This window comes from Gymnoscopelus braueri (genome assembly GCF_963280865.1).
Source record: "Gymnoscopelus braueri genome assembly, chromosome: 2".
Taxonomy (NCBI): Eukaryota; Metazoa; Chordata; class Actinopteri; order Myctophiformes; family Myctophidae; genus Gymnoscopelus; species Gymnoscopelus braueri.
In genome coordinates, this window is record NC_137604.1 from 39,364,760 (window position 1) to 39,467,259 (window position 102,500).

A 102,500-nucleotide genomic window follows, 5' to 3' on the forward strand; every position below is an offset into this window, starting at 1 on the left:
GTCTTCTAGTAAAATAGTCCCTCATGTTACCTGAGCTTACCAAAGCTTGCCAGTTGGAGCAGATAACTGTGCTTACATAATAAACATCCTTTTTATGGTGCCAACATGGTGATTACATGGGTTATATACCAGGAAAAGAAACAGAATCCATGCTCCAAGCAAAAAGTTGAAAGCCCAGACAGAAGCAAAAAAATATATATATATATATTTAACCCGCCCAAAAAGTTGTTGTACTACTACTACTGCTACTACTACTATTAATAATAATAAATAAAAGTATTATTATTATTTTATTTAAAATAAATCTGTATTAAATCAAATATATTAAATAAAAATATGTATTACTTAAATACTTACACTTAAATACAGCATATCCATAAAAGACTTATGCTTAGTTTCAAGTAATACTAAACATAACGGGTGTATTATGTTCCGATCACTTCAGAGTTGTGTTTTTTGGCAGAGAACAGTAGTACTAAGCTAGACATTATTCTTGACAACTTAATACCACAGGGAGTCAAACAATGAATTACACCCCACATCTCAGCAGCCTGCTTTATTTCAGCAATGAAATAAATAACCGGTTTACACATGGATCTCATGCTGTGCTGTTCTCAGCGGTGCAATTTATCATAGACAATTGATCACAATCTTAACACAATGGTGCTGCATTGTTAAATGCGCACAGCATCAAGAGGTTAGCTTTTAGTTTAACAGGGGTGCAGACAGTGCCCCCCAATTCTTTACAGGAAATTTACCAATACAATTCTGATTTCCTATCCAGATTGGAGTCGGATTGGTTTTATGCAGTCTGAACGAAGCTTGAAATGTGGTTCAAATCTGATTTATGAAAATCAGTTTCCATGTGGTTTTCTGCTGTTCAGACTTGATAAAATAAGCAACTTTCATTGAAATGCATAGGTGGGGGCGGGGCCATCCACTCTCTAGATATATTATAACTCTATGGGCCTCTCCCACATTCCACCTCACTTCAGTTCCATCTGCTCACCTGTTCCCATTCCCTCAGTCCTGCAGTTCCCTGCCTCTCTACTCACCTGTTGCCACTTGCCTCATCAGCTGGCAGCCATATACGACTAGTTCCACTCATTCCCTGCCAGTTTGTCATGTTATGTTATAGTGTTTCTGTCTTGGATGTCTAGCCTCACATATTATTGTGTTTCTAAGTCTCAAATTTTGCTCCTGCTTTGGTGTTTTTGGCCTGTTGTCTGGACTTTTTGGAATAGAGTTTCGCACTACGTTGCACAGCTGATCCGACCAATATGCCCATATGGGGGCCTTCTAAGAGTACCCGTTGTACCCTTCTGTCTGTGACCTTTTGTGCCCATATGTGGTGTAGCTGCAGTGGGAACTGTATAATGGTTATGTCTGAGAGTCACAGTGAACTCTATGGTTATGTCTTAGTCATAGTGAGTCATAGTGAGCCCACCGACCCACAGTGTTGAACGAATTAAGTACTCAACCCCAGTATTTGAGTAAAAATACAGATACTAATGTCAAACTTAGGGTACCCTAATACTCAAATTTGGTAAAAGTAGCTCAGTCAAAATGTTACTCGAGTAAAAGTAGAAAAGTAATTGCTTTTAAATACTTAAGTATTCAAAGGTACATGCTTTTAAAAATACTTAAGTGCAAGTAGGCCTACAACTAAAAGTTTTTTTAATATATATCAATGCATTGCTGTAATGTTTTTATAGAACCTTGTAAGTAGAGATGTAGTTTGTCTTTGGTAAACTCAAGCATTAAAAAAAACAAATCTGTCTGTGTGTGCGTTTTTCATCCCCGAAATCTGAAGTATCAATATACTACAATGTAGAAATACTCTGTTATGGCTATAATGTAGCCTGTGTTTGAGTCCCAATCCCGACGAGTCCATCTCCACTATACACTATAAATGAAGGCAGAAAAGCCCCAAAACATATCTTTAAAAAAAAAGAAAAGTAAAAGGCCCAGTGTTCAAAATGTTACTTGAGTAAAAGTACAAAAGTATTGACATCAAAATATACTCAAAGTACGAAAGTAAGAGTACACACTTTTTTCCCCAAAAGGTGTCAAACTTTTATTTGTATTTTTTAAATAGCAGATCTACAAGCTCACAGCTTGAATATCGTCTATTTTCGAATAGCCCGTTAATGTTTTGTATTCATAATATCACTCTACAAAGTAACTTGTAAACTAAAGTTTTCAAATAATTGCAGTGGAGTAAATAAAAAAGCACAATATTTGCCTCTGAGATGTAGTGGAGTAGGAGTATACTTCAAATCAGGTAAATATAATTACATCAAAATGTATGAAGTAGGCCAGTGGTTCTTAAAGTGGGGTCTGGGGACCCCCAGGGGTCCTTTGGGGGTTCCAGGGGGTCCCCAACAAAAGTAGTTAATGTAGCATCACAATCATTTTAACCACTTTATCCATTTATATGTTGGCTTTTCAAAAATAGCTGTACAAGCTCACAGCTCGTCTGCTATTTGCGGTTTGAAAAATATCGTTTTTTTTTTTTACACAAATATTTTCTGGCCTGGGGGTTCCTGGCACAAAATCTTTTCACATGGGGGTCGGTTGCCAAATACATATCAATTTGGGGGTCCTTGATTTGTAGAAGTTTGATTACTTAAATAAGCCTCAGGGCCCTTTTGTGTTTTATCCTGCATGTTGTGTTGTTGTTGTTCATGCTGACGTGCCTTTTCTTTTTTATCACCAAATAGATTCAATCATCATCATGAATAGCCGAATACACCCTCCACTGTTCTAATGATCACATTAACATGATTACATTACAATCTCATATAAAGCTACCAAAGACATGGTAGCTGACTGACAAACTACTTTGTAGAAGTGAGACCTCACCAGCTGCTGCCCTGAGATCCTACAAACTACTTGGGACTACACACTACACCAAGGTTATTATCGGTTTAGCATTTTTCATCCGTTTTCATTTCATGTTTTCGATTTCAGTTTTATTTATTTATGATTTGAGTTTTTAAAGCAGGTTTGCCAGTTTACTTTAGTTTTTAAAAAGGCTTAGTTTTCTAAAAACTACGAACATTTTCTCTTTGATTTCAGTTTCAGTTTAGTTATTGACAATATATAACAATAATACTTTTCTGACAATAACGTATTGTTACAATTTAGGCATTCAGCAGACACTCAGCAAGGTATATATCTATATGTAAAACCTTTTCAAAAAGTAGCTGATCTACAAGTTACATAAATGTAGTGGAGTAAAAAGTTAAATATTTGCATCTGAGATGCAGTGGAGTAGAACTACGAAGTAAATATATCTGTAGTTGTTGTACAAAACCAGTCTTTCTGGGAGCTCACTTTGAATCCAGTACCTGCCCACTCTTGCTATTTTGGATAACAATTTTACTTATAGATGTTTTGCTTATTTCATTTTGCCTTCCAGAAGATGGCACTGCCACTGACAGATGACATATTCAACCTCAACGCCGTCGATAGAAGCGAGGCTTTCGAAGAGCTGTACTTCAACAAATTTGGACGCCACGCCCACGCGATCAAAGAAGAAATTTGGGAGAAAACGTTAGCCGGCATAAACAAGGACAAAGTGCTTCTTGACGAATTAATGAGAGGCAGGGGACATGGCCACGGAAACACGACGGAAAAAGAGTTGATGCAAATATTGATGAAATGGCTGTCGAAACAGGTCGTCCAAAAAACCTTTCAAAAGGCCCACACCCACTCAGCGGGACCGCTCGTTAAAGGAGCTTTGACTAATTATTACAAATTAGTCAACGCCGCTTCCGAATTTGGAACTTTATTGCCCGGTATCTCAGCTCTGATAGTGCAAACCGTTGCAGATGTGGTGATCGACAAAGGAGCGACCGATTCCCACGCGGGAAATGTCCCAATTAAGGTTGGAACAATCGAGGGGGCTCATGCTGCCTTGCTTCATTTTTCAGACAGGGGGAAAATTACAGACAACTGGGCGTACATCAAGACAGGAAGTGTGCAAGGAACGATATGCGTCGGCACGTACTGCTCGGACGACTCGCTGTACTGGAAGACGTACTGGAACGAGTACAGAGAATCATACTGTGACACTTTTCTGATGTCAGCGGATCAGGAGCAGACGGGGTCGTTCCAGGTGTGTGTGTGGGACAGTTCAGATAGAGTCATCTGGCATCTGGACAAAGTGTTCTTCAGGGATTTCGTCCACGTAGGCAGGAAGCCAAACGGTAGTTATTGCGTCGCCCACGGGAAAGGGGAACTCTGGGGGGCCGAAGGTGGGACCGTCTCTATTCACCCCTGAGATGTGTGGTGGGCAAAAAAAAATATCACACCCAGTGTGAGTAAGCGGTGCCTACTCGTTTGATGAGTGTGTGCTGTCATTAAGGCGGTACAAATCTATTTGATGTGTGGGCGCTGGCATTCAGACGGTACTACTCTATTTGATGTGTGGGTGCTGGTATTGAGGCGGTACTAAAAGAGTATTTATACTCTTTTTATCAACTTTTAAGTATTTTTTCTCATTTTAACTATGTTTAAGTATTTGTACTCATTTTAACAACCTTAAGTATTTTTACTTATTTGAAGTACTACTGTGTATTTTTACTCCATTTAAGTACTGTTAAGTATTGTTACTCAATGTATTTACTTTAAAGTATTTTTAATCACTTTATTTCCTGTAAAGTACTTTTTACAAATTTGTACAACTTTTAAGTATTTTTACTCTTTTTATCAACTTTTAAGTAAGTTTACTATTTTTTTCAACTTTTAAGTATTTTTACTATTTTTTTCAACTATTAAGTATTTTTACTATTTCTTTCAACTTTTAAGTATTTTTACTCATTTTGAGTACTTTTAGGTATTTTTACTCAATTTAAGTACTCTTAAGTATTTTTACTCAAGGTATTTACTTTTAAATATTTGTACTCACATTGTAGATCGGTCGTTTTAGTGTGTGAGTGTGTGTGTGTGTGTGTGTGTGTGTGTGTGTGTACACGTGCGCGCCAGCCTGTGTGTGTGTGTGTGTGTGTGTGCATGTCTTTAAATGGTGCATGTGTAGTGTTGCAACGGTGTGCCTCGCAGGTCTGCATGTTAAGTGTGTGGGTGTGTGTGTGTGTGTGTGTGTGTGTGTGTGTGTGTGTGTGTGTGTGTGTGTGTGTGTGTGTGTGTGTGTGTGTGTGTGTGTGTGTGTGTGTGTGTGCGTGCGTGCGTGCGTGCGTGCGTGCGTGCGTGCGTGCGTGCGTGCGTGCGTGCGTGCGTGCGAGCATGTGTGCAGTGTGTGTGTGTGTGTGTGTGTGTGTGTGTGTGTGTGTTACTTCTTTGCCGTGCTCACACATACGGACGGACGGACGGACACACACACACGGTCAAATGTAGAGGGGCTGGCACCGCTAAAAACACAAAATGTTTGTTTCTGTGGGGCAAACATTTTGTAAAATAGCAGATCTTCAATTAAATGAGGCTGAAATTATATCCACTTTGGAATACAACAGTACAGTATTTTTTGTTTTTTTTACTTGTGAGTAAGTGTTGAAATATTGTTGCTGGACTGTTTGATACTATCAAGATGATTACTGATAGATGAATAAATTGTTCCTGGAAAATGCAGTTTCTCTTGTTTTTATTATTATTATTATTTGTATTTGGAAAGACAGTCAGCAAACCATCTAAACCGTACCGTAACTAAGCTATAGTATAGACAGACAAAATGGCACAATTGACAGATACAGTATACAGTATAGACCACAGACAACAGCAATAGAAATAGATGAGAGAAATACAAATCACATCCACAAATCCAATCTTAGAGAAAAACATTAACCCAACTCAGAAAGTATGAATATCAGTGGTATTATGATGGACATATTTTTGTACTTATTTTGTACAAAATGCCATGCACCTTTTTATTTTATTTATGCTTTATAATTGTTTTATATAGCAGTAATTAACGGGACCAAGCAGGAGAAGGAGATGACTATGAGAAGAGGAAGATGAGTTTAAGAAGATAATGAAGGAAAAACAATATAGCCGCAAGGCAGCGATTCAGGGGTTCAAACAAACAGGGATGGCAGAGGTTGTTCGCTGTGTTTTCTGAATACCTTCAATCATGACAGCTCTTCACCTGTTTGTTCCCAGCTCATCTGTACCACTTTTCCTGCTTAGACAATACACAATCTAAACCACTACATTCTAATTGCACATCTTTGTGCAATTAGCACATTTAAATGTCTGTTTAGATGTCTTTAAATGTAACATGCAAGTGGCCGGAGACAACCATGTAAGCAACTGCGAATCCCAGCCACAAAATCATAAATGTCAGTAATTGATTTTGAATGGTGATGGGTTCACTGACAGAACATGAGCTGTCTTATGATGAATCTCTGTACACTGGCATGGGAACACACCACATCATAAAGTAATGACCTTCCTGAGGACTTACAGTTGATACTGTTGATGGCTGCATATTTCCACCACTCTACAAGCAAGTTTTCCAATAACAAAATGTAGTTAGAATCCCCATAGTCTCAACCGTAGCACGACTCCATTGTGATCTGAGGTTGCCCATGACCTTACAGACGTGAGGTTTTGTTTTCAGTCAAAATCATCTCTTTGAGAAACAACTTTCAGTTTACCCCCATCAGCAATTGCTTTATTCCCCAGCACTTGATTGTGGTCACACCACGGAGTTACCATATTTTCTTTATCGTAACTCTTCATTGACAGATACTCCAATGGCCATTCGTCCTTGGAGAGCTGTTCACAGAATTGGATTGAAGTGTAGATCTGAAATTATGCACATCCTGAGTGGTTATGAAATCTAACTAAGCAGTAAAAGTTATTCCCCATACAGTATGTCCGTTTTCAATTGTTGACAAAAAAAATTCTCTAGGCTAAAATTCCTACAGCTAAAGTTTATTATAATTACCACCCTGGCTCACTCCAGGTCATAGTTTTAAGATTAGATCAAGCTAGGTCTCCTCTCATGGCTTTTTTGGCCTTGGTCGGCAATGTGTCTCTGGCCTGTGTCCCTTTCCTCATACAATCACAGCCTGTTAAAATCCGTGGATAGGAATTGAATTAGCTTTACACTTAGCCTCCACAATTGGCTTACATTACATTAATAAAGGCAGTGATGATTTGCTTGATCCAGGGCCCTCAGAATGCTGTGATTAACTGTGATCCATTTATGATGGAATTCCTGGAAAATAGGATAGAATTAAATATGCGCAACCAAGGTGCAAACTGAAGCAATGACTTCTTGGATTTCTTAAATTATAGCATTAATGTTAAAACATTTATGTAAAAAAAAAAATATTTTTTCTTTTAAACCTTGAAAAAATTGTTTTCGTAGTGATTCCAATAAATAAGAACTGAAAGTATACTACATTGGTTCCACTGATCCAAGCCAGAACACAATCGATTGATTGATCATTAAAATAAAAATGCTCTGAAAATGTGCTCGGCCCACCAGTCTGACCACTTAACACGGCAGCGGATAGGCTGCTGTGTTAAGTTGCTACGTAGTCAGTTTATTTTTTCACCGTGCTCTGACTCTTCTGGTGCATTGTCCTCATAAAACATATCAACAAACAATAACAAGTAAAGTGTCAAACTCAGAATGCCTATAGAATGCCCATATGCCTTACATATGCCTTACATTTGTCTTTAAATGTCTCGATGAATTGAATACACAAAACCTCAATGGAAAGAAGCCCTGGGCTTTTTTGGGTTATCCTTTTAGCATCCTTTGGTATACTGCTGTACCACTGTACCTTTTTTGCAAACCGTTAATAAAGTATTCAATCAATCAATCAAACATGACAAACATTTCGGCTATCCAGACTTCGCACACACTGACGAAGGCTGGAGAGACGAAATGTTTGTCATATAAAGCATAAGGAGAAATAAAAGGGAAAAAAATGTTTTTATTCTGAGTTGCTCATTTTGAACTCACGGTATGTTGTGCTTTCCACTTCCCAACTCGTGAATGGGAATTAACGACAACTTGAAAGCAGCATTAGGCATTTAGCAGAACTTCTTATTCAAAGCAACTTGATTGAGCCATGACTGAGCAAGTAGGGGTGTTGTTCCTACCCATTGAACATTTCATGCCCTTTCAACCAATACTATACATGCAAGACACCAACCTTCTTAGGATAGTTACCCTGATAGGCTACCCTGTTTTAAGGGCAATTCACACTGAGCACTATAACTATAAAAATATGGTTATAAAAATCGTTCTAAATCAAGTGAATGGCAGAGATCACACCGACTATAAAAACATATATAATGGTGAACAATATAGTTATAGTTATCTTTATAGTTATCGTGCCCAGTGTGAATGGCGCTTTACTATTCTGTTCTTATCATGTTTGAGCACATTTGGCAGCTGTGGGTACAGAACCCTGGAACATTTCTATTAATGAATGGCAGCCATCATGACTACACCGACCTAGAGCTGTGGAAGGGCACCCTGTAGGACTGTGGATCATCAGTCAAGCAGTTTCCCAGGTGATGTTTTGCCTATGAGTCCTTCCTGCAGAACAACCTGTTTTAACACCATTGGGTGGGTCACATCTCACTATGCAAGATACGTTCTGTTTAAAAATAGTGAACCACTGGAATGTTTGTTGAAGCATTATTGGATAACCACATAGAGGTTGATAGAGAGCTCAATGCCTAATTATTATAAGAGCAGACAGCTAACAGCAGAATGCTGCTGTTTTTTTTTACAGGAATTTTAATAAGGAATTTGGTGCAAGCAGGGTATGCAAATTGATTAAGTATCACTCATCGCTGAGACTTACATTTTTGTTTTTCTCTTGAGGGGGAGATGATAATATGTCAGTTGTGTACTGTATATAAAGCACATCAGTGCTTCTCAACTGTCTCATGGTCCATTTTTGGAATGTGGCCCACAGGTTGAAAAACACTGAGGCGGATGAGGGCCCATGGCCACTGCAGGGTTAACTGCATGGCACCTTTAGTATTCAGGAACTAAATGAGACACACGGCAGCCTGCTGCAAGCCCTGATTGCTGCCGTTTTCCGGAACCCATAATGAACAATTCCCCTGTATTCACGTCTCAGGTTTTCCTCGTTTATTTATTTGTGTTTAGAGACATCAGGATGAAAGCTAAAGGGAAGGGGGAGGAGGAGGAGGAGGAAGAGGGGGAGGTGGAAAAAGATCTGGTTCAATTACTCCATGCCCCGTTTCATTAACACATCCGGCCTCAAGTGATACTCCGAGCGATGCTGCACACCAGGAGCAGACCTGCAAAGTGTACCGTTGATGAAAAACATAAAAGCAGCATTTAATTGGCCTATTTATCCTCTCATGGTTGTAACCCCCCCACCCCCCTCCCCTCCATTGCCCCCTCACTGTGTTGGTGTCTGTGTACACACACCGGCTTCTCCTGTTCCGCGTGTTGTTTTTCCAAAAAGGGAAAGTATAAGAGCCCAGAGTAATTACCGCAATTTATGATCAAAGCAGGAACAATGTCCAAGACAAATACAACTGTGGCATCGGATAGCAGCACATCTGATGATACAGGGGGAACTTGAGATTGCCTGAACGAGCTCTGCCAAGGAGCGCCTGAAACCGCATCACTACTCTTTATTACCAGCAACATGCGGCTGGAAGTCAATCACAGGTGCTCATTACGTCTCTTTCTGTCTTGACTGTGAGTCTACCTTGTGTCCTCGAGGTGAACCTGTGCTACGTGATCTATGATGCACAGAATATGATAGGGGTCAACAACATACAGATGTTGTATTGTGCAAAAGCAGCTGCTTATATTTGCAACAGGTTTACCAAATATGAGGAGCAAGCGGGTTATTCCTTGATTTATGTTGAAAGTGTTAAGGTGTAAGCTTCATCTAGTTGCTCAGGGTTGAGCTATGTTTTGCAACACATGGTCTCATCACTGTATGGCCCTTTGTTCTTTCAGCACTTTTTTGTTCGTGGAAACAGGTTGCACTACAATACACAGTTGTTTCTTTAAGTGATGCTGCATTCATTGCTTAAACATAAGTCATGGTCACCCTGCAGGGCTTGGGTAAGGAATACTCTTAATCCTTTCAAACTGTTGTGTATTGTTTTATTCATCACTCTTTAATTAACTCTTAGTTAATCCAACAAATGGAATCGGGTTAATACATTTGTTTCAAGTGTACTGAATATAAAACACCGGTATCGATTTGATGAAAGTGACCTCTTAATATGCTCAGCAGGCAGTATTTATTTCATGAAAGATATTGATTCACCACTATATTTTTATTTATGCCGAGGACAAGGCTCTCCTTGTCCTCGGTATCTGTTTAGATTACATTTACTTTTTAGTTATCATTTCATTAACAGCCTTATGATGATTTTTCTTACAGTGAGTATAGGCCGATTGGCAATCAGTGCTTTGCTCAAGGACATTTCAGGACATTGCAATGTACATTAGTTCAAGACACTCTTATGAAGAGTGGAACAAGTGACGTATTGTTTATGCATCATCTTTGGCATGGATGCAGTGGGATGAAGTCAGCCATTGATCACAGCACAAGGTTGTGCTAAACCACTCTCCTTTGACTGTATAGATTACCAGAAGAGAGGGAGAGGGTTATTGTCGTCATAATGATGTAAAAAGGAAGCATGAGATGGTCATTTCCAGGTGCATAGTGTAGCTAAAATAATTATTCTAATCTCAGAGGACAGCGTTGTTGGATCATTTGACTTGAGCAACAATGAGAGAATGACTAGTGGAAAACACATTGCTTAAGGTGAGCAGAACTCTCCCAATGTGCAATTCAGGCATTTAGCAGATCTTCTTATCCAGACTGACTTACAAAGTGAAAATGACACGCGTTAAAAGAAACACAACACTAACACAAGTCATAAAACATAAATGGACCCATTTTTTGGCTATGGTGTGTTGAATTCCACTTAACATACGTACAGTAGTAGCCTATACCTATATCATGAGTTAGCAATGACTTGAGGTGCACTGTATGAAATCAATATGCCCTGGAGGAGCAGTGTTTTTACATTTTGAACACTGAAATGACCCATTTGCGTCTTCCTCCATAATTCTATCAGCTCTGAGACATAACAGACACACTAATCCTATCTTTCATTATATCCCACAGACCTTTAAGGCCGGTTTCATCATCGCCTGGTTTGGCTCTATTACTTAACCACTTATAAGCCCTAGTTTATACAACACAATGGTGTTTGCGTGAAAATAGCCGACCTTACAACACATTGCACCATAAAATGAGCCTGAAAACGACATGCCCAAAATAGGGGCGCCAGGTTGAAAGTGGTTCAGACCTTTGGCTGTGGTCACAGTTACACTCTCTGGAATGGGTTGAAGTATTCACATTCTCCAAAACCGTGCTGCTGTGATTCCATGGAGGAACATAAGAGTTATGGTTTTGTCCACTGAACAACATGTGTGAAGGTGTGGAAAAGCAGAAATAAAGTGGTCATGGCTTTCAAGCTGGAGAAATGGGCTCATAACCGAAAGGTCGTCAAGTTGAATTCCTGGACTGCCTTGGGGAAACTGGTTAGAGAAGGCACTGAGTTGCTCTAGTGAACCTGCTCTGTGGCCAACAGTAGAATACTGCGGTTGTTCCGGCAGCTCCCAAGTACAACATTATCATAATACAGTACAGTATGTACGTATGTATGTGTAAACGTTATTATTTAGCAGTGCTGGCCAGGTCATATTTTCCTGGATAAGTGAGGGTTAAAAATATTGTTTACACAGAAATTGTGTGTGTGTGTGTGTGTGTGTGTGTGTGTGTGTGTGTGTGTGTGGGGGGGGGGGTGGGGGGGACTTGTTTGCTTAAGATTTAAGCTTAAGCAGGGTGTGAGAGTTTCACAACACAGAGATGCTCTTCTGCTGACATGCAGAAGAACAGCGCAAGTGTCCTTTTCCCCAAATCTTTACTGTATGATGGTAGCCTACGGTTTGAGAGGTACGGTCTTAAATGCTGGGTAAGTATACTAAATAGTAGTGTGTGAACTATTGTGAGAGCATCATACTGATGCTGACAGATACATGTCTGTTCAAGTGGGGGGGTTAATGTTATTTCCTCTGTTAAGGGTCCACTCGTTAGTCATTTATAGTAGGCTGTTGAGAGGGAGATGAAGAAATATCAATGATCTCTGAGTGGAAATGTGTTTATTTGTGGAAGTCTGAAAACACACTCAGACTCCACCTCACCCCACTTGCACTCCTTTCTTGCTTTGCATCTGTACTTGACCTGTCTATTTAGATAGATGCTAGTTAGTTATGTTACCCAGATGTACAGTATGTTCAGAGTTAGATGTAAGCTGTTTGCTTGTCCTGTTCTGTATGTTATTATAATGTTTTTGATGTTTACCCGCATGCTATCCTAGTTATAGCAATTTGTTTTCTTAGCACTCTATTTACTTGACCACTTACTGTACCTTGTTTTTATTGACTAGAGTTCATGCCGCTTACTCCTATTGTGTACTTTGTAAGTCACTCTGGAAAAGAGCCTCTGCTAAATGCCTAAATTGTAATGCAGTGAGATAGGTTCTCTGCCCACCTTTTGTAGCCTACTTGTCAGTTTGTGTGGTACCAGAGACCTGGAATTCCTTCTCCTTGCCCGAGTCCGCCAGTGTTGTGAAACAGATGCGCTCCTTTGAAGTTGCCTTGGGAAGCACCATTTGATGTATGATCCAACCCCCCAACCCTCTGTGTGTGATCTCTTTATATATTGGGCCCCTGGCTCCGATGGTAATATTCCCCAGGCTGTCTAGTCTCATCCTGATATGGTGCGATGACAAGGGAATCATAAAGCAGCAGGATTTATCAAAGTACAGTAATCTCATAGTAATGAGGGTCTTCTGTATCCAATATCAACAGCATGCTTAGAAGAGTAGTGTCTGTCTTATCAACCACATGATGTATGTTTGTGCAGTGGTGGCACGGACAATGATTTGTGGCAAGGCTGGCCACAGCCACAGCCATAATATATCCACTGTAGTAGCATATGCTTCAGTCAGTGTGTGGGGGGGAATTGTGAATGTGCACATTAACTGGACATTATAAACGTGGTTAATGTACATATTTTTAAAGGTTTGAGAATGATTTCGGCATTGTTGGACAATATAGTGAAGAGAGAGGAGACGCGTATTCTGGGATAAAAGGATGTCATGATTACAGTATGTGGATACTGCACTAACTGGTGCGGTCAACTTTTTCCCTCTCATATTTTGTTACACATAGATATTTGTCAGTATTTCCAGGCCTCTTGTTCTTTAATCCAAGATGAAGACTTCAAATTGTGTTTTAAAACACCATACTGACAATAGACAATTTGTCTATTTGTCTTAACATCATCATCTTGTCTAAAAGCGTTATCAAAGGACTTCAGAGATCATGTCACAAATGGACAGCTGAGTCTGATAAAAGTCAGCAGCAAACCATTTGCTACATGCCACAAAACCTTCTTCAAGCTAACATGTTATGGAATGACTGTCCGGTAACACTGCTCAGTTGTACTTAGGCCATAAAGCATGGAGTTGATTTAGACAATTAAACCAACCACTCATTCCAGTATTAAGACCCTGCTTTAGTTTTTCTTTGAAGCCTCTTTCCAGACATCCTGATGTGTGTACATGGTATGATCAAAATACAAGAAACAGCAACATATAATCAGAATTATCTGGTCGTACTGGGAGTGTGTGTGTGTGTGTGTGTGTGTGTGTTAGAGAAGTGGTTCTCAAAGTGGGGTCCGTGGACCCCCAGGGGTGGGGGGATAGGAAGTTTGTTGCCTGGAGTCGATGCTATAATCCTTAATAGATATAGGCATTAGGCAAATGTAATATAAGAGAGCTCATATTTATCACATATATATATATCACCTGTGTATTCAATCAGGTGGTCCCATTGAGATAAGCATTACCTATTAGTGGGGGGCCAGGTCAAGAGAGACAAACCTACAAGTTACAAACAAAGCATACAGAAGAATGTGTTTAAAAAGTAAATAAATAAATAAATAGAAAATACCACAAAAATAACTACAAGTCACCACAAACCACCATTCCTCTTCCAGGATCATAGTGCCCTTGTCAACAAAATACAAGTGGTAATAAAGTGAAGAGTATTATGCAATGATATAAGCCACATGTCAAATCCCTCTCAATAATTAAATCCCCAGTGAGATTTTACTGGAGCTGATGAAACCATATCAGAGTCAGCTTTTTGTACTGCATGGATGATGGATGGATGGATCAGACCACAAATCATTGTTACTTGGGATTAGCATGGACTTTGCCTTGTATGAGATGCTCGACAGAAAAAAAGAGTATGAGTATTACGCATATATACTGTACTAGAGGCTCTCACCAATGTTGTGTCGATTCGACCGATATGTCTGGGGCTCTGTCAGAGTACCTGTTGAACCCATCTGCCTGTGTCCTTTTTGTGCCCATAATACCGGTATGGAGATCTCTGTATCTGTCTGTCTACCCGTGTCCCTTTTATGCCCATATACGGTATGGAGACCCCTGATGTCATTAGTATATGCCCAATAGGGGTGGGACGATATGGGTATCTCACGATACGATATCTGTGGCGATATTAGGCCCTCGATAACAATAATATCACGATATTCGATATATTGCGATATCACGATATTCGATATATTGCAAGAAATTTCACCAACGATATAGCACGATAGTCCTTGTATTCAATTCATAAACTATAGCAAAAAAAATAGCACCAAACCGTTCAAAATCATCTTTTTTTATATTGACATTTTTTGGCAGTATATCGATTATTTATTGCGGGAGGAAGTATCACAATATATCGCGATATCGATATATCGTCACACCCCTAATACCCATACCCTGTACATTGGCATGCCCATATATGGGCCAATTGGTTGGATCGGCGGTTCTGGACAACTGGATATCCATATGCCCAATTGCCCATCGGAAGTTCTAGACAACATATCTGCATATCCGAACAACTCGGCGGCGGGCACTGCACTCCCTTGAGTCCTTGCCAATGCGCGCGCCGGTCACATATATGCACATGACCATATTGCATAGCGGTCGGATCTGTGGCTCTGGACAACCGGATCTCCATATATGCCTATTGCCTATATATGGGCATATCGGGTTTGTTTATGTCTGGGTTTATAGTGACATGACATGGCTATATATGGGTGTATCAGGTTTGTTTATGGTTATGTCTGAGTCAGAGTGACGTGACCGTGGTCCTGCCTATATGGGTGTATGGAGTTTGTTTATGGTTATGTCGGAGTCAGAGTGACGTCAGAGGTCCGCCAATTTGTAAATGACAACAAGGGTTTGATTCCTCTGCGATGCCTCTGGCTTGACTGGGCGCTCCAACAAACACAATTGTTATGTTCGCGGGTAGGAAGCTGGTAATTCAACATCGGTAGAATTGTCCAACAACTAAATCGGTGAAGAAAATGAAAAGAATGAAAACAAAAACGAACAACAGGGCACTAATTACATACACGCCAAGGCCATCACTGAGGAAATTGTTTATTAAGTCAGTTTTTTGTCATTTAGCTTGATCGTACCCTGTATTGTATTTTGAACAGAGAAGCATGTTTTTTCATGACTGGCTTTGAGCGGAACTCAAACCAGATGGAGGGAAATTGGAAAGAAATGCAGCTGGAGTCCATGTAAGAAGTCAACCTTCTGCTGTGGTGGGATGGGGCGGGTGATGTCATAAGCATGTAATATCTGCCATAGATGGGTCAGTATTTGTGCACTAATTAAGAGGATGCTCCTTGTTCAGATTGTATTTATGGTTCAGTCATATTTACTAGTCTTGTGTCAACCTAAGTATGTTTGACAATGCAGGCAAAAAAACATTTTTGTATGGATCACCCGATCCATACAAATGAGTGATCAATCAGTTTATATAAAATGTGATTAGTTGCAATTTAGTTGCATAATGTACCTCTGTAAAGTTTGCAAAGTATAGCAGCACATATTACTATACAGAGTATATTGTATTTGCCCAACAATAAGTCTTATAAGTTAGTTCAAATCATGTATTACATTCATAACTTAAAATGTCTGAAGTTGCCATGCATTGCTACACAATATCCAACAAGTCCACCCAACATCTTGTATTATCCCTTCACTGCGGCCATAGCTGGCAACTAATGGTTAGGTTTCTCCTAACTGGTAGCCAGTTACCTACAGGCTGCCGAAAACCTGCTTCAGCACAAACATCCCTCAATTTAAACAGCTGTGACTAATACATCTTGTCACTTTTCAAACTGCACGCAGCAGTAATTTGAGTCAATTAAACGAGGTGGGACAGGTGAGCTGAGTAAAGCACGAGGCATGTAAACAGTAGTCACAGAAGTACAACTCTGGCACCCGCAGACCTGCTCCCTGGCAGCGTGCCATGCTGTAACAATACACTGGCAGGGATATATATTTAAAAAAATCAAAGCAAGATCTGATTAGAGGGTGATCTTTCTGAAAAAGGACCCCAGACATCATAGATGACAAGACTGATAGCGAGGATCTACAAAATGCTCTGTGTGTGATATATACTATATATCTGTGATAACATCACATTAAGGTGTTGGAGGGATAAGCCTAGTCCCAGACATGTTAATAACCACCAGAGCACTGACCCTCCTTTGAGTAAAAGTGAGATTTAAAAGGAGGAACAGCTAAAAATTGTAACGCAACCTCCCCCGAAAACATTCCATCATCTCCAACACGAAAACAAGCTCTGCTTTTGAAGTTGGACTGAGGTCCGAGGCTTGATTACGAGGCATTGAGATGAACAAGATCTGGCGAAAGGTAGAGAAATTGCTGCTGGCAGGTCTCTTGGTTGCATCTTGGGAGTTGGATTAGATGGTGTATCCAGGGTACTTCTGACACAGAGACTCTTTTAGGGCCTGGGATTAACCCTGTGTATTCCACTTTCGCTGGGTTCCACTCCATCTGGGAACCAGCTGGGGCTGGGTGTGCGCGCGTGTGTGTCGGACTGGGGGCTATAGAGTGTCTGTCTCATTCAATATAGACATGACTGACCGACCGACCTGTGCTATGGGAGATCACAGTTCCAAAAGGTAGGAGGTTAAGACTTCTTAGAAGTGGAATAAGGTGCTCAGCCAAATGACAAGTTGTATACGGTACGTACAGGCTTGTCACAAACATTGTGAAAATTGGGGCAAACATGAGATGTCTAAATTTGAAGTGCTTAGATTACAAGGATATCAAGGCGGTTAAATCCAACCGCAGTCTGAATGTAAAATGGAATTTAATGTGCACCACAAAATCAAGTTACATTGGCATACAAAATACAATCACTGAAGTTGAAGTCGGTGATATGTACATCTATCTATGAGATTATTTTCAAATTAAATGTACATCTTTGCAGATATGAATTTGAGTCCCTTTCATGTATAAAAAACATGTACATATACAGTATATACACACACACACACACACACATATATATATATATATTTATATATCACTCAACTGAGTGCCAAAGCCCGCAAAGATTAGCGAAACAAAACATGAACACTAGATTGTTCCATTTGCTAAAAATGATTTATTGGACAAGGATGATTATGTACAAATCTGTCTCCTTGCTGATTATAACCGAACTGATTACACAGACCAAAAATAACAAAATGGAATAAGTCAAATGGAAAATAACGCTAAAGGTCCTTACACACCGGGGCGATTTTTTCCATGCGAATATTACGTTTTTTTTTAAACCTTATAAAGTCAATGCAAGCTTCCACACCAGTTTCGCGGAGCGGAAAAAGCGTCTTTTAATTATTCGGAACGAGTCCGAATTTTGCGTATATTCGCATATTCGCCGGTGTGTAACCGCCTTAACTGTAATAACTCAATACAAAAGAGAACATTTAAATGACTGAACACAAAATATCAGGAGTGACAAACAAAAAAGTAATAAGACGTACAGTAACTAAGAAATAAAAAAGGTCAAAACTACATGAGATACAGTTAAAAGATAAAACATCACATCAGGACATGATTGGGATAATTTAAGAAAATTAACAAAGGAGGGTGATGTTATGTGTGTTCCGAAAGGCCTATAGGAAGGGTAGGGTTGCATATCTCTCTCAGCTCTGTTTCAATGCTCATCTGTTTCGCAGATCATTTCTTCAACTACTGGACCGTTTCAGTGAAACAAAGAGACAAGTGGAACAAGAACCAGGTGTGTGCACACTCTAATTCAATCAAGAGGGCATGTGAATTCAATTTCTGAAGATAGTAATTTGACAAAGACCAAGGCACAAAACTTTTACCTCAAACACCGGCGTATGCCATATTTTTTGGCAACTGACCACTGCCACTTAGAGAAGATGTGGAGTAAAGAAGAACTTCTTAATGTAGACAACATGAATACAAACATTATAATAATATCATCAGTACTGGTCAACAGTACATTGATTTTGCAAGCAGGTACTGTAAGACAATATTTTATATTCTTACCCACAGAAGTGTAACGGTTTAACTCTTTTTTTGGTAACCATTACCATTAATACAGGCTTGCAATCAATAGACAGCAAAGTTTGAACCGTCTTGTTACAAGAAGGAATATGTGTTCTTTCTGCCTGAAACACCCACTCCTTACCGGTGTACTGACCTCTCCTACAGTATGTTCACATCCATTTTCAGCTTATATGCAACTGCACAGCCAAAACAAAAACAAAGATAAATTAAAGACATACAGTACAGTATATAGTAAAAATAGACAGTAGTTAAGTGTAATAAGACGAAAAACGTGTAACAGCAGCCTTGTGAGTGACTGGAAAGTGGGTTTATGTGACGAACTGAGGCAATCCACAAGAGAATGGGTTTTACAAAGCTGTTGAGTGGTCCTCCGCATTCATCCTTTGAACCATTTGAAGGAACCACTGTGTTCCCAATTTCATTTCCCATCCAAGTGTGTACACTTAGGCCTTCTCCAGGGACTTGTAGTACTCCTTAAGCACACTCCAGGCCTTCATTGCCATGAAGCCCTCAGGCGGGTTTTGACCCTCACGAGCCATCTTGCGCATACGTGTGCCCGAGATGAAATCATAGTCTTGATGGCTACAGGAAGAAACAAGAAACATGGAAACGTAATGAGACTCATTGAAAGTTCAATGAGATGCTACATATTCTGTAAAACCATACACACACAATACATAAGCATACACATCACACTCTATGAGAGGTGACAAGAAAACAAGGTTTGTTTTCTTGATTGGGAATTTTCAATGTTAGATTATTACTATTATTATTTTCAACCTCTTTCTGCTGGTCAATTTAGTCGTTTTTGCACCCACTTCATCATATTCTAAACCATAGTCACCATGAACACGTCTCGCTACTAAAGTGTCATTAGTTGAGCCACAAATTCAAAAGATTAGCTCAGTAGAGTTCAAATGTAGTTCAGGAGGCATGCCTTAATAATAATAGTGATGTGTGCAGTTAGATTTCTACCTAGAGCCATGAAACGGTAGCATGGCATGTAACTACTAGTTGTACATAGACTGTCTGCCCCCCCTCCCTCATCTTATATACACATTCATTGTCTAACCGTCTCCATCTTTCTCTCAGATTTCTGTCATTCAAATGTATCTGTAAAACCAAGTCTGACAGTTAATAACTTTGTATGTAAAACGAGTCAATCAAAGGTTGTGATTTGACATGTAAGTGTTGGGTGTTTGTTGCCCCACACTCGCTTTGCGAGTCCTTCATGAGAGGAAGTAAGATCTGCCATTGACGGTAAGTTTTACATAAAACTGACAACAGCATGTAGGATGATATCTAGTATCTACATATCAAAGTGACAGACCATGCCAGCACAGTCTCAGGAAAAGAGACCTCAGACCTGAGTGCATGTGACAATCTGCATGAGATGGAGAGAAAAGATAGGGATTTGTCCCTCAAGCCATACACAGGCATGTGTATGGCTTGAGGTTTGGCAACTCTACATGTCTGAGATTTCAAGATTACACTGTATTAGGTATATTGGTTTTGGTGCATGCTTTTCCAAGCATCTGCGCTTTAAACTCTATAAAAGGGGATAAAGACTTGACTCATGACAGCTCGGACGGCATGAATTGTACCTTGGGAGTTTTGGGGTATTTTGTCACATTTATAAATTATTACAAGCAGACAGTTATTGCGCTGAAGACACGCTGTGTCGTTCAGTGTGGTTGAAGCTGAAACTGAATCTCCATGCAGGATTAACAAAGGTCTCTCTTCCCTTCTCTCTCTCTTGCTGATCAAGCTTTGGTCAGACATCACACACAACCACCCTCCCTCCCTCCCTCCCTCCCTCCCGCATGCGTATCAAGCTCTGGCCTGACATCAAACACAACAGCGATCTGCACTGACCGTTGTTGACCATCAACGCCACCACAGACGGGCAGGTCTATATTTTCTGTTGCCCAACAATGGCGATTTGCGCTGACCAGGGGATCTCCATGTGGCTGTGTCCGTATTTGTGCATAATTCGGGCACTCAGACAAACACCACAACAGACAACTTGAACTTTATTATGTAGATATTTTGGAGTTGATTTAATGTCGGCTTGTACCAGTGAATTCAAAACTTAACCTAGTCATAGCGTAAATGGCGTCCAAGTGAAGACTAAAAACTGTTACACTACACAATTTAATTATAACGTATCAAAATAACAGCTAAATATTTATGCAACACCTTAGGAAGCACTATTAATTGGAATTGGACATTTTTAAATGATACCCAGCCCTGCATTAACAGTGAGAAGTGACAGAAATGACTGTAGATGAGAGCTTCATTAGATTTAAACTTTCTGTTATGTTTTCAATTTTCAACCAAAAGTAAAAACATAAACTCTGGCACAATATTTGATGAACCCTGCTAGTTTCAAACCAAAATTTCTAATAACAAAGCAGTCTAAATTCAATTTCTCTTAAAATAATACATAGGCATAGAATGAAAGAAAGTACGTAAATGTCATTTACTCCATTTAGTGGCGAAAAAAACCTTGTCATCCATACCAAGTGAATTCTAGTGCCACCACTATTACAATGAAACTTCCTTCCCATAATAACATTTGTCAAATGTGGTTTCGTTTTTCTGTGGTTTTCTATCATGTGGGCGATCAGTACAAGTGGAGTGGTTAAGGCAGATTTGTATGGCCCGCAGATTTCGCAAAAAAAATGCCGCAAATTAAAGCTTATCATTGGTTCCGTACCAACAGAAGGCATACAGGGGCCATCAAACCCCAGTCCAAATGGGACACGCTTGCACTATTTGTAGGAACTCAATTGGCAGACTGTATAAAAACGATATTATTTAATATAATGATTCCAAGTTAAAGAAGCCTATCTGATTGATGACACAAAGTCATTTCAGTTCATCCAAAGGGCTCTTGCCTCAGCATTATGGATTTGAGAGACTGTATAGGATACATTAAGTTAAACCAATTTCTGTGGTGTGGTGAAAAGTCAGATGCAGTTAAAATGTCCTAATTGCTGTGCATGACTCTTCCAAGAACTGGATTTTAAGCTCATAACCAATTAGTAAGAAATGATTACAATAGGTAGCTTCAATGAGGCAATTTGATAGGTCGAAGACATTAGAAAAGAGTTGTGTGAGTCAGTACATCTGTTGCTTTAACTCTTTTCTAATATTGTATAAGGACCATCATAGCCATAATCATGATGAAGAACACCCTCTCAGGTGTTACTGCCAGATGGCTCCTGCTTTTACACCTTCACAGAATGAGCTGTCTGCACACTCCCTAGGAAATTACATGACAGATTCCCTCTTTGGTTAACCATTTGTTCAACAGAATTTTGGCCTGCACTCATGACATCTTCACCAGCTCTCCTTTATAAATCACTGTCAGGAATCTTTGGATAATAAGACAGCTCAAGATGACTTATTTGTAGAGATTTACAGTTCATGGAGTTCTCTGGAAGTTTCACACCTAGAAGTGTGGCACAGGCATGCTAAGAATGAGGAAATTCTTGAATTTATATTTTTATTGCAGTTTATTGCAGCCTGAAGCCTTGGGAGGAGGCAGGAGACAAGGCTCTGGCTAGATTTGATATGAGGACCAGGAAGGAGCGCATTTGAGCCCATAGAGTAGGATACAAACTACTGCACCATCAATGGGCACCAACACGCAGCAAACTCTACAGAAACCACTTTATTACACTGTCAATGAGAAACAGCTTGCTCTGATTTGAACCATTATACTTCAGAGGGCGGCTTTGAGGGGGATCACGGGCAATTAAGCTGAGCATCCATATTCCTCTTGAAATTTGGCAAGGCCCTGTTGAAGTGCACACTCGTGTGCGCGAGCGGAGAGGCCGGAGAGTAGAAAGAATGCTATAAATTTCGTGAGGCGCCATCCCAGGCCTTTGATTTTCCGGCTGTATGTTACCCTCTGCCTTTTCTCCCTAGCGCTAGGGTTAGACCTGACATGTTGAGAAAGAGTCACAGTGCCAATGAATTCTCATGACAGCTTTTTACGTCAGATGTCATATTAAAAAATATATGGCCTGTCTTCTCTGAAGTGACTCTTTGATTTGACATAATGGCATCTTGACATTAGTCTAACCAAAAAAAAAACTCTTTAACCACATTATCAAAATAATGGCATGGATAATGTGGTTAAGATGCTAGAAAAAACGATTGAGCTGATTTTTTTTATTTTGACATGACTGCAAAAGAAATATCAGATTAGACACTTGTTTACATAAAATAATTGCATAAAACAAACACTTACAGAGAGAAATCAAACTTGGCCTTAAATCCTGTAGTCTCCAATTCATTTACTCTGCTCAAGCTCAAACCCTGTCATGCTCTGTCACCCGCTTGTGCTATTGCAGAGCAGTTAGACTGACATTTATTGAAGCAGTCGCGCGACTGTTCAAAACCAATTTTTGATCGCCCCCCCCCTCCTTTGAAATGCTTGATAAATACCAGGTCTGACAAAGGTGAAATATAACTGGCCTTTTCAGTAGGCTACCAGAAGTCTCTCACTCTCACTGAACTGAGTCATGCATTTGAGAGGGGAAGGAGCTTTTTATTGTAGTTCCATAGCCATACGAAACTCCACGATGTATAGAGATTTCCCCCTCATTAGAATGCTCTTAACTCATTTCGGAAGACAATAGGTAAGCACTAAGCAGAGAAGTGAGGAAAGCCGAGTAGGAGACAGCATAGTTCAGGAGAGAGAGGGAGAGAGGGAGAGAGAGAGAGGGCACTGGTGGGATTTGACACGAGGCTAGCAGGGCGATGTGTGGGTCCTGACGTGGGGGTCAAGACCACCACTCTATTAGAACAAGGTTACGTTTTAACGGATAGAGGCTTCTGTTATAGTTTTTGCCATTTTCACTGAATCCCTGGAATTTACTGGATATACAAGTGTAATTTGTCTCCAAAATATTGCGTCATGGAAAACAAAGCAAGTCTTTTGATTAGTCTGCTCATACGTAGTTATTTTTAGTCAGCGTATTCGTAGCCAAGCACATAACCTGATGGGGGGAGCAGCATGATCAAATCCCAGAGACACAGCAAGTTTGCAAGATTTTTGTTAGTCATCATGTGCAGTATCCGTATACAGTCTTTAATTAATGGCAGCTCTCTGCAATTTCTGAGCGACTTCAAAAGCGCACAGAAAGCCACAGAACATTGTCAGGGTATAAGAAAAGCAAAACAGATCCTATTATTCTTGGCTTGGCCTTTTACTGCAGATAAGAATAAAAGGGAAGAAAACGCAACACACACAGACATAGGAAAACTAAGGGCATTTTCACACCGGCCCGTTTAGTCCGGTTAAATTGAACTCTGGGCTAACCCAAGGGGTACGGTTCGTTTGTGCAGGTGACAGTGTTAAAATAACAATCAAACTTGAGTGTGGACCAAAACAAAACCCTTTTGAGAGGGTGGTAACAGACGGATTCTATTCACACCCTGGTGTGATTCACTGCAGTTGAGAATGTGATCAGACTAAACTACATAAACATTTCTAAATCCTTAAACATGTGATAACTTTCAAGGTGACTGAATGCATTTGCACACATTTGAGATACGCCACTTTCTTTATGGTGCATACTCGTCATAAGCTAGAATATTCAATATTCAGTGAAGGCACTGGAACAACTGGGACAATTGGAGCAACTGTCCGAGTTGCTCCAGTGCCTTCATTCTTTTTGCTGTATGTGTCCTGCTCCTGTGATGCAACGGACCAGCCTGAACCTGGCTTGAGGCATGGTGGAACTCCCTTTATTCAATATTCCATATCTATGTTTATACATTGTTTACCCATCAACGAGAAATACAAATGGCTGCTGTGAAAGGGGTCTCAAGACGTTTGTTCAAATGAAGCATTCTGCTCAAAAACAGATAAAACAAATACAAATTAATCAGACATTTCATGTTGCTATCCAGAATTGAATACTTTGAAGAGACTCTGGACAATTCAGACAAATGAGAGTACCCTTCTGCTCAGGCATTGCATTTGTTTGGTCTGCTGTTAAATGCTGCTGTGTGAACACAAACCGATCCAAGGGAAAGTCCACCATTGTATCACATTAGTACTTGAATCGGAACAAAGCAAATTAACTAAGGGTGTAAACAGCCTTAATGAATGATCAATTTAGGGTATTGGGTCATTTATCTTCGCATGCTGCTGACATCTCTCTCTTGAAACTGATGCAGGACTATAGTCAAAATGTTGTGATGTGTAATGAATAAATAAATAAATAACAATGCACATTAATCACATGAGTCAACAGTGGAACTGATTAATATAAACATCCTGTTACTGACTGCAATGTCCCTGTACTGGTTCGATTCTGGCCATTGCATACCCCCCCCCCCCCGCCCCCCAGCTTCCTGAGTATCTACATTCTCCTTTCTAAAAAGCAACAAAAAAAAGCCAAAATTAAGTACTTACTTCTTAGGGTCATAGAAGTCCATGGCCTTTTTGACCTTGTTGTAAGCAGCAACCTTGAATGGCACAATCTCCAGGCTGATGAGTCCCGGTGCCATGGTGAGAACCTTGGCCCCATGGGTTGGTTCGTACAGGTCCTTACCCGTCTCTGGGTGGGGCATGCCTGCCGGGTCACGGCCCACAATGTAGAAGTTAGCTCCAGCCACCATTCGTGCTCTGCAATGCCACTGCACCTGCACAGATAAACAGCAACTGTTTAGTACAACACATTGTTAACATTTTTTCCAAGTAAGAACTTGAAGGTGGCGTTACTGCCAGATGGTGTTAATGCCAGAAATGATATGACCCCTATATATGCAGTGCCAGTAATATATCATCAAATCTCCACCCTACACCCAAAGTTTCAACATAGAGCATGTAATGTAGTTTCTAATGTAATTCTTGGGCCATGTTGACAGCCTATGTTATTTATCCTTCCACAAGGTTCAGTTTCGCTTGTGTGATAAAGTAACATTTTAAAGAGAATCTATCAATCTATAAATGCACTAAATCTCTGCCCGTCTGTCTGTCCAACCCATCAACTTCAAACTTGGCATGTGTATCGCTGAGGACCCAAAGGAGTGATGTCCTGAGTGGGAAGTCGGTCGGATCAGCAGCAGTTGTCCATAAATAACAAAAAATCCACAAATCTCTGTGTCTGTCCGTCTGTTTCCCTTTTATGCCCATATATGGAGACCCCATATGTAATCAAAATGACGTCATAGTACAGACATCATAGAGTGACCTCCAAGTAGTATGATAATGAGTACTGCACTAACGGTGCGTTTTAACAGCGGGCGATCAGGATAGTATTTTCCGGAAGTGCATTATATGTCTATGAGAGCCGGCAACTACTGGCGATAGGGCGAAGTGGGCGGGGGGACGATGAAAGATGGATTTTCTTTATCTTTTGGACAATGTCGCCCGGCGATCGCCAGAGAGTCGCCCACTGTTAAAACGTACTGTTAGTACTCGGGTACAACGGGTACTCTGACAATGAGTACAACAGGTACAACGGTTATTCTGACGAGTACAAGGGATTTGCATAACCGAGGGCCATGTGTTACCAACTGCCACCTGCCTAGTAGTTTCAATTACACATCTTCCAAGTAATGCATTTATCTTTATCTACATTTCCCCCAATCATTTTGCACTTTACAAAGAATTTATTAGAAACATAAAATATAGTTCATCTTTTTGTGGGCAAATGTACTGTGAGCTGATACATTGGTACAATCTTAGGAAATAAATGTGAGTGGGGTTTTGGGTGGACAGCTTCTATACAAAGGCTGGAAAATGACCACTCTGGAATAATGTCCCTCGCGGTTGGAAAAATAGAAGGGAAAGGAATTAAATTGGATGACAATAACCTTAAAGGACCGCTTCAACCATTTTCAACATACTGTATCTTCATATAATTGGTCCTCACTAAAGCCCATGATAAGATGGCACCATTTTGTCTAGTAAATCTGTGTCTCAGAGGAGGGCTGTAGACATTTCAGAAATCTGCCTACAAGTGACATCGTCACTTGTAGGCAGGGTTGGTAATTTCGATTTCAAACTTTTTCATTAATTTTGTATTAATATAATAGCAATGGATTATATTTCAGCATGCTAACTTTCCAGGAAGAGAATGGCTGTAGTTTCTATTAGCCTGGAATCCCCAACAATGATGTCATTGGTAGGCAGGATTCTGAGCTGTCCATAGTCTACCAATGAAACGCAGAGTGAGTTGACAGAAAGGGTGCCATCTTACAGTATGAGCATTAGCTGATGGGAACGATGTACAAAAAAGAATTTCACCCACTTTTTTACCTTGTAAACCTGTGATGTGACAATAAAACTGATTCTGATTCTGATTAGCGAGGAGGACAGATTATACGAAGATACGGTTGAAAATGGGTGAAATGCTCCTTTAATTGATTTGGAAAAATGTGTGGGGGGAAAAAAGGCTAAATACTATGGTGCAAGAATGTGGTTGCTGTTGACTGATAGTTAAACCTTATGTTCACAGCACACACATCTTTCCTTTACAAAACACACAGATTAGTACAGTATAATAAAAGAGAGAGGAGATGGTGCATGCACCGGAGATTTTACATTTGACCACATATTTTAAAACACATTGACAAACTTTGTTTAAAAAATAAGACCAACTGGGGGAGACTTCCTTACTTTGCTTATTCTTACAGATTTAACAACATAAATCTTCTTAAATCTAACCACATGAACCTTGGTGATCACACCGAGGGAATGAACCAGACATTTTTTGCATATTTCTCACTTATGGCGGTTACGCACAGATTCTTGAAGAATATGACTTGGCAGGTGAAAAACAAAATCTCTTTACAACCTTCATATCCCACAGTAAGTCCAAATCTGGGCTTGAAATGTAGGGAATTCAATGCTAGATTCAATGATCATATATAGTAGGGACCTCGACAGTCCCAAAACGATCACTTGTAGTGGCTCACAACTGCTATCTGGGTCCACCAGCTAATAATAAACTGAATTAGTCTCCAATTGGATGACTAGAATGATGAAACCCTGCAGTAACCGGTAGATGAGAACCTCTGATGCAAGATTCTGCTCGGATGAGGAATGGGACATGGGTGGCTCTGTCTAGGGTTCATTCTTCATCTATATGCTCAAAGCATGCATTGACACAGTTCAAAGTACTGGTTGGAAAACATCAGATGTACTTTTCAATGGCCCCACAGAGAGATTCCACAAAACCTGGGACCCCCCATGTGAATCGCTTGCCAGGCCTGTAACTCTAATTTAATACCTCTACAGATGGTCTGTCCTACATAATGTAAGCTTACCACTGTCATTTTTATGTCTTTTGTTTGTGTTTGTCTTGGTCGTTAGTATTTTGTATCAATAAAGTTTAAGCGGGGGGGTTCTGTTCTGTCGTACAATTCAACTGCCTTTCGTGTCATCTTGTTTTTTTTGTGGGCTCTTATTCAATCCTGTTATTTTGGAGGCAAGATGTTTATGATGTCCCACGTGTATGTTTTGGCTTGTGTCGCCAGCACAAATTACTTCTATTTCCTCTTTTAGTCATTGCATTGCTGTATTTTAATAATTCTGTCAGTATACTTTATCACTGTACAACTAAACTGAACTAAACTGAAGAATCTCAACCACTGAAGCCCTATACTTCATTGTACAATGAAAATATATAATCTACAAGCAACATGTGGTGTTTTTGAAGATTTTTAAATGTTACGAAAATTCAGGAAATTTTTCGCCTATGACAACATGCCCAAAATAAGGGCGTGAACGTGGTAAAGAAATGACCAGAATAAACCATGAGAATGTTGTTTTTGTATGGTCATACAGGGTCAGGGTTATGATGCTATTGGTACTGGGGAGGAGCCAGGCAGTCCAAACCTGCTGTTTTATCCTCACAGACTGTTTCATGACATCTCCCAGAACTCAATCTGATCTCTATAACTCTTGCAATAAAACTTCCTCATCATAAGAGACTGATTAAAAGACAGATGAGCCTCCACAAGAAGCTATATCCTTGGTCAGAGAGAGTGGGGGAGAGAAAGGGGGAGAAAGAGACAGAGAGAGAGTAGAGAGTCGTGTTCAGTGTGGAATCACAAGAAAGAATTTTCCAGACTAAATTAAATCCCCATTTTCTAGTGATGCGCCAACTTTTCACTTACAAAAGATTTTCCAGCATAACTTTGAAAAGTATTGTGAACAATTTCATACTTAAAAAGAATGTAAATAGAACTGCCGCTATGTGTCTGTTTACCTCCATGATGGATGTGTGCTGTTCTATAAACCATTTTTGTTGTTTATGGTTGTGGGGATGACATTTTGTTTGTTCCTGAATGGTTCATTTTGAGTGAAAGGTGTTTGGTTTAGTTTTGAAGCATATCATGCACATAATTGCACACTTCGACTGAACAATACTTCTAAGAAGAGAAATGATAACTCTATTCTTTTGCTGAATATTATATGTGAACCATTAAAAAAAAATCCAGCACTAGAAAATATTTAGGAATTGAAATAGATATACTAATGCCAAATGCCTGGTGTGAATAGATTATGCATAGCACTAAATGAAGTGGCCTTTTCCTCTGACAAAACGTACAGATTCTTGCATTCTGAAAACTGGGGGAGGCAACAGTCTGGCTTGAGAGGCTAGCCAAACTATTAAGTCATTAATTATCTTTCTGTATTATTATTATTATTTTTTTTAATCAGATGTTACAGACCAATATCGTATTATGCACTTTTCATGATATTATCGCATTGTGAGTTCTTGGTATCCCTACATCCTCAGTACATTGAATAGCTTTGAACACACACACACACACAACACACACACACACACACACACACACACACACAGAGCATTTTCAATCTTCGCCCGTACCTCGGTAGGTCCTGCATACATCATGGGCGAGGGGAAGATAGCCACAATGGTGGTGTCTGGCTTGAGGACGCCCTCCTCTAGCACCGCCGCATGCTGACGCATTCTCCATTTTAGTGGGACATCATCGTCCTTGGTCCAGCCCCCTAGAGGGTGGAGAAGGAGCACAGGCCGACGGTAGCCCCGTTCGAGCAGACGCCTGTGGGTGTCCTGCATCAGTAGTGCATGACCATTGTGAACCGGATTGCGCAGCTGGAAGGCAAAGACGGCATCTGTGTGGACAGAAAAATAGAGAAGAGAGGGAGAAGCTAGTAATTAACATCAGAGTAAACATGGCCAGAAAGATTGGACTCATTGATGCCGTTGAAGCTAAAGACTCCCAGGTTTGCAGAGAGAAGAATAACAGACTTGTCTACTTCAAATTCCTCTATTGAAGATAGAAGTGTTCTCGAAGTAAGAAACTCATCAGGATAAGTGAAAGACAAAGAGAGTCAAGCCCCGTACCTGCATTCATCTCCTTGAACTTCTGTTTGAGCTCAGTTGGGGTGAGTCGGTACTGGTCCAGTCCGTCATTCCAGTAGATCCGGTCCAGAACTTGGAGGTCTCCGCCAACCAGCCAGTCGCCACTCTCCATCACCATCTGAAACAGAAGTCACACTGATCTGATAATCAGCACAACACCATGCAGGATGAATACAGATTAGGCTTCACATCAAAGTGTCCCTGAGCAAGACACAATTTATGCTTTAGAAGACAAGTGTCGACCGACACGTCGCACATTCATGCTCTCTGCGATTCGTCGAGACAAAAGCTTTGCCTAAAAACGTAAACAAGGAAGTGGATGTAGTATTGTGTATCTTCCCAAACAATCACAGTACATGATTTTATGAAGTGTCTGCAACCTTTCATTTTTCCAGAGGTACGCGACACCATCAGCGGACACGTTTTTTTTTGTTTTGACATCACTTTCGTTGTGTGATGCGTCTGTCGACACTTGCCCCTCAAAGCATAAATTGGCCTTTAAGTGTGCCGCGTGCACTCACCTAGCAGCTCACTGCTGCATCAAATGCAGAAAAGTAATTTACCCTCAGGGATCACTAAAAAAAATGTCTTTCTTTTAAATGTTTTATGTGCCACACTCCAAAATCATTTTCACCATTTGGAACAGTAAATCATGAACATCCCCTATGTTAAATTGGTCCATTTAACATCAATTCAAATCAGATGTTACAGACCAGTAAGGGGATTTTGGTTTGCAGGTAGGGTTTACAATATAAAATAACAATACAATCCACACACCAGAATGCTGCTCCCATCGTGTTTTTTTTTCTTTATTGGTGGTGACCACCAATAATTAAAAAAGAACACGATGGGAGCAGCATTCTGGTGTGCGGATTGTATAGTTATTCCATGTTGAATTTTTGATCCAGCACCCAGCCCAGCAGGACAAGATGTGCGTGCCTTTTGTCACTTTGTGACACCTTTTTCATTCAGGGTTTACAATATAAACATGACAACATGTGCCATATGAACAAGATAAATAACGTGGCAAAGTACTCTTTTGAAACACTGTATTTTCATCAATATTTATTTCTAGCTGCTACGATGACCCGCTTTGACTTACGGGAACAATAAAGTTGACTATTATAGCATCTTATCTTTTATAATTTGATTACTCTTGTCAGAACACCACTAAACGCTGCACTGGAATGCAGCAATGAATTCAATAACGATGCAGAATAAATCACCATCCCAGGATGTCTTTAAACAACCAGTAACACAATGCTGAGTCGCCTGCAAATTAAGACTCTGGTGAGAACCAGAGTATTTGCATTTGACCACATCTACATCCTTTTATTTCAACAAGCGAGTGCAGAGACAAAATATGTCTTCCAACAATAAAACACACAGATGAGCTCATAACCGCAATGGAGAGAATCACTGCATTGTATATTGTTTTTTGTACGAGGAGACAGCTCTGTCTTATGTCTTTAAGAACTAACGTTATATTATTGTGCTACGGGCTGATAGAAGCATTTCTGTATGAACAGGAACATCAGAGGCCTCTCCTTCCTATTGTACTCTGGAGGGATGGTAGGCAGTAATGCATTCACAAAAATATTAAATAACAGTTATTTAGTTATAGTAGCTATTTTATTTTCAGGACTGGAAAAATATTCAGGACATGTCTTCCTTGGCCTTGTGGCAGTGTAAACAAAAGGTTTGGCGTTGAATGGTCCAGCGGTTTCCGAGATTAGCAGCGAAAACACACGCACGCACACACACACACTAAAAGGGAAAATATCATCTAACTCCCGGCCTTTGGCTGGCAGAGATAATGACAGTTGATAAGGTGATAAGGGAGGGAGCCAATATAAGTCTTGTACGCATGGTTAGAAAGTCAAAATCTAACCCAAGTCTTCATAACTCTACCAGTGTGACGTTTGGCATTTCTTCACATAAATCCGTGAAACATTAGTTTGTTGGGTCCAAGACTGATTTGGGCTTAGTCTAGCCTCAGCATCACACTTCTGTTTTGATAGAGGTGGTGAGGATCCCATCTACATGATGTCATCAATAAACACTTGGAGTCTGAGCACTGTCAGATGGATGTAGCCTTCAGTATGGTGGTGTGAACTGTTCTCCACGCTCCTGTTGAGCCCATCTGTCTCTCTCTGGCCTGAGATCAGTCGTAAAGAGGCTTAACAGCTCTCAGCGTTGAAGACGTCAAAAGAACTGACGAGCCAGAATTTATCGCCTTTCACGTAACAGGACTGGAAAATGAAAATTCGGTGCAGACGAACCACAATTTATGTTTACAAAAGAATGCCTGTTTTGTGACAACGCTTGTTTGTTTTTTTTTGCCAGTGGTTCTCAACCCCAGTACTGGAGGGCCCAGTGTACAACTAGTTTTCATGCAAGCCATCTATAATATAATAATAATAATAATAATAATAATAATAATAATAATAATAATAATAATAATAATAATAATAATAATAAGTGCTTTACATAAAAAGATAAATCTAATCAAAGAACTCAAGAACTCAATGACTATGTATGCAAAACTGTAGTGTCTGATACTAATTTAGACCTGGGACACCAGGTGAATGCAAACAATATGAAAAACTATCAGTAGGCTGGAACTGGCATTTAGAACCATTGACCTAAAGTGCACAATAATGACCCAGTGTAAATATTATATTTATCATTATGCTCCTGCAGTATTTGCATACACTTTTCTGAGCCTAATACACAATAATAAGTAGAGATTTACAATTAATTGGTCATAATATCGGTACCGCAATATCAGCTTTAAAACAATTCAAAATCTGTATTAAAACCAAACAGATACCAAAATAACATATTATTTTATAGTATTTATGTTTGAATGTGAAGCTGAAAAAGCCTTTGGGATGACGAAGGCTGAAGATTCAATCAGTGTTTTCTGGAAGCATTCAAAAGTGTCAACAAGTTGAAAAAATACAAGTAGCTTGTATATCTGCTCCTTTTGAATACGCCAAGACTAAAATCTAAAGTGACACAGATGCTTTCCCTGTTGTAATGGGTTAATCTATAATCGCATATTGGCCAAACATTTTATATCGTATCCCTAGCACTAAGGCCATTTTGGAGTAAGTGTTACCAAATAAGGTCTACAGATTGCACGCACACGCCCTACATATAGCAATTACATGTGGCCCTTTACATTATACATAAGGGGGCCTTGGCTAAACAAACAATCGCTACACCACCGTTTCCGAGTATGGGGGGGCTCCTGTTGGACCGATAAACAGGAAAAGTGGATTAAGCACATGTAATATGGAGCAGGTTGTTTCTGGTTGGAGAACGATGGGATAAGGAGCAGGGAACTGACCAGCACTGGGCTGGGTTGACGGATTGGCTGTAGCCCTGGGAGTTAGACATACACACTGGCACTAACATATACATACAACACACCCCGTAACGAGTGACACCTTAATCACAGCAAGCTGTGCATACACACTCTGGAGTGACAGGATGGAGAGGGTAAAGTAAGAGTGACAGCTCTGGAAATACAGACAGCTACACAGCATTGAATACACACAGTACTAACTATCTGTTTAAAGCCAGCAGCAGTGGGCAGCCATTGTACAGCTACAGTATTATTCAACATTTCCATTCCACCTTAATCTATTCAAGGCAAACGAACTGAGTGTGGATACTGTGCTAAAATAGTGCCTTGTTGTGTTGTGTAGGGCCGCACCTATCTTTTTTTTTCTTAGGGATTATTTTCAAAGTTTGTTTGACTAATCGAATAATCGAGACGTACGTAAAAAATACCTTATACCTACAAATCGATTAATCACTTAAGCATTATTGCATCCTTCGCCACACAAAAGGTGCTGTGCCAAAATAGTGAAAATAGCAGCTGTAGAAGCTCACAATGCGCCGCTATCTGCTATTTTCACTATTTGTTAATTATTTTTGCTTACAATGACATGCCCAAAATAGGGGTCGATTATTAAGCGATTATTTTATCAAATTAACGATTATTTATTATTATCAATTAAATAGATTAGTTTGATACTTCGATTAAGTGATGAACCCCTGGTGTCCTGTTCAAGAGCACATGACAGGTCAAAAACTTCCCTCCCTGACCTCCAGGCAAGCGAAAACCTCCTAAATTGACAATCTTTTAACTATCATCCTAAAACTCATTTCCATTCCAGAGTCCATTGTGTCTGAACGGAGACACAGCGGAGCTCATCGAAAACTGAAGCCCAACGCCAATTTCTGTGAAATATGAGGACAGCTGGCGCACATATCTGGTGTTCAAATCCTTCTCTCTGCATTTTCAGCAGTGGGAGCTTTAAAATGAGCCACAGGGATTCAATTCTAAGCCCTGAGTGTTAAATCACTCAATACCACAAAGGTTACCATTACTTTTGTCTTGCGACATTGCCAGCGCACGAGTGAGCAGCCAACCACACCTAATCCTCAAAAACAATGGGAATTGACCTGATTCAGACAGGCAGCTAGTAAAAATAAACGAAGCACTAATCAGTCTTTGCACACAGGGAATGTTTTATAAAAGGTAATCTAACAGTTGTCCATGCCTGGCATTGATGTCCTATTGTGGTGGAAAGGAGTGATAATTTCTCAGGCTTTAGATGAGACCAGACTCAGCCTAGTCTGTGTGTAATCCTTGTACTATGTCAAGTTCAAGAGAATGGGATCACACTTGACACCGCATGGATATTTGACAGTGTTTCATTTAGCGCAGTTCAAAACCCTGTGCCATAGTCGACAAAGCAAACTTCCAGTGGGCTGCAGGAGGCCATTTCATTTCATGACTTATGTTAGACCATCAAGTCTACCGGAGTTAGGCCCAGACTGCTGGCCTAGCGGTCCGGGCACCTAGGCTCCAATGTTGCCTGACAGCGCGACGCAAGTTCGAATCCCGATCCCGACGGCCTTTCCTGCGTGTCACTACGCATCTCTCTCCCAGTTTCTTGTCTACCTACTGTACTATCAATAAAGGCATAAAAAGCCCCCCCCCCCCAAAAAAAAGAGTCTACCCTAGTTAAAATAGTATTGTCATTGCAGGTGTAACAAAATCAAAAGTGACTGACAACTCCCAAGTCAATCTCTGCTGAGATTGAGGAAATCATTCTTGAGCACTGACACCCAAGGGTGCCTGGTGGCACAGCCAGTACGTGCACTGGCCATGAGCTTTGTCAGTTGTGAGGATTCAGGGTCCGACTCCTCTCATGTTGCACATGTTTCCCTTCTCCCTGCCCTCGGTTTCTCTGCGCTCATCTAAATAAATGAAAAGCTGCCAAACAATTATACAAAAGTAAACTAATAATATCAAACCACATTACAACATGGGAGGCTGGAGCGAGGCACAGCAGGACAATGGCCTCTCCCGTGGCTCACCCAACTACTTTGTGTGCCACATGCTGTAGACACGCACAGACCTAAAAGCAACAACCTTGACAGGAGTCCAGCTAATACCGTGAGTGTCAAGTTAATCCCCTCTGTCAATATCTCTGTGTTATCACATAAAAGCCAGAAAAATGCACCTAAAATTCATTTAAAAAAACCCAAAAAACTATTTAGAAACACTGGACCAACTATTCTCTCTCCTGGCAAACTTACAGCAGGGTGGGTGGGAGAATCATTTAGTGATGTTCAAGCTCGCCATCTAGTCTACCTGAGCCCCCCTTCCCCCTCTGCTTGATGGCCTATGAGGCAGATGGAAACAATTCCTAGCGTATTTATACTTTGTGGTATATTTGGACATGGGGTATGTGTGTGTGTGGTGGTTGAGTATGCATGTGTGTGGGTGTGTATGATCCCGTGTACAATGGCTGAGTATGAATGTTTGTGTGTGCGCACATGTCTGTGTGTGCACGCACGTTCGTGCATATGTATGTGAAAGAGAATGGTGGCAGAGGAGTGCATCGGTGTATGTGTGTACTGGTGTGTGATGGTGGTCCGTGCGTAAGCGTATGTGAAAGCGCTGGCACTAATTCCAGCAGGCTGTTGAGGGCTGAAATGCAGTGACTGGTTCACAATCTCCAATGCAGGGGCAAGTCAACACATCCAAATAAAACACATGCTAAATGAGTGTGGGACAGACAAGACGGAGTGATTACACAAGACGTTCCTGACCGATGGAGGAGAACAGAACAGGGCTCTGCACTAACCCTCCACTTTATTCACTATTTCCACAAGCACTGTGAGAAGTGGCCACCTAGGTGTCTGTCTTGTATCAGAGTGGGAGTCCAGTGATGTCAGTTTGCTTTGACACCGGCGGTGTTTATCAAACAGCACGTTAGGATGGAGCCTTCTAAAGCCGTTTGGGAGCTGGTTGATATTACCACCAGAGTTGAGTTTCAAAACTGATCCATAGCTTTTTAGCCCGCCATCAGGCTGAATCAAAACTGTAACACACATCTCACAAAATGCGTAAAGCTCTGCTGGACATGCAACCATTCTGTAAAATGTTGCTCAAAACTTTAGATGTAACTCAGGTTGGAAATTTGGCCCATAAAGAAAAAGGCATCAAGCTTCTGTATATTTGCCATGGATTTTTGCCTGAGCTATTTTTATCTAAATTGTATATGGCTTGGGTGGCGCAGTGGTAAAGTCCCTGCTACCACAACCCCCACTACCACGGAGGTTGTGGGTTCATATCCTCCGTGGTGCATCCGGCTTTGTCGGACGCACCATTCATTTAGAAAGAATGTGCCACTGCTGTAGCATGCAAACGTCCTAAGTTTAATACAGCAACGTTTTGGTCTCACTCATGTGTGGGAGACTCCATTATTCTTCAGCATCTACATGCTTTTTGCCTAAGTCAATTCACCCTTCCCATAGGTCAATAGACTTTTATAATTCAGTTATTCAAATGTTAGCTTAACAAATGGTTGCAAACAAAGACAACTTCTGACCTTGATGTAAGGGTGGTCCTTGCAGGTCGTGCCCCACTGGCGTGCGCAGCGCTCTTCCTTGCGGTGCTCGTAGAACTCGGGGTTGCGCAGGATGGCCACCCTGCGGCCCTCGTACACCAACGCGATGGCCGTTACCCCTTCTAGACGCTCCTTGTCTGCAGTGGCCACGGGCAGCACCACGGGCACTGACAGGTTGATGACACCACCTAGGGACAGGAGGACATGGAAGAGGACATAACTTTGTGTCATGAGGTCTGGTGTCACTAAAAGACATTTAGATTTTGATGCTTCATGGTCCTTTTTGTTCTACCACTGGTAGACTAAATAGACAGAGAACACATCAGACTCATTGAATTAAAGCAAAAAGACAGTAAATGGTCAAGGATGACCTATGTGGTCAAGAGTCTACTACTGTTAGAGCTGAGCATGTGCATGGCAAGGTATGGCTCAATGAGACCTTCATGAATTTGACCTGAAAGGAGCATCTGTATTTCTCCATAGATGAGATTGGGAAATGTCACATATCTACACAATTCGAGTAAGCATGTTATAGCCACGTCTACCTGCCTTCCTGCTTTATCCTGTGTTTACCTAGTCGTGTAAAAATAAGATAGCAATCTAGGAAAAGCAATAGGCAGGAAGTCATTACAGAGTGCTGAGATCGTGACCATATAACACCACCGGCAACAGGACAGGGCTACACCGAGCTGGCATACATGCTTTGCTTTTCGGCAGCTCGCGGGCCTGATTCTACAGTTACAGCTCAGGCCAGTGGGTCTGCAACATGGAGGCATTTCACGACAGCAAAAAACACAGCCGATTTATTCAGCATGTAATGTTATACACTTTGCCAAAACACTGCCGTGCTCTAGCCAATTGTCTTGACAGTTAATGAGGGTTAATAGAATTGTATTGCCCTCCTAGTGATGCTATGGAGTATTGTTCCATGTTTTGTTAAAATGCAGGTGAGGGATACAAAAATGGTTAAAGTATCATAGCCATTGGTTATTTTAGCAATAACATCAAAAACAAAAAATGACAGCAGTATCTCATTGACTACAGATTGTAGTGAAAATCTCCTACGGTAAAATCATTTGAACTGAAGCCAGCAGGAACTTCAACTCAGATGCACAATGTCCAAGCTCAGAACTCATGTCATGATGCATTATGGGTGAAATGACCCACCATTACATACAAGGTGATAGATTAAACTCTCAGGCTCTTGCATTTGGATCTTGGCCTTAACAGGCCTATAGCTGGCTTGGTGGCGGTAGATCAGGCCTATAGGCTGGGTGGAGGAGGAAGGAGGTAGAACAGGCCTATAGCTGGCTGGGTGGAGGAGGTAGGAGGTAGACCAGGCCTATGTAGCTGTCTGGGTGGACATAGACAGATAGGAGAGACTGGACTATGGCAACTCACTGGCCCGCGCCCGGTACTGTGTCACAGGGTACGACGCACAGCTGGTTCCAATCACATGCACACACTCCTGCCTAATGTCCAGACATCTTTGTTTATTTTTCGGCCCATTCTGACGACTGAAAAATGTGAATTTCCGATTCGTATTAGTCTCTCTGCTTCCTGACCATGACCGGGGCTATTATTAAATATATTTGTTTTGTTATTGGAAAAAAAAAATTGGCGCAGATGAGGATCAATCCATCACCGCGATATCATTCTTCCATTGTGAAATCCCTAGAAGGAAGCAGTGCGAACAGACAAATGATGGTTTGTGGTGTCAATCAATACAGAGCCTTCTTCCTTTTCCTCTCCTCATGTTTCTTCCTCTCTAGGACAAACACAGAAACCAGAGAAATAGGCCTTTTCACGTCAACATGTTTCTGCTTCCGACCATGCCCAGACAAAACCAAACCAACACTCTCTGTTTGGCTGGCTACCTTGTGGGCACAGGAGATTGGATCTAAAGTAAAAATCAAGCCAGGTTTTTCGCTCGGAGTGTTCCTTGGTTGATAGTCTGATGCTGCTTCAGTGAGAATAGTTGTAATGTATACCTGTGGAGCTGCTCTGATAATGAAATACAGACTATGGCACATTTCAAATTATTTCACGCCATTTTTTTACGGTGTGTGTGTATGTGTGTTGTGAGAGAGAAAAAAAATTGAATCCTGGCAACAAAAACTCACAGCTGAAGGGTTAGTTTTATATGGGTAATAAAAGTTAATTGACTCTTACTTGGAATTTCAAACAATACATGGGAAATTGCTGTAATTACACAGTTCCACTAATCCAAAGGTCTGGATTATGGCAAAGGCATCTGACAGCATTCCTTGAGCATGAATCTACATACCACCTTTGTTTTGAAATACCTAAAATTGACTCTAGCGTTTTTCTCTCGAATAAAAAAAACGGTCTCAATTCCTTACAAATACAATGTGTGGCAACATTCCTGGTAATGTCTTCATAACTATGATTCATTATGACATTTTTCTTTCTAAACTCTGTACAGAGTTAAGGCATGTGGCTGACATCTTTATCCAGAGTGACTTAGAAAAAGCGGACAAGTGGTTCAGTGTCGGGGTGCCTGGTGGCCCAGCCAGTTATGCACAGACCACATGCTTCTACTGAGTGCCAGCATCCGGGCTCGAATCCATCCCCCGTCTTGTCTCACATCTCTCCTCTCTCTGCCCTTGGTTTCCCGTCTCCCTACAATGACCTACATTTGAGTGAGTAGTGTCTTACCCTTAATTTATACTTTGTCAAATTTGTCGTATGACAGCGTCACTCACCAGAAATAACTGATTTTCAACTAGTAGAAAATTATGTATCTTATTTATTTACACTTCAACAGCAAATATAATATTATTTATATGACACGGTAGAGGACCTTGATGTAAACTCACTAGAAACTACCTCCAATTCATCTCTTGAATCGGATCCTTTTCAGCTGTTTGAACAGGCAAGAACTTGGGAGTGTTTAGCATAAGTCATGTGACCACCATCGATTACACACATGCAAGCTGCTGTAGGGCTCCAATCTGTGAGCATTAAAATACAGAAGGTTACCGTCACACGCCAAGTATTTCTACCATTTCAACCTGGTTTCTCATCCCTGCAGTACATAATGAATTATGTACATACTGAATTTCCCCCAGCTGCTCAGCCAACACTACATCACACATCATACAGCATTTTTACCAGGTGTGTGCCATTTGAAAAGCAACCCTCAGGTTTTGTTTAAAGGTGGTATAAAAGGTAAAAAAGGACATTTTAAGCATACTAGACCTGATAATCTTATCCAGAGTGACTATGAGAACCAGCAATAGAAAAAGCTGTATACATAAAATAAAAAAGGCACACCCTGGGGTGAGGTCTTTTCATATATAGAATGGCATATAAATGGCCAGTGAGCCAACCTGGAAACCATTGGGTTCTCGTTTTAAACACCTGAGCTCATGCTGCTGCACCTCCGACTGGACCAGAGAGCTAAGACTGTCTTCTGAACACTGACTTAAGGGTGGCGACCTTGAATGTGCTGACAGCAGAACATAATCAAATGTGTTAACCTAAGTAAAAGCACAAGTCACACAATAAGTGCATAACAATGCTGCGTAGGTAATTCATGAAATTCTCCCTATACTGAACATAATACTTATACTTAACTGTATGTAGTGTGTAAATTACAAGTATGCAACTCTTGCAATACTTACAACCTTGAGTACATTATATGAATGAGTGAGGTTCTCATAAACTACTATGACATAGCTTTATATTGCATTTAAATGTAAGTTCTATAGGTTAAGACACAGTTTAAATCTCTGGAATAAAGGTATTGTAAAATAAGGACCTTTCCTAATAACAATTTAGACAACACTATTTATTGCAGTGGTTTAGTATAGGATGTTTAAAAACCCTTGCCTGTGCCATCACTTTATGAACATGGCCAACATCTAAACACTTTTCACCAAGAGACCAGTGTGAGACAAATAATGATGCCGAAACTGTAAACAGTTAAGCGTATGTGCATGATCAATTCAGTAAGCATACAGCACCACCTAGCGGCAAAAGACTAGTACAGCATCTCCGACTTTGTAACGTCTGAATAAAAGAATTAAAAGGACAATCTAAATTCCCTCCCCCTTCTATGCTATTGCTATCGTCTTATTGTAGCTAATTGTGTATTGTTTCTGGTACAGGCATTCTATCTTCTATGACTGAAGGAATACTGTTAGCTGTGATCAGGGGTTGACACCAAGGTCTCAAACATACAGGGCATTTTCTACTTGCTAAAAGGTCATCTTCAATTGCCGCCAAGTTATTTACATAACCTTTTCTTTTCTGTTTACGATTTTATGTTCATTGTATGCTGAGGGTGTTTAGTTACTCAGCCAATTTCAGTTGAAAAAGATGAACGTTTGAGTTCAAGTTACAGGAATGAACAATCAAGTCATAAATGGCATTTCATAAATGTAGTTTTCATTTGAATCAATTTTAAAATATTTTTAAAATAATACTCAGGGCTGGGTACAACACTCAGTATTTTTAAGGGTAGTTTGGTATCTTAAAGGACGACTTCACCCATTTTCAACCTATGTTCATATAATTGGTCCTCACTAATGCTCATTATAAAATGGTAAAAAATATGTCATACTCTGTGTCTCATAGGAGAGCTGTGGACACTTCAGAAACCCGCCTACCAGTGACATCATCATTAACACATTCCATGCCAGAGTTTAATCTCATAATGTACTCACCAGTGCCAGCGTTTTATTGTTGTTTTTTTGTTTTTATCATGTCGCCACAGACCTCGCTAAATAAGTTAAAAGTGCGCGTTCATTTGGTTCTAAACACACAGCGGATCCGTGAGAAACGTCCAGCGAAAACAGTTTCCAAATGCGAGCCGCCATCTTGAAGCTACAGCCGATACACGCTAAACAGTGATCAGCGAGGAGAAAAACAACAAACCGAGAAAATCGAGTTTTAAACAGGATCCCAGACAGGAAGCGGATACGATCGAAAAAACCGGAACCCGAATAATTCCATTTCCGACCGAAAACCGGAAACGGAAATGGATCAAAAAAATTCGGAAAGTGCACCTTGGGCGATTAACATGGGAATCGGCGGTTCGCGTAGATCTACGCGACTGGCACGCTGCGGCTTTAAATAGGTTCGCGTAGATCTACGCGATTGGCATTCAATGTGTTAAGCAGGTTTTTTTTTTTTTCAATCAACGTTTTTTTTCTACAAAATCTTTATTTTAATTTGTATTAATGCGAGAACAATGGCTCCCATGCTAACTTTCCAGGAATAGAAAGCCTGCCAAAAACGTTACCATATTATAATGAGTATTAGTGAGGACCAAATATATGAAGATAGATTGAAAATGGCTGAAGTCCTTTAAGAACGTTAAAAGAACAAAACAACCACTGAATGGCTGCAGTGGTTAATGTATTAGAACTACGGTAATACAACAAGCAAGAATAGTGATCAAATGTAACAAAAAATATTTTGTTTTCACTAATGTCTCATACCTGGACTGGAGCACAAGGTAAGAAAGAAGTGGCAGGCAATGGTCTGAATACTTAAAAAAAGATATTCAATACCATGGGGGCAAACACAAAATGAGTTGGGGACATATGTGTATGGACATGTCATTTGGATTTTGAATAAAGCATAAACATAACTACAGGTATGTCTGATATAGTCTATATCATGACTGAATGTATTACTATTGCATAGTTCTCTTGAGGTATGATGATGATATACTTTAATTAGTTAAGTAATGTTGAAATGACAAATCATAAGGAGGCTGCCCTTGTTTTAAGAAGTTAGCATATCATCATAAGTATACCTTTGGTTCAAAGCAGTGCCACAAATGTGCTACATTTGTGTTAATTTGCTTCAAATGTGATTTGCAAAAAGCACGCATGTTTGTCACTCGAAAATCATTTGCATAGGCTTTGTGCACTTCTCTTTAGCAAGCTAACACCTTCACACTTTAACACCGTGACAGCTATTTTAAAGTGGTGCAGAGAGTGGAGTGTGGAGTGCTGAGCGCAGCACTGTGAATGAGGCAGAGCTGTAAAGTGTGTGTGTAGCTGCAGAGCGAGAAAAATGCAGGTTGTTTTCTTGACTTTTCTACGAGGCAGAGAAGAGTTATAGGAGAATGCGCGGCTGGGATCGATAGTGATGAAAATGAGTTTTGAAACCATTTCAAATATTCAGAATCAATATGCATTGAAAAATGTTTGTGACAACACTAAACCCTTTTTGTTGCTGCTCACACTAGAAGTGAGTATAGGCAATGCTCAAAGAAAAACAAGTGAGCATATACAGTACCTTCATATACCCTCCACTAATCAATCCACCATTTGTCTACTTTCACCGTGGTGGAACACACTACACCTCCTATGCACAACTAAGATGCCGTTAAATACATAACATATCGCCATAACAACGCCTCATTCACTTCCAACAGGAAGAGGGAAAGGAAGAGACAGGGGGCTCTGAGCAGAGCGTGAGACTTTCAAGTGTTTATGGACAGATACGTATATGTCATGTTATGTAAGTAGCCCTAACAAAATAAGATTGATCTTCCAGTCTCTAAAAACAAAAGTCACAAAAACCCACTTCCACGTTTGGGTAATAAGAGAGCAAATTCAATTTGCCCAAATATTTCTTTTTACATGCCCCAGACAATTGGGCAACCATTAGTGTCAAATGGTTCTGTGATCATGTTTCAGAATCTGGCTCATGACCGATGTCATTCGTTCTCTCCGGACACTCCTCCCATCTCGCCCCTCCAACTGAGAAAAATGCCCCAATTAATATAAAAAGCTAGTAAATCAACAATTACACTAATGACATTCATAAAAGCATTTTACCGTCCAGTAGGCAGTCAAAATGGAGACACTGCAGGAATTCCCTCTCTCTCATGAAGCCATTGAGAGGAGTGGCCCACCCTTCAGCCAGCACCTGCACCCACTGCATGTCCACCTGACACACACACACACACACACACACACACACACACACACACACACACACACACACACACACACACACACACACACACACACACACACACACACACACACACACACACACACACACACACACACACACACACACACACACACACACACACACACACACACACAGTAATGATTAATTTATGCTCTGTCATACGATTATTTCTTTAAATAAAAATGTCAACTTCCTGTTGATTTTGCTATTTGAATGTCCAGATCCAGTCCGGGTCTTCTTCCTAATGTAAATACGAAAATCAACATGAAGTTGACATTCTTTATCCAAAAAATAAACAGTACCTTCCCAATCTCAACAGCAGGCAGAGTTTCAGCATCAGCCTTGGCCAGGTCCAGCTTATTCTCTTGTGCATAAAGTTCCTTCACCTCATAGGAAGCATCCACTGGCACTATATCCTGGAGAAACAACAGTCATGTCCAAATGATCAAAACTTGACATAGAATGTAGAGTAGTATCAGAATATAACAGTGAGCAAATAGAGTGCACATGGAACACCACACCAACAGAATGAAATAAAACTGAAAAGAACAGGACAGTATAGTATAGAACAGATCAGATCAGTACACGACAGAAAAGAATAATCAGATTAACTAGAAAATAATGGCTGGAAATCCTGTGTCTTGGTAGAGCAAGCTCCACTAGTACTGCCATAGTAGTCCTTGTATAATATTGCATAGTTCTTTCTTGTACCGATATTGTATTTTATGGACCAATCTACAATATCTTCCCATTCTCTCTTCATATTTTGTATAACAGTATTAGTGAAAGCAAAATTATTTCATAATTCAAAGTTGCCATATCAACACAAAACAGCATAGGAAGGTGTCTCTGCTTCTATCTAGTGGTGAAAATCTGGATGACATTTGGTACAGTTCTCACCTTATCACAAACTTTCCTGATACTGATAGAACATCATAAAATACAATAGCTTATGTTACATGCTGATTGCTGATAAACTACAGTTCATTTGTTGACCTGGCATCCTATAGTTTGTATATTTTCAATGTACATATATATATATATTATTATAATGTTTAGACTGATGATAGGTTCTTGGTTTACCTTTGATCCTAGATTACTGAGGCACTACACTGTCTCTATACATTTTATGTATTATCTTGTGTTTACCTTGCTTACTGTAAGTCGCTCTGAATTAAGAGTCTGCTAAATGCCTAAATTGTAAATTTCAGTCCTGCCCTGCAAAACTAAAAAGAACTGAGTAACAAAACATAAACAAAAGACAAAAGTTGACATCCCGTCCCACTAAAACTCTAAGAACACTCTGAAGAGTTTAGTAAATCAGTAAGGATAGATAGTATATCACTGCTTGGTATGGACGATAGGCGGTATGGGGGACTTTTCGGGTAAGAAGGGCCCAAACACCTGAAGGGTACATTTGTCTATTGCCCAAAATAGGGATGCTAGGGTTAAACATATAATGATTAATAATGCTGTATTTTCCAAGTACACAACACATGCTTAAAATCTATATCGAATTAAAAGATTTCTTGAAAACAAAAATACTCTAAAAGGCTCAAGTGTATTTTCATACCACTTGAGTGATCATGCAATACAAGCTACTGTATTATCAACAATTACTTTTGAAGTTTGATCAAAGGTTTGTTCTATTTTGTTAAAGATATTACTTGATAAAACAAACTTATATTTGTTTGTGGAAATGTGACCAAAAATAAATGACATTTTTAATCAAGCATAAAGGCTACAAAAATGTTGTACTATTTCAAATCACAAACTTTACCATTGAATTTATACTGAAACATATGTTTAAATTAATTGTATAGTACATTTTGCTCACTATACAATCCACACCTCCAATGGGATCCAGATTTTCAGGATCAAACTGAACCCAAACTGACCATTTTGAAGATTTGATCCAGAATAATATAAAGCTGGGATTTGATCTGATCGAATATCAAAGTGATCCCAATCCTGTTTTGGGGTTTAGATTAGAACTACCTCAAATCCAAATCTTATCCACTCAGAAAAGGATTAAACGTTTTGAACTGTTGGGCCCTGGCTCTCTATCCCCCTTCCACTGCACTACATGACTGAGCCACCGGGGCACCCCTAGTGTTTATCTCTTGATCTGACATTTATGCTGTAGTTGCAGCCACGACAGAATCACTGGGCATGTATTTGAATGCTCTCTAACCCATGCCCTAATCCTAATTAACCCAGTTACCCCAGAAGTAATCGGTGTGATTTGCCTTTCAAACACAGAGTAAGAGAGTGATGTATTGTATTCCCTCTCACCCTTTCCTGAAGCAAGTCAATGAGCTGCTGTATGCTCTCATTGACACTGCAGGAGTCAGTCTTCAGCACCAGATCTGGAGCCTCAGGCTTCTCGTATTCAGAGTCAATACCGGTGAAACCTGACAAGAAATAAAATGAAAATGTAAATGAAAAAATAAATAAAAAATCATCAGTATTCATCAGCGAATTAAATTAATTCATGGATTTTTTTTTACAATCTCTAAATCACTGGAACGCGTGTTTCATTTCTAACTATTTACTTTAAGTCTGATAAGCAAGCATACCCTTATCTACAGAGACATTGAGTAAATGCGGGTAGGGACTCACTGCCTCTTGCTAAAGGACACTTTGACATAACATACAACTTACAGTGATCAAGCCTAAGTTACACTTTAAAGCAACTGAAAATATTTACATTTACATTTCCATGGAAGACTTGCAGTGTCTCTGGGATATTTTGACATGATACATTCTCTGACAGAACACATGAGAGTATTTTAACCTTTCCCTGGAAGGGGTTATGTTTTGGAAAATTGGAGCTTGAAATGTACAAAAGTACTAGCACAGTGAGTTTACAAACACAAAGAGTCATTCTTTCTGTCTCCTTCTCTCTAACCTCTACAAACACCATTAGTGTGTATTGGAAAAGCTGAAAAGACTGAGATCCACATGTGCTTTGAAGTGGGATAGCTCCAATAGTATAACAGTTATCAAAAAGTTGATCACAGTCATGGAAGTCATGAGATGCTGATGTTTGGAGTCTGTAAGTCATAGCATGCTGAAGTAACATGACTGCAAACAAGTGAAAGAATAAAGGGGTTTCAGATGAAAAAACATTGACTTTCCCATATAGACTTTATCCGGTGTTTAAATTAAATATTTCAAAAACTATAAAATATTTCAAAGTGAAAAGTACAAGCATGCATGTCCACAGTAAGCTGATTTTTTTAAAGTATTCAATGGAGTCCCAAGGTGAACGTACAGTATTGTAGGACTTGCAGGGTGCCAAAGCTTTGGGAAGATACCTAATATGCTATATACTATACTATGCTATACTATATAGTGTGCTCACTAAAGCGAGCCCACAACTGGTGTAAGCCTTTGTTGCAGGGAATAGCCATTACACACTATGTTGATAGTTTTGAAGCTAAGATAATGCAATTCAATTCAACTCTGAATGCTTAGTGTAACGTAAGTGCCTTAAAGGCAGACTTTTACAAAGGACTAAGAGTGTGTTTACAGGGCCGACAGGGCTGAAATAGTACTGCAACAACAACAAATGGTCCTTACTAGAGGACAAATCAGTTACCTTAAGCACAATTATTTTGTGTACATTTTTAATGGGGATGATAACATTTAACAAAATAATTTAGATTGAAATGACAGGCACCATCTTGCAGCCTTAATGAATGCTTGATCTGTCTTCTACAAACATTTTGATGATTTTGATCATTTAATGATAAGTTCTATCCCTTCACTCACAAGTGAAGAGATAAAAAAGTCCCCTTCCTCTTATATAAAACTTCCCCCAACAAGTGTTGCAAGAAGCAGCACATATTTCAATAAAATGCTGCTTCTGATATTTAACCAAGTGAGTACTGCTTGTTGGTGGATCATATAATTTAGCAGTACACTCACAATTCAGAAAAGACCTTAAAGGGATAGTTCACCCCCAAAATGACTTTTTTTCTATCGATTAGTCACCCAATGGAGACTTGAATTCATGGATATTTTCTAGTTTTTGTCGCATTCCTAAGCCAAAATTGTGATGACCGGCAGCAGTTCCGGTAGGAGTCTCTTTTGTGTCTCCCACCGGAACCAATGCCTACCAGTCCGCTGGTCATCAAATTATTGGCTTAGGAATGCGACAAAAACAAAAAAATATCCACAAAGTCTCCATTAGGTCATTTTTTGGGTGAACTATCCCTTTAACTCATTGACTGCCACTGACAAGTACTATGACGAGTTGTGTGTTTTCAGTGGTTTTCCACTAGATGGCGCTGTTCGCTAACCTGGGAGTCACTATTTGACTCCCAGAGAAGCAAAGCAGCAGTACATCACGTGATCACAAAAAAGACAGCCCGTTCACTTCCTTGTAATTCGATTTGGGAAAATGGCCTTTTCTCTGTTTCGGTTGCATTTCGGCGAAAACAACCTACATTCAACTGCCCACAACTATGGAACGCTACGTTTCCCCCCCCCTATTCTACGAGACTTGGATACGTCTTTTGAGGCGATCGCCGGCTGGATCGTTGTGAAGAATAATAGTCTATGAATTTTCAGAGGTTAGTAAAAACGCTCGAAATCGCTGGCAAGGGCAGCTATAGATGATGTTTTAACTCTGGCAGTTAAGGCATGGTGTAGTTGTATAAGATATTTAAGTAACATTACATAAAACAGCTAGATGTCGGTATGAAGTTTCTTTCAATGTCCTCATTAAACAGAGCCAAAATAATATAATAATAATAATATAAAACTATAGTCTACCTTTGATCTCCCCGGCCCTGGCTTTCTTGTAAAGTCCCTTTACGTCTCTCTGCTCGCACACATCCAGGGGCGCGTCCACAAACACCTCAAAGAAAGGCAAGCCTGCTGCCTCATGGATCTTCCGGGCATTAAGGCGATCCTATCAGACAAGGATCAAAGACATGGAGAAGTTATAAACAAGGGCAAATTAGTTTGTTATCAAAATGCAAAGCTGAAGGACTATATCAGAAAGCTACAGGCAGAAATGCTGAATGCTGCAGTATCTGCAAGAGGTTGCAATGCTGCATCTTGTTCCTAAATAACGTATGTTTATGTTCTGCCTGCGAAGGTACCCTGGCTCAAAACACAAAATATTTGTCAGGGAAAAGCTTTCATTTGATTAAAATTGAGCTATTGAGCAAGCATGCACTTGCACCGCAGAAGTTCTCTTGCATTGTATCGAATTCCAAACTGCTAATGAAATTCCAACACACATTATGACAAACATAAATATGATTATGAATGTGCACAGACAATGGGTCTTATTCGAAACATGCATGCAACAACATCCATACAATCTTAAATGAAAGCACTCATATCTGAATTTCGTTGCTGTCGGGTAGAAACCTTGTATCTCCATTACTCAACTTTTTAAGTTTGGTCAGGAACATTCACGTCAAAGTAGATTTAACAACAAGTGGAATACAGTTAAACTTGCCGTTAATGGCTCCGCTCTTGGGATGTTCCCTAAATTTTGCTTAAGACAGCATGCTAAGCAAAATCAACACCAAGCAAAATCCCCCCATAGGTATACAAGAGCGGGCCTAAGTGTCGCAACCCGACCCGTGGTGGGGCCATGACAAAGGGGCTGTGACACAGATTGACTTGAATCAGCAGACATAAAATCACAATAGTACCCCTAGACTGGGGCATAACATTGACCCTATGCCAGACTCTGATCAAAAGGTGGAGGCTGGGGTGGAGGAGACAGCTATAGTGAAAATAACAGATCTACAAGCTGTAGTAATAACAGATCTACAAGCTAATCTACACATGCGATGTGTGAGCTTGTAGATCGGCTATTTTCACCATTTCTGAAAGTTTTCGTTGCATTTCCTGAAAAGTAATGTTTTTGGACATACAAGGTTACCACCCGACAGCGACAATTTGTTCGTTGGTACATAAAGCTCACGTGTGCGCCGAGACATGCGAATGCGTCTGGAAAAATGCGTGAAGAAACTTAGAATTAGAATCCCTTATTATTTATGCTAAATCAATTACAATACTAGTGCCAAACCTCATTAACAAATGAGTCAAATTCAAAGCAATTTGTATAATGTTTTTAGTTGAATCATTCAGAGCTACATAATAATGTCCCTCAGCGTGTTTGCCATTTCTGCGAATGTGACTGCAATTTGGTGAAGTGTTTGCAATATCATATCTTACTTTTCCAGGAAACCCGTGGTCACAGTTATGCAGTTACTTATTCAACAGTAATAGCAATTATCCAACTTTTTGATCACATGAACACCATACAAATACAATTCAAGATGCAGCCTGGATAACATCTGTGTTCATTCCCAGTCCAGGACAGTGAATAAGATGGTTTGCAAAGCATTCATTTATCCTTGTAGATCAATAAAGCTCTGATCCATATTGGATAGCAGTGACCCCATGTCCTGCATGCTGCTGCATTCCAGCTTTATATCAAGCCAGTAAGCCTTTTCTTTTTAACTCAGAAAGGGTGTTTTTTTTCCCCGATAGAACAATATAGGCCCTATATTGTATTCGAAAGTGCTTTAGTAGCTTTAGCCTACTATTATCTGTGCCAGTGATGCTGGTGCTTAAACATTAAAAAAAAAAGTCTTCTAATTTACACACGAGAGCCACTCCCACAAAACTTAAATAATCGTGCCAGGGACCGCTTACGAGCGACTGTCATACAAGCTGCTTAACTGGATGGACTGTCATACAAATTGCTTAACAGGATGGACAAACATGGTCTAAAATGGGGACATTATCACTTACACATGTTGGGACTCTGATGTCGTTTCCAGCTCTAAGTAAGCTACATATACTGGAACAGGTTTATTAGATAACTTATTGTCTGTTTTTTTTGGCTGAGGTGGAATGCTGTATGCTTCTGTGCACTTGAGTAGCAACACCTTCGCGCGACGGAGCAAAAATTAGGCTTGAGGGGATACAGCTGTGCGAGCAAGCAGGCTCTGGTGCCGTGGTCGTAGGGAGCGCTACCTCCGTTCTAATGACAGCGACTGGAGGTGGGGTTTGGAGGACAACTGCTTTGAGAATCGCTAGTATTGTTTACAACAGAAACGAAGGATTATATATTTCAAGAGCGAGAGATCACAGTAAACATCCTAAACCTTCTTCCTCCACACTGGGAGGAAAACAGCAACTGTTTGATGGGGATGCACTTTTACACACGTGCTGTGACCACTTTTACATTGCATCTATTGAGCAGTCAGGTTCGCGGTAGCACACGCATACTGGTTCTTATCAGTGTGACGTTGTCATCTATACTAAATGAATAAGAAGAGTTTTGCGAATGAGGCCAAATAAGTGGATGCTCTTCATCCAGTTAGGTCTATCAACACCCATCTCAACCCTCCTCTCTTCTCCTTCCAGTCATTGTCCCTTCGTCACTCACCCTGCCATATGGAGAGATGAAGCTGGCGATGCAGACCAGGCCGGCATCAGCGAACAGCCGGGCCACCTCAGCGATGCGTCTGATGTTCTCCTCACGGTCCTCAGGGCTGAAGCCCAGGTTCCTGTTGAGGCCCTGGCGGATGTTGTCCCCGTCAAGGGTGTAGCAGGGGATGCCATGACAGACTAGGTACTCCTCCAGCGCCATGCTGACCGTGGTCTTCCCAGCCCCGGACAAACCTAATGGTTAAGAGGGAGGGCACGGACATCAAAATGAAGTGGGTATAAGACTGGACATTTACAGTACATGCTTTGCTGTGTCCACGCATATGCATGCACAAATAAAGAAAAGAGAAGAGAGAAACATGAGTTACTGTTCATGCAATTGATGTGCTCTGCATCACCAAGACAACTTGCTGTACTGCCGTGCAATAGACAAATAGGCGATTCTGATTAGATTAGTGCGTGACATTCTGTTTTTAAAATCAAATTATATTCACATTTGTGCCTTTATCAGCAGCAGCAGCCCTCAGACTGAAACATCTTTCAGTGAAGGGTAGTCACCCAAACACAGAACATCCTGCCTTATCAAGTACATGACAAGAAGTGTGCACTGACTTACCACTCAGCCAGACAGTGCATCCTCTGAACCCTCCTCTGGTTCCCACAACCTGGCCACGCTTGTTCCTGCTGACATGGTGGGCTTGGTAGGTCACATTGGTCGCTCTTTGCATCCCCTAGAACCAGACCCACAGAGAGAGAGTTACGACATGCTTTGATCTCACCGCAAAGCGGGCCGCTATGGGCTATAGTTCTAAATATTGGAACTTGAGATAGAACGAGCATTTCCGGATTCCATTCTTCAATGGGAGTCAACGCTAGTGTCGTCACTCTCATATTAGATCACGCTGCCTAGATTCTATAAGGTATAAGACTGGACAGTAACAGTACATGCTTTGCTATGTCCACGCATATGCATGCCCAAATAAAGGAAAGAGAAGAGAGAAACATAAGTTACATAAGTTAAGGTAACATAAGTTACCTTATAGATGGGATGAGCTGACAGAAAGACTGCCTTGTTCTAGACCCTAGAACAAGGCAGTCTTTCTGTCAGCTCATCCCATGTTGTTAAAACCCAATGCTGTTGTCATTCGATGTCATTGGCTCTTTTATTACAGTGTAAATACATAACTGTGACTAACAATAAAACAACGATAAACAACCAAAAGATAATATGGTATTTTCAAATGACCAATTCACTGTATCTTTCCTAGAGGCTAGCATTGACTCATTGACTATGAGTTAATGTATGCTTTTGCAAAGACTGAGGCTTGAGGAACAGACAGTGCAGTGTACAGGATGTTAACTTACCATATCTGCAAAGGCACTGGTCAAACAGACAACTCAATAAGAGCAATTCCATAATAAATAACCGAATGATATGGTATTTTCAAATGGACCAATTTACTGCTATCTTTCCTAGGAGCTTAAGACTGAGGCTTATGAGGAACAGACAGGGTGCAATATACAGGATGTTACCATTATCTGCAAAGGCACTGGCCAAACAGACAACTCAATAAGAGCAATTCCCTGGTGCCCACTGCAATTCCATAATAAACAACCCAAAGATATGGTATTTTCAAATGACCAATTCATTGTTATCTTTCTCAAGAGCTAAAGACTGAGGCTTCTGAGGAACAGACAGAGTGCAGTGTACAGGATGTTACCATATCTGCAAAGGCACTGGCCAAACAGACACATCAATTAAGAGCAACACCATAGCAACAGCAAGGCCAGCTAACCCAATCCATTATATTACTACTAGAACCTTTGGTTATAAACAACAGTAGAGCTCTGTTAGCTCGGTGGCTAGCTCTGCAGCTAGCTACATTACATAGCAGCTGCTGGGGGTGTAGGTTGGTGGACGTGGCGGTGTGTGAATGAATGCATCTTCTTCATGAAGAACTTACCCAGTTCTCAGAAGGCGCAATGGTCACCTTCTGTTTCTTGTGCGAGTTGCTAGAAGTCTCCATGGCAGGCGGCACTACTTACACCGTGTTTCTCCAGCTACCCGTTTTTATTTTATTTATTTTTTTTGACTATTTTTGGTCGTGCAGGAGGACAGAAGAGGTACAGTTTGTTTCCAGTGAATGGAGGAGGAGTGGCAGACAGACAGTGTTGCACAGGAACCCACGGCGGAAGGATTTTCCAGACATCGACCAGCGTTGCCAGATTCTGTGAGAGAAACAAGCAACCAGGTCTAGGAAAACAAGCCCAAAAGACTATGGGCCACATGAGCACTTTAAGCCGATCTACAAGCTCACAACGCGTCGTGCTATTTTCAAATAAAATCTTGGGGGAAAAGGGGGACATTTTGAATATTTTGGAATACTTTAACAACGCAAATCTTGTATGGGGGTCCCTGGCACAAAATATTTTCACATCGGGGTCTGTGGACAAATACATGTTAATGTGGGGGTCCTTGACTCCTTGACAAAAAAATGTTTTAGAACCACTGCAAATAAAATTAGGAAACAAGCCAGGTGGACAGTAGGGACATCTGGGCACCATATTTTTGGGATGACTGGGCACCTGGACGAGTGGGCACCTGGAGAGGTGGGCACCAGGACAACTTGGCACCAAAACCATCTGGGCACTAGGGACATGTGGGCACTTAGGGGTGAAGATAACTGGGCACCTGAATTAGGATTCATGTCCACAAGTGTTTTTTTTTAACTTTACATAGCATGCTGCTTTGTTGTTGGTAAGTGATATGTAACCTGCTGTTCTTTAAACCCCCAAACACAACACTCGTCCAAGTGCCCACATGTCCCTAGTGCCCAGATGGTTTTTGGTGCCCAGTTGTCCTGGTGCCCACCTCTCCAGGTGCTCACTCGTCCAGGTGCACAGTTATCTCCACCCCTAAGTAGTCCCCACTCGTCCAGGCGCCCACATGTCCCTAGAGCCCAGATGGTTTTGGTGGCCAGCTGTCCCTAGTGCCCACTGCCCAGATCGTTGTGGTGCCCACCTGTCCTGTTACCCCCACAACTACCAATATTTACAAGCAACTTCTCAGAAAAACAAGCCTAAAGTCGCTTATAATAAGCGGACATGGCAACGCTGACATCGATGTAACTAAAAACGGAAGTGACGTATTCCCCCTAGTTGACGAACTTGGAGTTAGAAACTGATCTGAGAGCAGTGTGTCTTGACTCAGCTGTTCTTATGACGTGTCTCTGCGTGTTCAGTGTGATGATGCACTGACTCATTTATAATATTGAATCACGATTGAAATGAATTAAATATTTACGACTAGAGGCAATAAATCCTTACCTAGCCAGGAATAATGAAACATTGTGAAATAAACATTTTTGTTATCATGGCTATATACACGTTACATTTTATTTGATATAGCTATCAATAATGCGTCCTCATGTGCGTTCAAAATTAAATAAGCACCACAGTTATAAAAAGATATACAGAAATGAATGAATGAATAAATAAATATTAGGCTACTACAACCAACATTAAATGTAATTACATTTTTATCTGACAGACAATAAATGTTTATTAACGTGCATTTTAAATGAAGCACCAGTTAAAAAGTAAATAAATACACAAAAATGAATAGCCTAGACTTAAGTGTATTTTACAGCCTAGCGCTTTAATTTGGGCAAATGTATGGGTGGTGACAGTTTAGAGAAACCATATAGGAGTTTAGTTAGAGGCTGAGCGGGATGTCTATTACAGGATGGTTGTGTTCTAATGAGAGGGCAGTTCAGTTCGGGTGCCAGACGTGTACAGGGCTGGATCCTGCAAGGTCGGAGCCGCCGTGCATCTGGGCTTATAGGGAGGAGCGCTGCTGGCTCACAAGCACAGATGCTGCTGTACATTCGCTGTACAATGGACCAGTGACACCAGTAACAGACCGTCATAGGTAGCCTTCAGAACAGACCAGTAACCCATACATACAGTAGGTAGTGGTGCTGACAGACCGACAGAGCTCTGGTCGAACGGAGCGCAACAGGAGGGGATCGCTGCGGAACTGCAACTACAGGAAGAGATTCCTGGAGGCGAGAGGGAGGCAGGTAGGATGATGATGCTATACAAACATTGACATTATGGATCTGCAGTACTATGTATGTTTCGATCATTTCCAACGAGTCTTGCAATAGCCAGCGCTTTTGTAGAATACACCTGATCACCTGTTTTCCATCAACTGCCTCACTGCCTGACAGTGCAGTGCCTGTTGCCTTACATAGGCTACTGTTGTAGATTAAAATCGATATGTAGCCTAATGTGGTAATGATGCAGGGGAGGCGCATCAGCTTTAACGGGCACATTTGTTTTGCAGTTGGAGGCTAAAACAAATGCAGCAAGTTTTCTTGACTAGTCTAATTATAGATATGCTGCTGCCTGGCACTGGCAGAGACACAATATTCCAAAGTAGACTTATATTATAACATAGCTATAACTATAGCCTGTGGTATGATCATCTCTTATCAGTGTAATCAATGGAACAGGTTCTTTATCATCTGCATCATGAGCATGATGACACAAGGGAGGCTATTCAACATTCTTCATGTGTTGCAGGCAGCACTTGTGGCCCCAAGCCTTTGTAACACTTTGTAGTCTCTGTAAAAACTTCAAATGCATTAGACTGTTGTCCAGTCTATGCACTCTGAACACTATCCACTAGCTCAGTATGTGTAGCCTACACAGTTTAATAGCCTATACAAATGAATGATGTTGATGTTCCTTGCCTTAATTCCATTATAGTAATCCATTTGTCTAGAGCATTTCCAATTGAAGTAGCTCTGACTGCATATGGCTTTAATTACAGGCAGACCCCTCAAACCTCTTGCCTCTCCCTGTAGCCTCATATAGAACATGGTGGTTAGGCACTGTGTGTGGGGGCCACTATGCTAGTCCTCTAAAGTAAACTTGGAAACCTAGAAACAGAGAGACAAACAGCTGCCGCCCTATACTGGAGGCCTGGGAGTCGCCCACTGCTAAACCCTGAACCTGACATTACCGCCAGCATCCTCCCTGCGTGTGGTTAAGGCAAAGGGTGTGTGTGTGTGTGTGTGTGTGTGTGTGTGTGTGCGTGTGTGTGTGTGTGTGTGTGTGTGTGTGTGTGTGTGTGTGTGTGTGTGTGTGTGTGTGTGTGTGTGTGTGTGTGTGTGTGTGTGTTCTGTGTGTGTGTGTGTGTGTGTGTGTGTGTGTGTGTGTGTGTGTGTGTGTGTGTGTGTGTGTGTACTCTAAAGTGTCTGTTTAAGTGTGTGCTCTGTGTGTTGCTTTCAGAAATGTTCAAGTACAATTTTTAGATACTTTTACTCTACTTGAGTGTCTCAAATGTTTGATACTTTTTACTTTTATTCCACTACATCTCAGAGGCAAGCTGATCTACAATGTGACAGGTTGTTAGCTTGTAGATCTGCTATTTTCAAAAAAGTTAAGGACAGTAAACCAGTAGAACAGGGGGGTAGAAACTGGGACAGGTTTCCCACCCAAGTGCAAGATCAGACCATATACAGTACGTATCGTGTCCTGTTAGAGTAGCCTAAATAGTGTAATGCATCGTCTTTACAGGAATGCAGAAGCATTTCATGTTCAGACAGCCAAGATGGACTTTGTGTATTTTTTTATGAACACATTTGGATCTGGATGGTGAGGCCGATAGATAGATGTTGGGAATGGATTCCAAAAAGGGAAAGGCTCACCTGAGCATTTAATTCATTTAGGTGATTACATACAATGATTTTCCTATGATGATGATGATGATGAAGATGATCATCATCATCTCCAGAAGGCTGGGAAGCGAAGATTATGTTTGTGTGTGTGTGTGTGTGTGTGTGTGTGTGTGTGTGTGTGTGTGTGTGTGTGTGTGTGTGTGTGTGTGTGTGTGTGTGTGTGTGTGTGTGTGTGTGTGTGTTTTTGTATCTGTCTGTCTGTGCAAAACTAATTTCATACAATAAAAACCTGCGTTCATTGATATGTCATTTTTTTGTAAGAAAAGCCCCTCCCACTAAATTGCAGAGTTGGAATTACTTTTGGTTCTAATTTAGAGGCCCCTCAATGTGTACAAATCTGGGCTCAATCATTTGAGACAGATAGACACACAGACAAACAGAAGGACAGACATACAGATGGACAGTGGCGAAATAAATACATCTCCGCCTCCGGCCTTCCGGCTTGGTGGCGATAACAACCCCAAATTGTAATCAGAGCTCACCTCCAAAATCACTTTAACGTCTGCCCATAGGGGGCACCACCAATGTGGAACCCACTACTTACACAGCCCTTAGACAGCCCAGCCTGGCGTAGATATGCGCTCCGCAGAATGCCCCTTTATAGTTATTACTATAGTATTGTTATCAGTAGTAGTAGTAGTTGTAGTAGTAGTAGTAGTAGTAGTAGTAGTGGCAGTAGTAGTAGTCATATCATATTAGTAGTAGGCCTAGTAGCCTAGTGCATTGGTTCTCAAAGAGGGGTCCGGGGACCCCCAGGGGTCCTTGGGGGGATACCAGGGGGTCCCCAGCAAAAAGTTAATACAGAATCACAATCATTTAAACTACTTTATCCATTAATATGTTGGCTATTAAAAAAGAGCAGATCTACAAGCTCACAGCGTGTCACTTCGTGCCGTGCTGCGAGCTTGTACATCTGCTATTTTTAGAATTTTCAGAATTTGTTTTGAATACTTTTGATATATTTTTTACATAAATCTTCTCTTCTGGGGGTCCCTGGCACAAAACATTTTCAGATGGGGGTCCACGGCCAAAAACATATGATTTTGGGGTCCTTGACATGAAAAAGTTTGAGAACCACTGGCCTAGTGATATTTTTTGTTAATATAGTAGGAATAAAAGGAGGATAATGGGTGTAGCTTACATTTTGGACTCACATGAAACATCCTCTCAGCCCGGTTGATGTTATTCCTACACACCTACCATCCCTTATTTGCTTTACATTATTAATGGCTCCCTATCTTGCGGCTCGGTCCCTGATTATTTTAAGATTGCTTGTGTTCCGCCTCTTCTCAAAATACCTTGTGGTCAAGACTCATCCATTTGCAACAATTACAGGACAATTTCTAAATTGTCGTTCATTTAAAAAAAAAAGGAAAAAAGTCTGGAAAAGGAAAAGTCTTGTTACAACTTCTAGCATCCATGATGTGAAAGACAGTCATATTTGAATATTTTAGTCGGGATTTCAACAGCACCACAGTATAAGTTGATCACAATTTAGGTAGGCTATGTTAATCACTTGAACCCCATACGTTGTTGAGCGGAATCCCTCAGGGCTCTATATTAGTGAATTTTCTGTTTTCGCTTTATTTTAGTTTTATTTATAGTACCTGAGGGTATTTGTCATGTTTGAGGACCACAATAGAAAAAACTCCTAGATTTTTAAATGTTTTAACCAGTATGCTTGTTTGTTTTTATGGTTATTTCTTTCTAATAAATCAAGCCAAATCTAAAGTGTTCAAGTGGTTAAAGACTGGATGTCAAATAATGTAATTCAGTTGAAAAGTTTTATTATCATAGTTGGCCTCGATCACTTGCATTCTCAAATTCAGTCATCACTTGGTCCTTTATCCTGCAGCAATGTCAAGTCCATTGCCAAAAACCTGAGTGACTTATTTGATCCCAGCCCAAGCAGCCTTGAGTTTTTATCATCTCAGCAATATCTCCAGGATCAGATCAATTTTAAGGTTTAAAGATAGAAGACACAACACTGACTCTGCTATCTGCTCTCTCTTAATAGAGCATTGGATACATTTCTAAATTGTAAACTAACCCATCTCTAAACTTTCTGGGTCTTTTTATACTTCATTGTACCTGGTGCAGTCTGTATATCATGAATGAAGGAAATGGGGTTGTGTAAAGTTGCTTGATTTACTTTGGCAAAATACTGTACAGAACCATATTTTCATTACTGGACTACTATGTAGTAATGCACTACAGGCTTTATTGGCTCTGTGCATAACTGCAGTCCCAGGTTTTCAGAGGGTGGCATACCATTTCCTATTCCAGTTCATTTTCACACATAGCTTTGCTTGATTAGCTCAGCAGCAGATTTGAACTGGGAAACACACGTTAAGGTGTCATGTGGGTTGCCGGTTCAGACCTGCTGGCATGTCAATCAAACAACGGTATGGGAAAATGTATTGGAACGGGTATGCCACCTCCTGAAAACCTGGGACTACAGTTATGCACAGAGCCAGTCAGTTCTGTGCATACTGTGATTCTGTACTTAGGTGAGCATAGGAATGTAGTACAGTAACTGTTTGTAACTCTATAACATTCGAAGGGTCAGACCCTTCCTCACCCAGGAGTCAGCCCAGCTCCTTATCCAGACATCAGTCATATCAAAACTTGACTTCTGTAACTCTCTCCTTACTGTCCTGCCGGCATGTGCACTTAAGCCTCTCCAAATGATGCCACAGCACGCTTGGCCTTCAACCAGCCAAAAATTTCACATGTCTCCCCCCTTTTCCGCTCCCTCCATTGCCTCCCAGTTACTGCCCGCACAGAGTATAGCACCATCGTATGGCACCACCATATCTTCAAAGCCTGATCCAACCTTGCAACCCCTCCCACTCACTCAGGGATCAGCCAACACAGGGAAGCTGGCAGATCGTGGCAAGCTGGCAGAACCTTCGCTAAAACATCCGGGACAACGCTCCACACGTCCCAGACTCTTCTCCCTTCTGGCTCCCAAACTGTGGAATGAACTCCCCATTGCAATTAGAGCTGCAGACTCACTCCCAATCTTCCGTCGTAATCTGAAGACTCACCTCCTCAGACTCCACCTTAGCCCGTAGCACTTGCCGTAACGCTTGCCCTTGCCTCGACGACCCTGCAGGCTTATGCAAAGGCCAAGATGTAATTTACATACATGTCATGTAGACAGATGCCAGGTCATTGTAAACCTGGCATCCTATAGTGTGTATAGTTTCAATGTACAGATTATAGATGTCTATTTTTGGGATATTCTAGCCTACTGTAAGACTGATGATAGGTTCTTGGTTTACATAATGATCCTAGATTACTATTTCTATGCATTTGATGTATTACCTTGTGTTGTCCTTGCTTACTGTAAATTGCTCTGGGTTAAGAGCGTCTGCTAGATGCCTAAATTGTTAATTGTGTCACAGTGAATTGTGAACACAAATATTTTTGCACTACTTAAAGGACCACTTCCCCCCTATCTTAGTATAATTGCTCCTCACTAATACACATTATAATATGGTGCCATTTTTGTCTATTCACTGTGAATAGTTCAGAAACCCGCCTGCCAGTGCCATCATCAGTAGGCAGGTTTGGTCATTTCAAACAAGATTTCCTTTTTTTCCTTTTATTTTGTATTAATGCGAGAACAATGGCTTCTATTATAGCATGCTAACTTTCCAGGAATAGATATCCTGCCGTTTCTATTACCTTCGATTCCCCATCGATGATGTCACTGGTAGGTGGGTTTCTAAACTGTTCACAGCCCTCCTCTGAGACACAGAGTGAGTAGACAAAAATGGTACCATATTGTTTGAGCATTAGTGAGGACCAATAATGATGAATATAGGTTGAAAATGGGTGAAATGGTCCTTTAATAATTTTTCACAACAAACACAAAGTTGCAGGTCCTCACCAGTGTGTTGAGCCAAATTGAGCTGGTAATTATACCAGATCTGTGCTTCTGAAGGGACTAGCCTAAGAACAGGGTTTGTCTGTATCACCTTATGTATCTCTGTTTCACTGGAGTACAAGAACGCTCGCCCCAAAACATGCTCGCCCCGGGTCAAACCCGGCGACCTCGGAACGGCCGCCACCAGGGATTCCTAAACGTAACCTCAGTAAAACTAACCTCAGTAAAACTGTCTTAACCCAGTGGATCTCAACCTGTGGGTCGGGACCCCACATGATTTTGGGGGGGTCCACAGATGACAGCGAAATGACAATTTAAGGACTTTTAAGACCTTTATAATTCATTAAAAAAAAGAAAAAGACCATTACTGCATCAAAACTATTTAACAAACTATACTATAAAAACTGTCTGATCACACCTTTTGATCAGAGTCTGGCATACTTGTGATATTATATCTGCTGATTCAAGCTAATATGTCAATGTATTGCTTATTGTTTGATATTGTATCCCTATCAGGGTTTTGCTTAACATTCCCTGATTTTGCTTAGCATGCTGCTTGGACCAAATTCAGGGAACATTTCCAAGAGCGGAGCCTTTAACGCCAAGTTTAACTGTATTCCATTCGTTGCAATAAATCGTAAAATCTACTTTGACGTGAGTGTTCCTGACTGAATATGATTATTTTGGGGGGTCACGGCCTGAAAAGGTTGAGAACCTCTGCCTTAACCTAACCTTATTCCTAAACTTAACCTCAGTAAAACTATGCCTATAACCCAAAACGTATTCCTAACTGTAACCTCAGTTAAACAAATACATGAATACAAGAACTGCTGGGGGCGTGCGATCCACGAAAAACATGGGGGCGAGTGTGTTTTGGGGGCGAGCGTTCCTGTTACCTTTCACTGTACCTGACCTATCACAGCGCTGCTCATGCTGCCAGCCACACGCATACAGTGAACCACACAGCTCAGTTGACACTGCCAATCACAGCCAATCACAGCTCAGCAACGTTAACACACAAAGCTCATGTTAGGACATAACACATCATTGATGATGTCAGGCTTTGTTCAGTTAACCCATTAAGGCCTGAGGTTCTGATTCTACAAAATGTCTTTAAATCCTACTATATCAGTGGTTCATGTCAAGGACCACCCAAAATGATATGTATTTGGCTCAAAATATTTATATATCCCCAGAAGCAAAGATTTGAGTTACAAATGTTTGCTTTAAAAATATATATATATTCAAAGATTTGCACAAATGTTCAAAATGTTTCAAAAATAGCAGATCTACAAGCTCGTAGCTTATATATCTGCTGTTTTTGAATAGCCAAAGTGTAAAATTATGGTTTAAGTGGTTACACAGATGCGTTCCTGGTTTAAATGGGTTAAGATATGCATATCAATCTAGTCTAGCCCAATGTAAAATGATGAAGGAAAGCAATTACTTATCCCACTATACTTGAAGAAATGTTTTCAGTTGATATTTTAATGTCACTGTGCTGTAGAATATTATATGTAGAGGGGATTCAAACCAGTTAGCCAGATACCTAACTTTTCAATTGCATAGGGAAACCCCACCACACCTTAAACATGTCTTGTTTTGATGGATAATCACAAACATAGTCCAAGTTTACATGTTATATGAATGCGCAGAATCGTGGAAGGCAGGGTTTGCGGATGCCAGCCCATCAGGCATAATATTCTTTTTTTAAGTCTTAACTTTTAAGTAATTTTTATCAATACGACAAAAATGTATGTCATGCTAGTTCAGTGACAGATATCAGTTTAATAATTTGACATTATTATTATTTTTATTTATTTATTTTATTTATTTCGGGATTCACAATGCATTCAAGCCATTCCAAAACATCACATACAGACAAGCGATGAACAGAAATACACTTGCCAAAAAGTTGCATCAGTGCAGAATGCATAGTTCTCATACAGGAATGAAACATCATCATGTACAATTTTCAGCAAACTTGCAATAGGGGGCTAAATGAGTCACTGGTTCTATAGATTTTTTTCTTTTTCTTTTCTTATCTTTTCAGGTAAGAGCAATAACATGCTGTTTAGAAGTGTATTGTATAATACAACGGAGAACAGACATATAGACATATACAGACATATAGACATATTACCCTACAGTACCTCGCGCATAAATCAATGAGCTTTTCAGTGTTTTACTAATTATCACTATGGCAAGATTTCTTTTCACTCCCATTGAGCAATTAGATGGCAGTGTGTGCTGTTTACAGGCTCGGTGTACAGTAACACCACAGCTTGACACGTGCCTCCCTGCGCAACGATGTCCCCAGTTCCCGCAGGGCTGGGTCACTGCTGGAGCGACTTATTTTTAAACCTCCCTTTGATGGGGAATATCAGGGCTGCGTGAAGAGGAGAAAATGAGTGGACAAGCAATGCTACTGTGTCATTATAAAGGCCTCAAAATGGCGGCTGTGTCCCCATTCCTCTCAAGGAAAATGCTGCCTTGACGGCAACTCGGTGGCTTCTCTCTGCAAATAGCACCGGGGAGTGGAGCAGGCCAAGCCATCCATTACTGTCTGTGACCATGTGGAATAGGTTTTGCTGCCAGTTTTCCATCACACCACCCATCCCTGTAGAGCACTAGTTGGTGTGCACTGGCTGTGGGAAAACATAGTGTACTGCCTTCTACAGAGGAAAATGTACAGCACACACAGTGCAGTCTCACGATGGACACAGGAAGGGCCATAGACTGAAACCTACTGCAGTACAAGTGAATGATATCTGCTGTGCAGTATGCACAGTATATAATAAGGATAATCTACAAAATATAGAATAAATAAGGATTTTGGAACTTTGTAATTTGAAATAAAATACAAATACCTCTGTTGAATTTAAGTATTGGATCACACAGCGCAAAAAGCAGGCTTCTAATGATGGGATGATATGCTGATGTGTTCATGCTACTGTATGATGAATCAGGTTCAATCCATGCATCCTTGCATTTTCATTTCACTGCGTTCCTAGTACTGCGTTTGCATTAGGTGATGCCCTCAGTCAGAGCAACTAATGAATGAACAGGTAGAGGTAGTTCATAGTTAAGAACTCTAACCCTATCCCTATGGTTGGCTTGAGGCAGTCAGAGTGGAGTGGTGAAAGGGAGGGTAGGTCCTTCATTGGGGTCATCAGGTGGGCACCCTGCTTCATCGACGTTTCGTTGATTAGCCCACAACGTCTCCAGAGGGCTCAGCGGTGTAACTGGTGTCCCAGGTACACCGTTCCATGCCCTCCTTATCCCCCACTGGACTCTGCATTGACAAATCGCTCCATCCACTCGGCCACCCTGCCAGCTACTTTCCCATGGAGGTCCTCGACAAGGGGAGGATTACGCAACCAAGTACTACTAACCACAGAGATGACGAAGCAAAGGAAACATGATCTCTGTAATAACATAAGGGCCATCATGTTATAATGGAGTTATACAATTTGTCTTTTTCTCAGAGCATATTTTTAGCCATCTAGGTTATTATTAGTATTCCCAGTATGAGCTTTGGACCCCAAAGGTCTGCCAAACATTTTGCTCTCCAGCTATTTATGACTTATAGATTGTGAACCTGCTATGATTTAGCTAAATGGAGCTCTGCCATAATACATAATACATATTGATTTAAGAGTAAACTGATTATTTCAGCTGTCACTACCTTTCTCTCTCTCTCTCTCTCGCTCGCTCGCTCGCTCGCTCGCTCGCTCGCTCGCTCGCTCGCACGCACGCACGCACGCACGCACGCACGCACGCACGCACGCACGCACGCACGCACGCACGCACGCACGCACGCACGCACGCACGCACACACGCACACACACACACACACACACACACACACACACACACACACACACACACACACACACACACACACACACACACACACACACACACACACACACACACACACACACACACTGTGACTTCTTGAGCTTGGACAGTCAGAAAAGTCTTCGATGTATTTTCATTTCGCTCCCCAATTTAGTCATTGCAAACTCCCCCCATGTGTAAAGTCCCTGTAAATACCAACCAACCCTATTGGTCTTGGGGAGGGTGTAGAAGACAACCACATGTCTCCTACAATACACATCAGGCAGCCGCTTCTTTTCAGAAGTGAGGAGTTTCACTGACCAACATATAGGAGTTGCTAGTGCCGTGACAGAACACGCTCTCCCCTGACGGTTTCCCACCACCAAAACACAGCCAATTGTGTTTGTTGGAGCGCCTGGCCATGCACCGTGAACCTTAGTCTCCACGACTGTGCAGAAACCTTATTCCGGGGCCACCGGACGCCCCAACAGTCAGAAATCCTGTAATTAACCTGAACTATCTGGGCCCATGGTGATTTTCTTGAGCTGATGACAAATGCAGGTAGAATACTGCTTTGAGAATATGGCCTAATGACGTTATCACTGCAAACAAGGGAGGAGATTTGTGATTTGAGGAGAGGAGTTTGTGTAGCATCCATTAACGGTATCCAGTAAACATGCCATTCTGTTATGAATCCCAAATGACTGTTATTGTGATGCATTGTGGGCCTCATACCCAATACCATTAATGGCCCATTTAAACACACTCAAGGCTCTCAAGTACAACAGAATGGAAATCACTGAGGATCCCTCTCTCTCTCTCTCTCTCTCGTCATTAATGATGGAAAAGGGTTCAACAAGAAACTACAGTGCACTTCCCTATCTCCATCCACTTTATGCTCACACTTTGGTGTGTCAGTTTATTGTTAATGATTACCTTAGCTAGCTGTCCATCAGTGATGACTCTTACTTTAAAGTGAGTGACGACAGAAAGTACATTTTAAATCCTAAATATCAACAAAGGCCCATGGCACATCACACTCCCATATGTCTATTTCTGCTCACCATTTCCAGGTGTCAGTTTGTTATTTATGATTAATTTTGAATGTTTGATGTACAGCATATGTTTGGAGGACTTTTACAAATAGTGACTGCAGTGAATGTACTTTTAACTGACGGTGTCATCGCTTCATTTTTGTCGAGTGACGCTTTTCAAAGGGGCTGTGCGATAAATAAATTATATGAGACTTTAGTCCTACACAGGCCTACCCAAAGGCCAGCTGATGGCCTTAGCTCAGGCAGCGAAGCAAAATCATGCTGAGTTCTTGTTGGGTTCAAACAACCCTGCTTTACTATTCAAATGTGGATTATTAAAGATATGGAAAACTACTTTTTTTAAACAGTGTACGTAATTAATGGAAAAGTGTTACAATTAAATGAATATAGCCCAGCCCATCGATTATCGATAACGGCCAGAACGATATATTGGTTTGGCCAATATATATTATTGACCATTATTTGACTTTTTTGACGACATCAGTACCCAGGGTTAAAGTGAATTAGCCTGTTTTATACCCCGGGGTATATTCTGGGCTAGTCCAGTTTATACCCTGGGGTATAAAACAGGCTAGCACAAAATATACCCCTCTAGCCCAAATTATACCCCCCTTGTTTTTTTCCATTAATCATGTTTACATAATTATTTTAGTAATGCATTATTAAGTAAAACCTCTCTAGTCCAAATTATTCCTCCATACTCGGGTGAATAATATACTGTAATGGAATATACAATCAAATATAGTATCTATATAGTTTATATATAGTAGTATATAGTAGTATATATAGTATACATTATTTGATTAGGGCTTGAATAAAAAAAAGTTCCGTTTATGGTCTATCTTCTAATCTATCGAATATTATGTGTTTTTTTATTTGTTTGCCTTTACGTAAATGTTCTAAAAAATAAACTTTTATCAAATTTACATTAGACTTTTTGCAGGTTTATTTTCAAAATATCGGTCAAACATCGGCAATCAGTGGTCTAGGACTCTCCACAATCGGGATTGTCGGCATTGGACCCAAAAATCTGCCATTGGTCAGGCTTTATTATCAGCAGCATCCATGTTGGACAAATGAGTCATGATTTGTTGTGTATTCCAACGCATTTGTGTAAGTCTAGACAGAACCCTGCTGTGTGAGTCCCTTCAAATTGAAAAGGGCACTCTGAACATTATCTTTTGTCATCCAACTCAATGGGTGAAATTGATTTAAAAATGGTGTCACAACAACTTTTAGTGCAGAAAGACCACACTGGTAGCCGGTGGATGACACAAAAATAATTCTACTCTAAACCCAAAGTAGATCCCCCTTCCCCGCAATTCTGATCCCTGTCCAAAGAAAGCAAAGTGTAAACACACCACGCTTCAAGTCATACAACCACATCTAGTCGCAAACTCACAAAGAGCAATTCCGTCATAAATGTATGTTTTGCGAATAGAAACAAGGACTTTTTAGGATATCTATAAAACCTGTCTGTAGTAGCTTTGTTAATCCCAGGGATGAGAAGGATTAGGAAAAAAACAGAAGAGGCTCCCATCCCATCTACTCTTTTTAGTTTCTCATCATCGCAATTTGATTATGGCGGTGGTTATTTTCTAATCTGATCTATGTATTTATTTGCAACGCAACAGCAACATTTGTTGAAGCGCATTGTGGGCTTATGTCATAGTTGTCCCAACTTTTTATGGTGGACAATGGATGGGAACTAAAAACTTGGCAAGGAAACTTGGCTTAATATGACACATTAGTGCACTCATCAAAAAATGCTTTCGTCATGACAACAACAAAATATTATCTGTTACATTGTATTGTTCTTATGTTATTTTGTGTTTAGTTTATTACGACATGAGTAGGTTTCATTAAACAGACTGCCTACTGCCTGTACTGAAAATGAAGTACACTTACATAGACCTTTACGGGTCCACCGCTACTGTTGCGAACGTTCAGGGCATACTTGCCAGCACTGGCCTATATATGGAGATCCCCATAAATGGAGACGATCGACCTACGAAGTCGTCATAGAGACCCAAGACGTCTCATAGATACGGAGTCTGACATCAGTGAACCCTTCCCAGATCCCAGAAACTCCATATATGGAGATAACCGTCACGTCCAGGACTGACGTCCTGGTCCCATATTTGGGCATAACTGACAGGCAGCTCCATGTATGGATATGTCTGACACTATCTGACATCACCGCAGTGATGTCAGGGGCTACTCACAGTAGGATAAAATACGCTGGATGTCACGGTTGAAAGCACTCTCCTCATCGGCACTAGACTCATCTTAACCCTCTCCAGAGTACCAGGACGACTGGCTGGCCGTACAACCCAACAGTGGCTCTTGAGCCCGGTTCTAAACAACCAGCCGATTATCAGTTTTTATAGCTACATTCTCAGCGTTAAATGTACTTATTCCTACTCATTAATGTGTATAAATGTGAATATTATGCTTTCTGATGATATCAGCAGAATATGTTTGGTTCACCCTGTTTTGTTTTGTTTCCTTCTCTCTCTATCTCTCTCTCTCTGTCTGTCTGTCTCTCACGGCAGTCTAACGCATCAGTGGAGGCTACGGTTTCCCTAGTAGACCCAGAGGAGGAGACAGTAGCAGTGTTCTGGGTGGACAGTGTGGGCACCCATGGCACCACCGGAGCACCTGGGTGATCCTGCCACTGACAATCTGACCCCGGTCATGGAGGTTAGTGCGCTTCCCAGCGCAGGCAAAACCTGCCCCGTCCACACTCCGGTGACGGAGGATGCCAAACGGGGCTTCCGGAAGGCCATTGGGAGGCACAAGGACTACGTCAAGATCTCGGTGCCCGAGTCCAAAATCAACCGTCTGCCCATGGAGTGGTGGAAGACAGCCGTGGCGTTCTTCTATGCCGCCTTCAACTTAGTGCTGACGACTGTGGTGATCACCGTGGTACACGAGAGGGTCCCACCCAAAGAGGACAGTCCACCACTCCCGGACAAGTTCTTCGACTACATCGACCGGGTCAAGTGGGCGTTTACAATCACAGAGATCAATGGCATGGTCCTGGTGTCCATCTGGATTGTCCAGCTGTTCTTCTTCAGATACAAGTAAGAAGCTTCGGTGTTGTCTGTTAGCTGCAGTCAAAGTTTATTTAGTCATTATTATTACTCTTATTATTATTATTATTATTATTATTATGTAGTACACATTTCTTTCTTTCAGCAGTTTGTCTTTTGTACTTTTTGCTATGTTGTACTATTCATTTATTTGATTAGTTATTATTTGATTAGTTATTGCCATTTATGTGAAGCCGTATTAACAATGAGTATTTACACACCAATCTGCTGCAAAAGGAGGTGAAAGCAAATGTGAAATAACATTTGACTACATTTAATATTTTGTATAGATATATATCTTTGTATTATCCAATATGCCATAATCTATAACTCCAGTACAATAACAGGTGCCATGCCATAACCAAGCTTAACAGGGATTATTTTAAGGCATCTACAGTACTATCCTTGTGGCTTGATATCTGTCAATATGTACCAGGCCAATATTTTGGAACTATCTCTCACTTTACATAAAGTCCGCAGGCTGCCATGTTTTGCACCTGATTGTAAACATGGGTTCATCTCACATCCATTTTGCAGGTCAATAGCAAGCAGGCGGTTCTTCTTCCTGATTGGCACCCTGTACCTGTACCGCTGTGTCACAATGTACATCACTACCCTGCCCGTACCTGGCATGCACATGACTTGTGCCCCTAAGGTGAGTTTACCTGTCAATATCAGAGCTGGCATCAGCTGTGGTTACCAACCCATTTGTTGCCTTTATCCTTAGGGACTCATATTACAGGTCAAGAGCCAGCTTTTAGAAAAGCTATTTTGTCTCTTACTGCCTGAGGACAGCAACTGAGCAACAGTATTGTGGTTCATCATGGTTTTCATCACAAATATGTACCCCTTGTGTTTTTCAGTAATACTGAACAGAAAGATCAAACCGTACTCAATTGAATGACTGTTTTGTACCGAAATATGCCCCTAACATTGAAAAGTATCAGACGCTGTGTGAAACTGATTCCCCACCTGTGAAGAATGACTTATCTCCAGTAACCTGAGTGAAAATAACATGAGACCCAGATTTGGCCACCTCTAGCTGATAGCCCCTGTTCAACTAATCTTTCTGTTATTTTACTTCTACACATCTCCTTTGCTCTGTGCCTCTGTCTCATCCATCACATCTATCCCCACTTTGTCTTTACCTCTCTGTTTCATTCACCTGTCCTACATTGTCTCATTGCACTAAATCAGATGTCGCGTTATCCTCACTAGAAGACTATAAATGCAGTATATCACCAAGACAACTTCCTGCACAGCTACTGTACTTGGCAATTGAAGCGAGTCTGATCAGCTCCCATCGCTCATGATTTGTTCCTCTTTCCATCCACCACCTTTTCCCTCTCAGCTGCATGGAGACTCACAGGCAAAGATCCAGCGTGTTCTACAGTTGATCTCAGGTGGAGGTTTGTCCATCACTGGCTCCCATCTCATGTGCGGAGACTTTCTATACAGCGGACACACCGTCATGCTCACCCTCACCTACCTATTTATCAAAGAGTGTGAGTAATACAATTAATGCTTGTGTTATTTCGTTTGATACTTAATTTGCAATCTCCATCAATCCTGTTCTATTTCTATGTTAGACATTTATGTGCCACCACACATTGTGATCTGGGAAAAGGCAGATTTTATTTTATTTTACGTCCACGTCTGGCATGAGCCAAGGTGATTAAATGATAGATTGATATTTTAAGACACAGCCTGATCCCTTGAATAAACCCCCACTTTCAACCATCTGTGTATAGGACTCAAACCTCATTGCATGTCTTTCCCATGAGCATATTACATAGATAAACACAGATCATGTGGGCACTAGAGCTATTAATGCTATCAATCTCTCTACATGTCTGTTTAATATTGCAGTTACTGTATCAGTCATCATTACCTGTTGACATTAATGTTAGTTGACATCATAATGGCTTTTATGTCCTTTGCAACCGATGAGCATGGATTTTAACCACTTAAAGGGATATTTCACTTTCAAAAAAACTTTTGGTCATTTTATCGTCTATTCAGGCTTTAGTGACCCCCCCAGACCGTTTTTAAGTTACTTCATTCAATATTTAGATATTTGATATCCATTTTATCAGACACGCCCCCTTCCTATACAAACCCATTATAACTTCAAACTCCATTTTTAACATGTTAGATTCGTCAAAAACACCCGTCCTTGGTTCTTGTGACTCACCCTGCTCTCCTAATACGCGAGGGGGCCGTGTTTTTTTCGATAACTCTTTTCATTTATTTTTAATATTTTTTTTGGAAAATGGAAACAATTAAATACATAAAAAAAAAAAAAAAAAGAAATGAAAAAAGTAATCGAAAAAACACGGCCCCCTCACGTATTAGGAGGGCAGGGTGAGTCAGCAGAACCAAGGACGGGTGTTTTTGATGAATCTAACAGGTTAAAAATTGAGTTTGAAGTTATAATGGGTTTGTATAGAAGGGGGCGTGTCTGATAAAATGATTATCAAATATCTAAATACTAAATCAAGCAACTTAAAAACGGTCTGGGGGGCTCACAAAAGCCTGAGTAGACGATAAAATGACCTAAAGTTTTTTTGAAAGTGAAATATCCCTTTAAGCCCTATTAAAGAAAATTAAAAATATCTGATTTTTTAAAATGTTTTTAAAAATGTAGAACAATTTTGCCTATAATGACATGCCCAAAATAGGGACACCAGGGTTAATGTTGTTAACAGGGATCAAATCTGTGACCCGTTAATTACAGGACAGTCTCTTTGTAACCACCTGGACTGTCTATCCTGGCAAGCCATTCCCCTCTCCTGTCTGTTACTTATATTCTGTCTTTCCTCCTCTTCCTCCCTCCCTGCAGACTCTCCACGTTCCTTCTGGTGGTACCACCTGATGTGCTGGCTGCTGAGTGCCGTGGGCGTGGTGTGCATCCTGGTGGCCCACGAGCACTACAGTGTGGATGTGGTTGTGGCTTACTTCATCACCTCACGTCTCTTCTGGTGGTACCACACCATGGCTAACTTACAGGTCAGAATCATGGAGCTATACTTCGCAATATGACGGTGTCGCTCACCTCAAATCAGCTATTTCTACCAAGCAACACAGTCGTACAAGAAAATATAAAATAGGCTTCGCAGACCATGCCTTTGTGTGTGTGTGTGTGTGTGTGTGTGTGTGTGTGTGTGTGTGTGTGTGTGTGTGTGTGTGTGTGTGTGTGTGTGTGTGTGTGTGTGTGTGTGTGTGTGTGTGTGTGTGTGTGTGTGTGTGTGTGCGCGCGCGCACGCGTGTGTGTGTGTGGTGATGGTGATGGTGGAGGGGACACTGAGTGACACAGAGGGAGGTAGTTAGAGAAAAGTGGAGAGGAGAGGGGAACCTTAATGTGTTGTAGTTATAGCTGACTCCATTCTCCTCTCAACCTCCTACCACAGTGTTTACATGAGTCTTGAGTGTTCTGAGAAGCTTCACGTTTTAGTATCAGCTCATGAGTGATAGCCTACATGGTCCTCTTCTGCCATGGGCGTTAACTAAAAGAGTCACATTTCAACCATTAATTTTTATTTTTTCAAAGATGGTTTATCAGATTATTTGCTTTTTAAATATATATTTATACCTCTGTACTTGGATATCCTTTTAAAAATGTGTGATCTTGTTACATGTACAAAATAGTCAATGTACAATTTTGATTGGTTATGTATGCCCTCTGCTGGCCACATTAATGAATGACAGCAAATCTGGACCTGGAGCCTGTCCTGGAGCTACAATTACAAAATGTCAGATGTTATGCCACCATCAGTGACATAATTGCAATATCACATTTGCCAATTTGCCAAAGTGCCATATTTGGCACAGATACAGCTTTGTATATTGTGAAGAGATCACAACAATATAGGCTACCAGAATTTAAAAAATGTCCCTTTAATTTTGATAGAAATGTGAGAATGTTTCTGCTATTCTTGTCAAAATTAAGATAGTCAAATGTTAGAAGGGTTGAGCAATATTCAGGATTTGGACAATGACCTACACTACACCTAGACCCCACCTGTCTCATTACTTTATATGCCACACAGCAATGAACCTACAATGCAGATTTAACTTTTAGTCTGAGAGGTTGAACAAACATTTAACTCTTATTCTGGTTTTCTTCAGGTTTCCAGTCTGCAATATAACCATATCAAAAGAAACATCTAAATTACATAATTAAACATATTGATAAATTAGGGTTGTTGCCCTATTCATCCTAAGGCTAACCTTCTCCTAGTCTCATGTGGTCAGACCCACTCGTTTTACGTCATCAATTCCAGTGACTGAGGGTCTGAATCACAAGTCAGCATGTCCGGGTTTTGCCAGAGAAAGTCAGGTAAGCCTCTGATTGGCTGGGCTGTAATGGAAGACCGTGGTTGGTCCGTGGATTGTCTAAGGAGGTCTGTGGTTGGTCAGTTCCTATGTCTGTCACACTTTTTTTAAATCTTATGGGTCGATCCTTAAAGATCCACTTTTCAATAGTTGTGCCCCAGATGTTTGATATGCATCTAATTGTCTGGCTACTGAGAGACTAAACTTCTCATCATTGTCATCCTTGACCCCTCCCTCGCTTTCTTGCCACTTGTCAACTAAATCACCAAAACTGCCTTCTTCCAACTCCGAAACATTGCTCACCCCTGACCCAAACTATCATTTACTGCTGCAGAAACGCTCATTCATGCTTTTATCTCATCCGGGCTTGATTTCTGCAACAGCCTCCTTTACGGCGTCTGCACCACCAACAAAGTCCTCAATAAATTACAGTGTACAAAAGAAAACTCTGCTGCGCACCTGCTCAGAGAGACAACATCACACCAGTCCTCCATGACTGGTTCCCAGTCAGACACTGTGCACGAGAATGCTACGCACACCAAAGTCCTTATAGAGGTGCCGGCCCGCAGAATAACCTAATAGTCTTCAAGAGACAAGAAGGTGGCTGCACACACTGGTAGCCTCTCTGTGGAATTCACTTCCAACCCACATCAAAGCAGCCCCCACCATGTCTTCTTTTAAAACCGTTCTATTTTTAATTGTTGTTTTTTACACACTATTTCTTTATTTTGCCTTAATAAAGTTTGATTTGTTCTGTTTATGTAAAACATAGTATCCGTTAAAGTGCTAAGGGTGATGTATTATTATTATTATTATTATTATTATAACTGTGTTTTGTCCCAGATATGACTATAACAGATAACAGACAGCCTATTTGTTTGACTGGAATTCCTAAAAGATCATATTGTCACACAAAAGATCAAGTCACACAAAATTGCATTTCACTTCTAGTGACAAATAAACCTTCTTAATTCTTGAGTCTGTACTAAGTATACAGTAGAAAGCAACTAAAATCATTTTCTTTACGTTTTCAACCTTTGCCATACTCATTTATATATTTTTTTCACATGAAATATGTCTCTTCTGATGACATCTTGCCAAACAACTGCTGTACCTCACCAATAACTTGAACGCATTCCTATCTAGTTCACATATAACCAAAAGACACAATCCAGATTTACTGCATATATTTTAGACACATCCAGTGTTACAGTTTCTGGGTTTCTAACCATCTCCTGTATTCACCAGACGCTGAAGTGCTCTCCCAACAACTACCTCACAAACACCTGGTGGAACCCTGTCTTTAACTTCCTGGAACGGAATGTGCAGACGTCGGTGCCTTGCTCCTACAGCTGGCCAATTACCTGGCCTCCCTCCTGCCTCAAGAACCCCTGTAAGAAGTACTCCATGGTACAAAGTACAAGAGAGGAGTGACAGCACTCGCATCAACTCCATATGCCAAGCCTAGGCATACCAACAACCCACAGGACCAGTATTCCATGCAGTATTCAGTCTCCTGCTTGACATGAGATATGGTGGTAAGATTGGGAGGCTGTGTCAGTGACACATGAAGAGTATTTCAGTTTCATGAAGGAACGGGTTTACAGTGAAGGATGTTTGTGGTTAAGAGAAATCAAGAGAAACAATTATCAGTGTTGTCTCTATATGTACTTCGCCACTATAACTTATTTATGAGATCATGTTCTTACACTTAACACTTGGTGTCATGTTTTTATAATATAAATTATGATTCTGTATGACCAAATTTTATTTCAGTAGTTATTAGATCATTCATTGTCATTGATTTGCAAGTTTGCTACAGTATTTTGATTTTTTTTGTCCTTAGATCTGTTTCCACCCTCAGTATAAGGGTGAGGGTGAATACCTCAGTGTGATGTCCATGTATCCAAGTCACAAGGTGCCTTAGAAATACTGTCAATGTTAGTAATTATCTGAAAACTGCCATATTAAGCCTTGACTTGTTTTCTATTGGTTTTTATTGGTTTTGTATTCATTTTAATAGCCTTAATTGTGCATTACAGCTAGTTCCAACATTGTATGGTTGTATTAAACTTTAATTACATTAAAGTTCCTGTGTGCTTTTTGTTTGGATCCAATCTATCAATATAATACTGTAAGTGGCCATTATGTCATTATTGTAGACCTATGGCATTCCCTTATCTTTTTCATGGCAACATGGTATTTTGGTAGAAATATACACAGTGTGTCCATGAAACGGCATTTACCATTACATAATGTGTGGGTTAAAGTCAGAAAATGTCAGTGGCCCAGGCCTCATATGCCATGATTAATTAATGGCAATACATTTTTATTGAATAATTACAATGTTGGATGTGGTGTGTTTTCTTATTGGGCTCACAATTCCAAGCCACTTTAACATAGAATTGTTTTAATTGTTACTATTTCAGGTGGAAATGGGACAAATGGGACAATGCCTGAAAATGGCAATCTACAAGCTTGTAGATCCTTTATTTACAGAGTATACAAAAAAACAGGGCAGGCTCACAAATTTTAAGTACTGTATTCTTTATTTAATTTTTTAAGACAGAGCGACCTCAAGTAACCCAGTGTTCTCAAACCTTTTCATGTCAAGGACATGAAAGGACATGTTTGGCCGCGGACCCTGGGACAAAATATTTTCAGATGGCCCCATGTGTAAATATGTTGTGCCCATACAAGATTTGTGTTGTGCTTGTAGATCGGCTATTTTCAAATAGCCAATGTAATATAGGGTTAAACTGGATAAACTGATTACTGATGCTATATTAACAACTTTTGCTGTGGACCCCCTGGAAACCCCTCAACGACCCCTGGGCGTCCCCGGACCCCACTATGTATGAGAACCACTTGACTATGTCAGTGGTTCTCAACCTTTTCAGGCTGTGACACCCCAAAATAATCATATTTGGCCCTGATAAGCATTTGGAATTGTAGGAGTAGTTTGACTCGGTTCCACAGCTAAATATTGTGAAAATAGCAGATCTACAAGCTTGCAAGCTTGTAGATCTGCTATTTTCAAAATGTTTGCCTCTTTCTTAAATGATTTGACCGTTTGGCCAATGTTTGACCAGTTTTTATAGTACAGTTTGTTGATTAATTTTGATGCAGCAATGGTCGTTTTTTGTATTAAAAAGGTCTTATAAGTCCTTAAATTGTCACTTCACTGTCATCTGGAAACCCCCCAAAATCATGTGGGGACCCCCCTGGGGGTCACAACCCACAGGTTGAGAACCACTCGCCTACGTCATGGCGTATGGATCATGGATCATCCCATTGGTTGACGTCGGTCGTGACACAAACCAATCAAGCACACACCACATTTCTATCAGCCAATAGACATGAAGTAAACAATAACATGTCAACGTTTGCGCAACAGTACAGGAAGAACGCTTTGCCAGGGGTGGCGCATACATAACGGTGCATATCACCACGTCCTTGTCTGCTAAAGACAGAATATGGCATAACTAAATTCATAATTCAGCTGCTCATTGGTAGCAAAAGCATGCTTTTGCAATTATGGATAGAGGAACTACGATCTATCCCGCCGCTATGGCATGTAAGCTTTTTATTGCTGTTTTGGTTGTATTCTGCACTGTCTATTATTCCATGTACATCTATAAAAAACGACGCTATCTCGCAAACATCCCCCCTGGTCCGAAACCATGGCCGATTGTGGGCAACTTCGGTGGGTTTCTCGTCCCTTCTTTTGTCTGGAAGAGGTTTGGAGGAGGTCGACGGGAGCCCAACAACAAGTCAACTCCATCATCTCCTCAGGTGATTCTGATGGAACAGGCCAAGGTGTACGGTAACTTATACAGCCTGTTTGTGGGCAGTCAGCTGGTGGTTGTGCTGAACGGGTATGAAGTGATCAGGGATGCTCTGTCCAACCACGCAGAGGTGTTCTCAGACAGGCCGGATATTCCAGCCATCACCATCATGACAAAACGGAAAGGTAAGCGCTTTAATGTTTCACTATTACAATGGTTCTCAACCTGTGGATCGGGATCCCCAGGGGCGTCCCCACATGACAGCGAAGTGTCAATTCAAGACTTTTAAGACCTTTTTAATACCTCAATTATAAGAAAAGTAAAGAAAAATACCTTTTAACTGCATCAAAAGTAATCAATAAACGATACTATAAAAACTGGTCAAACATTGGCCAAATTGTCAAATAATATAAGAAAGAGGCAAAAAAAAAAAAAAAAGCCGATCTACAAGCTTGTAGATCTGCTATTTTCACAATATTTATCTGTGGAACCGAGTCAAACTAAATGTAATGCCTCAACTACTACATTCTAAGTGCTTATCAGGGTGGGGGATCCCCAGTTCAAATATGATTTTTTGGGGGGTCACAGCCCGAAAAGGTTGAGAACCACTGCACTATTACACACACATGTACGATTTATTAATGATCTCAGCCAGTGCCACTGTGCAGCCCCATTACTACTAGTAAACGGAGCAGCATAGGGCTAGCTCTGGTCCAGAGCTAATACGCAGGAGTCCAAAGGGGATGCAAGTTCACAGCAATCAATGTAAATAGAGTTCACAAATAGACCGAGGTGAACTACTTTATATACAGTTTAGTTTAGTCCAGTGGTTCCCAATAGGGGCCAGGCACCAGATAAATCTGATCGGTTGTTATTGTGAGATTATTGGGTATATTACATTTTTGGACTTTTTCTCAAATCTTAGATTTTAGTTGGATCATTTGAAAATGTATTGAAATTAAACCATATTAGAAGTTTAAATGGAAAAATCACTTGGAGCTGTTAACAACTGAAATGTGACCAAACGACGTTGCTTAAATATTAACATCAAAAGCCAAAAAGGTTTGAAACCACTGGATTAATCTTTAACAATGTGTTGTATTTTAAAACTTGTTATATTATCTATTTTGTCAATTCTATATCTGAAAAGTAACTACTAGTTAAATTAATGTATCGTAGTAAAAAGTAGCCTACAAGATTTCCCTTTGAAATGTAGTGGAAATGCTCAAGCAAAGTCATTCAAAATTGTACAGTACAGTACTTAAAATGAAGTATTTTAATTTCCTAAATACTGCAGAGAGATAAATCATAATCAGACAAACCATTACCACCAAAACTAAACAAAATCTAATTTCCCTTTTTGTTTTGGACATTAAGGTATAGTCTTTGCACCATATGGTCCAGTGTGGAGAAAGCAGCGCAAGTTCTGCCACAGCACTCTTCGAACCTTCGGCCTGGGAAAGCTGAGCTTAGAACCCTGCGTCCTGGAGGGCCTGGCTGTAGTCAAAGAGGAACTGCTGAGACTCAGTGAGGAGTCAGGGGGCCGCGGAATCGACCCCAGCCCTCTGGTTAGCAACGCTGTGTCCAATGTCATTTGCTCGCTAAGTCTTGGTCAACGCTTCCACCACGAGGACCGCGAGTTCCGCACACTGCTGGACCTGATGGCACGTGGGCTGGAGATCAGCGTCAACAGCCCCGCAGTACTCATCAATGTTTTCCCACCATTGTACCATCTTCCCTGTGGGGTTTTCAAGGAGCTCCGGCAGGTAGAAGGGGACATAACAGTGTTTCTGAAGAGGATTATTGCCAGGCATAGGGCAACGTTGGATCCTGGTAACCCCAGAGATCTTATAGATATGTACTTGATAGAGATGTTGGCTCAGCAAGCCAATGGAGAGATGGACAGCAGTTTTTCAGAAGACTACCTTTTTTATATAATAGGTGATTTCTTCATCGCAGGTACTGACACCACCTCCAATTCATTCCTGTGGATCCTGCTCTATATGGTTTTATACCCGGATGTACAAGGTAATTAGTAGCCATAGGCCCATTCATTTCATCCTTGTTTGCATTCTAGTTCTAAAACTAAATCCTTTTTAGGTAGGGATGTAACGATTCACTCAACCCACAATTCAATGTTTTTTTTTCACAAAGTGAGACTCCAGACAAATTATGATTATTTAAATTAGTTCTCAGACAAAAACTAGAAAATACATGTATTTTATTTCTTATCTTTTCTGTATCACATTAAAGAATGGTTCAGGTTATGGTTAATGTATACTCTGTAAATAAAGGATCTACAAGCTTGTAGATTGCCATTTTCAGGCTTGTCAGACCATGCATATACCGTTCTTTTTGGTGACACCAGTCATTACAGCGATCTGTTATAACTGCGTTTCCCAGAAGTCCGTTTGAAATCAAACCAAAACAAACTTGTGGTTTGTTGCACTGCTGCATTCACAACTTTACTGCCAAAGCCTAATTTATACTAAGGAGTAAGACGTGCGTGTGATAAACATATAGGATAAAAGTAGTAAGCTGGTACTCCTTGGTGCTTGATTGCTTACTGTGTTTAATTCTAACCGTTGTGATTCCAGAGAAGGTCCAGGCAGAGATTGACGAGGTGGTTGGGAGAGATCGGGGCCCTTCGCTCACTGACAAGGGCCTTCTACCCTTCACTGAGGCCACCATCATGGAGGTACAGAGGATGACGGTAGTGGTTCCACTGGCTATTCCTCACATGGCCTCGGAAACCATAGGTAAGATTTAACCTACCTCTAATGTTGACTGGACATGCTATTTTCCCGCAACTTCCTACATGATGAACATCATAAAGGTCCATACCATACCATACGAAATAATGTTTCCACAAGAGCTACGTAACAGTACATACGTCATTGTGTTGAAAACATTTTGGCATCTGGTCACTGGGGGTTTAATGCACACAATTGCTGCAAAGATTTTACATGCTCTGATTAAAAAGGCAGCTTGTATATTGGCTATATATCAGTGTTCATTTTCTTCACGAGTTGGTGTAAAAGGCCCATAAACCATTGTGCCTTAAGGACAATACAGAGCTGAAGTTTGTCATGTAACAATATCTGTGATAGTCTATAATTACATTGATCTTGTAATTTCACTTGTGTCTGATTAGGTCAAGCAATGCCCTTGTTAATTTATTGTCCTATATTTGTATTTTGTCAGTTTTCAGAGGCTACACCATTCCCAAGGGGACGGTCATTATCCCCAACTTGTGGTCTGTCCACAGAGATCCAACTATGTGGGAGAACCCAGACGAGTTCAACCCTGCACGCTTTCTGGACAATGAAGGGAGGTTGCAGAGGAAAGAGTGCTTCATGCCATTTGGGATTGGTAGGTCATATTGTTTACAAGTGAACCAGTTAAAACCTCATAGGGCTCAGACATGGGTACAGGAATTCATTTGTATATTATTGGGTACAGTTACATTTTAAGCATAATAGTGACAATATAATCCATGGTCACGAGTACAACAGCAGAATGGGCTTTGGGTCCTTGATCAACAACATACCAACCAAGTACAAGGGTTAACCTAGTTCTTGGCAACGTTCCTATTCTAAGTTCTACGTTCCTAAGTAAATAGTGGACAATAAATCAGGCATTAATAAACATTAGGCATTTGCCGAGATGGACTCAGTGATGCCATGTGTGTTTGTTTAACTTTTTAAACTTCTTCTTAACTGTGTTTAGCTGACCTTTGATCTGAATTTATTAATTTCACTGTTTTATTATTATTGTTTTTTTTTTGTTCTTTGTTTTTAACATGTAGCACTTTGAGATTTGGTTCACATATGAAGTGCTTTACAAATAAAATGTATTATTATTATTATTCTGTTCTATTCTGTCCCTCAGGTCGCAGGGTTTGTATGGGCGAACAGCTGGCTAAGATGGAGCTGTTTCTGATGTTCACCACCCTGATGCAGGCCTTCACCTTCAAGCTGCCAGAGGGGCAGGCTCCTCCCTCAATGCATGGTCGGTTTGGCCTGACCTTGGCTCCCTGCCCATTCAGAGTGTGTGTGAAACCTCGTACCTGAGGCTCCCAATCACTGTAAGGGGCTTAATTGGAAATAATTCCTAAGCACCCAGAAAATCCCAGTGATTCTTCTTTTAGGCATAGGAGTCAATATTTAGCAAAGACCCCTATCTGATTTTAGGAGAGCTCGAAAGTTGTCCCAAATTGGGTCCTTCTGTGACCCTGGTTCCCAGCTTGACAACAAGCTTATTGTATATATTTATATATAAATTATATATTAAATATATATTTTATATTTAAAAAAACACCAACAACTAACTAACGTAGGATTAATCAATAGCTCAATATAAATAATAAAGGCGAGATAAATTCTCAAAAAGGTGTTATAAACATCTATGCAAAATATAACAGGGCCCTTGAACGGGGGCCCCTCAGCTCTCCCCAGCAAAGTGCCCACCCCATCCCACTTTTCCTCACTGCATCCCTCCTAATTATATTCCAGCAACTCTCAGTCAACAGATTTTGAATGAGTAGCTCATGAATGTAAATAACTGGAGTTTGGGAGGAAGGACTACACTTGACCACGCCATGCCTAAACCACTCCCAACCGCCAATTCCAAGTTCCACAAATAATGACAGGAACTACTCCCATTTAATGGTTCAGCCTTTCCCATCCCTACTCAACCCTGTCTCTCCCCGATTTCTCCTCCCTTTCTTTCTCTCCCGCTCTGGGTTCCTCACTTGGGGGCCCGGTCTCTGCTTACGTGTATGGAGAGACTACCAGGACTCCAGAGTCAACCCCCATCTCACTTTAACCAAGCTGACCAACCAATCTCGAATCCAGCTTTAGACCAGTGTATCGATCGGTTTTCCCAAAATACATATCTACCTCATAAACGGCCTCGATAATCTATCTAAAGTAATCAAGTTGTGGTCCTAGCGTCATGAAAACAATATGATCATGATTTCAATTTTGCGACTGAGTGTTGTAAAACCGTGATTTTATTCATTCTCAAAAGAGAACTACCAGTCCTTGCTGTAAGCAGTTGTCGCAGTCCAACTCTAAGGCAGGAGTATTTTTTGTACTATTCAATTTTTTTGAACAATACCTGTGAATGTTTCTGAGATGTTTGACGTATAAGGGCTCAGGGCCATATTATGAAGTGCTTCAGAGTAGGATACATAGCTGACAATTCTCAAAAGTATGCAAATTTGGTCCTACTTTTAGGCATAGGAGCACGTTATCAATATTACTTTCTTAGGAAAGAGTTGCTATCTAATCAGAATTTAGGAGAGCTTGAGAGCTGTAGTCTACTGACATGTTCCCAGAAGATGCGCATTGCACACACATTTTGGGGAAGGAGAGATGTGTTGCATGGGAAAGCTTGACAACTACAAGCTTAGTAAAAGCTATCGTTTAGATAGAAATTGAATAATTTTTATGACTGATCGTGATCTTGTACAGCAGGGGTGATGTTTTTTGTAAGTGTCAATATGATGTCACGATTACATATTGTTTACCTTATAATCCATTGGAATGATAGGCTCGTTATATAACAGGCATAGTATAATGTATATAGTATGTAATGGACAGTCGCATATTCATTGTAAAGCATGTTATAACATGCACACACTGACGGTACACCTCTAGAGCAGTGTTTACGCAGTCTACCCAGAAAGTGGACAAAGAGCCTTCATGATTGCAATGAAATTGCGCATCTTAATACAGTGTTCAGAGTTCATTTTTAGGGCTTTTTAATGAAGTGAAAAGATTATAACATGTTAGTGTACAACAATCAAAAGTTGTACACTAACACTTATTTTTATTGGAAGGTTAATAGGAAGGAAGAATCGAGAGTGACTGTTTTAGGAAGAGTCTCTTGTCCCACGATGAGGTAGGAATATTTTAGTCCTAGTAAGATTTTTAGCACGAATCTTAGGAGTGATTCTGAGACGCTTGATGAATATTGGCCCTGAACCCATCTCCACATCCATCAGGCTCACAGAGGCATTATAAAATCTCAGAGGCCATGACATACCATTTATATTGGTCAAAGATATGGCTCCAAATGAGCAACAGAGGCATTAAGAAAAGAAATCTGACCAAATCAATCATCAATAATTGTCATTAATAATTGTGTGATACAATATAAAGCAAAAAGAATCATGATTATCATTTTAGCTAAACAGTCATGCAGTTCTAATGGCCCATGCACACCAAACTGAGTTGTCCTGACTACTACAGAGAGACTATACGTCGGGAGATAACTCGGTTGAAAAAGTTCCTTTGTGCACACTCTACACACCACACAGACAGTCAGCTGATGGCGCTGTTGTGTGTTGTGCGCCTACGTTTGTACCTCACCTACTCTGAAGAGAAGGTAGATAAGGAGGAATTTGTTTGTTGCCCATACCTAATACTTGAAAGAAAACAAGCAAATGTATTTAAAAAGAATTTGTCGTATTCAATCATTTTACTGATTTTCCTGACACAGAACATAATATTAATTTCCGAATGGATTTAATGGAATTAAGGATGTTGACTGATTAACCAACTGTGGCTATCATTTCAAGTCTCACTTCAATATTTATTTATGGTTAGATTAGGTTATTGTCAGGCTGTCAATAAAACAGGCTATCTTCATATTTGTTGTTATTTTTTCTGTCGGGGGGGGGGGGGGGTCTTTTTTATTTTGCATACACAGCATCCTGAGTCCTGAATGTTAATTTAACTTGTGTACTAGGGAGGGACCATTCTTACACTAATACACTAATAAGGATCTTCCTGTGTATTTGAATATAGCAGTGATAGACCTGTGGGTCGGGATCCCCCACATGATTTTTTGGGGGGTACCCAGATGACAGTGAAGTGACAATTTAAGGAATTGTAAGACCTTTTTAATACCACAAAAAGAAAAAGACCATTACTGCATCAAATGTAATAAACAAACTATAAAAACTGGTCAAACGTTAATTGGTCAAATAATATAACGACTCGCAACACGAGGCGTTGTGGGCTTGTAGATCTGCTATTTTCACAATATTTATCTGTGGATCCGAGTCAAACAAAATTGAATGCCCCAATTCCTTCATTCCAAGTGCTTATCAGCGTGGGGGGGTCCCCAGTTCAAATATGTTTTTTGGGGGGGGTTAAGGCCTGAAAAGGTAGTCAAATACTCTGATTTGAGTAAAGGTGAAGTGAACAGTACTGTTACTTCACTACAAAATATACCCGTTGTCTCTTAAAACCTTTCACCTACAGTACAAAAATAAAGTGTGTCAGGGGTCATAGAATTGTCTCCTGCATGATCATGGTTTGTGAACGCTGACCTTCTTGTAGGGTAGATCCCATTGCTCGGAGGGGATGTCGAGTTTAGTGGCTAGTTGGTTGCCAGGCAACCTCAATTGATAAATGATTCATACAAAAACAGCCAATATAACATTTACAATTGTATAATAATACAAATTCAGTTGATTACTAACTACACCCAAAACATAATCGACAGACCATTATGTAATAATAATCTAGGCCTACTATATATTGAGTCAGTGGAGGAGGTCGTTTACCAGCCTTTTTGTTTCATAATTACTAAACGTGGAGGTAGGTAGTATTCGTTAAATAGTCATCTCTCAGATTTCAGTATGGTCATCTTTATCATTACAATGAATTCAATAAAACTAATTAGCTCCTATGTTTACAAACAGAGTTTTACAACTAGCCTATCACAGCGTGACCGGCAGCGTTGCCAGGTCCGCTTATTATAAGCGACTTTGGGCTCGTTTTCCTGTAAAGTTGCTGGTAAATATTGGTAGTTGCGGGGATGCGTTTTTTTTGGCCTTTTTTCTAAAGTGTAGTTGCTTATTTGGCCTTGTTTCCTAATGTTGTTTAAACCAGTGGTTCTCAAACATTTTCATGTCATGGACCCCCAAATGAATATGTCCACGTACTTATCCCCATCTGAAAACATCAGATTTGTGTTGTTAAAATGTTTCAAATATTTCAAATAGCATTTTTCCCCCCCAAGATTTTGGCTAATTTCAAATAGCCGATGTATTGTATACTGTAGGTTTAAAGTGCTCATGTGTTAGTCGCTTCTTTGGGCTTATTTACATAGACCTGGTTGCTTATTATTCTCGCAAAATCTGGCAACGCTGGAGACCGGCCGTCACCCCAGGCGATGGGATACATTACACTAGTCGTTGCACCAGCAGCTGCAGCAGCTACAGACGACAGTCAGTCACATTACTTCTTTAAATCATGGCGTTTGTCACTCACCATTTATCCAGAGGGTTCTCCTCTTCAGCCGTCAGAAATGTGGTCATAAAGAACATTACTATTATTGGAGGTGGACAAATGGGTGCGGGAATTGCTCAGGTAATGTTTGCCAGCGTGCGCTGTTGGTACGTGCTAAAGTTAAACTAGCTAAACATTAGCTGCTGCTGAGAAGCCTTGAACTGCAAGTTTAGCAACACCTTCTAAAAGCAGTGAAGGCAAGATTGTAACGCAAACGCAAAGTATATAACTTAAGACAAATAATAGCCTTGGACCAAGACTGTCATAGATGTATTTGATCGATTTTTACATGTGCATATCTATGATAGTCTTGGGCTGCACCCCCCAGGGTTTCCTGGGCTTTCACAAGTAAATCCCGTATTTCTTGGACCATATACAAGTGCAAAATAGAAGGTGCTTACCCGGTTGCCCTAAATGTTAACTCGGCATTCGGAGTATGTGTGTAATGTATTAGTCCGTATTTTTCAATAGATATGTGTTTTAATCCCGTCTGCGTCTGAACGCCATTTCCCCCCTAGTTTACTTCCGGTTTACATTGAGTGTAATACTGGCTTTCACCGTATGCGCCCCGTCACTACCGCCCATTGAGGAATACAGGGAACATTCCGACAGAATCCGACACAGACGGGATTAAAACGCATATCTATTAAAAAATGCGGTCTAATACATTGCATACAGGTTCCGAATGCCGAGTTAACATCCGTGGCTACGGGGTCAGCACTTCATATGTTTTTTTTGTACATGTGCGGAGAAGTACGGGCTTTCCGCGCGGATGTCCAGTGACAATTGGGGGTAGAGACCAAGACTATTGTAGTTACGAAAGTAAAGTTAGACTCGATAAAATCTATGATCGTCTTGATCTAACCTCACTCCGTCAAATGGAAGAAGCTTGCGACACACATTTTGTTTCACAGCACCAAATGCAAATGAGATTTCCGGAGGGAGGGGGGGTTTACCAGGCTAGTCTTGATCCAAGGCTAGACAAATAACACTTCCTAATGAAGTGCATGCACTTTATTAATTGCATGCATGCCTTGTATTTAGTGACAACTAGTTGTCATTTATCATTCATTACCATTAACTCTTCGTGCACACCAACACATCTATGCTTTTAAAATGGTCAGAATTATTTGAAATTCGAGCTTGCCAATTTGACAAATGAAGGCAAAAGCGGTGGATTGTTAATTAGGCTTCATCGCTGTCAATGTGTTTTTTGACAGGTTGCTGCAGCCACTGGCCACACTGTGACGCTGGTCGACCAGGTTGAAGACATCCTGAAGAAATCTGTGGCAGGAATTGAGGGAAGTCTGAAGAGAGTGGTGAAGAAAAAGTTTGCTGATAAGCCAGAGGTCAGTATTATGGTCACTCAACACTTCCTTCTTGAGCAAAAAATAAATTTAAAAAGGTTATTAGTTGAGAAATGTAAAGCTGTTTTTTCCTCTTCCTTTCTTAATTAGAAAGAATGTTCAGATTTTCTCCCTGTGGTTAAATCCTTGAGTTTACTAATGCCAGGGAAGGAATTGTTGTACTGTATAGAGAAAACCATATGTCACCACGATTTTTGATTGATTGAATACTTTATTAGACAGAATTGTAAACAGCACAAGGTACAGTCAGACATTTACTGTAGGCTAGAAAGATTACACAAAAAAGTCCAGGGGACTTGTTTCCATTGTGGTCCTATGTATTCAATTAATCTCAACATGGCAAAAAGAAAATAACACAATACTTATCAACAAATACAAAACTTAAAAGAAAAAGGAAAATGTTGGCAGAGAATGACACCACCTTTCTATGTGGACCTTGTATCACTGTATCCCATTTGAGCCTTTATATATATATATATATATTACAGGGAAATTGGCATTCCAGGGAATTTGAAAGGGGAGCGCTTGTTTTCACCGCCCCCCAGGCAATTCTGTAGACCCAATGCTAGAGGGCAATGCAAGCCAGACATGAGCCCCACACCACACACGCATGCACACACGCACAAACGAGCACACACACACGCATGCGCACACACGCGCGCGCACACACCCGCGAACAGCCTTATTCCAATGCATTTGAAACACAAGGGGGCGGGGCTGGCGGGCTATGTTAGTGCAGTAAGTGGCAGTTGGGGCAAACGCAGTCCCCACAACATCATTTACGATTCTGTGCCTATCGGTACATAACTCGGACGGCGCTTAGTCGACTAGCAGACCATCGGCCGGTCGACGCGGGCACTCGCGCCTGGAGGCGCTCGGGCGCGACTCCTCGGCCTCAAGGTCTGCTGAGTCGGCGCGCCTCCGTCATGGTCCAAAACTATACTTTATCGGCGAAAAAAAGTAGTCTGCGGTTGTTTGAAAAAGTAATGTCCCAAGCGGGTGTCAAACCCAGACTCCCAGTGGTAGTGGATGGGGAGTCCAATCTTTTCTTTTTTCTTAACATGCCAGATACATAGTTTTCATACACCCCACTTATGGGTACTAGCATGATAATGAGAACCACTTTGTCTGTGGTTTGTTTCAGGCAGGCGCAGCGTTCATCCAGAATGTAATGAAGAACGTGTCCATCTCAACAGACGCTGCATCTGCAGTTCAAAGTACAGACCTGGTGCTGGAAGCCATTGTAGAAAACCTCAAAATCAAACAGGGTCTGTTTGGTGGGCTGGACAAAGTGGCCCCATCGTAAGTCTCCCATTTTTATTACATTAATAAACAATGAGGTTTTTTGTACACCTGTGAAAAAGTAAGGCCACTGATGCAAACGGTAGGAGAAGAATAGAAGGAGCTTGTAGTACGCAGATCACCTTCCTGACACAGTCCCCTGCTTGTTCAATTAATTTAATCAAAATGTACCTATTCATTGGCTAGATCCATAAATGTGGTCAGCACCTAATGTTTTGGAAGCAACATATGAATGTTAACGTTCACTTAAAAGTGGTAGCAAGCAGCAACCATGTTGTTTGGATTGCTAGGACTAAATCCCAACAGTGCCTTTTTCCTATGACTCCCATGTGTCGTTTCCCTCGTTGGCTCATTTACATTGTTAATATGCCTGTAAATGTGGTGAATACGTCTTTATAATGTCACTTGAAATCCCCAGACGACATTAGACTGTTATTTTTTCTATTTCATGTGTTATATTGTTAGCTATTCATTGTCAATGCAGTACAGTCAGTGTTGAAGATGAGAAGGCATCACTAGGGGCTGACACTTCTCACGTCATTCTGTGGCTCATGGGAACAGAAGATCACCTTCACCTTGTTGTCTCATCTCCTTTCCGTTGGATCTGCTGTCTTTTTTGTGTAAACTGGACAGCTCGTGGCTATTTCTGTTCGAAGCCCTTTTATGTAAAAAAAACAAAACATTTATTTTAGAATACATTTGGACTTCAAATGGCATTTCTGATCTGTTGTGCAAAAGAATCTTCATGGTGAGACTATGGTGGCCTTCAGATAGCAGACTGAAATAGAAAGCATTAAGAGGCAGAAATCTATTGATGATTAACTTCTGTTGTGTGTGTGTGTGTGTGTGTGTGTGTGTGTGTGTGTGTGTGTGTGTGTGCGCGCGCTCGTGCCTTTCCTGTTTTTAGTCACACCATCTTTGCCAGTAACACATCTTCTCTGCCCATCGCTGACATCGCTAGTGCCACCGGTAGACTTGACAGGTTTGGTGGCCTGCACTTCTTCAACCCTGTCCCGGTGATGAAGCTTGTAGAGGTACTGTAGGCCTATATATATATATATCTATATATATATATATATATATATATATACTGTATATATGGACGTTTTCACAGCTTTTGATGTCTCTGCTCAGTTTGTATAGATAACACGGAGAAGACAATTCTGACATCAAGAGAGTTGTCGTGTTCAAATGACTAGAGGATTTATGATTACCCATACACAACTTGTTCTGTCAAAAAGGGATACATTGTATACAAAAACAGCTACAATAGACCGCCGAAGTCTGACGTCATTTACACATCCTTTGTTTGTCTACCTGGTTCGCAGTTTTCCACCCCCGTTCTGAATCCCATAGACGTATTTAATATCGCGTCAAATAAGAACTGTGTTCCAAAAATAAACAAATGACCACGGCGGGTTGACTCTTATGGATATGAAGCATCAACTGACGGTGAGAAAACGCTAATGTTACTTCCGCCAAATGAGTTACATTTTCGCCAGAAACAGACTGTATCAAATATAAGTGACTGACTATCATAAACTATACAGAACCTCCTCCCTGACAATAACGCCGACACGCGGTGTTTATTTTTGGACCACAATTCTTATATGAGACGATTCTAAGATGACCCAATGTTATTCTCCATAGAGAAATTACTTCCGCAAACCTGGGGATGAACGAGTGACGTCAGGACTTCGGTGCTCTATATGTTCATATGTATTCTAAATCATAATATAATCATAATATTGCAGGAAAAATGAGGATTATAGTCTGTCTCTGTATAGGACACCAAACTCAATATCAAAAGTAGAATGATTGATTCCAGCCGCAGCCAATACGGATTCACTTTCTTCCGAGTCTGTTTCATCAAAGTCTGCATCTTCCACAGGTCATCGCAACTCCATCAACAAGCCAAGAAACGTTTGATTCCCTCCTGAACTTCAGTAAAGCACTTGGAAAGACACCTGTGTCCTGCAAAGTATGGTTGTCTTGGTTATTCCAACATGTTTAAGTGATTCTTTCAAATGGTTATTTGAATAGTCTTAACTCCTTGTCACTCTGTCTTTCAGGATACTCCTGGATTCATTGTAAATCGCCTCCTTGTTCCCTACATGATGGAGGCCATCCGCTTGACTGAGAAAGGTACGGTATGGTCTTTACAACTGTCATAAATGTGCATGTTAGTTAAATTAGTTATTCATAGACACAAAACCCCTTTAAAATCGAGCAGCATTGAATCTCAACCATTGTGCCATTACACTTAAAACCTCTGCTGTGGTTGAAAATAGTAAGACACTGAAATCAGTATGTGTGAATTGATGAAATACAGTATAATTGCTCTCTGCAATCTGATCTTATCTATTAGAATAGAAGAGTCCTGTTCCCTGCAGCATTCCAAAGCTTGTTTCCATTGTCTCCCTGCAGGTCATGGATCCAAAGAAGACATTGACATTGCTATGAAGCTTGGTGCTGGATATCCCATGGGTCCGTTTGAGCTGCTGGACTACGTAGGACTGGACACGGCCAAGTTCATCATGGATGGTGAGCAGAACCTTTTTAAAATGACCTGAATATTTTGACTTAAACAAAGTTATTTTGAGCGGGCAGCTGCCAGTCAGTGGAAGAACCTCTTTCTAACCTTTAACCTCACTGAGGCTTTTTTTCCCGGCTGGAAACGCCACGCTTCTAAATGCCAGAGTTGAAAATATTTCAGCTCAAGCTTCAAGCAAATAAAAATGCCACACGTGAACATGCCAGCACAAAATAAATGCTCAGTGCCACGCCACACTGCTGGTGTTTCCAAAAACGTGGCGCTCCCACTGTAAACGAAGAAACAGGATTTTGAGAGATTTTGTGAACGGTAATACTGTACATCCATGGAACGAAACAGTAAATATTGTAAACAAGACGTTGGTTCAGTGTTACTGCTACATGTGGACCTAGGTGTATGTTTATCAAGTATTTTACAATTGGATACTTGATAAACATAGGGAACAATAGTACACCAACATAGGATGTTGTGCACTAGTGTAGTGTACTATGTATGTCTTGTAAAGCCAGTGTTCTTGTGGTGGGTTGTCTTTTTATTAGGCCCACCTTTTTTTAATCCATGCAGTACCGCTGCTGTTACAAACTTGCAAACCAATCCATGGCGCTGCAGATGTGTAGAAAGTCCTCAATCGGCCCTCAGATTTGGACTTAATATGATTTTGAAGTGAGACGGTCCTAGATTGAAATCAGAAGCGGAATCCCAAATCCACCTAGAGTTCACCACATTTCAATACTACTTGTAAAGATTCAAAGCAAAATAAACCTAAATCCTCATGTCATTTTCAGGCTGGAGTGCCATGGACCCAGGAAACCCACTCTTTGCCCCCAGTGAGATGCTGAACAAGCTGGTTGCAGAGGGCAAATATGGCAAAAAGACAGGAGAAGGCTTCTACAAGTACAAATAACTAGTACCAGCAACTCTTCTAACAATGCTGCTAGACTCCTGCTATAAAGCCTCACCCAGTAAATGACCACAACCTGAACATAGGTGAAGTGGTCATTGGGAAATCCTGTTGAAATTCAGGAAAACAAGCTATCGGCCAAGGACTTATCAAAAGCATGATAAAGAAAGCATTGGGTCATCATGACGACACTACTGTATGATTATGCTAGAGCTTAACCTGCGTGCCTTCTAAAGAAAATAAACATATAAACATATTTCTTCCTTGGTTCTGGTTAGACTATTGTGCATTTTACTCTGTCTTGAATGTCATCTTTAAATGTGGTTTGTATCAAAGAGACTAGTAATAAATATTTTCTTTCAAATGCTTTACACTGTTCTCATTCTTATAATTGTTTAATGCTGGCAGACTTGGTGTTAAGGACATTAGTTAAGTTTAACCTACTAAATCAATGCAGTTATGTTTTCCTACCCGTTGCCTGACTTAATCCACCCTGCAAAAGCAATGATCACTAGGTTATGGATAGATTAAAATATTCATAAAATGTGTACAGTTAGGATCCACCTTTTGGTGGCACTGCAGAGTCTGCAGACATTCAATTATTTTTCTCATTTCTAATATTCACAGTGCTTAGAGCAATATTTCCAGCCAGTATTTAGGAGCTTCTATGATACCAATGTATCTGACATGACTTATAATGTGGTTTACCTTAAAACGTACCTGGCAAGCTCTGTTAATCAGTCTTGACTCTTGTTGGTACCACCTTGTACCACAGGGTGGTGCTGTTTTACTAGAAATGCAAGTAACTGAAAGGCCCAATTTGGAAGTAGGCCTATAAATAGAATTCCTTTGATGTTGGCCCCTTCATTAGAGATGTTATGTTTACCTCTATAAATGCAATTTTAACCTTGGGAATATTAAGTAGATTTAGAATTTAGAATCTTCTACTTACTGGACAAATGATCATTTTGATTTAAGGGACTTAAAAGAGGGGAGAAAAAAAAACAAGATCCCCCTCAAATGAAATTATTTCCCCCTTTGAGAAGCTTATAGACTCAAAGATGATTTAGGTTTCCTTTTCATTATCATTTGCAGTAATGCTGGATGAACGTAGCCTCGGGCACTGTGTGCTGCTGGAGTTTTAATTGCTGGTCCATTTTCTGAAGCCTTTTGAAGTTCCCCTGGAGATTAAAACATGTTATATTCAATACATTTTACTTGCCCTGTAATTTTAAAGACTGCCAATAAGGGGGGCAATGCTACCCGGAACCCATTTTGAATAACGGAACTATATGTAAACAAATGACAACTACAATGGTACCTATAAGGATATCATGCAGTGAGTTCACCGCATTCTTGAGCTGGCGTTCCCCACCTCTGCAAAACAGAACCAACGATCAAATGAGCCAATGATGCCTTTTTATTTTTCTTTAAAAAAACAAAAAAACAATGTCGAAACAGTTCAAATATGACCACTTGGGAAGCAAAGTGCTATACCAAGATCAACAGTGACCAAAAATATAACAATGAATTAAAAATAAAACAGGATTCATCAAGTAATACTAAAAAATAGAGCATTAAAACCAATAAAATGTTACAGAGATGCTTGCATGGAATAAACGACATGGCTAAAGACCACACTAGTAGCTACCAGAGTTAAAAGACAAAAAGGTCCATCGCAATAAAATGAAAAGCCTGCCAAGTGCTGGGGTTAATATATATATCTGTTTCCTTTGTCATGTGTTTAGAACAATAAAATATAGGCCTCTGAGCTATCCACTCCTGCCTTTGTCCTAATGTTGCCTGCAAAAATACCAAGAAAATTGACATATCTTGACAGATTTTTTTTAAGTACACATACTGAGCATTATCTTACATGTGAGCAAGACTCGAGGTCACTATTTGTTACAAATAGTTATCAAAAGAAGCTTTAAATTTTTTGAATTTTTCTGCAAGACTCTTCGACAAGAAACATGGCTTTCCTGTGTCCAAAGCTTATTTTCATATATACCACTATATATAAAAAACAAAATATAAAAAAACAATAACGATCACTGAAAATATACACCGAGAAATCAAACAAGAATTCAAGATACAAAAAAAGCATTCAAATTTTTAAATTCAGTCAAAAAATAAGAAAAGCAAATCAAGAAATGTATCCTTTTTTGCGCCAACTGGTCAAGATTGGAAAAACAATAATAAGCGTCTTGTGGACGTTTGATTTTAGACAAGATGAAATCCCTCCATCTTCCTTAGTGCAGTCTTTGAAAAGAGGTGTTTGGTAGGGTTGAAACCCCAAAACATGGTCTCAAATCCAGTGAGAGAGTGTGAAAGGTAAGTGTGGCAATGGTGGGTGTAGAGGGTAGGGCAGAGAACGACCAAATGGACTGTACAAAAACAAAACAAAAGGAACCGAGGTGACAAAATAACTTACAATAACTTAGAGGAGTGGGGATGGGTATGGCTGTGGGTGGGTCGAGTGCTCAAGAGGTGAAGGCAGGAAGAGGGACGTTAAGAGTTGATTATCATTGTGTGCGCTTTTGTCAGAAAATTACTGAAACCGCTTTTCAGTGCAGTGCCTTTATAAAAGATTACGAGAATAGAAAGAAGTCAACTGATAGAAGAGGTGGTGTTGGGAGAGGGGCTGACAGACAGGGAGGCTGACAAATGGTTCAAATTCATGTTTGCAGTTAGGTGGGGTGGAGTGGGGGGGGGGGGGGGGCGGTGACCCAACCCACGAGCTGACGTGGGTTTGTTCAGTTGGTCAAAGATCGTCACTGTTCATTTTGACAAAAAGTAATCAATGATTGTCTTGTTTCAGTTCAGTGTCTCTAAAGCAGGTGCCATGAGAAAGGGATGTGTGTGTGTGGGGGGGGGGGGGGTGAGTCAAACACAGTGAGTGAGGCATTCTGGGAAGTGGGACCAGGGTGACAAAAGACGACGAGGGGCAGGGACGGAATTAGAGGGGCGGGTGTATCCTCTGAGAACTGGAGGGCATAGGATTGGGGTCGTTTGGGGTATTTTGAGGGTCTTCATGGAATAATGTTTAGCAGGCCTCCATCTCCAGCAGAGGACCCGTAGCTGCTGCCTTCGCTTTGCACGTGGTGGAGAAAGTGTTTCGCTTGCCTCCCGCTGCAGAGAGAGAGAGAGAGAGAGAAAGAGAGAGAGCGACAGGTCAGTTCAGTCTCACTCAGTTGGTATGAAACACTACATTTGTTTTTTGAAGGCAGTTATTTCGTTCAATTAGAATGAAATACAAAAAATATATTTAGTTTTTTTGCCCTATGAAAGAGACATGAAAACGAAGAAAGAAAGTGATGGTGCAAGTCTGGAGAAAAAATGCTTAAGTATTATATTTTTCTCCAACAAAAGGAAAAGATAGACAGAAAACAGACAGTTCAGTTGAACTGGATGAATAGAATGAAATACTAAAATATTCCCTTTCTGTTGCATGAAAGGAAAAGAGAAAAACTAAAACAAAGACAGTTCAGTCTTACACAACTCTCAGTGCAGAGCAACAGTGTGTTGATTACTCTGGTGCAAAAGGAAAGTCAGTGCGTTCACACGCACGCGCACACACACACGCCGCCACGCACGCACGCACAGCCCAAACCAGAGACGCATCCTAAAATGACTCTGTGGTCAATTTCTGTGCAAAGGAAATGATTCAACTCATTGAATGGAGGTCTTAATTGTGCGCGCATGCGTGCATGCGTGAGTTGGCCGCTGCTGCTGTTTAAGTGTCATACCACTGACCAGTCAGTGCTATTTCTTTTTTAATTGTCAGCTTGATGTATAAGACTCCAGAAGCAGCACGACCTGAAAATAGTCGTACAGATGAAACCGAAAAGAAACATTTTGGGAGACCACTCTACTAGGAGACCACTCTACTACTGTACTGCTCCACTGTTCTGGTCTTTGAAAGGCTACTGTGTTTTTTGTGCGGGTTTTGTAAAAGAAATACTAAACGTGCACACATAAAAAGACAAAAGCTAAAAATAACATACTGGCAAAAAAAAAATATGATCTGTGCGATCACTCCACTGTACTATTTTCTGGAGAGTTTTTCGGGTCATAGAATGGATCTGTGCTTTAGGGGTGGGGTGGTCTGCTGAAGGAGACTTGCGGTGGTGGTGGTGTTGGTGGGCTGGCTGGCTGGCTGGCTGGCTGTAGGAACAGGCCCTCTACAGTACAGAGGGTTATAGGGTTAGTGACAGGATGTGGGCTGGCCCGCCTTTGATGTCCTTTAACGTAGGGTTTGCTGTGACCCAGCTGGCAGTGGCTACGTTCCCCTATGCCCCCCCCCATCTCTCTGAGTCATACGTCTTATTCTCCCCCCGTTTTTCTCTTTATTCGTGCTTTCCCTCTTTCCCTTCCTGGTCTCCCTCTTTCTGCATACCCCCCCCCCCCCACACACACACACACACACACACACATCTGCGTCTCCACCCCTACATACTTGCTCTCTCTCATCTCTCTCGTCTGTCTCTCTCCCTCTCTTCCTCTTTCAAGGCAGTCATCCCATAGCTTCTGGTTTGACATTCAGGGCTTCCACTGCGGGTGGGCGATGGGAAACTCGGTGGAAAAAATAACCTCCTTGCCCTTTTTTTTTCTTCTTTTTTCTTAACACAGGCACGGGCCAAAGCAAAGTGAATAGAGCTGAACTGTACTGGGCTGACCTGGGCTGGTTACACCACCACAGTATTAGCTGCAGCCATATAGATCAAACATAGTTCAAAGTTACTGTCGCAAAAGATGTATTAACTTGTGTAATTTCATTTGTATGCATTATAAGAGTGAGGATCCCTGCACACTATCTAAAGCTAGCATGGTGGGCACTGAGAGTACAAGCACGAGCACCTAGCATAAATAAGTCCTTCTCACAGGTGACCCCGGTTCGATTCCGACCCGGGGCACTGCATATTATCCCCCCTCTCTCTCCCTGTGTTTCTGTTCACGGTCTATCTGAAATGAAGCATAAAATGGCAACAATAAATCTTAAAAAAAGATAAATAATAAAAGCTTGGATGGGAGGTTTCTTTATTATAATGGTCTTGTATCTGTATGAGACATAATACCCAAGTCTCATTGACTCCAACATTCAAAAGTGCAATCTGCAAAGCGAATGTTTTGACACAAGCGAGCACCTTGGGGTGTATACTCCTTTCAACGCATACATATCTGATATGCAAGAAGGCATCAAAACGTGTGATTACAATAGGCAGAGTGCACAGGAAGCATGCTGGACATTAAACAAACACATTAAGACAATGACTACGGAAGTGGGGAGAGCGAGTTGGAGAGTCCATCTGTTACACTAAAGCAGATTTACTGCACATGGGGATAAATGAGAACTTTCTTTTATGTATACAGTAACTACTTTTTCTTTCTTTCAAATGAACAGAAGTAAGTACAACACAAAGTAACAAACGGTTGGTCACCAATACATATAGCCACTATACAGGTGGAAATATAGTATACGTATGTTAGTAAATGAGAACTTTTATTGTAGCCTGTGAATACCTGAACTGAAATTCAGGGTCCCTTGTGAAAAAGAAAAGTAGCTCTTTAAACTAACAAGGAGATGGTTTGTAATAACCAAAATAGTGTTTTTTTTGCCTCTGGCAACAAGCAAAGGAGTTATTTCAGAATGGAGCCTCAAATGAAATTGCTGATCGCTGAAGTGATGGAAGCACGTACATGTACATATTGAGGGGGGGAGAGCAATGAAGAGAAAGTGAGGTTAGTGGTATTAGTCCTTTAGTTCTCCAGTGGTGAAAGCCAGACAGTTGAACTCTTGTCCTGCACCTACATACCTATGTATGTACACACAGAAACTATATGTTGCTATTGTATGTGCACAAGTGCACGCTCCAAGATGTACACAAGCAGCCATACACACAGTCAACTGTGTGTGCACATACTCACCAAAACACAGACACACACGCACATACATACCACCATCCAGACAGCTTTACCACATGTGGATAAAAGGGAGCAACAGCCACCTTTCCCAGAGAGAGCTGACCCCAGTCCAGTGCTGAGTGAGTGAGTGAGGGAAGGAAGGGAGAGAGAGAGAGAGAGAGCGAAAAGGGAGCCCCTGTCGCTTTTATTTACCTCCACCCCCTCCCTTCTTTTCATCCTAGGGTCTCAAAGCAGCCTGCACCACCAGAGCTGCACACATGAAAAGACTGGGCCCTTCCTGCCCGGGGTGCAGATTTTATATTATATTTAGACTTTAGGATTATATATATATATGTACATGTATATATATATATTTATATTTATATATATATATATATATATATATATATATATATATATATATATATTTATTTATCGTAAATCGATTAAAATCGATTCAAACTGGTGACAATTTAAATCGATTTAATAACAAATTTAGCGCGATCAAACAGCAGAGGTCGCGTAAAAAAAAGAGAAGAAAATACAGGATCTTTGTAAGAGAATTGATAAAAGAGTTTTTAACCTAGTATCGTGATTCGAATCGTATCGTGAGTAGAGTGAATCGTTACATGCCATACACACACACACACACACACACACACACACACACACACACACACACACACACACACACACACACACACACACACACACACACACACACACACACAACACTGTGTGTGTGTGTGCACAGGGGTGTGCGCTGGGAGGTGATGGTTGTGTTGCTGGTGGTAGAGGCCAGGGCTTCACAAGGTCCACCCGACACACAAACACAGGGATTCAGGAGCAAGTTGACCCCTTCTCTCCCCTCTCTCCCCTCTCCACAGCCCTACATTAGTCCTTCTCTCCCTTCTCCGCAGCCCTACATTAGTGCTGAGGAATGCCGGCTGGGCTCTTTTTTCTTTTCTTTTTTTTTTGTTGCAGGAAATGAAACGCTCCTCTGTTCCAGAGGTCCAGAGGAGGTTCAACTCCTGGCGCTCTTCCTCCGTCCCTCTCCCTCTCTCTCTCTCTCTCTCTCTCTCTCTCTCTCTCTGTCCTTCACTCTCTCCCTCCCTCCTTGGCTACGATCGACGGAGAGGGAGACAGGGGAAGGAAAAAAGGGAGAGAGCAGAGCGACGGGGTCTTTTGAAGTGTGGGAGGTTAAGATAACTGGCATGGTCCTTCACGTCTCAATCGCCCGCTTTCACCTCCCGGGGCCGAATCAAAGAGCCCGCAGCTGGGCCCCACCCACACCTCCTTCCTCCCCTCTTCCTCCTCCCCTCCTCATGCAGCCAGAGTTCTTGACGGAGAGGAGGGGGTTCTTTTGGTGCCATTTGAAAAGGAAAATACAGCCGACAAATTGGTCTAAAAATAAGCCAAGTGGAGAGAGAGGTGTCTCCAACACAGACTGGGAGAGAGAGAGAGAGTCAGAGGAGTGGAGTGAAGAGAAATTAAGAAATAAAACAGCACACTAGAAAGACTGTAAAAATGTGACCTTGACATCGCTGAATATAAAGACAATCTATACTAAGATCACTGCTTTCCTCTTATGTTCCGACCTGAGATCTCAGAGGGACAGCGTGGCCTCATGGTTAATCCCAGGCCCTGCACTGAACGCCTGCTACACACTCACTCACCTGAAAGTCTTTCTGGATAAGGGCAAATCAGGTGAATACAATAACAAACTAGAAAAAGTGCTCCTCGGAGCATAGGTCTCCGCCAGCTCAGGGAGGTTATTGTGGGCCAGCAGTGTTCGGAATTCGACAATCAGGATGGAATATGAAAAATTGGATGGATCCGTCTTGATCACATGGCTATAGAGATAAATGTGTACCGATTTGCGTGATGTTTGGACAAAATCTGTAAGAGTAATATAAAAAGTTTCATGACGATCGGGCGGATGGACACACGGACGGACAGGGGGCATAACATAGTCTCGGCCACGCCTTCGGCCTGACAGATAATATTTAAATATGTCTGAAAATATAGACGGTAGGGAAGCTGAGAGGGAAGCTGAGAGGGATGGCATAGAAGGAACACTTGTAACCCTGTAAATTAGTATTATTATCTCGAATGCCACCTCTGTACTTTTTGTCATCTTTCTACCATCTTTCCTCTTTCTCAAGTGCCCCTAATGGCTTTGAACTTTTCAAAGTAATCAGGAAAACCAGAGACAGACAGACGCTTTTTAAAATGTCCATATAACCACACCTATACAGTACTTGTCTCCTCTCTTCCTCATCTTTGCTCTTTCTGAATTGCCCTTTGATTACTTTGAACTTTTCATTGGTACAGATGGCGGGCAGTGCACTCACCCACCATTGTCCAAACATGCCAATGTTATATTTTTTTTATTGTGGGGAGGTTGCCTACCACCTATACCTAGAAACACCCCTGCGCATTTATTCTCTAAAGGCCAGTTCACACCAATGCAACTCCTTGAAACTCCTTGCAACATGCAACTACTTGCAACCATTATCCCCAATGGCAGTTCCAAGGAGTTGCATTAGTGTGGACGGTAGGGCATTCACGAATAGTGATTTTTAGCATTCGAATTATTCGACCTATAAGTATTCGAATATTCGATTAATCGATTTGATTATAAAAAAAAACAAAAAAACATATATATATATATATATTTTCATGGCATTGACGACTCGACTCAAGGAATGCGAGTTGATGTCACAGTCACACCAGAGCTCACAGCTGCGTGTCTGCTGTAGAAAGGCCACTGGAGAAAAAAATCACTATTTTTTTTTAATAGAATAATCGACTTTTATTACAGTGGTCGAATAGTGGTTTTGCTAGTCGAATATTCGAATATTCGATTATTCTGTTAATGCCCTAGTGGACGGCCTTAAAACTGATTTATTGCAAGGAGTTGCGACTAGTTGCATTGGTGCTGTTTGGCCTTAAAACTGTCCAGAATGCAAAACAAATTTACACAATATTATGTAATAGGGGGTCCCTGCTTCGTCTATGTATCACCAAAGGGATCCTATCTATCTATCTCTCTCTCTCTCTCTCTCTCTCTCTCTCTCTCTCTCTCTTTATATATATATATATATATATATATATATATATATATATATATATATATATATATATATAGAGCAGGGGTTCCCAAAGTTGGGGTCGCGGGAGACTGACGGTGGGGTCGCGAATTTATTTTGGGTAATAAAAAATAAAAAATAAATAAAAAAATCAACAGTATGGATGAAATACAATCTAAAAATGATTACAAATGGTACATTTTACCATTTTAATACATTACAAATGCGCACCGAACGTGCAAGTTTATGTGCATAAATGACCTCCAGGTTTAGGTGGGGTCGCGAGTCAATTTCCGCATTATTTTGGGGTCGCGGGCTGAAAAGTTTGGGAACCCATGGTATAGAGGGATGACAGCGGGGCAAGGCAGTGGCACGAGGTAATGAAAACAGAACCTGGAATTAAGTAATGTTGAAACAATCTGCTCAATTCTGAGCAGAATCTGATTATGCAATTAAAGAATGCATTACCATTGAATCCGATCTGCTTTCAATATTACTACGCATGTTCATTTATATGAGGCTATAATTACTGAAGGACAGTAATGACTCTTCTTCTCATCTTCTAACATTCAGCAAGTACATCAAGTTTTTCAGAATCTGACAGTTTAAGAAGTGTTAAAAAAAGCAGTGCTATTGAAAACTCACGTAACATGCCGCCTACCATAATTCTTTACATATATATGACAGCCCAAGAATGAGGTTACACTTGAGAAGACTGGCATGAGCCTGTTGTTATTATGGTCACTTGATTCTACATGCTGCTGCCTTCCTTGCGTGCGCAGTTTGGGGCATTTATAAACAGATCTTCAGTCGGAAAGAGTTCATTCGGATGACCGAAAATCTCTGCAATGTAAACATAGCCAATGTTGATTAAATTAATTTAACTAAATTGAACTTAATTTTATTTAACGAATTGATTTCATGTTTGCTCTCAGAGTTAAATAAACCTGAGGATTTTACTGTGAAGGAGCTGCCTGTCTGACTGGAGGGTGGCAGTGTGTCTGGTGGGTATCAAGCACAGAGAGAGACAGGAAAAATGTTTGAGCCTTGTGTCGAAAGGGGGAGAAGGGGAAGGCAAACCTCAGGCATGTGGCGGGGGGGGGGGGAGACCAGCATAGGACGAGTATAGCGGAGAGTCTGGGGGAGAAGAAGAGAAGGAGAGAGAAAGAGAGGCATAAGGGAGACTGAGGGGATGGAGGTGGGTGGTTGGAAGGAGGGGTTTGGAGGCGGGGGGCTCTGCCCACATCTGAGGCCTTGTCAGTGGGGGGGCCACAAGAAGCCAGCTGCAGTCTGGCCAACGCACTGCTGCCCCAGCACGCCCCTGCACAGAGCAGCGCTGCTACAGGCCAGGGGGTGGTGTGTGTGTGTGTGTGTGTGTGTGTGTGTGTGTGTGTGTGTGTGTGTGTGTGTGTGTGGAGGGAGGGAGGGAGGGGGGTGTTCAAAGAAGCCGCACAATGACTGCCTCCCTGCTTCAAAGAGACTCTGCCGACACGACGACTCACCAGCAGGATGGAAGGAGAGTGAGGCAAGAAGGTAAAGAGTGGGATAGTGTGTGTGTGTGTGTATGTGTGTGTGTGTGTGTGTGTGGGGGGGGGGGGGGGGGGGGGGGTATGGGGGTCAGGAAGAGGAAAGAGAGAGAGGAATGGGGTGAAGGAATGAATGGAAAGAGTAGAGGAGCGGGAATGGTGAAAAGGAGAAGAAGAGAGGAGGAAGACAGGAGAGTAGAAGAATGCAGAATGTGAGATATGGAAGGCGAAGAGAAGAGAGGAATGGACAGATGTGAAAGGTGTGAAAGAGAGGCAGGTGAAGAGAGGGAAAAACCTGCACTGGTTTCTGGTTTGATTCCCACTGCGGCCTGTGCCAGGGCAGGCAGTCCATCCAGCACTTGTATGCCCGGACGACATTTCCTTGAGCAACATACTGAACCTGCAACCTGTTCACACGCTGTAAAGCACGGTGCTCTGACTGGACGGGAGCTTCAGCTAGCAATGCTTAAAATGTGAAATGTGTGTGTGTGTGTGTGGGGGGGGGGGGGGGGGGGGAGAAACAGTTGGAGGTTTTGTCTCCAGATTTACTGACAGGAAACCAAC

At 40.9% G+C, this 102,500-nt stretch overlaps 5 protein-coding genes across 5 annotated transcripts in view; 3 read left to right on the forward strand and 2 right to left on the reverse strand.

Annotated features, from left to right (window-relative positions):
• Positions 1 to 17,308: 17,308 nt before the first annotated feature.
• Positions 17,309 to 53,386, reverse strand: papss1 (3'-phosphoadenosine 5'-phosphosulfate synthase 1). Its single transcript, XM_080412916.1, has 12 exons — positions 53,191 to 53,386; positions 51,843 to 51,957; positions 51,225 to 51,460; positions 48,578 to 48,716; positions 46,091 to 46,209; positions 44,098 to 44,211; positions 43,654 to 43,765; positions 36,815 to 37,020; positions 29,877 to 30,012; positions 29,376 to 29,644; positions 24,944 to 25,173; positions 17,309 to 19,089 (listed from the first exon to the last, which is right to left on the reverse strand). The coding sequence occupies exons 1-12, from the start codon at positions 53,251 to 53,253 to the stop codon at positions 18,951 to 18,953; spliced, it is 1,878 nt and encodes a 625-aa protein (XP_080269042.1). The 5' UTR covers positions 53,254 to 53,386; the 3' UTR covers positions 17,309 to 18,950.
• A 1,647-nt stretch (positions 53,387 to 55,033) lies between these two features.
• sgms2a (sphingomyelin synthase 2a) lies at positions 55,034 to 75,274 on the forward strand. The gene is made up of 6 exons (XM_080414476.1): positions 55,034 to 55,308; positions 68,322 to 68,852; positions 69,399 to 69,516; positions 70,213 to 70,366; positions 71,704 to 71,870; positions 74,445 to 75,274. Exons 2-6 carry the CDS (start codon positions 68,410 to 68,412, stop codon positions 74,628 to 74,630), a joined length of 1,068 nt encoding a protein of 355 aa, XP_080270602.1. The 5' UTR covers positions 55,034 to 55,308; positions 68,322 to 68,409; the 3' UTR covers positions 74,631 to 75,274.
• A 1,351-nt stretch (positions 75,275 to 76,625) lies between these two features.
• Positions 76,626 to 83,506, forward strand: cyp2u1 (cytochrome P450, family 2, subfamily U, polypeptide 1). Its single transcript, XM_080452757.1, has 5 exons — positions 76,626 to 77,169; positions 78,362 to 79,012; positions 79,582 to 79,743; positions 80,189 to 80,356; positions 80,876 to 83,506. The coding sequence occupies exons 1-5, from the start codon at positions 76,734 to 76,736 to the stop codon at positions 81,055 to 81,057; spliced, it is 1,599 nt and encodes a 532-aa protein (XP_080308883.1). The 5' UTR covers positions 76,626 to 76,733; the 3' UTR covers positions 81,058 to 83,506.
• Positions 83,507 to 85,207: 1,701 nt separating this feature from the next.
• hadh (hydroxyacyl-CoA dehydrogenase) lies at positions 85,208 to 91,783 on the forward strand. The gene is made up of 8 exons (XM_080450260.1): positions 85,208 to 85,371; positions 86,511 to 86,639; positions 87,802 to 87,959; positions 88,867 to 88,993; positions 89,851 to 89,940; positions 90,032 to 90,104; positions 90,387 to 90,503; positions 91,299 to 91,783. The coding sequence occupies exons 1-8, from the start codon at positions 85,255 to 85,257 to the stop codon at positions 91,415 to 91,417; spliced, it is 930 nt and encodes a 309-aa protein (XP_080306386.1). The 5' UTR covers positions 85,208 to 85,254; the 3' UTR covers positions 91,418 to 91,783.
• A 1,033-nt stretch (positions 91,784 to 92,816) lies between these two features.
• lef1 (lymphoid enhancer-binding factor 1) overlaps positions 92,817 to 102,500 on the reverse strand; it is a 62,461-nt gene continuing 52,777 nt past the window's right edge. Inside the window, exon 11 of the mRNA XM_080454120.1 lies at positions 92,817 to 94,546. The gene's annotated coding sequence lies outside the window, so the exon portion shown is untranslated. The remainder of the gene's footprint in view (positions 94,547 to 102,500) is intronic.

What these genes read in the sequence shown, in the direction of transcription:
- sgms2a (XM_080414476.1), top strand. Translation starts at nt 68,410, where the DNA reads ATGGCACCACCGGAGCACCTGGGTGATCCTGCCACTGACAATCTGACC. An exon ending in ACATGACTTGTGCCCCTAAG is followed by an intron (nt 69,517 to 70,212) that starts GTGAGTTTACCT and finishes TTTCCCTCTCAG; the next exon opens with CTGCATGGAGACTCACAGGC. An exon ending in CTACCTATTTATCAAAGAGT is followed by an intron (nt 70,367 to 71,703) that starts GTGAGTAATACA and finishes CCCTCCCTGCAG; the next exon opens with ACTCTCCACGTTCCTTCTGG.
- cyp2u1 (XM_080452757.1), top strand. Translation starts at nt 76,734, where the DNA reads ATGGATAGAGGAACTACGATCTATCCCGCCGCTATGGCATGTAAGCTT. An exon ending in CATCATGACAAAACGGAAAG is followed by an intron (nt 77,170 to 78,361) that starts GTAAGCGCTTTA and finishes TTGGACATTAAG; the next exon opens with GTATAGTCTTTGCACCATAT. An exon ending in TTTATACCCGGATGTACAAG is followed by an intron (nt 79,013 to 79,581) that starts GTAATTAGTAGC and finishes TTGTGATTCCAG; the next exon opens with AGAAGGTCCAGGCAGAGATT.
- papss1 (XM_080412916.1), bottom strand. Translation starts at nt 53,253, where the DNA reads ATGGAGACTTCTAGCAACTCGCACAAGAAACAGAAGGTGACCATTGCG. An exon ending in TTTTGACTGCCTACTGGACG is followed by an intron (nt 37,021 to 43,653) that starts GTAAAATGCTTT and finishes TCCTGTCCCTAG; the next exon opens with GTGGTGTCATCAACCTGTCA. An exon ending in GTTCAAGGAGATGAATGCAG is followed by an intron (nt 29,645 to 29,876) that starts GTACGGGGCTTG and finishes CTGTCCACACAG; the next exon opens with ATGCCGTCTTTGCCTTCCAG.
- hadh (XM_080450260.1), top strand. Translation starts at nt 85,255, where the DNA reads ATGGCGTTTGTCACTCACCATTTATCCAGAGGGTTCTCCTCTTCAGCC. An exon ending in CGGTGATGAAGCTTGTAGAG is followed by an intron (nt 88,994 to 89,850) that starts GTACTGTAGGCC and finishes CATCTTCCACAG; the next exon opens with GTCATCGCAACTCCATCAAC. An exon ending in CATCCGCTTGACTGAGAAAG is followed by an intron (nt 90,105 to 90,386) that starts GTACGGTATGGT and finishes GTCTCCCTGCAG; the next exon opens with GTCATGGATCCAAAGAAGAC.